We start from the raw sequence: 143,783 nt of genomic DNA on the forward strand, positions 1-143,783 counted from the left end.
GTTATAAATGGGAATCACTAAGCTCATATGCCGAATAGCTTCGGTGTCTGCGCTTGTGTCGCGCGGGGTAGTAGTCCCAAGCTAGCACATCAGGATGGCTAGGTTACGCTGTCTCACCCTTCGAAAGACGCCCCTCTCCGTTTTCTTTCCCCGACTCATGGCCGGGCTACAGCGGGGGCGTCCGCTACTCTAGCCCGGCCGTGACCGACGCTGCTGCAGCGTTCGGGACGCCGCCTCCGCGATTTCGAGGTAACGGCTGGCAGAATTTCTGGTTTCACTCTTTGTAAAGCCACGTGTGGGAATTCAAGTGACGTCGCATGGGCAATTGTTGTGGGTGTCGTTTAAAGCTTTGCTTTCCAACCCCCTCCACAGCGTGGATTGGAGCCAATTTTTTTGTATTTGAGTCATTCTACGAAACTAACACTCGTTTTATATTCCCTTTGAACATACACGCCCTGGCTCAAAGCTCAAATTCAGATTTTATGCACCGAAGCTACAACCCAGCTGGCAATGAACCAACGTGGAAATAAGGCAGGAACGAGAAAGAACTACGCCAAACCAGTACTAGACTGTCAGCTGAGGTTGCCTTGCCAGCGGTATCAATATACTGAGAAAGGCTAGGCTCACCGTGCCTTACAGTTTGCACCTGGGCTACGAGACACGCTATAGTTGAGGGCTGTAGTATAGATAAATCTAGTCCATCTGGAAAGTTTTACCACGCGCCTAAATCTTTACGCACGGTGTTGTTGTTCAGCTCCATCAGAAAAATAATTAGCGGACCCTTTCACTCCTGAAATTTAAGTGTACACGACGGTTAAACGCAGTAAAAATGAAAATGACCAAAATCAAAATGCAATGACCACTTCTGCCAAAATCAAAACGCAATGACTGAAATCAAAATGCAAAACCATTGATAGACCAAAACGAAACCCTCTCATTTTGCTGAGCGTTGCCCGAATGCAAATGTTTGGTTTACGTTATTGCAGATAATTCTGTGATTATTGGAACATTTGCGTTCCTCAATGGCTGCCCGCTCCTCCACAGAGCGACCACGCCAGGCCTACCCATGTCGCGCTAGAAGGTAAACTGCCCGACAAGAGTGAGTGACCTTACCTGGGTAGTGGCAGGATGTGAGCTACGGTGCTGATTGGCTCTCATTTGTGCATGATATAGTGCCCCGCATCTGCACACAAGCCTGTGCTAGCAACAAGAAATGGTTTCCCACGTCAAAAAAGTGGTGAAAGGCGAAAGTTCATTGCAGGAGCATTTATAGACATTTTTTTTTTTAACAAACGGTTCCAACCTGGTTCAACACGTGAAATAAACGTACATCAAAGCTTTACTTGAGCTCGTCGTATCTAAAAAAACACCCACTTCAGCTTTTATACACTGCGAGGCAGGCTGCGTGCCTCACTATTCGGTCAGCCATCATGCATTCAGTTTCGTTTTCGTACAGCAGTTGTACGCGATTACGACGGTGAGCGCCCGAGCTTCTGCAAGCGATATACCTGGCAGGAAGCAGCTAAAGTGCCTTCATTAGAATCGGCAAAATGAACAATATGCACTGCAGGTGGTTAAGCGAGCCGCCCGAGCTTTCAATCTCCCGTTCTCCGCGCGCGAAGGTGGAGTAGGCGGACGAGTAACAGTTTATTTAAAATGATGCTATCGGTAAGGCGCGCCCGATTCGAACATGATCACCCTTGAAATGAACTTACTGCGAGTGGTTAGCTGATCGATCCAACTGTTCGCGTCGAGCCACCGTTGATAATCCGTAAAGCGTGCGTCGCTCTGCCCGTTTTATGTTTGAGGCAAGGGGAGCGCGGGAAAGAACGACTGTCGACATTGCTGCCGTGAAGAGTGTTTGTTCCACGCTGGGTTCGCGATGCGCGATAGAAGATTATATGAGAAGGCTGTTATCGCTAGTGGAGCGGTGAAATGAAGGCGCGCTCCTGAACGGCGAAGTCAACCCCACTGGTCCAGCCCCTTTCTCCCAACTTTACCACATATATCCCACCGTGAAAACCTCGATATCCTCCCCGTTCCCCCAACATCAATGTACCCACCAAGCATCCCGGCGAAGGGCCCGCACCAATTGGCCCACTTACGCCTATCCCCCCCCCCCCATCTCCTGACTCCATTTACGTGGACGCCGTAGAATACAGACACCGACCAGCTTTTGCTGCCGCTATTATAACAGGAGATAGACCGATTCCAGCAGCGGCAGCCACCATCCGCACAGCCCACCACCACGAGGTCGCTGAATCGGCAATAGCACTGCCCATAACACACCAACCGCTCCCATCCCACATATTCTCCGACTCTAAGACGGCCGTACGAAATTTCGTGCAGGGACACATCTCCTTCCCTGCTCACCAAATTCTCCTACCCCGCCCTCCTCCCGACCAAACCATAATCCTCCACTGGACCCCTGGCCACGTGGGCTTTGGCGGTGCGGAAACGGCTCACCTGGCTGCTCGAGGGCTGATTTACCGAGCCCCAGAAGTAGACGTGTAGCAGCACGGCGCACGAAACTCCCGCAAACCCTTGCTTACCTTTAATGACCTTACCACACACTACCGCCTACAGCGACTAGAACTACCTCCCTCTCACACGTTTCTCCCTTAGCCCTTACACAGGTTGTGGCGACAATTACAGACCCATTCCCTCCCCACCAGACACGTCCTCCACCGCATCCATCCCACATTATATCCCCACACAAACTGCCCGACATTTGGCTTTCGAGGTTCCACACCACACGCGATTTAGCAATTCCCCTTTTTGCCCCCGCTCCGTTTACCCGACTCTCACGCTACCTGGCTGGAGGTGACCGGGAGCTCCCCATCCGAGCTACAGCTCCTGACCACCAGTCCTAGCGAATGTCCCTCACGTGAGGGACATTCGCTAGGACTGCGCCTCGCCAGAAATAAACGTTTCTCTCTCTCTCTCTCTCTCTCTCTCTCTCTCTCTCTCTCTCTCTCTCTCTCTCTCTCTCTCTCTCTCTCTCTCTCTCTCTCTCTCTCTCTCTCTCTCTCTCTCTCTCTCTCTCCTGAACGGCACCAGCCTGGAGCCCGGGACGCTACGCTCATTCGAAACGGCGCTTGTTGCTTCAAAAGTGGATTCGCTGGCAGCTGGCTGGATGGGTCTGGGAACCCGCAGTAGACGGGCACACCGGCCGCTCGAGAATTTAAAAGCGTTTCTCACTTCGTCGGCGAGAATCACAAATAACAAATCCCAAACGCCCAAGCCAGCTTCCTGGGCAAGAGTAACGTGGCGCAGTCCGCCATGGGGCGGAGACGTAAAAGCTACCGTTGCCAGCGTTTACGCTCTAGACCGCAGCGATGCTGCAGGTGCATCGCTCCTAGTTTGTGACGTAATGGCTACGTCACGAAAAAATGAAAGGGAAGCGATGGGAGAAATTCCAGCTCTCTTTGATTATTTCTCAGCAAACAGCACATCGTTGCTCGTTGAACAAAAGTCGAGAGAGCTAAGAAACATATGATCTTTCAGTTAAAACAAAATTCTTTTTAGCCTTTAGTGTCTCTTTAATGTAAAGCTTTGAAATCTAACCGGGTATGCGACGTAAGGTGTGCACCGTCAGTCCGTCGCATATTCGCATTCTCCACCGCTCTCTTTCCCTACGTCGTTAATACGAAACAAAAATATGGGGGACAGTTAAGTGAGTACGGGTCAGCCAAGGACTCGGTGGAGAGATATGAATTACGAAAATTCGGGCCAAAGGTTAAACTCAGCTCATCTGGCACCGATAGACGTGGCTGGAGATCTTTAGGAGAGGCCTTCATCCTGCAGTGTACGCAACCAGGCTGATGATCATTATGATAATATATTACTATGAAACTCAATGCTTGCTTCATTCATGCGTCGTACCCTAAGATCAAACGCAGTCTTGTGGTGCGGTAGCAGATTGTAACTGCGTTCACTGATCTTTTTCACAGAAGAAGCAGCGCCGGGAGCGCTTCCGGTGCTTTTCCGCACCCGTCCACTGCATCACGGCAGCCACCGGGGACGAGCATAAGAAGTTTCTCTGTGCGGTCTCCACAGAGGGTGCAGTCGTCGTCTGCTGCGGGTCGAGCAACAAGGTACTTTGGCGGCTTCCGGAGTCCGCGCACCAATCGCCACCTTGTGTCGGCATCAACGGGCACGTTCTCTACTTGACTGCACCAGGCTACATGGTGCAGATGCATGACCTAGAGGTGAGATCATCGAGTTGGCGATGTCAGGTTCTTTGGTGGCCGTACATTTAAAGGGGACATGACGAAAATTTCCAAGCTCGCACAAGAATACAAATGTTCACGCAAACTTCAAAAAAAAACTAAAGCCGTTCCACTCAACGTGAAAGCTGTCGTAAATGCAGAGCAGTGATTCGCCATAACGGCCTGTGGCACCGTTATCCGCTTACTTCTACTACCCATCACGCTCTTCGCCTCCCTGTCTCACTTCTCTCTTGATGAATTGAACGGAGGTTTGTCCAAAGCAGTTCAAATTTCCCGCCTTCGCAGTGCTCGCGCGCCCCCTGCCTGGAACGAACAGCGCGAGCTGTTCTCGCACGTGCCGGCACCTTACTGTTCAGTCCACAACGCGTTGTTTTTGGCGGTCCCACCTCCCCGCGAGGGGGACTCGAGTAAATGCGTCACATAGGGGGTGGGTATATTGCGTTAACGTTTAGTGTTTGGGGAGTTGGTGGTAGTGAATGCGTTGTATCAGCAGCTTCTTGGCGTAGTTTGAATGAGTCAAGGATATAAGGCGCGTTCGTAGCCTCCCATTCTGTGTCGGCTTTGTGGCGCAGTGGGTAGAGCACCATGTACATTGCGTTCCGCCCGAAGAGTGGAGAGATCGAAACCAGGCGCCGGATAGTATTTTTTTTATATATATTGTAGGGGGAGGGGTGCGGACAACGACGGTTCGGACTACGACGGATGTCAACGCGGGTGACATCGTGAGTTACTGAAATGCTCTGCATTTAAAAGTAATCAAGACACGAAAGAAAACATGTTCAACATTTGTGACTTCCCAGCCGCTATCTGATGATTTCTCTATGGCATTGGCGTCACGGTACCTTGTTTGTGCAATTGAAGGCAGCCGACCTAAGCCATTGCCAGAAAACAGGACTACGAACTTGTAGTGGGGCCTCCGTTATGTTCGATCACATCACTTGAATGCTTGCATGCAGTCCACACACTGATAAAAGTGTTGTAGTGCTACATGTAAGACGTCACCTCCTGCCCATATTACGTCACTATGGCATAAAATGTGAAAGATTTTACTGTTTTACGGTTTTTTTTTTCAAAAAACGTCTTTCATTGCTGGAATGGAGCTGAGTAAGCTACAAAAGTCTTGTTCTTAAAAGTGGACTACGCTAAATATTTTGTCCGCAGGTCCTCTTTAAGGTCAGGGGTTGCCGTGACTGCCTGGCAGGAATATTCGGGGACAATTCCTCTCTGAAAAAAATTACTAAGCTCGTATATCATCGCAGGTGTTAAATATTGTTCGTCACAAGGGTTCCATGTGCACGAAATCATAATCGTTTGGCTTATATTAGCGAGGATATTGTTGCGTCTGCGATAAAGGTACACACATGGCAAAAAATTCTTGTTTGGTGCCAGGTGTTTTGTATGATTAAAAACGTCCGCAAATGTGTGCGTAGTAGCATAGCATGGTCTTACCTCCACAATTCATTTATTCAGATTTGACTGCCTGCAACGCTGGCTTAATCGTGTGAACAGCGTCTTAATTGAATGGGCTGGTGATTACTGTGGCCTCTCTTAAGTATAATCTTGACGGTGTCCCCTGTTAAACTCCTCCGAATTAGTATGCAGCGCGTGGTTACTAGGGAACGTTGGAACGTTGGGGTGATTCTTATGATGAAGTATCGTGGCGAGTACACATGTGCGGGTAACGTTTTGCTTGTACAGCTCATTCTAAGATGAAGTGAAGTCCTCCTCCATTTTAAGATAATAATAGCAGTGGCACGAGTGAGATTGACAAAAAAATTGTGTAGCTGCCTGACAGCTAAGCACTCTTGACACTTTTCCGCCTGCACCAAGATGTCTTGGCCAGAGTATGTTTGGAAGATAAAGTTGGGGTGGTGGATACTTTGAGGTGGACTGGTTTTTCACTGGAGGCTGGCCCGCACCGCGTCCTGTGATAAACGATGCGTTAGGATTTAATTTAAACATTTGTATTAACAACAAAAAAAGATTATATCAAGCCTGAAAGCTACACCAGGAGTTGTAGTGAAGAAATCAATGGGGTTGGTGGGGTAAAAGCAAAAAACCATTTTGAACACTGATTTGACACTATCCTAATTGTATACCCACGATTTATGAACAAAAATAGCCCCTAAAAGAGGGAATTTGCACACTGCTGAAAATTGAATATGCGAATTCCTTGTCAAACGCATTATTGAGGGTTGTGGGCTTGGTTCCCACCTGGGCTGGGCACAATGTTATCCAATTGCGAGAGCCAATATTCGGTCCGATTGGAATGTTTGATGCTGGGGACTATTTGTTACACCCTTCAGCACACAAAGCTGAATCACCAGTTCGTAAGCGATCACACATGTCCAGTCAGTTGTACCTCTGGTTCTTTCGAAGTAGCTACCACCGAAATGTCGGGGTAAGAGCGACAGCTAAGCTTGCTGAAAGGAACGAAGAAAATATTGCAGCTGGTATTGAGAAGACTGCGCTATCTGCTGGTGTTTGAAAGTGACAAAGGCGTCGTACTGCTGAGCACGAAACTGCAGGTTTGGTTCTAGGCTGTGTACAGCTGTTTCTTTTGCCAGGGCAAAAGACAATCAGCTTCGTGTATGAGATTTGGGCGTATGTTAAGAACTTAAGGCAGTCCAAAATAGCTATAGCCTCACCAGCTGGGCTACGGTGTGTGCCGATATCTAGGGGAGGTGAAACTTCGAAGTGTAAATTTCCAGTTGTAAAACATAGAAAACCCCGACACCGAGTGCAGCTTTTCGTTGTTTTGTTAACATGTTGTCCAAGGAAAACAAGAATTTTGGTGTCATTTATTCTGCTGCTGGCAGCCTAATGGGTGAAGATTGTTTTAGCCAGCAGGAGTTAACCGGCGGCATTTTTTCTCGGCACTTCTTGAGGAAGTGTGGGCTTGTGGCCGACGGCATGCGATGTGTTTGTTGCTGGTGTCTCTCGATGAGCATGCGCTGACGAAAGGGATGATATTGTGAAGGTGCAGCCTTCATTTCAAGTGGCCACCAAACTTTTTCGTTTTGTGTTTGGCTTTGTAGCCTGAGGGAATTTCTTCCTCAAGCACTGCACCTGCACTTCTCAATAAAATTTCCCATTGATAGCGAAATCGCCGAGCGTGGTTCAGCTATGCGAAGCAGTATGGAACTCGGCGCAACGGGGCACCAATAGGACTTGCGTAGTGTTGCCTGAGAGTAAAGCAACCAGCCGCTTTAGAGTTATTTATGGGCCTTCAAAAAAGGGGTTTCCATAAGCCATCACAATGAGTCTAAAAGAAGCTATCAAGAAGGTTACATGAAGGGTTCCATCAAGGTGTTCAGAAGGATCAGATGGGTTACAATGGAGAGGTGGCGAGCTATCATTCGATATACTAGAGCAGCTTGCAGTAATTCTACAGGAGTTTTGGTGTGAAAGCATTGAACGGCCTATTGAAAGAATAAGGCAGCGTCTGGCATTGGCAGCCTGGGGCTTCATAGCACATGTTTTGCATTAATAAAAGACTGAAACGCACACTGCTCGGTAATAACTGGACATGTGCACTGGCGGCGATGTGTTCCTTAGCACGGGCTTCACATCAGTTTACCAATCGGAGAACTCAAAAACACATTAGTTTAGTGCAGAGCTTGAAGGAGCACTCATTGGCGTTAAATTGGACATCACGGCTTCCACACGGACTACTGATAAAAAAGTATTTCGGTGTCCCTGGGGTTTTATTATTGTTATCATTGTTACTTTCTTTCCTTGCTACGGTGGCAGGGTGCATCAATGTGTCTGTATGATGAAAATGTGGGCGGCTCTCTTCTCTTTGTCGTCTAGGACGGCCACAAAAAGAAGTCATTTGAGGTCAAGTGCAAAGCCATGGGAATACTCTTTCACGAAAACTACGCCATCATCTGCTCTGCCGACAGGATGTTGTGTTTCTACCGTACCACGGTAAGCCTTCGCCTGCAGTGAAGGAGTAGTACGGGGGAAATGGAATGTCGATGAACAGCATGTTCCATGCAGGAGTATAGCAACACTGAAAAGGGTATCTTTTAGCTAAAGTGATGTATTCCAAGTTTTGAGTAATGGGAGGGAAAGGGGGGAAGTGGGCCGCGTATGTGTTCACTTCGCTGCAGATGTCATAGAGAGACGGTCGTCTACTGTTGCCCCTGCCTCATAAATGGCCTCTTCTCTCCCTTGCCCAGCTGTCATGCTCTTCTCCTTTGTATCGCATCTCCCACAATAAACATGGGGAAGGTGTGCTTAAAGGGGCCCTGAAAGGCGTTTTGAGCACACTAAATGAAGTAGCGCAATCGTTAGATTGGGTCGTCAACATCATCTGTGCCAAGTATTACTCTTTTACGCGCAGCGGAAAGCTCACACTTTTGTTGCAAAATTTGTCGCTTTTTCCTCACCCTTCCCTTCGTGTTTTTGGACGCCGCCATCTTCACATGTCTACATCATCGATTCCCATATGTTTGTCATGAGCTAGGCATCCTGCTATTGGGCGGCTTTTTCACGCACTTCCGGCAAAGAGATGAGTCGTCTGCTCAGCGTCGGCTCGCCGGCTGATCTGCCAGCGGAGTTCCGGAGTGCTTGGACATTTTACGACAAACGAAACAAGTATAAACAAACCCTTAACCGTTCGTATTGAATGCAACACGGCCATAACACGGCATGGATATTCTCTTACCTGAGTACGTTCCACAAAAAAAGCGTTGAAGCCCCGTGGCACTTCTTTCGTGCAATCGCAGAGAACGCCCTGAGCCGAATGCCCGGGTTTGACGGATACATTTTATTCAACTTCAAAACAAACCAGAGACGCGTTTCGAACGAACACAACGTCACAACATGCGTTGCAAGTCTGAACCGCGATTGACAGACGATGGGTTGCCTGCTCCTGCCCGTCGTAAATTCGGCACTCACCTCGCGCGCGGTTTGCGGGGACGAACAGCAAGACAATTAACTCTGGCGCGCATGCCGAGATGGCTTTTAGCCACGCACACTGCACATACCCCATGCGAGGTTGAGTCGTACGTCGCTCGAAAAAGATAATCCAGAACATGGGAAGCACTATCCACCCGCAGAAGCACAACGTCGCATTTCATCGCGAAACAAAGGCGTCCACAACACACACACCATCGCCTCCTGTAATGCCAAACGCATCTCACACTTCCCAATGGGAGTGAGTGGTACACCTGCAGTGCCCACATGTCGCGAGATGGGGCCCAGAGCTGAACCGGGATCACGCAACCGTAACTGATTTCTGGGGTGGTTTGTGCCTTGTTGGCAAGGCAACCGATGTTTGAGATTGTCAAAGAAATGGCCCTCGCTCCAGCGCTAGAAAGCTCAGAGCCGCGCCGGAGCATGTTTTGCCAACGTTGCCGCTCTCCACCACACGTCGCTCCAAGCTGAACCGGTCACATGATTGAAGCGTTTTGTGCACGGGTTCTGTATCGGTTTAAAATGTCTCTTTCACATGCCGCCGGCAGTAATTACTACCACTGCAAAATAAGCAGCAACGTACACCGTGAAAGGGCAAGGCCAGGCCGCCGCACACATGCGGCCAGGTTTTTCGTTCGCTTTTCCAGCCTTGAGCGGAGAGCGGGATTCATGGTGTCAACAAAGCGTGCCCGTAGCAGACGGCTGTGTGAGCAGCGCAATAGCGGAAGTACGTCACCGCCGAGGAGCGCAGCATCATGGGAGGGAAGGCTCGCTCGCCGTCAACAGCGGAGAGTAAGTTGAAAGGAGGAGGAAACGCGGTTCGACGATAATGCGCGGTTTTTGATTTACGATTTCTCAGCTAATACTCATCGCTTTAACAAAATTCTTGTGGGAGGAGATAGCTAATACATTGATTTATTTGGTTACATGTACATCCATGCATCGGCGGAAGGTATTTCAGGACCCCTTTAAGGCAATTCAATTTTCCTGCGTTCCACTACTTGCGCGCCATCTACTGCATCTTTTATTACTTTTTCACTTGAAATATCGAGGTCTAGGCTCGGTTTTGAACTCTTTTGGTATTTGAAATTAGAACATCGTTTTTGATGAATTTTTTTTTTCGCTAAAATGGAGCGCACGTCTTTTTAATTAAGAGACCACTGCTAATCCGTGTTATATATTGACGTTCTGCCTCACATACGCCTAATGTTTTCTTTTTGGTCAACAGTGTTAACAAGCATGAGGAATTGTAGCAGATTTACTGGTTTGGAAAGGCTTTGCCTATATAAGCTTATTTATTTCAGGATCTTTATAGCTTCTGGTAAGGTTGCGGAATCGAGTAACAGAGAGACAGACATAAATTTTTGGATTTAAGGGGAACTCACCCGATCACGTTCCAGGGGAATTACTAATTCATAACCGACGGGCTTAAAAATAGTCGTCTTTCGGTATAAAAAGTTAAAAAGATTCATAGAAATGTTTCTAACGGCCTAGTTTGATTCTTTTAGAAATAAATCCCTTATTTAGTGAGATACAAAATAAACAAGAAAAGCATTTTGGTTTGTTCAGTTTTAACCGGACGGCGCTAGCTGTTTAGCATGCAGTAGATTTTTTTTTTCAGTCCAGAAGTGACATATCTCTGAAGTGAGCAAACTAGACCGTTCTGAACATTGGTGTGTATTGGTAAAGCTCTTCGTATTCGTGCGCGATGGTTTTGAAGTCCGTGGGTCATGAAGTAGTAAGTCCCATGGGCACGTTGTAGCCCAGACAAGACTAGTCTTTCTTGGGCTACTTAAACCTGAAAATGTTGGTCTGCAGTTTTTGTCGGGATAGGGAGGTTTCCGCTTGAACCCATTCCCATTTCAACTTTATCGCTTGTTCCAGTCTTTGTTGGCATAGGGAGGTTGCCGTTTGCACCCATTCCCATTTGAACTTTCTAGCTTGTTCCCTCCCGTTTCAATCCGGCGCAAAACGTACCGACCTTCCAGTTTCGCTTTTTCCCATTTCGTCTGCTCCCATTTGAACCCATTCCCATTTCAACCCTCCTCGTTTGTTCCTCCCCCTCCCCTACCCCCGTTTGAACTTGGTACAGAACGACCTTCCCGTTTCGTACTTTTCCCGTTGAGCCCTTCCTAGAATGATGTACCCAGCTCGACTCAGGTGGCTGGGACCGAGGCGTGTGATTTTTTAAATTGAAGTTACTTCTGACGTAGCCCACTCTAAAAGTTACTTACGTTTGTCGTAACCTGAAAATTTATTAGGAGTTACCTTCGTCATATTCCACCGTTCCAAAATAAAGACGTTGCCGCGCCTGGTGGAAACAACGCCCAGACGCGCCTTATTTATCTACACAACCTCACTGTAGTGGTCACTTTTACGATACCAGGTCTCAATTAAAAAAGGACACGTTTCTGCTTTACATCCGTCGGCTGGTACAGCATGGGTGAATTACAGCTGAAACCATACCCTTACGTCTGCTCCCGCGTTGGTCGTATGGTCTGGAGCGTGTTGCTCGCACGCATTCTCCGGCAGAGTCCGTTTGGTTGCATGGGAGTTTCTAATTATCAAATTGTTTTATGTACGAATGCACATGCACTTCTTTCCATATGTAACACCCCCCCCCCAAAAAAAAGGAAAAGCCGACAGTTAACAAAGCAGAACCGCTTGGTGCAGGCGCAGGGCCCATTTGTAGCGTTCGTACATCTTGCCTAGAACGAAGTTGGGTTTTTTACCAAATACAATTATTAATTTACTCGAGTTAGTAAAAGGCTACTCTTTTATTTCTACACAGAAAAAATGTGCAAAGTTTATTTACAAAATCTAGCTGACTAGGAAAAACGCATTCAATGAAAGACTTAGTAAACATATTTTATGAAATAAGTCATGTTAATTATGGGCCAAGCCGGTGGCTCCTCCACAGTCTTTTAGTGTTGGGCTAATCGTCAGTTTATATACAAACGTCTTTGAAATGATGGCCATTGAAAGTTAAAGCTGAAATTTTCTCTTGGACGAAATGGTTCGCGCACATTTTTCGTCCTGGTGTTGAGAACAATCCAAGCTTTATTCTTTTGCGTGTACTTTTTACAGATAATGCATAGGTAGGCACTTAGTAGGTGTAAAAGCAAACGTAGGGCGTAACATTTTAGGAGTCATTCAGCTAATGATTCAAACATTTTTTAAAGAACCAGCTCCAGGCTTGAGAAATGGTTTTTATTTAAGCCCCCAGAGACATGCGTCGCGTGCAATGTACGCAGTTTCCTCGAGTAGGTCCTTTCAGTAGTTACATTTCCATTTGGATACAGGCGCTTCTTCATAAAAAAAACACGCAACGGACGGGACTTGAAGCCACATCGCTGCAGGACGTTTCGTTCACAAGTTTTTTGACAGCGAAATCTTCCCGACCCTGTTCTGATTAGTTCGCCGTGGTAGCCGCTAAGACAACCGGTACTTGGAAAAAGGTCTTACGAGAGCATATATTTGTTTCACCGCGATTGTTCCTTTTCTGAGAAGCGCCATGAATGAAGGAACTTGTTGATTCCGTACAGAAGCCACACGAACGAGAAACGTGAAAGCATTTTCTTCTTCTAAAGCTTTACCTGCATCAGAGGAAACAAACTCACCCGCAGGTTGGCAGGATTTCTCATAACATTGTCAGAAGAAAATAAAAGGCAAACGTTCCAGGGTTTTCTTGGGGAGGCGGTGGGAACTTTTCAGAGATGATGGTGATGATGATGATGATGATTTGCAGTGGACTAAAACAACAATAACAATATGAATAATAAATCAACCGAGTTTATTTACTGTGCCCAGGAACCATAATCAGCCCTTTTGCTGGTACACGTATGGTTACAAGTACAAAGGGAGTTAACAAACATGCATTACAAATAAAACTAATCAGAATAATTGATACTATGTAACAATAAATCGTGTTTATTTACAAGCCTAGAAACAGTAGCCAGAGCTTTGTGGACTCATGCAAAGTAGTAAATTATAATATATTATTATTATTTGTATTAGTATTTTGATGTGCGAAAATATGAAGCAGCCAACATTCGTGAGTATGTATACAAAAATGAAGTGGGGCTGTATGACCCACTGCATCAATTCACTTTCGCCGTGTACAAACAAACCTGTAACGGGGATAATGAGCAGGACATTTTGGGAGCGAATTGAAACGGCAAGGCCGTTTTTGGGAACGGGTTAAAGCAGGAAGGATCCAAATGGGGAGGTCGTTTCGGGAACTGGAGCACACGCGACTGGTCAAACCGGAACTGTGTTTCGGGAATGGTTTCACACGGAACGTGTTCAAAAGTAAATGGGTTGTTTCGGGCTACATACCTTTAGATACATATATGTATCCCAAGATAGACTGCCGTCTTTAATAGAGAATTAAAGTGTTCTCCCTCATCTTCGAACCGTTATCTACAGTAGTGTTGGGCGTGCATAAATTTGTAGCTTTTTTACTTTATGTGTGGACCCACGAAGGGACAGATTTATGGGAGGGCACGGCGTAGGTATTTTATTGAAATCTCGGAGGACAAAGAAGAAAAACGATTCGTTTTATAATAGTAACATTAAGTACTTCAGTGCTGCTTCTGCCTGATGCACGCTGTACACTACTTGGAATCTCGTGCCTAAATTAGCTTCGAGGCTTATGCCTTTATGGTGCCTTATTGTAAGACGTCTTTTAGGTATTCCCAAGTAACTTTTTCATTGTCTCTTGGCAGTGTGTTGCGTCTTCTGCCCTTGTCTACGAGAACAGAACGGTTTAAGGATCAGTGTGTTGATGTCTTGCTGTGGATTGTTTCGACTGACTCTTCACGGGTCTTTTTTTCTGTGTTTTCTTTTGCAGGACATTACATACGAGGTAGAGCACTATACAAGAGGAAACACGGTCAAGTGCATAGATGTCAGTGGCCCTGTTGTAAGTGAACATCAGTTCACGCTGACTTTCGGCGATCTCTGTTAGAAGTGTACAGGTCATTGCACCTTAACTGATTGAGGTGTGCGGGGAGTGGTTCTACTATAGTCTCGAGCTTCGATGGGGTGCTTCTGATTTTCAAAACCATAGACCGGAGCGCCTGTGGGTTGCTGACCTGTGCCTTAAGAAACGAGACCTCTGTCGGTTGAGTCAATTCAGGGGTTGTTTTTAACATCTGAGCCCCCATCCTCACTTTCTCAGCAGAGGTAACACAATATATACATTAACTCCCTGCCTTTTCTAGACTGCACCTTTGTAGTGGCCTATTTGCTGTCCACGTCTTTGCTCTTTCTCTCCCAGACGAGAAAACCACGAAAGAGTACAATCCGAAACAGTCCGAAACACCAATGGATCGACTGGAAGCACAAACGGACCAATGCTGCTTTCCATTGGCCCCATGGTGTTTTGGGCTTGTCCTATCGGATGTGCAATGGTCCTGTTTTCTTAACGCCATAGCATTATTAGGCGCATTTTTTGATTCCGCCGTGGCTCCAAGCCGTCCGCTATCAGCCGTGCTCATCAGGCGTCCACGGAAATACGTCACCGCTGCCAAACGGAAGCTACGACTGAGGCTTAAAGATTTCAGGGCTCCGCTGAACCTGTAATGTGGAGCTACAACAACAGAAGTTTGGAAAGGAAGATAGTGATACAACGTCGGATACAAAACAAAGGACACGGCGTTTTCTCCTGTGGTCGCGCCTGCACGGTGAAGTTTGTTCTATGCCCAGTCGGTGGTAGCATGCTCGGAAGACACAATCTCCAGTCGTACCCGCAACTTAAGCCCTCACACCAAAGCGTCTTTTCACTTGGAGACCAAAAATATAAATTTCCGGTAATTCATGTGTAGAAGCGACTCGTGGGCTACGAGGCATGTCGTAGTGGAAGTATCCGGAAGAATTTCGACCTCCTTAAAGGGGCCCTGAAAGGCATTTTGAGCACACTAAATGAACTAGCGCAACCGTTAGATTGGGTCGTAAACGTCCTCTGTGCCAAGTATTACTCTTTTACGCGCAGCGGAAAGCTCACACTTTTATTGCGAAGTTTGTCGTTTTTTTCTCACCCTTCCCTTCGTGTTTTTGGACGCCGCCATCTTCACGTGTCTACATCATCGATTCACAGATGTCCGTCATGAGCTAGACATCCTGCTATTGGGCGGCGTTTTCACGCACTTCCGGCAAAGAGATGAGTCGTCTGCTCAGCGTCGGCTCGCCGGCTGATCTGCTAGCGGAGTGCCGGAGTGCTTGGGCATTTTACGACAAACGAAACAAGTGTAAAACAAACGCTTAACCGTTTGTATTGAATGCAACACGGCCATAACACTACATGAATATTCTGTTACCTGAGTACGTTCCATAAAGAAAGCGTTGAAGCCCGGTGGCACTTCTTTCGTGCAATCGCAGAGAACGCCCTGAGCCGAATGCCCGGGTTTGACGCATACATTTTATTCAACTTCAAAACAACCAAGAGATGCGTTTCTAACGAACATAACGTCATAACATGCGTTGAAAGTCTGAACCACGATTGACAGAGGATGGGTTGCCTCCTGCCCGTCGTAAATTGGGTACTCACCTCGCGCGCGCTTTGCGGGGACGAACAGCGTCACTTAACTCTGGCGCACAAGCCGATGGCTTTTAGCCACGCACACAGCACATACCCCATGCGAGGTTGAGTCGTACGTCGCTCGAGAAAGATAATCCAGACCATGGGAAGCACTATCTACCCGCAGAAGCACAACGTCGCATTTCATCGCGAAACAAAGGCGTCCACAACACACACACCATCGCCTCCTGTAATGCCAAACGCATCTTTAACTTACGAATGGGAGTGAGTGGTACGCCTACAGTGCCCACATGTCGCGAAGTGGGGCCCCAAGCTGAACCGGGATCACGCAACCGTAACTGACTTCTGGAGCGGTTTGTGCCTTGTTGCCAAGGCAACCGATGTTTGAGATTGTCAAAGAAATGGCGCTCGCTCTAGCGCTAGAAAGCTCAGAGCCGCGGCGGATCATGTTTTGCCAACGTTGCCGCTCTCCACCACGCGCCGACCCAAGCTGAACTGGTCACATGATTGAAGCGTTTTGTGCACGGTTTCTGTATCGATTTAATATGACTTTTTCACATGCCGCCGCCAGGAATTACCACCGCCGCAAAATAAGACCCGGCACCAGCGGGGCCACATCTCATATACGGCGCTTTTTTGGATAAACAGTGCGCGGTGCATCAAGGGAATAAGCGCACGACCCTCCCCGTGAGACTGGGAGTTCGGCGCCGATAAAAAGTCATGTGCCGCCAGCAACGTACACCTCGAAAGGGCAAGGCCAGGCCGCCGCATACATGCGGCCAGATTTTTCGTTCGCTTTTCCAGCCTTGATCGGAGTGCGGGATTCATGGTGTCAACAAAGCTTGCCCGTAGCATACGACAGTCTGAGCAGCGCAATAGCGGAAGTACAGTCGGGGACTTAATTTTGCAGACCACGCGAGCGCGTGGCAAAAGCCACCGATGCGCGCTCTGGAGGCCCGGCGCCTGTTGTCGAGACCAGCGCGGCGCGCATGCGCGACCTGTTTTACTCGCGGGCACGCCGATTTTCTCGCTTCCTGCAGCGGTGCACGGCCGGACTGGAGCAGCGGCGAGCGCGCACTGCGCGCCCGCCGCTCCTCCAGCCCGGCCGTGAGCGGTGCTGCAATGGTCACTCAAGCACCGCATAGCGACGCCTTTGTAGCATTCCTTCCTTCCCGATGGCACATTTGGGGCTGACGATTGCGAGGGCTTTGGCGCAAGTGCTCCTCGCGTCCTGATAAACACTTGCGCGGAATGCTTTATTTGTTTGTTTGGTGCTTTATCGTTGATAGACGATGAGACGAGCGGCTTGCGAACGGGTCACCGAATGAAGCGCGTATGAAGCAGTCTCACGGTACCGCGCTACCGACGACGAAATGCCAGCTGTATGAATAGCGCACCTTTATACACCTTGTTTATTTTGTAATTTGGCCACTGAACATATATTTCAGCTCACTCTCCGCTGCCCATAAAGTAGGCGACTTGCAAGTTTTATAAAAGAAATCATTTCGGTGTTGTTGCTGGCTAGTTAATTACATCAAAATGATAAAAATACGTACTCACATAAATTGTCTGTTCGCTCTGCCCATCGCATTCGTAAAAATGGCACCTCGGGTTCCCATTGAATGCCGCAAAATTATTCGCTACCTTTGAGAAGCCGTTTTTCAAAGGGAAGTTTGCCGGCTTACTAATAGACCAAGACATTCTGTTATCCCAGGAATTCTTGCTTACTGGGATGAATTGCTCCAAGGACAGAACAGTTCTTCAAGGTCGGCTTCCATTGATTCATTATGAGGTTTTAACGCACCGATACTACACAGGCGATTAGGCACGCCGTAGTTGAAAGCTCCGGATTAATTTTGATTACCTGGGGATATTTAACATGCGCCGAAATCCCGAACACACTGAGCATTTTCGCTTTTCGCCACCATTAGAAAAAGGCACCTTGCAGATGCCAAGCAGACGGAAGGACAAGGTCAACAACGAAACCGGAGGACAAGCTTATTGTTTTTCAGTGGTTGAACACCCGTTCATTAGTGACAAAAACATTCGGAATACCCTAAGTAGCGATCAGTATTACGGCGAAAAGTAGCGAATAACGTTATGGCATTCTTCTATGGGAACCCGAGGTGCCGGTTTAAATAATGCCTACGCGCAGAACGAACAGACAATTAAAATGAGTATGTCTTTCAATCATTTTTAAGTAAGGAAGTCGACATTAAAAATAAAACAGGATTTCGTTTATAAAACTTGCAAATCGCCTACTTTATGGGCAGCGGAAAGTGAGCTGAAATATATGTTCAGCGGCCAAATTACAAAATAAACAAGGTGAATAAAGGTTCGCTATCCGGCATTTTGTCGTCGGTAGCGCGGTACCGTGAGACTGTGCTTCATACGCGCTTCATTCGGGGCCGCCGTTCGCAAGCCGATATTCCCATCGTCTATCAATAATAAAGCACCAAACAAGCAAATAAAGCATTCGGTGCAAGTGTTTATCAGGACGCGAGGAGCACTTGCGCCTAAGCCCTCGCAATCGTCGCGTTAGGCCCCAAATGTGCCATTGGGAAGGGGAAGAAAGGAATGCTACAAAGGCGTCGCTATGCGGTGCTTGAGTGACCATCGCAACACCGCTGCAGGAAGCGAAAAAATCCTCGTGCCTGCGAGTAAAACAGGACGCGCATGCGCACCGCGCAGGTCTCGACAACAGGCGCCGGGCCTCCAGAGCGCGCATCGGTGGCTTTTGCCACGCGCTCGCGTGGTCTGCAAAATTAAGTCCCCGACTGTACGTCACCGCTGCGGAGCGCAGCATCATGAGAGGCAAGGCTCGCGCGCCGTCAACAGCGGAGAGTAAGTCAAAAGGAGGAGGAAACGCGGAGCGACGATAATGCGCTGTTTTTGATTTACGATTTCTCAGCTAATACTCATCGCTTTAACAAAATTCTTGCGGGAGGAGATTGCAAATACATTGCTTTATTTGGGTACATGTACGTCCATGCATCGGCGGAAGGTATTTCAGGACCCCTTTAAGATCTTTAACGTGCGCCGAAATGTCGACACACTGGCGTTGTTGTTTTCTGCTTCCACTACAAAAACCGCCGTTGCGGCCGGGCATTGAACAAGCGTCCTTGGGCGCAGCAGCGCAAAGCTTTAGCCACTGGACTACCGCTGTTTGTTTTCAACCGGGACTTATGCCGGCACCAACAGTGGGTGACCTAACTAAACCAGGGACAAAGGATTAACGCCGATCTCTCAGAAATCAAGGAAGGCATAGATTATAAGCCGAAAATAGCTAAAACAAAGCCGACTATTTAGAGCCTAATCATATAAGTCTTTAAAATACTTGTCAATGTTCTCACGGTTATGTCTCCTCGTTAAGCCCGGTTTGGTAAAGGACAGATGGCGCCACGCCGCCAAGTTAAATATCACCCTAGAAATAGGTACCAAAATCTTCCCAGAAAACAGCCACGTAGACTGATCGGTGGGGTTCTAGATAAGCGGGTAGTTCCCAACTCACAATACACAAAAAAAGAAATCATTTAACCAATTATTGCCCACAAGCAAAACGTCCAACAAACAGAAGAGCAAGAAAAAGAGAAAAGAAACGACAAGACTTACGCAACCACTTATCATGACCAGAGTACTGCAGAGCCTGCCATACTACAAATTTACTCGCACCAAAGAAAGTGAAAAAAACGTCATCATTAGGACAGCATGTAAAGCAGTTCACAACCTCACAATTTTGACCGTGAGACGAACTAACAAAGGGTGGACGGACCACCAGCGTAACAGAATGAACTTGCAAAGACGGGTCTAGAAGAAGGGGAAGGCCATTAACTCGATGGCGGGAAGAAATAACGATACTCCGAGCAAAGAATGGACTCGGGAAGCGCAGGAAAGGAGCGGGTCAAGGTCAATGGGAGAGGCCTTCACGCTGCAGTCATCCTAAATAGGATGTTGGTGATAATGACCATGAATAGGTCGTGAACTTGTGTCTTCCTAATGCATTTCAAGAAATCGGAGAAACGACTCTCCTAGCACCAAGAAAGTGGATGCAAAAACAAAATCTTGGAGGGGGCATCATACCCCCTTTGAAAAGAAACAGACACCCCAAACAGGCCCTTCCAATAGAAAAGAAAAGACAGGCACACCCCCCAACCCCTTTGAAAAAAAAAAACACTGCACGCCATGATAGACACGGCACCGATCCGGCGACCCCCATAAAAACTCCCCTATACAAAACCAAAATATGGATACAATCCTACACAAGAAGGGGCGGTATGACACGCTCAAGTTCATTCGGGGAAAGTTGCAATATCATGAGACCACAGTACACACCGACTCCGGAATGTATGAAAGCACTAGGCCCCAATTGTAGTTGACTACCCTGGCAATCTTTGTGGCTGCATGACTCTCCAACATACCGGAACAAAGATGTGAAATTTGGGGCCATCCTCTTGGCAATCCTAATAGCGGAAGTATCAAATAGAAGCGTAACATCATTACAGACTCACAAAGGATGTTACACAGTTATCTGGAGGCAGAATACCAAGCGCTTCGGTACGATATCCCCATTCATAATGCAGAAAGTTAACAACGTCACCTGGACAGCCGGATCCAATGGTCTGGAAGCGAGCGACGCACTATGCTAGAGGCACACGAACTCACATACTCTGTTCCTTGTGACCACCACTACCACACTGCCCTCTTTGAAAAATGGTGAGAACGAATCCTCATCCTATTCCTAGGAACACAATCCTTCCCTTTGCTACGCCGAGGTCTCGATGCCGAAGAATCACAAACTCGGTGGACGAAAAACCAACACAGTTATCTGAAAATCCATGTGCGTTGGTGTTCGGTGGGAACATCAGACATTAACTTAGAACTCTGCTAAAACAGGGGAAACATCCACCCACTTGCACGCAACCTAGCCATGTCCAAGGGTATGGCCAGGGGAGCACAACTCAAACAACGTATTCCACTTATTTGATGCATGGGAGGTAGATTTGACCAGCTCGTTACCTCAAGCTCAGCGGGAGCTGATTGAGAGGGTGTCACAGAATTGCGAGGTAATTTAGTGGCGGATGTGCCGGACGGGAGGAGAGACAAATAACTCCTCCCTACGTCCGAATTCAAGGATGTGGTTCAGACCTGCTAACGGGCGATAGGTCCACGCCTGATTGGCCGCTGGGGGGGGAGGTACAAGATGGGGCACGGGATAGCCGTTTCAAAACAAAGCACATTTAGTTTCTCCACATACACAGGAAATCAAAAACAGGCTGACACAGAGGGTATGACGACTAAACAACGTACTGCAGTTAACACCCCGTCGGGTTCAGAGCTGCCAAGAAACCGACACAGAGTACACTGATCACAATGAAGGAAATGGTCCCCGCCGTTACGAGCCCAAGAAGGAGACATTAGATGAAGGGTGATAGTAAACTGTACAATAGGTGGGGCTGGAGGCTTCCCCCAACTGCTAACAAAGGCTGAAGTAGGCGGATATAGAAGCCCGTGCAGTCCACTTAGAGAAGTACATCAGAGAAGACGAGTTGAAAGAGTCCGAAGAAGGGTGGAGATGGAGAGAACAGCTTAGCTGCGGTCCGGCTGATGGTCTCGCTGGGGTGACGGAGCCTGTCGGCCGTCTGTGGTTGGGCGAGGCTCATCAGTGACGAAATTTGGGCGAACTTCGGCCGCGCACTTTCCCCTCCTTGAGGCCATCTTCGGGGGCCCGGAGTTCACCGTCGTCGTCGCTCGGACTCGCCAGCACAGCCCTTAAGGCCGACGCCGCGTCCCGGCCGTCCGTCCGGCCACCGCCAGTTCTCACTCCATTCTCCCCGCAAACCCCATGCTGCACCGTGCACACAGTCCCTCGGGCCGCGCGTCTACCGAGAATCCGCGGGGCGTAGGCTTTCGTTGGCCGCGATACTCTCGCCTATTTCTCTCCCCCCCCCCGAAACATATGGCCAGCCGACCCGGGTGCGACAATGGAGGCGAAAAAACTCGCTCGCTACGCCGTACGCCTCATCTTGGCCCAAAAATGGCGAGCGGCAAAAACAAAAAACAGTCAAGGAGGGACATGAATTTTGCGGCAGAGGGAAAGGGAACTCGGAGCAGCTGCATCTGGTGCCGTAGACTCAGGTTCCGCCTTTGAGCTCCCTGCCATCTCTTTACCCCACCTTCCTGAACCACAACTATTTCTTTCTGAACAAAGATCTGCTCTGTCTCTCTCCCTCTCCCTCTCTCTCTCTCTCTCTCTCTCTCTCTCTCTCTCTGAAAAAATCAAAGTTGTTCAGCCCGGCCTAGCCATCACAGCATAAACATTGTGATACACTGACACTGACTCCTCCTCGCTCAAACTGACCAACACCTAGCATTTTCAACTTTTCACGCTCCCAATTAAAGCCACAGAAGCGCAGAGCCTTTGTTTCTCCTCAGACACAGAGATTAAAAACCATGGTTGCTAGTCTTGCTCTTTCCGATACCCTTTCATGCTCGTGAAGCACAGACCGGAAATGTAGCAGCTGCGTACGAGCACGCTCCGTAGGAGCCGAAGTATCGCTATCGCGCCTTACATCTTAGGATACAAACGTAGATGTCTGCAACTTTTTTTATTTCCTGGCAGGGAGGCTTAACCTAGTGCGAATGATCAAATTTGTTGACCTTACATAAGGTTATAGTGGCCGTTTATGGTCGGACACGCCCCTACCTCACTACCTTTTTGGGCTACACGAGAGCCTAACGCTGCTCCTGATCAAAAACGCTGTCTCTGCGTATCGTGTCCTTTTCTGCAAAAAATGATCGCAAACATCAGTCCCCAACAAAAGGCCAGACCAAAGCAGTTCGAGTGGGGAGGACACCTGTGGAAACCTTCAGCAAGTTTCTACTTGCGCACTCTGAATACAACGCCACGCCTCACCTCATTGCCGAGTGCCTTGAGAACAGTGTGGGCAAAGATTGCAACGCCAAGGAATTCTGTTGTAGTGACCTCCTTGCAGAGGTTGATCAGGAATACCAGATGTGAGAATCTTCTGGAACAAGACTCTCTGCCAGAACTAAAAGTGACCGTTACTCTTAAATGAAACCTAATGAGTGCTACCCAGGGCTTCAGCCCAAAACGGGAACTGCTTCCAGGTACAAAAGTTGATCTACTATTTCACAGGGCTGGCGAAGGTGTTACAGATGCACGACGGATAACAATCCACCATGCTAATTAACAAACTCATCCCAGACATGAATTTCTTATATTCAACCGTTTCGTACATATAGCTTTAACATCCTGCCCCATCAGTTTTTACGTGCTAAACCTGCAGAGGTAGATCATTGCTGTATCAGTAATGAAAGTCGAGCTAGTTGTTATGGTTTCATTCGTCTAACAGCGCTGAGACGGCGGGGACAAAGGAAGGACAAACACGGCGTTGTCTAATAACTACAAGTTATTGAATAAATTTTATTTGATAAACAGCGCCGTGTTCATCCTTCTTTCTATCTCCCTGTCGCCTCAGCGCTGTTAAAAGAATGAAGATCATTGCTGCACTTGATCCACCTTTGCATGGCCACGTTATTTAATCTTTTCGAGAAAAACGGGTGTGGTGCCCAACGTGCGAGGGGATGATCATTCCACAGAAAGCTGCAGTATACAAAAAAACAACAGACCGCGTAATTCACACCCCGCATATTATCGTTCTCGCGACACATTCGAAAATAAAAAAAGCACTACCGATTACTATACTTCATAATGCGAAATTTGTGCGCAGCGCGAACTGCAGTCTTCTCAGTCATAACAAAACTTGTTGCTGAGCTAGTTGGTACATATTTTAAGGAAGAAGAAAACGTGGCGCAACTAGACGTAGACGAAAGAAAGATGTCTTACCTCGTTTCTTTCGTCTACGTCTAGTTTGCGCCACGTTTTCTTCTTTCTCAGTCACGGTGCATATCTACTGCCTCTCAGTTAGTGCCGCGTGATCAGCGAACGCACGGCGGCACGCACTACTCTGCTCTTATCTTGCAGCACGTCGCCGCCGCCGAGCATGGTGTTTCAAATCGGGTTTGAACCTCTTGTGCAAGTGTAACGTGGCGTTGATGAACCACGAACGGAGTAGGAGCGCTCGGCGAAAATGTTAGGGAAAGGCAGTGACAGATATGACGCCATAGCAACACGTGCCGCCCTCCGCCTCACACTTTCGCCAGACTCTCCTCTTCTGTTTACCTTGTGCTTTCCGTGTCTCGCTCGCTCGCTCGCTCGCTCGGTGACGCGAACATCACCGCAGCCACTGCCAAACCACGATACCAGGCGCCAAAGTGCTCCGCATTAAAATGGTCTAGCTCATAGTATTTTTGAATCCCTCTTTCTCTACAAACAGGCAACCTTGTGTGGTTCTTCATACATTGGCACAACTTGCTAGTGGGGAATTTGATCTCCACAGCAATGGTTTTCAACCATCAGTGAGTCAAGGATTTCTTTTGGCATTGCATCAGTAATGCAAGACGTCATGATGAAGTATACTGGTATGCGTCATATTGCCCAGCGATTTTCTGCTGCAGTTATTCCCCTATGCACCCATCCTATGCCCAGCTCTTGGCCATCTGGCTTTCTTGACTAGCTGCCGTGCTGTGCAAAAGCTATTTTTGCGGGGGCGTGGCAATAAACTAACATTTTTTAATTAAGCACCGATTGTAACGAATCTTAGTGCACACGTCCAGTTTAATAAGTGAATGTCAAAACATAAATCAGTTTGTACCTATCTTGTGTATTTTTGAAGTTATCAATACATCCTTCCACTTATAGTTCATCCTTTATTTAAAGAACCAGTAAAGCTTAAATTTCTCCTAATTGTTGTGCCACTGTGTTCAGAAAGGTGTCGGGTGTGCAAAAAAGGTGCTCGTTTATTTTTGTCGCCTCAGGAGATACCACCAAAAATGGAACAACATTCAGGCCCCATCCAAATGGTGACAAAATGGGCGTGTGCTGAAAATTTGTATATGCTTTTTAAATGTACTTATAGCTACGAAGCCTTGAAAAAACTGGCAAAGCTTGCATAAGTCCTCATAAGTTCCTCAGGCCAAGCATTACATGTGCGGTGGCGCTTGATGGCAGCTGGGGTATGCGGAGGCGCGTACGTGCAGAACGCATGCGCGGCGTTCTCCTGGAGTCGCGTGGAAGTTCCGCGGAGCAGGCTTTGCGCCAGCGGCGGCGTTGTTGGTTGCTAGCCAACGCGAGACACCTCTTGGGGTTTTTTCAAGTTTTTCTTGCCAGTTGTGTTTTCGCCAAAGCCACTGCGGGAGCCAGGTACACTGGGCGGTCACTGCAAGGCAGGCGATCAAGAGCACTCGGAATTTTTATGGTATTTCTAACGCGTTACGCATCATGCCCCACACATTACGGCCTGCTGTAATAGCCCCGCTGTTAACTAATGGACAGCGTTATCATGCGCAATCCACCTTTGTGAAATTGTGGCGAGAAAATTGGAAGTAAGTTAGGCTCTATTATTTTTTTCATTAAGGAATGAAATAATTAGAAGGATGCACTCATACTTGGAAAACTATACAAAATAGCTGCAAACTGATTTTTGTTTCAACAATGCCAAAGTCAATTCTACTTGTGCACCGAGTTTGGTTACAATCGGTGCACAAAAAGAAAATGTTGTTTTATTGGCCCCCTTGAACTCGGCGAATAAGTCAAACGTACTAGTCATGCAGGAAGGCCATTTTCTTGTGTTTCCAAAGAGGTAAGAAAAAAGGGGAGACTCGCAGAATGTTTTCAGAACCTTCTCTAAAGCCTTCGTTGACTCCTTGAGCTCTGCAGACTGCCATTTGGGGACATCTGCTCTACACAATACCAATACAATAATTTGGATATTAATATACTTTTCTAAACTATTTTAGCCCAGACGATCAACTAGAAATATATTTATCATTCCTGAATTATGCGCAAAGATTACGTATTACGAGGCAAAAATATGGCTACATGTCAAGTTCTCAACGAATACATGCAGCAGCCTTGTTATAGATAGATTTTTCAACAAGAACGATAAAATCATTAATTTCATTTTGGCAACCCCACCTTCTAAATAGGCTGTTCTCTTCTGGCAGCGTTAGTTTAGTTCTGGCGAATTTACAAGGATTGAGAACCAGAGAAGTCTCTACCACTGTGACCTGGCATATATCGAGGCTGTAATGGACAAATCCCTCCCTTATGGTACAAAACTCCTGGATACCTCTTGTGATAAAAAAAACATGAAACAATGCTTTTTTAGGATTTTGAACGTACCGAACGACAATTGAATCACAATTAAGGTTAGCCGCTCTCAAAGTAAAAGTGGTCAGATAAGCAAACGAAAAATACTTCCAACCGTGAAACCCTGCTCAACATCATATATGACCGTTACGATAAAACACATTAGATCATTTAGGGCAACATATATAACATGATACTTTCGTCTGGAAGAGTATCGTGGCATAATCGATACACCACAAAAGTATTTCAGCACAGAAATAAGGATATATTCTCATGTGATCTTGTAAAGCCAAAGGTCGAAGGCAATATTCATGTGAATGAACTTTTAATGTGAGACACCGCCGCCAAGATGACGACAACGAAGGACTGCTCCCCGGAACACACCCTCAACACAAACTCTCGCGCGCGTGGCTTGCTTTCACAGCTCGAGCATCTCTTTTTAAAGCGTTCTTCACAGCCAGTTCTGTTATTACCAAAGCGTACGTAAGGCTTGAGGTCACCCCCAATCGCGCATTGGCTGTACCCGTCATTATATGGCAAAGATATCTCTACAGAAATACTGATATTCAAAAGGATCTGTAAGACACGTTTCGCAATATTTTTGTATCTTATACTGCTCAGCAAGTGACCATTCTGCCGAATCCCCAACCTCATTGATTGTTTCTTTTTATCATAGATCGCTACCGGCGACAGTTCCGGCAGCCTACAAATCCTCCATTTTGACGAGTCAAAATTGTGCACTTGTAAGGTAAGCTATACACACCCTTGGGTCACCATCATGTTTTGTTATTAGATGCGACGCTGAGAGCATCTCTTGTCGGCGGCCCTGTCCTTCCTGGGTGCGTCCGTCGTCGGCGTCCGCACTCTCCTCCGCTCACCCCCTCTCCTCTCCGATAGCGAACACTCTCTCGCGAGGGGCATTGGATTGGATTCGATTGGCTTGGCTTGGCTTGGCTTGGATTGGATTTGGATTGGATTGGATTAAAGCTGACTGTGTTGGATTGTGTTGCGTCATAGCCGCGGCAGACGCACTGGCGCCGGCGCGTGCTCAGGTGAGAGCGAACACTCTCTCTCAACATCTGCGGGTGTGCGGCCCAGCGCGCTCTCACTCCGCCGGTGGGCGGCGCTGCGCGCGGTGCTGAGCATGTGCAGGACTCTCTCTCTCCGCGTTCTCCTCTCCTTCGGGCGCGCTGCGCATATAAGCGGTGTGCCGCTCTCCGGCGGCCTTTCGGTCGACGGTTGCTCTCCTCTTGCGCTTGAACTCCCCTCAGCGTCGCATCACACCAGGGTTCCCGTGAGGGGAGGTGGGCGTAATTTTTGTTTTTCTTCCTTTTACATTCAATTTATCTATGGGGGTCAATGATGCAAGCCTATATTCTACTTGTAAAGCGAAAAGAAAATAAAACCAGTTCCACTCAGCGTGAAAGCTGTCGGGAAGTGCGGCGTCCGCCAAGAGGGGCTGTGGCGCCCTCTATTGACTAGTTTTAGTATCGCCCTTGCGTTGATACCAAAAGTAGTCAATAGAAGGCGGTGCAGCCCCCAAACAGAATTATAAGTAGACTCCGGAATGAGTTGAGGGTTTATTATTTTGGGGTAGTTAATGCGGTGTTCTATGATTTTTTGTTCTTATTTAAATTATTGTGTACTTATTTTTGGTCAAGCAACGGCAGCGTCCATGGAAACGGCGCAAATGGCGCCCAAAACTTTGCATATGAGGAACATGTAAACTTGATCATTTTGTTGTTTTGGTGGATAATCTCTTTTCAGCACATCTGTCGTAACACCTGCCGCGTAAGAAGATTATGGGATGCAATAATGGTCCACAGAAAACTGTTGAACATCTGTTGACCAAAGAACTGGCATGTTGAGACCTAGTTCAGGGAACATCTTGTCAGTGATTGGCTGGGGTGTACGTAGTTGCGAGCAGTCAAACCTCGTTAATACGTACCCGCTTAACATGTAGTTGTGGTTTAAACGTAGTTTCGAAGATTCCCCCACCCAACCCCCACTGAACCCCATATTGGCTTCCCGCTTAAGCCGTAACCGACCGATCGTTGCCCTTCAAACAGTTAGTGAGCACTATTTTCATTCTTGTTCCACACTCACAGGCACAAAGTCGGCAAAATATCATATGCGCAGAGGCTCGATGCTCGAGCTTCGACGCCCAGAAGACAGTTGCCAGCGATGGTGACATTAAAACATGGCCACCATGATGTATTTTTTGGTCATACAGCTGTCGCCGATTGCAGCGCACAAAAGCATGGCTTTTGAGATTAGCTTCCGGTAACACAACGAAGGTGCTCGTAGGGGTGTGAATTCGCTGTCGCCGTCGAATCCAATTCAATCAAGTTCAAGATGTTACCGCGCAAAAGCGTATTTTTTTCCTTCATTCCGCCAGAGTGTTTCTGGTCGTGGTGGTGATGTAGCATTCAACGGTATCTGCTGTTGCATGTCGTGTTCTGTTTCTTTTCCTTCTTATGTGTGTGCGGGGGGCGGCGTTGAATTCACACATCAAGACTGCATTATGCCGAAGTATCGCGTTGTTAGTGTGAAAGAATAACCAGAAATTTTTCCAGCATTGAGAACGGAACGTAGTTCTTTTACGGCAGGTAAGTAGCCGCTACACTGGCATTGGTGGTGAATCGGTACATTAGAGCGTACCTAACCGTCGTTCCCGGCCGACTGCGTATTTAGCCGGGTTTGACTGTATGTGGCCTTCTCAGGGTGCTTCCCATAGCACTATATGGCGAGCGATTTGTAAGCTGTGTCATGGTGCTCTTATTCTGCATCCTTATGCTCATAGTTCTCACAGTCCGTGCATGAATACGCTGTTTTGATTTAAGCTGACAGTATTTTAGCTGGAAAACAAATGATTAGTCTTGGCAAGAAATACGTTAATCTAAGGCAAAGCCGGGGGAATTGGGATGAGGTGCGCGGTTCGGTTACGTTAAGGTCGCAATTAATTTCCACAGTAATTATTTTTGTAGCCTCTGCTTGAGAATTCTTATATACAATGGTAGAAGCAACACGTTTTTATTACGTCTCTTAACAGAACACGTATACAGTCGGTTGCTGAGTTCAAACCGCTAAATAACAAAACACAAGAAATAGTAGCCTTCGAATGTTTAGAGCGAAACTCAGCAAAGGTTTTACTGTCCTCAGTGCATACGACCAGCAAACGTATTCCTGCTCAGACTTGACGCTCAGGTCGAAAAACTGAATGACCTTTGAAGTCCCTTTTATTCTTGTGCGGTTTATTTCTCCGTGGTGAAAGTACGGTTCTGTTTCGCAGATTGAGTCCTGCGGCCTCAAGTTTGTGAGACAGGACGATTTGCTGCTCCACCGTGGAGTGGCGCACAAGAATGATGCATGCTGACATTCCGTGCCACCCCTATGAACCTGGAGAGGTGAGTCACACAGCTTTCAGAGCAACAAGGTTTTTTTACCTTGATCAATTGAATCCCATTGCCAATTGAATCCCAGCAATTGCCTACAAATCCGTGCTCCAAAATAAAAGATGTGACGAAACAGCAAGGAAGCAAAATGCATCAGAAAAAGAGAGGGGGGATTCCGATAGAGTTATCTAACAAGCACGTCTTTTTCTTTTACACCCGGTACTTAAAGTAAAAACAAAAAACATCAGTTTTATATATTCATGGTTTGACAAAAGGGCACGCACGTATTGGTATTTTTAAAAATGCAGTTCCTTCAAAAGCAAAAAAAAACATCACTCATTCATATCTTCCTCCCTCGGAGATGGTTTATGCCTCCGTCTCCAATTAGGTAATCTTGGGCATCATTGGGATTGCATAGTTTCCCTCCGCACCGAAGATTCTACCCATAGTCTTAAAGAAGCCAATGCCAGGCTTTGAAAATATTGTCACGAAGACAAGGACGATGCAGTTGTCTTGAATGAGAAACACGTTCATTGGAGCGAACTTGTGCTCCCCTAACAACTCAAAAGAATACAGAGGCGGCGAAGCAGCGCTCAACAAAGTGAATTGCACAGGCGAGTGTCGTCGAATCGAATGCCCCGGCGTCCGCACTGCAGGCTTTTTATCTTTTGGCGCGCGTGGTTCTCGAAACGTCGATTCGCATCGAGAACACAGTAGATCCAAGAGGATTATTCTGGGCTGTTCACGTTAGATCGGAATGCTCTCCCTATCACAACAGATAACACATGCGGCACAGAAAGAAAGAATGGAACACCGCTTCCCTTGGCGCAGAGATAACACAGACCGGCGCAGCCGGGCGGTAAAAGCAAAACACAAATAAACAAACCCAATGTATGGTTCGCGGCATTACCCCCCTTCTAAGAGTGCATCGACCCGATGCTAACATAAGCGACAGTCCGAACAAATGAAAATAAAAGTTCATCATCGTCCGTAGAAAGGTTTTAAGCGAACCACGTGGACGACTTCAGGCCGCGTGCGTTGTCGTGATGTGCCGGAGTCACCATCGGGGATCACTTCGTAGGTAAGTTGGCCAACACGTCGTAGAATCTGGTAGGGTCCGAAATACCATCGCAGGAGCTTCTCACTGAGTCCGCGTCGTCGGATGGGAGTCCAAACCCACACACGATCCCCTGGTTGGTACTCGGCGTCTCGGCGTCGGAGGTTGTAGCGGCCCGCATCCACCAGCTGCTGGTCCGTTATACGAAGTCGAGCGAGCTGGCGGGCCTCCTCCGCACGTTGAAGATATCCGTGGACGTCGGCGTTGAGGTCGTCGTCTTCTACTTGCGGAAGCATGGCGTCGAGCATCGTAGTCGGCCTTCTACCGTAGACAAGCTCGAACGGTGTCAGCTGCGTCGTCTCCTGGATAGCCGTGTTGTACGCAAACGTGACATACGGGAGCACTTCGTCCCAAGTCTTATGTTCAACGTCAACGTACATTGACAGCATACCTGCGATTGTCTTGTTCAGACGTTCTGTTAGTCCGTTCGTTTGGGGGTGGTACGCCGTCGTTCTTCGTTGATCCGTGTTGCTGTAGCGTAATACTCCTTGCATCAGCTCCGCAGTAAATGCCGTTCCGCGGTCTGTGATTAGGACTTCCGGGGCTCCATGTCGCAGCACAACTTGGCTTATAAAAAACTTCGCCACTTCTTGTGCAGTCCCCCTCGGAAGAGCGGCGGTCTCTGCGTAGCGCGTCATGTAGTCTGTCGCTACGACAATCCACTTGTTCTGTGATCGTGACGTAGGGAGCGGGCCTAAAAGGTCCATTCCAATCTGTTGAAATGGTCTCGATGGGACGGCGATCGGTTGCAGAAGTCCGGCGGGTCTTGTCGGCGGCGTTTTTCGTCGCTGGCAGTCACGGCAGCTCCGGACGTAGTGGGTGACGTCAGAGGTAAGGCCGGGCCAGCAGTACCTCGCCTTGATTTTTCCAATAGCGCGGGCTGTGCCCAGATGTCCGGAAGATGGGTCGTCGTGGCACGCTTCCAAAATTTCGTCATGAAGGTCCGCGGGGATGACGAGAAGGTAATTCGCTCTTGTTCCGGGGCTGAAATTCTTCTTCACAAGGACAGAGTTTCTTAGGCTGAATGCTGGTAAGCTGCGTTTGAAGGTCCTAGAAGCGGCAACGTTGCATCCCTCGAGGTACTCGATTATAACGCGTAAGTCGGGGTCGGCACGCTGCTGGGCGGCTAGGTCGCTCTCCGTCACGATGCCGAAGAACACGCTGTCTTCATCAGAGTCTTGTGGTGGTGGGTCGACGGGGGCGCGGGACAGGCAGTCGGCGTCGGAGTGTTTCCTGCCTGATTTATAAACGACTGTAACGTCGAACTCCTGCAGGCGCAAGCTCCACCGCCCAAGACGGCCAGAGGGGTCCTTCAAATTGGCGAGCCAACACAGCGCATGGTGGTCTGTTACAACCTTGAATGGCCTTCCATACACGTATGGGCGAAATTTTGAAATCGCCCATATAATAGCCAGGCACTCTTTCTCAGAGGCAGAATAGTTTTTCTCCTCCTTCGAAAGACCACGGCTGGCATAGGCGGTTACCCTTTCGCAGCCGCTTTGCTTTTGGACAATGACGGCACCCTAGCCTATATCACTGGCGTCCGTGTGCATTTCCGTTTCGGCATTGTCGTCGCAATGAGCGAGCACGGGCGGGCTTTGCAGGCTTTTTTGCAGCTCGCAGAATGCTTTTTCTTGGTCGTTTTCCCAGCTGAAAGGGGTGCTATCTTTCGGCAAGCGTGTGAGTGGCTCTGCATTGCATGCGAAGTTTGCGAAGAAGCGCCGGTAGTATGCGCACAGCCCGAGAAATCTTCGCACGCCCTTCTTGTCTTTCGGCCTTGGGAAGTGCGCAATGGCTTAAGTTTTTGCCGGGTCAGGTAGGACTCTCGCGGCGTTGACGACGTGGCCCAAGAACTTGAGTTCCCCGTATGCGAAACGGCACTTTTCAGGCTTCAGCGTCAACCCCGACGTACGAATGGCCTCGAGTACAGACTCCAACCTTTCAAGGTGTTCGTCGAAAGTCCGGACGAATACCACTACGTCGTCGAGGTATACGAGGCAGGTGTGCCACTTAAGACCAGCTAGCACAGTGTCCATGACTCTTTGAAACTTCGCTGGTGCTGTGCACAGCCCAAACGGCATCACCTTGAACTCGTATAGGCCGTCTGGGGTTATAAATGCAGTCTTCTCTCGGTCTCTCTCGTCCACTTCAATTTGCCAGTAGCCGGTCTTCAGGTCCATCGATGAGAAGTACTTCGCGTGGCAGAGGTGGTCGAGGGTTTCGTCGATTCGGGGGAGGGGGTACACGTCCTTTTTCGTGATTTTGTTCAGTCGCCGGTAGTCAACGCAAAACCTTAATGTGCCGTCTTTTTTCTTTACGAGTACGACGGGCGCAGCCCAAGGGCTTTTCGATGGCTGTATAATGTCGTCGCTGAGCATGTCGTCGAGTTCCCGTTCGTGTGAAGAGACGCGGTACGGTGACTGTCGGGTAGGTCGGGCTCCATCTTCGGTTATTATTCGGTGCTTCGCTAGAGGGGTCTGACGTAGTTTTGCGCTCGACGAAAAACATTCGCTATAGCGACGCAGCAAAGCCAATAATTTTTTCCGTTGTTCTTGTGGTAGTGCCGGATTCACGTCGAATGGCTGCGGGAGCTTGAAGGTTTCTACGGGTGTGCGTTCAAAGTCGGCGACCGCGATCACGTCACTTGCTTTTTGCGTTTCTTCGAGGAATGCAGTTACCGCGCCCTTGTTTAAATGCTGGTACTCCTCGGTGAAATTAGTAACCAAAATGTGGGATTGGTGTTCCTTGAAGCGCGCAATGCCTCTTGCGACAGACACACCACGGTCGAGAAGCACCCTTTGATCAGTGTCTACGATGGCGTCGACGTCAGGAGCAGCATCTTCACAGTAGACTGCGACCATCAAGCTTGCACGGGGTGGCAGGGTGACATGATCATCGGCAATCCTTACAGCAGCACGTCGTTCGGGGTTCGGTTCCGGCGTCATGGAGTGATGGGGGGAAAAAGTTATTGACTTAGTCTGCAGATCGATTATCGAACGGGCTGGTCCACGGCTGGTGTTCGACAGGTATTCTTCAATCTCAGATGGGTGCTGGCCGGGTCGGGGGCGTGGTGCGTCGACGGAGAAACCACGTAGTCCGAGTCTCTTGTATGGGCAGCGACGGTAGATGTGGTCGGCCTCTCCGCAGTGGTAGCACAGATGACGATTATCCGGTGTTCGCCATACGTCAGTCTTCCTCGGCGTCTGGGTTTGTGCTACCGGGGGTCGGGCGGGCGACAGTGGGCGGCGGTAGGGCGAGGCCTCTTGACGACGTGCCTCTTGACGACGTGTTGGAGCAGGGTGGGGTCGGTTAACAGCCGCGGAGTACGTCATATCTTGGGGCTCGCAGTGTACTTCGGATGCCACAGAAGTTCCCAAAGCGTTTTGAACTTCTTCCCGGATCACGTCAGTTAGGCAAGCGACTTAAGGTTGCGGCGTCGTCGGGAAAAGTTTCCGCAGCTCCGCTCTCACTACTGCGCGGATGGTTTCGCGTAGGCTATCAGCCGGAATCCGCATGTTGTCGACGTAGTTCGCACTGGCCGCGCCAACAAAGTTCCGGTCATACTGCTTAGCACGCATTTCGAGAGCCTTCTCAATCGTGCTGGCTTCGGTGACGAATTCAGTGATGGTTTTGGGCGGGTTGCGGACAAGTCCTGCAAACAGCTCCTCCTTCACACCGCGCATCAAGAAGCGCAACTTCTTTTCTTCCGTCATTTCGGGGTCCGCGCGGCGAAATAGTTGCTTCATCTCCTCAACGAAGATCACTACCCCTTCGTTGGGGTGTTGTGTCCGAGTTTCAAGCAAAAGCGCAGCTCGCTCTTTTCTCACAATGGTAGTAAATGTCTTTAGGAACTCCCTTTCGAAGTGAGTCCAGTCGGTCAAAGAACTCTCATGGTTCTCGAACCAAGTTCGAGCAGCATCTTTTAAGTAAAAGAAGACATGCCGGAAAGTTTCTTCGTCGTCCCACCTGTTGAAGATGCGGACGCGCTCCAGCTTCTCCAACCATTCTTCGGGGTCTTCAGCGGGGGCTCCCCGAAACGATGGCGGTTCCCGGGGCTGCTGCAGGACGATTGGCGACGTTGTTTCTTGCACCATGGTGTTTGTTGCAGCGTTCCTTTTCTTGGGCCCTTCTGGCATCAAACCGAACTCGGGTGGTAAATCTTGCTGGCGGAGGCTGGCTCTTGTTGGACTGGCTTGGCGGCTTCCCGAGGTTGTAGTGGGCATGAAGGGTGCGTACCCCGCACCTCCACCAGATGTCACGAAGACAAGGACGATGCAGTTGTCTTGAATGAGAAACACGTTTATTGGAGCGAACTTGGGCTCCCCTAACAACTCAAAAGAATACAGAGGCGGCGAAGCAGCGGTCAACAAAGTTACTTGCACAGGCGAGTGTCGTCGAATGGAATGCCCCGGCGTCCGCACTGCAGGCTTTTTATCTTTTGGCGCGCGTGGTTCTCGAAACGTCGATTCGCATCGAGAACACAGTAGATCCAAGAAGATTATTCTGGGCTGTTCACGTTAGATCGGAATGCTCTCCCTATCACAACAGATAACACATGCGGCACAGAAAGAAAGAATGGAACACCGCTTCCCTTGGTGCAGAGATAACACAGACCGGCGCAGCCGGGCGGTAAAAGCAAAACACAAATAAACAAACCCAATGCATGGTTCGCGGCAATATAGTCACACATCGGCAAAGGGCACTATTTTTAACTCACCTATCGGTGCCTTCTTGCAAAAGGTAGTTACATGTTGCCATCCACCCAAGGACTTTTTTGCATTTGGAAGGCTATTTCTCTAAAAACACCACACGAATTCGAGCATCTTGCTTACATTTGACTCATTATGATAAAAAGAGAGAGAGAGAAAGAAAGACAAAGCATGACTTGTGCATACCAGAGTTCAAAAGAAAAACAATAGAAATGACAACACAAGGTACAACACACAAAACAAACACAAACACAGAAACAAAAAATTGCGAACCCGAAAATATGAACCAGAATACACAAGTAGTGTGGTTTGTTTCCATGCAACTAAAATTGTCATGTTAAGTTATATCAGTAACGAAGATTGAAAATGTGTCTTTCTAAATTTACCACTAGCGAGTCATTATTTTATCTCCCCTATCGATATTCTTGGATATTGCGTATTCTGGTGCATATTTGGTGTTCCTATTGCATTTTTTCATGACTGTTCTACAATTATCAGCAGCAGCACTGTATATTGTATAATGGTCATCATGTCCCATTTGTTTTTTTGTTTTGTTTTTATTGCGATAGTATGCCCGTTGGCATAAAATACTACGTCACAGGTATAGATTAACCCCCGTTTCGCGAAGAAACTCAAGCAGGGAGCGATGATGGGGTCCCCAAATCCACCGATGAAGGTCAGGTGGTCTGCCAGGGTGGAGGCCTGACCCTCGCAGGTGTCTTGTTCTCGCCGCTTCCAATGAAGGGCAAGTCCACAGCAAATGTTCAGTGTCCGCCTCTTCGGCAGGAGCCGCGCAAAAGGGGCAGTTCTGTGCGAACGGGGCATGGTAGCGTGGTGGCCACTCCCGGGTAACGGCGGGAGAGAGGGCTACACCAACACGAAGTCTTCGCAGCAAGACCTCCTCCCAGCGAGCGAGTCTGCTAGGGAGGTCCGTTCCACACGGTGGAATAAGAGCTCGTGTGGCGCGACGAAGATCTTCTTTCCTTTGGAGAAACTGTTCTGGGGTGTCTAGTGGCAGTAAAGGCAATGATCGTGGAATAAACGACCCCTCAAATGTCCCAAATGTGTACCCTCCTGGCAATTAAAAGATTTTAAAACCTCAGGTACACCGACACCATCTCTGCGCACTACGCAGACAGTTTTTCCCAGTCCTACACCCGATCCTCTCCTGTGAAGCAGCATCTGAGGTTCGGAAAGCCCAAACCTCCTCTCTCTTCTCACTCCACCCCGTACCCACTACATACATGGCATCCTCTCGCGCCCCACTTGCAACACACCCGTCCCACCCATCAGTACACCTTTACTGTGAGTGCCATCCAGCAGACCTACCGCCACACCTGCATACCCGCATCGCTTCCTGGAAGGAATGGCTCAACCCGGGTCCTGGCGTGGACCTGAAGTCGACACAAGAACTCCTAGTTCCCCACGTGCTTTCATGTTAATGCGTACCTCTGCGAATATTACAGACCCACCGTCTCCTCATGAAGAGACTGTGGCACGACGGCCCGGACTAGGGCTGTTTAGATAATACAGTTTTCTCTCTCTCTCTCTCTCTCTCTCTCTCTCTCTCTCTCTCGCTCTCTCTCTCTCTATCTCTCTCTCTCTCTCTGTCTCTCTCTAAGGTGTCTGAATAAAGTCCTACTATGTTACCGACTTCATTTGCTTAACACTTTCCGACCAACTTCCTTTATCCTCCCAACAATACAGTCCGCACTTCCCACCGCTGGTTTCTCCATCTCCTTCCCACCATTCACAAAACCTTCTTGGCGGTTTCAGCCAGTTACTTCCTTGTGGTCACCTTGACTGAAGGGCAACGTTCTTCTCTCTTTTTTCTCTTTTTTTGACCAGGACAGCAGCCTTTACCAGAAGCACTGCCTGGAGAGGAATGAGTCACTATTTCCGGTGCCACATGGCTTGCGTGATTTTCACGGTTCCAATGTGTGCAATGTGTTTGGACGTGCACTTCACCACATTCCAAGTGTTTCTTAAACCCGACTGTAAGACCACATCATCACCAACTTTCTCTGGAACGCCAGGCTCAAAGGGACCATGAACACAATGTATAACACAGCTCGTAGCTTTAAAGGGGCCTTGAATACAGCATGCATTAAAAGCACTAGCCTCTGGAAACTTACCCAGCTTCATTCCAGCCGCGAGAAATGCTTTTTAGCCAAAAAACACAAGAAATGTTGAGAAACTGAAATGTCGTGCTACAGGGACGTATTACGGGCACGACTGACGTAATATGGGCCAGCACTAAAAACATGGTTGTCAGTGTGAAATTGCACGTCGGCGTTCAAGTGACATGACCAAAGAGAAATAGAGGCCCCACTAGAGTCGCCCGATCATGTTTCTCGGTAGTGGCGCAGGTCGGCGTCCACCAATCGCACAAACAAGATTCTTTGACATCGTTTAGAAGTCACCAGAAACTGGCTGAAGAGTTGCCACTGCTTCATCAGTTTTCCTATAAATCTGCATCATTTCTTTGAAGTCTGAGATAAAGTTGCAATCATTGTTATCGGAACAAAACAGAGCTTTCAATGAATCAAACTTGTATTTTGTCTTCATAGTCCCTTTAGGCCTTCAACACGCTTGAGACTCACTAACACCAGTCGCAAGCACACGAAATCATCAGGGGCGAATCGTCTGCTAGCAACACCACGGGGACTGTTATTTCATTGTGACAGCGCAAAGCTTGCTATGTTGATGAAGCCAGTTAGCTATGTTGGTTAGAAATCCAGTGACCATGTCACACAAAAAATTGACTGCTCCAAGGATAAAAGTTACATCAATGAGTGCTTGCAGTGATGCCGCATTTATAAGGGGATATTTCTAGAAACCAAGTGGTCGCAAAATGACAATGTTGTGTAGCTTTTCAACTTTCTAAGCAGTGACGGAATGTAGCTTTGGAGCAGAAACTCTCTATGTTTGGCTGTGGCATACGCTAACAGTGCTGTGTTTGATTGGTTGCAAGGTTGTGCAATTTGTCCTTTTATTCAAGAGCTCATGAGGCATTTGTAGGTGCATGAACCACTGTATGTTCACCAGACGAACTGGGAATTTCCACTTCTTATTTCTTGGGAGGAGCAACGGAATCGGGGTGACTTGCGTTAGAAATTGTATACGTATGAATCAACGTTTCATTTCTCATTTGTACAACTGCTAATGTTTGTGCTTAATAATGCTATCAAATATTATCATTACTATCATTGTCATTAGTAGGACCCATTCCTTTTAAATGGAAGAAACAAATGAAGTTGGTCCAGGGCATGTCTTGTTGCATTGTAAAGATTTCAGAACATTACACCGGAGCGGTAAGTTCTCTGTACGAAACACTATTGGACGGCTTTATGTTTGTTTTTCGAGCAAGACGCTCATAGTTACACTCATGTGTATGTGACAACAAAGAATTTTCACTGTCTTTATTACACTCACTAAGCCTAATTCTTCTTGTTCAGTCGTGAGTTTATGTATCATTATAGTATGGAAAGCAGGATATTTAAATTGTTTGGGGCAGGGGAACTTCTTGTGAAGGTATACTAAGAGTAAATGTAGTGGAGTTCTGCATTACTGATGCGTATATTGGATATAAGTCAAGTTGCTAAAGATGTCACTAAATGCTTTTGCATTAGCGCTTTCTTGTTTTTATTATTATTTTGTATCGCGGAGGAATAAAATATTATTTCTTTTGTTCTCGCTTCAACGTGTATCTTCATGCTGTTTTAAGGCAGACGCTCTGTGTATTTCGTTAGTGAAAAACAAGTTATGTTGGCGTTGCTATGACCGAAATATGGCTATCGGAATACGTCATCAAGAATGTCTCTTCACCAGAAACAAAAAAAAAGTGCGTTCCTTCGTGGCGAGTGCTTGTGCACATCTGGTTAAACTGGATTGATCCGGTTAGGCTGGTTTGATTCGGAGATGTAAGGGCTGTCTTTTAGGTCTAGATGTGCCATCGTGCTCGCAGCTCAGTATAGCTTTGTGTCTGGGTATTTAATACGTGTAGAAACAGCACTCAAAAACACTTCACCTGCGAGACTACGTAATTTTCGCATTCGCATAGAGGAGCAATACTTCACTGCGTCTCTGTCTCTTTTTTTGAATTGTTCCGACGTTGGAACAAGTGTTGGCACATTATTTTTGGGGGGAAGTTTTAAGCCTTGCGCTTTCAAAAAATGGCATGCTTTCAAAAAGCGACAAGACTTCCCGCTACAGTGTTTACTTCGGGACCTTGTTCTGTGTATTATCACCATGTATTATAGTGACCAGGAACAAATAAAACCTTAATGTTATTATTTTTTAAAAATCCATGGCGAAATCTGCATGCTCGCGTAGTAAATGAAAATTGGCTTGTGCTCTCGTGTGTTTGTGGAGCTATTCACACACTGTGCCAGGTAGGAATGAACATAAAGAAAGGGATCCTGAAACAGTCTTGGCTAGTTGGTAATTTTAAGAGTTTTTTTTTTTCTTTGCAAACGCAAGCAGCAAAAGAAGACTATTCCCTGCAAGGCCGCTCACATTGGCATGCCTGACAAGCGTTTCTCTGGCTACGCAAACATAATTTTATTTGCCTGTTGGTTTTCCTGCCGCCTGAATAAGCAAGAAGAAAATTATTAGCGTAGTTATTGTTGAATCTGTTCATCGATGGGTTACTGGCAGTTTGTGGGTGATTCGTCGCCACCACAAGCGTTCGGTCACAGTGGTGACGAAAAAAAGATGTCAGGGGCGATCACCCACGAGAGGCCTAGCTGTAGCCTACAAATTACAAGTGACCTGTCACGTGTGTTCCAGTGACCTGTGACCCAAAGAGTAGTATATTGACCCACCCATGGGTAGTCGGGCAGCTGAAACGCTGCCTTGATGGAACTGTTGCGCCAAATTTGCAGCAAACATTGCCAAAGGCCCCTACATGCTGCACAAATGGCCCTGTTTGAGCATAACTGCGCCGCAGCTGTTCAAAAATCACACTTGAGGAAGTGAGGGAAAGAAATATGCCCTTGCAGAGGCAGCGTACAGTGTGGCACCGCCTCCCCCCCATCCCACTTCCCCTTCGAGGAACACTGAAGTGGATGCTTCAGGCTCCTGTTTTAAATGCGAATGCATTTCTTAGTCGGGGGTTGTCGTGCTCCGTCGGCGTGCGCCTGCATTCCTCCAGCGCGAGCGCACGTGAGCGCGCGCCTCGTAGTTCTGCCTTCGTCGTCGTCGTCGTCGTAAATGCGAATGCATTTCTTAGTCGGGGGTTGTCGTGCTCCGTCGGCGTGCGCCTGCATTCCTCCAGCGCAAGCGCACGTGAGCGCGCGCCTCGTAGTTCTGCCTTCGTCGTCGTCGTCGTCGTAAATGCGAATGCATTTCTTAGTCGGGGTTGTCGTGCTCCGTCGGCGTGCGCCCGCAGGTGTTATCTCTCCGCGCTCCTCCTCGCCCCTAGCAACAGCTGTGGCACGCCTAGCAACCGGAGCAGGTGGTAGCTCGGGCGGGAGTAGCGGAGGGCAAGGGGAGAGGAGGAGCGCGCTCGGGCGTGTGAGGGCGCTCGCATCGCGGAGCTCGGCGGGAGAGAGAGCTCGCGCGCGGGGCGGGCGTGTTGCGCGGGTCTCTCTCTCCTCTCCGCGTACCCTCTCTCCGCTCGCTGCGCTCGGAAAATGTATATAAATGCAGTGGAGCGCACGCCTCTCTCCGTTACTGCTTGCCGCAGCGCACTCATCGGTGCACCCAATGCATTCGCATTTCTGCACGATCCCCTTCGGGGAGGTGGGGGGAGTTTTTTTGCTTCAACTGCGTAGACTGGCTCAAATGAACACACTTTTCATCGTTTGTCCGGTCGATAAGGAGGTATTTATTTTATAAAGCCCGAAAGAAGAAAAACTACCATGCGCGATCTGCGGCGGCTGCACCAACGAAAGCAGCGACGTCCATACGATGTGCTACGGGATTGGACGATGTCCAAGATTAGAATTCAAAATGCAGTTTCGGTTTCGGTGCTGTGACACAATATGTTTTGCGTCCGACGTTACCGTTGACTGGGCATTCTCAAATCTCAATATCTCAGAAATCGGCATACCGCGCTTATGCCATGTTTTCTGGTGTAAAATGCGTCAGATAAGCCTACCAGCACGGCTTGGAATTGTAATAATCACTAGCTGAGGCGTACGCAGTAGATGAACGCCCTCCTCGTCACCTGGAGACGCTCAAATGCGATGCGCTTTCCCCAACCTTTGGAGCTTGCCTGGCTTGTGCCTATATTGTAAGAGGCGTGTTTGCACCAGGCCAAGGGTTGGCAGATTCGGGACTGTGTCCGCAAGCAGTCTGTGCTTATGGCAACACCATGCCAAAGATAACTCAACAGCGCGTCCGTGTCAGTTCTGACGCGTTCTGCGAACTCGCTCATGGAGCAATAAACGTTACAGCGCAATTATTGGGAATTCAGTGTAGAATTCTTCGTTCCCCCAAAGCATTCCCGCAAATGAAATACATCAATTTCAAAAAAAAGCGAACGCGCTATCGGGGATTCGAACCAGCGAATTCCAAAACAATCTACCTAGCAGTTCAGACCACTGGGTTATAAACCAGCGCTGCTGGGGCGGAAATATAAAATGTGTAATTGATAGCCATTTTACATTTTTCTTTACTTTTAGCCTTTTCGGCAGATTAGATGATATTTTTTCAATAGTGCTCGTGCAGTAAGCATCCTCCAAATTTCCTCAAATATCTCAGCTTTATAGCAACTGCATTCCTTAGGCGACAAAGCGTTCGCAGATGTGTGGTCGTGCTGCTGACCACTGTGCTAGTTCACCGAGCGCAAAACGTGCCTCCTGCACCTTGGGTTTACGCTTGGCAATAAAAATTTCGGTTGATATTAATTAATAGTACCTATAATAATTTCGCTGACTGTTCTCCAACCTTCAATTGCCCTTGGATATTTTTCCTAGCCTACTAGTGTACCGTTCATCCCTCGCTGTGGGGCTAACAATAAACATGAATAAAAACTAAAGTAATATAATGCTAAACAAACGTGCGGAATGCGTCTTTTTCAGGATAGGTGACGTAATACTGGACAAGTGGAAGAATATCGCGGCCTTGACTACATGGTCAGTGCGGCCGCGATGACCCAAACCACGAGAAAGACATCCGGCGCAGAATAGGATTGGGTTATGGTGTATTCAGCAAGCACTTGCTAATAATGAAAAGAGACCTCTGTCCCTATGAAGAAAGGTATTCAACCAACGCGTCTTGCCGGTGATGACATACGGAGCGAAAACTTGGCGCCTTACTAACCAATTAATGCAAACTTAGGTCCGCCCAACGTGCCATGGAGATGTCGCGAACGCGACAGAGAGACGAGCCGAGACACGTCTGAGCGCTATGCCGTGCACCCAGAAACTGGGGCCCAGTTTTATTCCACGCTCGTGGCGTTTGTGGCTGCTTGCGCACCGGCGCCCCGCACTCATTGGTTGTCACTCAGCCCCAGCGCCATAGCCGCTGGGGCGCCGCCACATAGCCCCCTCCCCTTGAGACGGAGTCTGGAGAAGGAGTTCCTGTAGAAAGCGGCACAGCAAAACGCACAGTTTTTGCGTTGCGAGGTCCACGGGTGGTGGTGCGAACGGAAGGGAGAGTGGTGGTGTTCAGTGTGGAATGGTGGATGGTGGAGTGGGACGCAGGCAGGGCAGCGTCGGTGAAAGCGGGCTTGAGGCGATAGATGGAAACGACGGTGTCGCGGCCGTTGACGCGAACTGTAAAGGTCTTGTCAGAGCGTGAAATGACGAGATGAGGGCCGGTGTATGGCGGTTGAAGTGGCCGGCGGGCACTGTCGACACGGATGAAAACGTATTGGCTGTCATAAAGGTTTGGATGAATAAACGTGTGCTTAGTGGAACACGACAGTGGTGGTTGGGGACGGATATAGCTGAAAAACCGGGTTAAATTGTTTACGTAGGACAGGCCAGAGGAGGAAAGGTTTTCTTGCGGCTGCGGAGGGACCAGGAAGTCTGCCGGTATACATATAAGCGCAAGGACGTGCCATAGACCATTTGAGAGGCGGCACAACCAAGATCGTCTTTGATGACAGTGCGTAATCCTAGCAGTACAAGAGCAAGGTGAGCTGTCCACTGTTCCGGTTATTCGTGAGCCATCAGTGAGGCCTTTAGCTGCCGATGAAACCTCTCGACCATGCCGTTGGCTTGAGGATGGTAGGCCGTTGTTTTCAGGTGAGTTACACCCAGTAGGCATGTCAACCGGTGAAAGAGCGTGGACTCAAATTGGCGGCCACGGTCTGTTATAATCTCGGACGGCACACCAAAATGGGCGATCCACGTGGACATAAGAGTGGAAGCAACAGCCTCAGCCGTAATATCGTCGATTGCAACCGCCTCCGGCCAGCGAGTAAAACGGTCGATCACTGTCAAGATGTAACGGTAGCCCTTAGATGGTTGTAGCGGGCCAACGAGGTTGACGTGAATTGTGGAGAACCTAGAGTCCGGCAAGGGAAAAGGGGCCAGAGGGGATGTGGTATGCCGAGAGACCTTGCATTGCTGGCAGGCGAGGCAGGAACGAGCCCATGCACGTATGTCAGTATTCATGCCAGGCCAGGCGTATTTCTCGGCAACCAAACGCCGTGAGGCACGACCTCCAGGATGAGAGAGACTGAATAGAGTTGAAAGCAATGCGCCTTAGAGAAGCAGAAAGGTACGGTCGTCTGCGGCATGAAACCGGGTCAATGTCGCAAACGATGCTGATTACCGAATCAGGGCAGACAATGTCCTGGAGTTGCAGAGAGGAACTGTTTGAAGAACGCTGAGTGCGGAGCTCCTCGTCATCTCGTTGGGCTTGAGCCAACTCTTGACTACTGAAACCGGAGCGTTGTATGGCCGAAATACGGCTACGGGCGTCGGCTGGGACGTTGTTAACTCCCTTGACATGCTGAATGTCCGTCGTAAACTCTGCAAGATACGCCAAGTGTCGTGTCTCTCGGGGAGAATATGTAGTCTTCGATGACTTGAAGGCGTTCGTAAGAGGTTGTGATCGGTGAAGATCACGAAGCTGCGGCCCTCAAGGAAAAAACGGAAATGCTTGACAGCGAGACATGCCGCCAGGACCTCCCGCCCGAAAGTGCTGTAGCATTGCTCAGTTGGAGAAAGCTTCTTCGAAAATAAACCGAGCGGGTTCCAGGTGCCACGGTTGTGTTGCTGAAGTACACCTCCAACCGCCCAGTGGGAAGCGTCTACAATCAGGCTCGTGGGAGCGTTGTGGAGCGGGTGCACAACGAGAGTAGCAGAAGTCCTTGATGGCAGTGAATGCGCGGTCGGCAGTTTCAGTTCATTCAAGACTGCACTCGGGAGACTTGGAAGATTGAATGGAAATTTGGAGAGGGTGCACAATGGCCACACAGTTTGGGATGAACCGTCGATAATAATTTACGTCCTAGGAAACGGCGCAGTTGGCGTGAGGACTCAGGCTGAGGGAAGTCGATTATGGCCTTCACTTTGCAACCCGAATACGCACTTATCACTGTTAAAGGGACACTGAAGTGAATTTGTCAAGCTCCCGTTTTTGCTTGCACTGTGTAGACTGGCTCAAATTAGCACACCTTTCATCGTTTATCCGGTTGACAAATCGGTAATTATTTTACAAAGCGCGAAAGAAGAAAAACTACCATGCGCGGTTTGCGGCGGCCGCACAAACTAAGCTGTGACGTTGGGAGGAGGGGGCGCCGTGATTGGACGATGCCCAAGGTTAGCAATCAAACAAGTTTCGGTTTTCGTTTCGGTCTGTAAAACAACATGTTTGACATTCGATGGCGTCGTTGGATGGGCATTCTCATATCCCAGTTATCGTAGTACCGCGCTTCTGCCATGTTGTCGGCTGTAAAATGCATAAGATAAGCCTCCCAGGACGGCTTGGAATCGTAGCATTCACTATCTGAGGCCTACGCAGTGCATGAACACCCTCCGCGTCCCCGCAGACGCTCAAATGCATGCGCTTTTCCCCCATATTTGGAGCTTGCCTCGCTAATGCCTGTATCGTAAAAAGCGTGTTCGCACCAGGCCAAGGATCTGTTGATTCTGGCCTGTGCCCACTGCCCGCAAGCAGTCGGTGCTTATGGCAACAGCACGCCAACGAGAACTCGCTAGCGCGGCAGTGCCAGCCTGCGCGAGTTCTGTGGACTAGTTCGTGGAGCAATGAACGTTGCGGCCCAAAAAAAGGTGAACTCAGTATAGAAAACATCGGCGAAAAACAAAAAAGTTAACTCATAAAAAAAAGAAGCATGTACCCGCGGCGATTCGAACTTGTGACTGGCAAAACACTTGCGATGACATACCTAGTACCCCAGACGACTAGGCCACAGGGGGGCGCTGGCGACGATGCAAAAGATAAGGTATATAATGTATAACCAGTTTACACTTTTATTTAGTTTCAGTATTTCAAGCAGCTTAGGTGACTATTTGTTGTATTGAGCTCGTGCAGTTAGCCTCCCCCGAGTTTCCACAATAGCTCATGTCTAGCAATTGCATTTCGTAGACGGGAAAGCGTTCGCAGATGCGTAGTCGTGCTGCTGACCGCTCTGCTTGTTCGCCCAGCGCAAAAAAGTGCTTCCCGCACCCTAGTTTTACGCTGTACGGCAAAAATATCAGTTGATTTTATTTCCTTAGTACCTATATTGACTTCGCTCACTCTTCTCCCCCTTCAAGAGGCCTTATATTTTCCTACTGACGTACCAGTCAGCGAATCGTCGCGTGTGCGCTTGTGCAGCGCTTGTGTGAAGCGACCTTGACTTGGAGCTAGATACAGTGTACAAACTAACGAAGTAAATAAAGGCGCATTCTTCCAATTCCCAAACGTGTTGTGGCTTAGTTTCAACTGATCGAGCGAATTGCGACGGCCCGTTGGCGGCCGGCGGACTAAACGGTGGGCCGACTGACTCGGTCGCGGAAGGTCGGCGAGCCGTGCAGTAGCGCAGCCAATTGTCAGCTCCTCTCCTGCTGACGTCACACGAAAACGCCACAGAAAATGGGCGAGCGTAAAGAAAGGAGGAGAGCATTTTCGAATTGATTTTTCTACTAAATAAATTCGCGTAAACGCGCACAGAGTGGTCGAAACAGGGCCCGGGGACTCCGGACTACAGTTTGCGCTCGTAATCCCGCATTGTTTACAAATCACTTCAGTGTCCCTTTAAGGATGAGGCCATGCTCTGCTAGGCGTTCGAAAACTATCCGCAGATGGCGCAGATGCTCAGATGACGACGAACTGGCGACAATAACGTCATCTATGTATGCGAAAACAAAAGGCAAGCCAGGGAGGTCGACATCTATGAAGCGTTGAAAAGTCTGAGCTGCGTTGCGCAACCCGAAAGCCATCCGGGTGAATTCGAAGAGGCCGAACGGTGTAATGATGGCAGTTTTCTTGACGTCATCCGGGGCTACAGGGATTTGGTGGTAGGCTTTCTGGAGGTCAAGCTTTGAAAATATGGTACATCCGCTGAGGTTATTGGTGAAGTCTTGTATATTAGATAGGGGGTACCTGTCGGGTACAGTGGCCACGTTCAAGGAGCGGTAATCACCGCAGGGTCTCCAGTCACCTGATTTCTTTGGGACTATGTGTAACGACGAGGACCAGTTGCTCGAGGACGGGCGAGCAATGCCAATTTCAACCATGTGATGAAATCCCTGCTCCGGGATTTTCTGTTTCTCCGGAGCAAGGCGACGCGCCACGGCATGCGTAGGGGGACCGGTTGTAATGATTTGATGAACGACGTCATGCTTCAATGGCTTTGTCCAGTCAGGAGGTGCAGTAAAGGAAGGAAACCTATTCAGCAACTCCCGGTACGGAGAAGGTAGATCGCAAAGAAGTGTAAAGGCGAACGGGTAGACGGTAGACGATCGGCCTGTGACAGAAAGGCCGGTTGCGGCGTCCAGGGTTCTTTTTCGGCTCATGTCAACCAGAAGGCCGAAGTTCGAAAGGAAATAGGCTCCTAGAATGGCGTGACTCACGTTGGCCACGAGGGAAATCCAGCGGAACGCACGGCGTAGGCCAATGTTTACCACGAGGGATTTTTTTCTGTACACGGGGTTGTTGGACTTGTTATAGCTTGGAGAGGGCACAGTGGTGGTTGAGTGCGGTCATAGGAATTAGCGGGGAGCACACTCAATTCAGCACCAGTGTCAACTAGAAAACGCTGACCACTCGTTGCATCTGTGATGTAGAAAAGGCGGCCATCACCGGCTGGGGAATCAGTCGCTGCCGCTAACGATCCCTCGTCGCGTTTCCCGACCAGCCACAAGGACGGGTGCAACGTTGCGCCGCTGCACCGAAGCGGCGATGGTACCAGCACAAGGAATCAGTGTGACGAGGCTGCTGGCGCGTTGTGTACTCCTGACGGTAAACGTGCGTCAACGAGGGACGGGGAGAACGGTGAAACCGACGAGTGTTGCACCCTTGCGACGAGCGGTAGCCAGCAGACGCGACAAGCTCCTCTAGGGTTTGCATGGGCTCTTGTAGAGCGGAGATGTCGTTGGATACCGGTGACGGCAAGGTGGTAGCAGCCCCCACGGTGGTATGTTCGGGAGATCGAGCGGATGCCACCGTGGTGGGAGACGAATGTAATGTGGCGACTTTCATTATCTTGTCGGCGTGCGCGGCTAATTGTGGCAAGGGAAGGTCAGAAGCCGTCGCGAGGATCACCTGCACACGAGCGAAGCCGTTGTAGGAAAAGTTCCTTCAGCAAGCGGGAGTCCGTTGCAGGAGGTGTGTCGCCGAGCAGGATTTGCAGTTCGCGAAGGAGCTGAGAAGGACGACGATCACCCAACTCATCTGTAGAAAGCAGCAGGCCTTGTGCGGTTCAAGATGGCAGCCTTTAATGTGTCGTAAGGGTTCGTGGTAGGTGGGTTTGCGAGGATGTCGCGAACTTCGACCGCGATCTCAATAGGTAGTGACTGTTGGAGATGGTTGAAGCGGGTCTCTTGCGACGTAATGTGGCTCACTCGGAAACTTGCCTTGACTTGAAGCAGTGTTGTACGGAACGGCGTTACAAGGAACGGCGTTCCTGGAACTAGTTCCTTTTTTGAGGAACGGAGGAACACCACCGTTCCAATAATGGTCGGTGGAACTGTAACGGTAACTCGTTAGGTTTTTGAAGGAACGGCAGGAACGGCGTTCCTGCCATTACATCGCTAGGATTTGGCTGTTTTTTATGCCAAGGCTCGAGTACAAAAATCCACAAGTCGCTACTGCGTTTCACTTCCTATAGACTGGTCAATTTTCTCGCCCTTCAGCCGTAAGTGCTTCTTCGAAGGTCAAAGGCAGAAGAATAACCACGCAGACGGGCCGCAGCTTTTGCTTGCTTTAATTCTGGTTGGACTTACGCGGCGTTCGACGGGTGAATAGCGTAGCCGCGAGAATGCTTTTCACCTTTTTTGCCTGGGGAGGCCAGGCAGGACGCGCGTCTGGCCGATAGAATTGGTCCCTGGCGGGGAAAGATTGTCTAATACGGGATCCGGAGATTTCGGTGTCGGACCTTTAGGTGATGACGTTTCGGTGCGGACATTTCTGTGCACGGACATTTTGGTGCACGACGTCTTGGCCCAGACATTTTGAGTCACGGATGTCCCAGGCATTCTTTGAACATTTTAGCTTTAATATTGTAATTTCGTGACTTTATATGATTTTACTTTCGACACTAGTGCTTGCGCCGCCGTGCGTGGAAACTAACCCTAAACCCTCGCGGAGCATTGCCACGTAAAACCGAATTTCTGTAGTAGATGGTAAAAATTAACGTATGCGTTCAACCTTGTTTTTTTTATTTTAACACTCATGTGAACAACCCTACTACTTTAAGTGTTACCGAAGCGCTTTGCTTTCACTTCACCCAACGGTTCAAGACGCCGCTGCTTTAAGTCACCCCCCCCCCCGTCCCACACACACACAGCAAAACATCCGCGAAAAAAAGCATCAGAAAAACGAAGTAGATTAAGCGCGTGTGCATTCCGTTTTAATTATCTTCTCCATCAATGTCGTATTCGTTGCATGCGGTGTCGGTTCTACTTAAAACTAACCCACCAACGATCGCACTTACGGTGGCGTTACTTAGGGGAGGGGAAGGCTGAGCCCCGCCGGCTACAAGCCCCCTTGATAGAGAGAGAGGGGTGTCACTTGTGGTTCACCATTGCGTCAACTGGACTTCGAAAACTTGAACACGACTGTTGCCGCTCTCGTCACAGTACCATATTCATTTTTTTTGCTCCTTATAATGAGAGAAAGCAATGTATGCCTGGGGTGTCCATGATATGCGCCACTTCAAGAGTTGATTCCCAATGGGGAGACTGAAGGCGAAGACAGAGCGATTCCTGGAGTGGGTGCGCCATCGGTATGACAACGACGCGCGGAAGGGCGTACCAGCAACCTATAGTGGCCATTGTGTTCTCAGCGGTTTTTTGGGTGGCTTTTTGTTGCACATTATAGAGGTTTCGTGAGCTCCTGGTGAATGTAAAGCTTTTTCCTGTATCACTGCGGTGATGCTTTGGAGACCGTGAACTCCGCCACGCCTGTAGGATTTTCAGGGGAAACCAAAAATAACATAACTGAAAAAGAAATCTGGTCGAGATTCGAGCGTGCAGGCGGGAAGGGGGGGGGGGGGGGCTAGGACATAGAAATAAAATGTGGTGAATGTAGGCATGTACACACAAAATGAAGGTTGGTTTTCCCGAACAGGATGGGTGGAATTTGTATGCACAACCCGTACGCCGTTAATCAATATTTAGGACATTAGAAGCTGCGGCTGTTTTCAAAAAGGCCCGTTCTTCCTCCACGACAATATCCTAGAGTCCTAGACCAGTGTTCCCAAATTCATTTTAGCAAGGCAGCCCAGGCTACGCAATACCCTTCATAAGGTTTTCTGCATTCTGGGGGCTCGCTAATGTTTACGTTTTGGATATTGAGAGTGTGCATGCAATTTATGTAATTTTCGGGGTGAGTAATTTTTAAAAAATACAAAAAAAAGCATTGGACCATCGTAAAGACAGGTCTTAGCTAAAAAAGAGGGAATATATTGCAGCATCTCCCGTGGTACAGTGTGAACTTCCCGCCAGGTACATAGTGGTGTACCTTCCCGTTTGTCCGTTAGGCGGTGCTTGATAGCAAGGAAGAGGACGAGGAGTGCGCGCCGAACGAAGGGAAAGAGGAAGAAGACCGTGGAACGGTTGAGGCTAGCCAGAGCTCGTTGCTTGTGGGCGCAAGTTCGCCTTGTCTAATAAACCCAGTTTGCCTTTTTTAAGTGCGAATGCACTTCTTAAGCGAGCCTGAAGCGTCCGCCGCCGTCCGCATTCCGCCGCCGTCCGCATAGCAACAGCTGCGGGTGCGCGCGCTCCTCGTCTTCCTTGGCAACGGGGGGAGATGGGCGCGCGCTGCCTGGCCGCTGACATGGCACATACCCACGTGGGGGATTGGCCAGGCATCTCCTCGTCTTCCTTGGCAACGGGGGGAGATGGGCGCGCGCTGCGCCGCTGACATGGCACATACCCACGTGGGGGATTGGCCAGAAATCGGGCGTGAGAAGGGCTAATGCACCCGCTTAAAGGAGTACTGACACGAAATTTCAAAGCGGAGATCCGCTCTAGCAATCAAGTACAACGACAACACAAATAGGTGTCTGTGAATAAATGCATCTTTCTTTCTTTGTAGTTGTGTGTGTGTGTGTGATCTCTCTTTCGCGAACATTACCGAACCGCGCAAATTCAACTCCTGCATTCGCACTTTCACATTCTTCCTCTCGGGGAAATGCGGGTCAATTTTTTTTTATTGTAACCATCGTTACAATATTAACAACCAATCGTAAATGAAAAAAAACGTGTGCTAAAGAATTCAATCGGCTGCATAACAGGTGTCCCCAGGAATAGGTATTAAACAAAAATATATAAATATAGAATTTCTAAAAATACCTGGCAAAGATCAAACATGGCATCAATCAATAAATGAATTCACTGCTCCAGATTGTTGTCCATAACCCACGTTAAGCGGAAATAAAAATATAACGGATCTCGCAAACAGGCAAGCACTGGATAATTTGGTCGCTGAAAAGTTTGCGCACCGAAATGTCCGTACACCGAAATGTCCGAGCACTGAAACGCCCGTACACCGATATGTCCGTACACCGGAATTTCCGCCCACCGATATTTCCACACCGAAACATCCTGCACCAAAATGTCCTAGCGCCGCCTGTAGTTTGTCCGGTGCTCCCTGAAAAAATTCGCCAAGGAGATTTTCTTTTGATTATTTTTATCTCCAGATAATCTGCTACCGGCGGTGTTAATATTCGTATAATATACGTAGTTCGATGTGAGTTTTAAATTTCTCACTTAATTTCGCCCCAGGAATATCCGAAACTATATCTTATTTAAAAACCTAATTCTAACGTTAATGTAACGACATGTTCCAATTTTTGAAGTGGAACTGGAACGCGTTCCTTACGCAATAAAGGAACTTGTAACGGGAACTCGTTCCAAAATTGGGAAGGAACGAGGAACGAGCTTTCGTTCCTATTTTAGGGGAACGTGTACAACACTGGCTTGAAGGAACCACACGTCGGTGTGCTGAACGCTGAAGGTGGGCAAACGGCAGGCGATTGCGGAGATGCCATGTGAAGAGGCAGCGGAGGACGCAGAATTATCGCCGGTGTCGCGAGTAGGGTCCATTCTGGCTCCGTGACTCCGCTGCAGCGTCCGGGTCGCCAATGTCGCGAACGCGACAGAGAGACGAGCCGAGACACGTCTGAACGCTATGCCGTGCACCCAGAAACTGGGGCCCCATTTTATTCCACGCTCGTGGCGTTTGTGGCTGCTTGCGCACCGGCGCCGCGTGGCCCGTACTCATTGGTTGTCACTCAGCCGCAGCGCCATCGCCGCTGGGGCGCCGCCACAGAGAGAATAATGACAGGAGTAATGCTTAGGAACAGAAAACCAGCAACCTGGATTGGGGAGCAAACTCGGATGGAGGATATCATGGTTCAGGTTAAGAAAAAGAAATGGTCCTGGGCTGGCCATATGGTACGATGAACTGACAACAGGTGAACCACAAGGGCAACAAAATGGACACCGAGAGACGGGTCTGGAAGAAAGGAAAGGCCATTAAATTGATGAAGAGATGAAACAAGAAAATTTGGAGGCAAAGAATGGACTCGAGCAGCACAGGACCGAAGTGGGTGGAGGTCAATGGGGGAGGCCTTTGTCCTGCGGTCGACTTAAATAGGCTGTTGTTGATGATGATGATGATGACCAGTCAGCGAAGCGTCGCATGTGTGCCTGAGTGGAGCGATTCGAACTTGGAGCCCGATATAGTCTACAAACTAATCATCTAAACGCACATTCTTCCAGGCACAAATATGTCGTGGCTTAGTTTCTACTAAGCCTGCAGACGAATTGCGACGACTCACCGGCTGCCGGTCGACTAAATGCTCGGAGGGTCGGTGCAGTAGCGCATTCAAGCCGAGCCATCTCGTTTTGACGTCATAGTAAATCGGGAAGTGGGATGCAGAGAAGAGGGCAGCATTTTCGAATTAATTCGGAAAAAGTCGCGTAAACGCAGTGAGGGTGGTCGAAACATGGCCTAGAGACTCCAGACTATAATTTGCGCTTGTAATCCTGCGATGTTTACAAATAACTTCATGTCCCTTTAAATAACATTTCCTTGCTCGCAGTTAAGTATAAAACTTCCATGTCACCTGACTGGCCGAGTGCGATTTTTCTTCTATGTAGGGGCAAGATGCACAGAAAGTATCCGACAGCCCCACACCATGCCAACATTGTTTATTACTAAAGATGTGCGAATATTGATTTTTGGCTTATAAATGAATAGAAATCGGAAAATAATTCTGTTCAGTCGTTGTGAATCGAAGCGAATATTTCCTCACTTATCATTTAAGGACTTTTAATCAGAAACTGAAATTCTTCATTTTTCTAGCATGCTTCAGTAACTACAGCCTGTCGAAAAATAAAGCTCCTTTGAAGAGGTTTTGAAAAAATTTTATAGCAATAAAAGCATAAAGAAGCCGCCCCCTGCTTACCTTTATTGCTATTTACATCGGGGCAGTTTGCATTTTATGTGGTGACCTCAGGCTCGAGTGTTTCAGTATAATTTTGTAATGAGGTTATGTATTTTGACAAGCTGCGATTTACAGAATTCTTTTTGAGAAACATAAATGCCGGTTTCATGAACATTTAGATCGGTTGTAGAAACAAAACTTCGCTGACTGCACAATGCAAGGGATAAAAAAATAGCCTAATATTCAAATCATCGCTGACAAGCCCGTGTGGCGTGGTTTCACTGTTCCCACTTTGCACTTGCTCGCGGATCCGGCCCTTCATTTCTCTCTACTAAAAATGTATTAACTTCATTCTTAAAAATCAAAGCCCCTTCCTTAAGAGAAAAACGGTAAAGCGCGAAGCTTTGTCCTGTGCAACCTGAGCGAAAGTCCAAAAGTTCAGCAGCGACCTCAGTAGTGGTCTCCGTGCACCCACCGGTTGAAGTAGCCGGTTTATCCCACCGAAGACCAACCACTCTTGGCGCACTGTCCCGAGCTGTTCCGATTCCTATACACGTCCACAAGAGATGATTGCAATCCGCTTCAGCCGCCGGAGCCAGACACTTGGGACATGTTCCTTGGCCTCCTGGTGCGGGTCCCCAAGTCCAGGTGACTGAAGGTGTGAGAGCCACCCCAGTCCGAATCCTCCTGAGGGAAACTTCCTCCACCCGGGAAAGATTAGGGGGGTGATGGAGCAGACACACGGGGAATTAGGGCACGTGTGCCGCTTCTCAGGAGAGATTTCATGGCTAAAAGGCGGGAGCGTGGATCACAAGGAAGAGGGCTAGGGGCAGATTCAGATTCAGGTGGGGCAGGAGAGTGCGAAAGATTGTCCGCTAAGTGGTTGAAAAAATTGTGACCGTGCCCCTGTACCCAATGTACGCGTACCATTAACTGTGCTGTCATGTGGAGGCTGTGAATGTGCTGGCAGATCGAGCAGCCTTTTTCACTTGCTTCAGGTGTTTCACAGCACTGAGCGAATCTGTGTATATATGAGCCTCTTTGATGTTAGGGAGTGCACCTGCAGCTTTGATTGCGTCATATACAGCCTGAAGCTCCAGTAGCAGCGGGTCTGGCGTGTCGGTGGAATAACAGCGCGAGCATTTAAGTTCCGAGTGTTTTGAACTGACGAAAGTGGTCCGTCCTGCGTGCGGTAGAAGGGCTGCGTCAGTGTACAATACGCATTAACCTTCAGGAACTGTGGTATCTTAGGTTTGCGCTGGCTGCTCACGGCGACAAAGCTTCGTTGTCTTGTTGGTTGTTATTGCTGTATAGCGCCATGGTGGAAGGTCGTCTATGGTTGAAGTCACGGGAGACTCATTACAGAAATGGGAATGGAGTGCTCCGACTATAGGTATATAAAGACGCTTGAGCTTTCTTGCTTCTTGACGCTGATTTACAAGCTCCGTGATAGTGTGAGCTGGACGTGCTCCTGTAAGGTAAGAATCTGGGTGAGACGAGGAAGTGCCATGATGGTGCGCATGACCTCTCTGTTCATAGCCTCCAGCCTTGCCCATTGTTGTGCTGTCAGTCTGTTAAACTGTGGCTGGTAGAGTAAGCGCGGCTGTAGAACAGCGCGTGCAAGTCGCCGAGCCACCTCCGTGCGGGCTCCTCCACTCCGAGTTGCAATCCGGCGGATCAAGTGCAAGGTCCTCGAGGATTCTTTCCGTGCTTTTCGGAGACAATGGATACCCGAACCAGACTGGTGGATCTGAAGTCCGAGCACCGGCAGCTCTTCCTTGGCTGGTATTGCGGCTGAACCAATCTTAAGTTGATAGTTAGCCTTGGAGGCTAACTTCCTCCCCGCCTTATTAGCCACTTGTACATAGCCAGACTTAGCTGCAATTTCCAAGCCGGCTGATTGCGCAAAGGCATGTAAAACATCCAGGGCTTGCTGCAGGTGACGACATTGCAAGCCTAGATCTTGGTTTGTAGACCACATGTAGCGTGACATCGTCCACCTAGATGAGAAATTTCACACGAGGGATGTCTTGTAGCTTCCATGCCAATGGTGCAAATGCGATGTTGAACAGTAGAGGGGCTAGCACGGAACCATGCGGTACCCCACGGTTCGATTCGAACAGGCCAACAGGCTTTCCGTCCAATCGTGTTGAAAACGTTCCTGAACACATGAAAGAGTGTACCACTTTGGTGACATGAAGTGGAACCCTCAAAAACTTCATATATCTAAGTATTGTTTTGTGTTCCACGTTGTCATGAGCCTTGGCAATGTCGGTAGCCACCACAGTTCGCAAAAGGTGGCTGTGGGGTGAAGCATGCAAAATATCGTCAGCCAGAACAGGCAGGCCGTCCTCGGTACCCAGGTGCTATCTGAATCCGTTCTGATCGGGATGGTATTTTCTATTGCGCTCCAGCCACCAGGATAATTCAGTGGCCACTTTTCGTTCAAATATCTTGCTATTGTACGTGTAAAGGAAATCGGTCGAAGTGCACTAATACCCATGGGAGGTTTTCCCGGCTTGGGGATTGGCGCTACCACTCAGTGTTTCCACTGGGGTGGAATGACACCTTTCGCCCATACATCATTGAACGAGTAGAGTAGTGCTTCCAAGGCCTCCCCCTCCAAGTTCTTGAATAGCTCACACGGGATTTCATCATAACCTGGAGAAGAGTGCGCCTTGGATTCATCAATGGCCGCGATAGAGCTCGGCCATCGTAAATGGGTCGGTTTTTCCTGTGACGTCCGATACGTCAACGCAGGGAGGGGCGGCCGGAGGTTGTCGGTAGTTTGGAAAGAAACTCACATTCGCTCTGTCCGCAATGTCCGGTCTGCCTGAACTCTTCAGTGGGCTCGGCGGCAGCGCGGCTGCAACAATGTTCAAACGGAACATCTTGGCGCAGACCTTAAAGGGACACTGAAGTGATATGTAAACATTGCGGGATTACTAGCGCAAATTGTAGTCCGGAGTCCCCAGGCCATGTTTCGACCACTCTAGGCGCGTTTACGCGATTTTATTTAGTAGAAAAACTAATTCGAAAATGCTGTCCTCCTCTCTTTACGCTCGCCCATTTTCTGTGGCGTTTTCGTGTGACGTCAGGAGGGGATGAGCTGGCAATTGGCTGAGCCACGGCTGCGCTACTGCACGGCTCCCCGGCCGACAGAGTCAGTCGGCCCAGCGTTTCGTCCGCCGGCCGCCAGCGGGTCGTCGCAATCAAGGAGGTTAAAAAAAATTGCTTGGTCGCAATTCGTTCGCTTAGTTGAAACGAAGCCAGGACACGTTTGTGAATGGAAGAATGTGCCTTTCTTTACTTGGTTTGTTTGTACACTGTATCTAGCTCCAAGTCAAGGTCGCTTCACACCAGCGCTGCACAAGCGCACATGCGACGCTTCGCTGACTGGTACGCCAGTAGGAAAATATAAGGCCTCTTGAAGGCGGGAGAAAAGTCAGCGAAGTCAATATAGGTACTAAGGAAATAAAATCAACTGATATTTTTACCGTACAGCGTAAAACTAGGGCGCGGGAAGCACTTTTTTGCGCTGGGCGAACAAGCACAGCGGTCAGCAGCACGACTACGCATCTGCGAACGCTTTTCCGTCTACGAAATACAATTGCTAGACGTGAGCTACTGTGGAAACTCGGGCGACGCTTACTGCACGATCGCAGTACAACAAATAGTCTCCTAAGCTGCTTGAAATGCCAAAACTAAATAAAAGTATAAACCGATTGTACAATATATATCCTATATTAGCAAGGCTTTCGCGTACCTAGCACGTATCCTGGCCCGACGACTCGAGATGGCCCTCAGTGGTGTGGTGGGCCCACATCAGACATGCGGATTTAGGGTCCGCTCCATTAACACCAATTTGCATCGCATGCGGACGGTCTGCGAGGTGGCAGAGTCAGGCACTTACCCCTTAGCTGTCCTTCAACTCGACCTTGAAAAGGCCTTCGACCAGGTAGACCACACCTTTCTGTTCATGCTCCTTAGTCAATGTGGGATCGGAGATGCAATGGTAGATTGGATAAAGACCTGCTACACAGAAATAACTACAAGCATCATCACGAATGGGGAAGTGGGGCCGCCAATCAACATCGGACGGTCGGTCAGGCAGGGCTGCCCCATGTCCCCTATTCTTTTCGCACTGTACATAGAACCTCTCTGCAGGATGGCAATAGCGTCCAAGTCGATCCGAGGCTTCGTCCTTGGAGACGAAGAACTAAAGGTCCTGGCCTATGCGGACGATGTTGCCTTTGTGTGCACATCGAGAGAGCAGGCGGGGGAGGTTGTTGCACTGGCCGATGAATTCTGTCGATTCTCCGGGGCTCAGCTCAACCTTTTGAAGTCGGAGGGAGCATGGCTCGGCGAATGGCTCACCAAACCCAAACAACTCTACGGAGTTCGATGGAGGGGGGCCATCACCCGCTACCTTGGGGTAAACCTAGATACCGGCGCAGCCATCGCCCCCCAGTTGCAGACAAAACTGGCAGCGGCTGGAAGGAATTTGGAGCCCTGGAGAGCGCGACATATTGCCCTCTTTTCTAGGGCACATGTTTGCAACGCCGTGGCATATCCGGCCATCTTGTACGCGGCCCGCGTCTCGACTATTGATGCAGGCTCAGTGTCCAAGCTACACCGGTTGTTTGCGGTTTTCGTCTGGAGATCCACGTATGAACCCATGCGCCGCACTAACATTTTCTGGAGCGCCGAAGCCGGGGGTCTTGGACTCGTTAACATGGAACTCAAACTGATTGTACAGAGATTTGTGTACTTCCGAGATCGCAGTGATGGCTTCCTCCAGGCGGTTCTCCAAAGTGTAGGCGCCCTACACCTGGCCCCTTGGCTCGTAACAACAGCAGACCTTGCACACGGCACCCGTGCAACAGGCTTTTACAGGGAAGTGGCGGGGGCACTGGCCCTCTTGCAGGAACTCTTCTCCTGGGAGTATTTGTGCGCAGTGAAGCCGAGGAAGCTCTACTGGGATTTGGTAGAACAGACTCTCCCACCCCCCTTGTACCGATCCCCACCTTTAGGCCGCCTTAAAAGTGATGTCTTACGGCGAGTGCGGAAACTCCCCGTTCCAACAAGCTCGAAGGACTTCTTTTTCCGTCTGCATGCAGGGATACTCACAACTAAGGCAAGGCAGGAAGAGCGGGGTTTCTTCCTCCCTGGAGGGGCCAACTGTCCGCTGTGCGGAAGGCGGGAGACGGGCGAGCATGTATTCTTAGAGTGCAATGCGGCATCGTATTTCTGGGACGAGCTGCAGTGTTCCTTTGGCACACAATGGCAGCTCACGTGGACCAACCTAAGGTTCTTGGATGCAGACACGGAACTCCCACACCTTCGAGATTGCATCCACGTCATGCTTTGGAGGGCAAGGGTGGATGCTGTTGAATGCGCTGAACACCCTCGGCCGGCGTGGAGGCATTTTGTTCAGCAGGCGCAGTGGGCAGTGGCCGCCCTTGACGGGCCTGACTCGGACACCGAGCTGCGTGATGCACTGGCGCAGGGTTCGCGTGCCCTTTCAGAATTTAAAGTAAAGGAGCGGAGGAGATGGGACTCAATTTGATGGCTAGAATCGGGTAACACTCCTGCTCACCTCTGCTTGCCCAGAGCCTTCTGCCCCTCCCTCCGCTCCGATCCCATTCCCTTCAAGCGGTGCACAAAAGGCACTGTCATCCATTGGACAACGTTCGTGCTAGTGTAATTACCGCCCAACTCTGCGGCTGTGCCAGCATTGCGACGCCACTAGCTTACACTTGCCGGCAGAACATGCTTACGCCATGCTAGCGTAAAGGCAGTAAGCGCCTATTTTTCTGCATGCGTAGAGCTGCTATTGTGTACGACGAATACCCTGCATTCATCTGATGTGATCCTGTATTTATCTCTGTAAATAAAGTTTTTGTTTATCAAAAAAAAAACCGCTCTGTGGCTCAGTGGTCTGGGGCGCTAGCTATGTTACCCTAAATGTTTTGCAAGTCACGAGTTCGAATCCCCGCGGGTACGTGCTTTTTTTTTTTGTAAGTTAACTTTTTTGTTTTCCGCCGATGTTTTCTATATGAGTTCACCTTTTTTTGGGCCGCAACGTTCATGGCTACACGAACTAGTTCCCAAAACGCGCGCAGGCTGGCACTGGCGCGCTAGCGAGTTCTCGTTGGCGTGCTGTTGCCATAAGCACCGACTGCTTGCAGGCAGTGGGCACAGCCCAGAATGAACAGACCCTTGGCCTGGTGCGAACACGCTTTTTACGATACAGGCATGAGGGAGGCAAGCTCCAAATATGGGGGAAAAGCGCATGACATTTGGGCGTCTGCGGGTACGCGGAGGGCGTTCATGCACTGCGTAGGTCTCGGCTAGTGAATGCTACGACTACAAGCCGTCCTGGGAGGCTTATCTTGTGCATTTTACAGCCGACAACATGGCAGAAGCGCGGTACGATGATTACTGAGATATTGAGAATGCCCATCCAACAACGCCATTGGTTATGTTTTACAGAACCGAAACCGAAACCGAAACTTGTGTGATTGCTAACCTTGGGCATCGTCCAATCACGGCGCCCCTCCTCCCAACTTCACAGCCTTAGTTGATGCGGCCGCCGCAAACCGCGCATGGTAGTTTTTCTTCTTTCGCGCTTTGTAAAATAATTACCGATTTGTCAACCGGATGAACGATGAAAAGTGTGCTAATTTGAGCCAGTCTACGCTGTGCAAGCAAAAACGGGAGCTTGACAAATTCACTTCAGTGTCCCTTTAAGCATTGCATTCACCGGGCACGCTCCCCCATGAAACCACGTGGACCACCCTGATAACCAGTACCCGACTTCGCTTCAAAAAGAAAACGAGCAATACACGCAATGCAAAAAAGGGTACCAATCAGGTCGAGTAAAAAAAGGCAAAAGGCAAGCCTTTCGTTTTTTGCGATTCATCCGTTTCGTCACAAAGAGGGGCAGGGGCGGGTGATGATGGGGTTGGTGGGCCTTGTTTGAGGGCTCAAATGGTTGCAGTAAGGGTGGGAATATTCTTGGCCATGTTGGGCATCTCATGTTGGAGAGCGTGGATCTGATTATTGAGCACGCTATTTTTCTTGAGAAGTTGCTCCTCTTTGCCTGAGGGGGTTGGAGATGGGGCTTGTACTTGGTTTAGCCAGAGGCGATACTGCCCCAGGTGACCTGCGGTTCGTGTTGGGATCGGTTTTGGATCACGCTACGACTACGATCCCTGGGTGCAGATTTTTACGTATCTCTGCCTTTACTCCTTTTCAGGCTTGTGCTCCTTCCACGAGAGGGTGTGGCTAAAGGGTTTGGCGGGCCGGCGTCGATGTCTGTGCAGACATTCCTTACTTTCAGAAAGATGTGCTTCCCGGCATACTGCGCATCTCGCTTCACAAGATTGATTTGTGGAGTGAAGCTGGCCACAGCGAGCAGGTCTGCCTAGTACGTGGCATACATGCATCCTATGATTGGTGCTTCGGAATCGGCTGCAGTAAAGTGCAGATTTCATATAAGGGTAGCAGCGGAGCTACCCGTCTGCGACAAAAATATACCTAGGTAGTCTTCTTCCCGAAAATATCAGAAAGGCTGACCTGGATTTGCCCAGTTTTCGAGCTTGGATGAGTGTTGTCGTGGGCGCAAACCATTTATATTAGATAGTCGGAGCTGGCCTCGGCAGGGATGCCATGAATAAGTCCGCATACCGAGTCGTGGGGCGAAGTTTGATAAGCCCTGACCTCGCATACTTTGCTTTCGGTAGGAAGCACGGTAAGTGTGGCTAAATTATTGGCTGCTGCTTGGCTGGGTTTGCCGATAACAATGATTTTGTCCGGGTCAATTCAAACTTTCCATGCTTTGGTTGTCTCTATCGGGGCCTTAGGGAGAAATAGAACGGAAAGAGAGTTGAACGGGGCTGATTTACGCAAAGTTGAGCTCTTTGGGGCAAATAACAACTTTGTAATCGCTCACCGGTATGTGTAGAAGTCGCGACTTCCTTGGGGCAGGAGATGGCGAGCCGGGGGACGTGTCGCTCCACTCCTGGGATAACCACGTAGTTTCCGCCTGCAACCGTATATCAGCCTCGAGGAGGCCCGGCGGGGGTTCTTCAACGTCTTGGTGGTCCATACTTACTTGCTGAGTGGTTGTCAAGTTCGAGGAGAGAGAGATAAATTTTATTTGCCCTTCTGGCTAAGGCGTCCTCATTCCTGGGGGCCACGGGATTTCCTCATTGGTGGGTATTCCAGGGTTTTTGCCGGGAAGGCCTATGCCTTCTGGACAAAGCCTGCCAGCGATAGCTGCTTCTGTAGCGTGGCCGGTTCAGGCAGCCACTCTCTGCGGGTATTGCTTCCGTCTTTTGGGGGCATACCCATAACACCTGCTCTTGATTTATTCGTACGTGGAATACATCACACCCTGGCGGAGAAGCGTTTATACAACCTTTGAACTTGTACACTTTGTCAGGTGTGAGTAGCGTTTTCGTTCGCGTCAGCCTTATGGTGGTTTGCTGTTGCCTGGACAATTTATTGTGCGAAGGAGCTAATTTGCTTCTACTGTCTGCATATTCTTTAAGTTGTAGTTTTGGCGGGTCCACGGACTTTTGTGTTTGACCACAGTTGGCAATGGCAGGTGTCCTGAGAAGTGCTTCAAGGGCGAGCAGGTTTGGTCTTTCGTTTCCTGTCAAACCTGCGTGTCCCGGTACCCGGTTCTCCATTAGAGTGCCTTAAGGTGTTAAACACATCCAAAGCTGGTTTCGGAGTGAAGCCTTGTGTCAGAAGGGTGCAGTCTTTCTTACTGTTAGTTTTCTGTCTTGCAGTGCCGGCCACTGCCCAAGCTATTGCCGTGGCTTCGGCTTCTTTGACGAAATAGCCAATGCCCTGGTGTAAAATTCTATGGCCTCAACTGCTCGTGAATGCTATGCCATAGCTATAGCCTTGCCTTGCCGCATCGGTGTAAACATGGATCTGATGTGCGTCTCTCGTGGCTTTCTTGGCATAAAATTTGGCCCGGATGAGTCTTCTTGCTGGGTTGCCTTCCTTGTCCAAAGTTTTAAGAGGTTATTGCGTCACCACCGCTGGCTGGCTAACCCTTGATTTAGTGTTATCGTGGCGGCCGCCGCTTCAAAACTTTCGTGTTCGTAAAATGAGAAATAATGGCTTGCCTAGGAAAATTTCCGTCTCCCGATGATCGCGTTGACAATCCCTGTCTAGGCAGTGGTTTTGTGGCCTATACATCTCATTGCTTGGGTATTTTCCAATGGTGTCCGAAGCGTTTTTGCTGTCAACTAAGTTTTAGTTTTTGTTTTTGTTTTCTTTGGCGAGGGGCGGGAAAGCAACGACTCCAAGCTTTCCGCAATTGCTCGTCTCTCCATCCGGCCATTTTGTCCCTAACGCCACCGTCATCATCGGCTTGATCCTGGTCACAGGAAGCAATCGCCTCCATTTGCAATGTTTCAAACCTAGGCATAACATTTAGGATTGTTCCAGAAAACAAGAGAAGAGGATCTGCGGTCATTTATGCCTATCGGCCTTGTGGATGCACCCAATCTAGGTTGAGTGCAATATCACTATCATCACTCAATCCATGGAGCCAGTTGATCTTCAAATCAACATCAGCAGATTTATCACCTGACCCCCGCGTTCTAAACCAGCAGCAAGGGCTCGCCCGGCAGCAGTGAATGGAGCACCAACCTTTGCCTTCTGGAGCAGCGGAGCTCGTAGAGGACGGGATAACCGATGGCGACAACCACGGCACGCAAACCGAGCGCCCAGCCAACGCTCTTCCACCGAAGCAGCGACGTCGTAAACGGACCACTGTATGTTCAGCCTTTGCATCTAGTGTTCCCTTGCATGCGCGCGGGCTAGAAATAGTCAGGTGCCCAGTCAAGTCTTGCACTAATCTTGATATATGGTCGCTGGTACTTTGCTCCTGCTGCAAAAGGGGGTCATTGTTAACGTTATGAGCAGCGTTTTACTGTAGCTATGGCAACCCTTTTGTTTTACACTGGAAGGGCTATGTTTGACCAAAACTGTGAAAGTCGGCAGGAAGCCGCGTCGATGAATTGGAGGAGGAGGAAAACTTTTTGTTGAACGTGGTGTTCGGCGGGAGTGGCACCTTAGTTCAGGAGTCCACGTCCGTCTTCGCCAGCACCGCTCTCTCCACCAGAGCAGCCTTGTCGGGAATGTGCGAGCTAGACACATTTTTCGAGTCGTGATATTTTTTGCTCAAACAATCAAGTGTTATTTATCGTATATGATAGTGTATAATTGTTATTTCTATGTGTGGAAAGTGTATGCGCACGATGTATTCTGTCCTGTTTGCCGATTTTTCTTTGTATCTGTTCGTATTTTTCCTCAATGGGGAGTAGGAAACTAGTCAAGCTGGTTTTTTTCTTTTTTTTTTCCCTTTCTTCCCAGCTTTTTTTCGATCTCCCCTATCAATTTCGGGTGGAAAATAAAGAACTATTATTATAGACAGCGTGACCTCCCACTGGTGGGGGTAAGGGGGTAGGTAAGTCGGGTTGTCCTTGCACCCCCAGATGATGTGAGAGTGCCTGCCTGGTTGCCCGAAAAAAATGCATAGTGGGTCGTACTGGTTGGTAAATAGTAGATTCATTTGAATGGGGTGGGGGAACGTATTCGTTTGAAGCAACGTAAGAGTGGTTTCCTGCACTTTTCTCAGCTGTGGGTGCGGGGTTGGTAGAGTCTTCCTGCTTCGCTTGTAATGTTCCGCGATTTCGGGGTAGGTCGTTCGAAGGTAGGCCCGCGGTCTTCTATACGCGGCCTCTTCAGCAGGGGCTCGGGCCTCGAAATGGGCAGGCTCGTTGCCTTTCATGGAGGAGTGGGCCGGGGTCCAGACAACCTTGACCTTCCGGTTTGGGGTTTCTTTCGCAAGATGCCAAATGATGCGTTTGACCGATTTGACGCAAAGCCAATGGAAAAGTCCTGGTGTGTACAACACAGAGCATAGGGCAGGGAAGTTTTCTTGTGTTTGCGTTACTGGAGGACTGGTGTCAAGGGTGCCAAAGCGCTGTCCACTTCCCCACGCCTGACTCGCGCAATGCACGCGTCGCCCACACCGTCAGCGAGAATGACCTTTATTTGTCCATTGCCCGGCAGCGGAAACTTACCCGGGCTCACTGTGAGATGTGCGGAGGCGAGAGCTATCAGGTTCTGTTGTGAAAATCCCGGAGGCGCCGTGAGGCACGGCCACAGCAGTAGCAGCACCCGGAAAGTCGGGTGAAGAAGCAAAGAAAGCTTCGCCTTAAACACTTCGGGAAGCGTTTACAGCACATAGCTTTACAAGTAGGGCTACTCACGAAATTTACCTTCCGTTGCAACCATGCCCCACTCACGCCCCAATTTGCCGTTGAAACACCGGACAGATGGCTTGCAGTTGCCTGTGGTTTGTCGGTGGGGGTTGAAGCAATGTCGTAGGCTGTGAACAGCTTCTGGTTAAAACCAAAACGTATGTTTGTTGGCGCTTAAAGGGGCCATGAAGAGAAAGCACAAGTTTGGTTCATTCAAAAGATTGCCTCGTTGGAATCATACTGACATCACTTTTAACGTAAACTTCGCTCAAATAAGCGACATACTTAGGAAAAAGGGAATGGCTATGCGACCCACTAGCTCATTTCCCGCAACAGAACCTATGATGACATACCAGCCAGCTTTGCCATTGGCGGAGGGCGGCAAAAGCAAACGCAAATTAGGCAGAGCTTTTAAGCTTGCCAAAAGAGCTATTTGCGCTTAAATTTAGGGTACATTCTCTTTAAAGCCGCAAGAATAGTGGGACAAACAGTGGAAGTTACGAAAGCACACGTAAACATAAAAGGGCCGATGCGTACTGCTGTGGGTACTGCGCGCACTATGCTTGGTTTAGATGCACAGCAGTTCGGGGGTTTAGGGTTGTCTCAGACGACACTGGCCGATTGACGCAAGCGATGGTGTCTTACACCACCATATTTGTCGAACGAGCACTATGTTTCAGGAAACGATTATTTTCTCCCTGAACAAAAAACGTCCAGGTTTAAATACGGTCAAAAACAAACCCGAGGCAGAAAACGGCTTGCCACGGTATGGTGGCGCCATTTAGGTTCACTAACGGTAAACAAGTCTTCCCGATCGGCTGCAGAGCGGTCGGTTACTGTGATGTCATTGCAGACCACGAAAGCACCCACTTAAGCCTGAAAATCGAAATTTTAACTTCAATGAATTAATTCCTCAGTGAATAAAGCGCCGTTTGCAATAGGAAAAGCCCCGGGGCGCACTATAAAACGAAATTTTTCGACTAACACAATCTTGTATTTTGTCTTCATGGCTCCTTTAAGCACATCGGCCAGAGCCGGCGCGACCTGCTAAGCTCCCAACCCTCTAGCCCATTGCAGCGCCAGAGTTCTTACATGCGTCTTCAAATACACCATTAATTGGACTATTTTGAAACAATCGAGCTTTAGCACGTAGCCTTTGCCTAATGCAGCATTTATTTCATTCAAACAGTGCGGTTTCTTTTTAGCTTACCATAACGACTTTTCAATGCAACGAACGTTTTAGACGGTCTTCTTTGAGCTCGTTATAACGAAATCATGCACTGGTTGCAGGTATCGGGTCATGGGCGGAAGGTTCGCCCATTATCGTCCGCAATGATTCCAGACGAGGGTGCGTGCTTCGATAGCGGCACACGACTGCTCCGACGAAAGCCAACTCGCAAGCGACTCCCCGACGGAACATCCGAGCGCTTATCGTCCCGCACTGGCCTTCACACCAACACCTCGGTAATTATTTTAAATGCAGAGCATTTCTTTAACTCACATGTAGCGTCCGCCGTCCGCCCGCAACAGCTCAGCGCGCAGGTGCGCCCTCTCCCCCACTCCTCCTCTCCCGCATCACGCTACCCTCCTCGCTCTCAACAACTGGTCCGCACCCCTCCCCCTACACTATATATAAAACAATAATAGTTATCGGCGCCTGGTTTCGATCCCACGACCCTGCGGGCGGAACGCAAGGTACATGGTGCTCTACCCACTGCGCCACAAAGCCGACACCGATTCAAAGGCTACGAACGCGCCTTATATCCTTGACTCATTCAAACTACGTCAAGAAGCTGCTGATGCAACGCATTCACTACCTTTGGGCGGAACGCGAGGTACATGGTGCTGCGCCACTGCGCCACAAAACCGACACAGAATGGGAGGCTACGAACGCGCCTTATATCCTTGACTCATTCGAACTACGCCAAGAAGCTGCTGATACAACGCATTCACTACCACCAACTCCCCAAACACTAAACGTTAACGCAATACACCCACCCCCTATGCGACGCATTTACTCGAGACCCCTCGCGGGGAGATGGGCCCAATTTTTTCACAGCGGAGCTGTTGAAGACCGTCTGTCCTGGAAGTCCTATATCCTTGATATCTAATATAAGAAGACTTAACCAGACCCTAGAAAAAATGTCTTTCCAGCAATGTAACAATGTTTAGAGGTGAAGCCGACTTCAAGATGATGATTCCCGCTTTTTGAGGCTAGAGCAGGTTGCCTGCGAACTGAAGAGTTTTGTGGGGAAGTATTCACAAAATGATGGGGTATGTGTGGTCTGCGGAAAAGAAACAGAAACTATGCGGCACATAGTGTTAGAATGTGAGGGTATCCATCCAAATCTACATGAAGGGAATATTGGGCTTTCAGAAGCCCTAGGATTTAGGGGTATCAGAGGGGAAGTTAACTTCAAGGCTGTCGAGGGGACGAAAAGAAGATTAGAATGCTGGTGGACGAAAAGCAGAGAGGGAAATATTGCCTAGGACAGTTACCACTTGTAACAGGGAAAAGAAAGTATTTCGGGCCTAATAAGCTTTAGTGCCTGCCCTAAGCAGCGCTAGTATTAAACCAAGAGTGTAAAACATGGTTATATTAGTCCTTTTTGGTAAGATGACATGTCATCACCCCGCTTCAAAGGGGAAACCAATAGCAATCATCATCATCATCATGTACGTGCGTTCTTTGTAAGCTGCTTTTTCCACTGTGCTTGTGGGGAAGCCAGCTTACGGTTCTAACTCTTGTGTTATCGCAAGCCTTACCGGGACCACCCGGAAACAAATTATATGGCAATGATCCGCTAAGAGGACTCTATAATTACTCACAAGAAAGAAGCCGAAGCCAAACAATCTTCGTATGGGCAGCCCACAGCTCTGATTTTTCAGCAGGTTTCATACTGGGTGGAACAGATGTGAATTTTATTTATTCTAGCACCATCATCAGGGCTGGAATTTTATGCGAAAGCATTATATGCCTCATGAGTAAAAGAATTGGCCGCATTTCTTCGTGCTTTGTTCCAAATGTCGGTGAGGAATGATAACCTTCGGGTGCCCATACCACGTAACGCGCTCTCCTCTCGTCCTCCTTTTTCCTCTGTCCCCTGCCATGATGAACGTAAAGTCGTTTGGTCAATTCAATTTTCCCGCATTTGGACTGTTCGCGCGCCATCTGTTGGCCCCTTTCGTCTCCATTGCGCCTAGAAAATTATAATAGGACGTCTATGCCGTTTACGTTTTTTGGCCTCTATTTCGCATTTTTGAATTTGCTAACTTATAATCTACCCCCAGGTTTATTTTTTAAATAAAGGAATGCTGCTATACTACCAGTTATATACTCACGTTTTGTCCCAAATACGCCGATTTTTTTTTTACTGCACAAATGTATAGGACGCATGCCACTATAGTAGATTGAAGAGGTCTTCCCTCCATATTGTTCTTGGTTGGGAGTTGGGATGAATCGAGGGACAAGGGAAGGGGACGAAATAATTTTATTGAACGTGGTGTTCGGCGGGAAGAGCTTCTTTCACTTCGGAAGTTCTTGCGCCTTCTTCTCCATCGCAGCATGCACTCTCCAAGCCTGGTCGGGAATATGCGAACTATAAACAACACGATCATCCACCCACTACTAGGGCGTAGAATAATAGGAGGCTAGGGTAAAACAGGGCTGTCCTGGCTCTCCCGGATGATGTGACGGAGTGTGCCTGGTTGTCCAAAATGTTTGCAGAGTGGACCGTATTGGATTGGAAATAGTAGGTTCATTCTAACGGGATGGCAGGGGAAATTATTCGTCTGGAGCAACATGAGAGTGGTTTCATGCGTTTTAGTCAGATGTGCATGCGGGGCTGGGATAGTGTTCCTGGTTAGCTTGTACTGTTCCGTAAATTCACGGTAGGAAGTTAGTGGAGTGGACTCCGGTTCTCCTTCAGTTGCCTGTTTAACTTGGCCTTGGGCCTTGAAATGACCAAACTTGTCTTTCTGGAAGGAGTGTGCCTGGGTCCAGACGATATAGACCTCGTGGCTTGAAGGTTTGTCTATCAGGATGCGGACTGCCGCCAGTGCCACTAGGCCCCACGTGAAACTTGGGAAATTTTTTTAGAGTACGAGACATGAGTCCAGGCATCCCGTTCAGTTAGCGCTATAGACCTCTAGCCCGCTCTTCAGCCTGTGGCGTTGTGGTAGGTGGGGATGTAACGCTATATGCTCGCCTATAAGAGTCACAACCGCCACCAGCGCTCCCTTGTTGTGGTTGGCTGCATCAGTGTACACGGTTGTGGTGTTGCCACCATGCACTTTAGCGTTTTGGCTCTAGCCCACCTCGGACAGACCAAAAAATTTCGCCTTTGGGTATCTCATGAAAGCCTATTGTCTCTAAAATCTCACGAGCTCTGCTGTTCTACAGAAGTGGACGGCTGTGAGGTGACAACTGCTCGTCCTACACTCTCCGTTGTTTCCCGTTCTTAGATCGCGCCAATCCTGCTGCGTCTTGCCGTCCGACCACTGGATGGCAAGGCGCAGCACTGTTGGCGCGATCAAGGGAACACTGCGGGACTCCGGCGGCGCCCTTGATCGGCGGATGGCATTGCGAAGGCACGTGTCGTTTCTCAGGCATTACGGGGGCTTCTCTCGGCTGGCAAATGTGCAGGAAAGTAATTTTGACGCTAAGCGGAACGTGAGCGGCTGTGTCCCGTTCATTATCTTCTTTGCTTGCTTCACAAAGACAACAGTCTTTCTTGGAATACCTAAACGCAAAACATTTGGCGTCTGTCCACCTGTCGTTCGGTTGTTTGATCGGTCCATCGTTCGATGTGTCACTCGATTCAACCACTTGCCGCGCCGCCAAAATGTTGACCGGCTATCCACTTGCGTCGCATCCAAATGCGCTGCTGCAATAGCTCACCTGTGTCCAAATTATTAAGTCCAGACAAAACCTCGGGCATATTTCAGGTAGAATATAGGTACGTAACTGAGACTACTACATCTCTTTTAATTAGGAATACGCCTTGAATTATCACGATGGTAACTTGAAAAAAAAATAATGCGGTCGATACGGTTTCTATCCCAACAAAACCAAACGTTGCAGTGAGAGAATAAACTTTATTAAATGAAAGTAGCCAAGTGGTTGGTTTCCTCAGTTCAAGACACCGTTGGAGTGTCCAGCCGTCTCAGCCCGGTGGATCAGCCGAAGCTGATCTTCGACGCTCGAGCTGGCCAGTTCTCCCTCCCACCGCTTAACCGAGGTTTTAGAAAGCGCGGAAAGTGAGCGGATGAGCTGAGACTCCCACACCATGTGATACAGGGTGCAGGGCGATTTGCAGAATGGACACTGCGAGTCGTATTGCATAGGCCAGAAGAAGAGCAGCTGGGTCGGATGGGGAAACGTGTTCATTTGTAGGAGACGCCATTGCGCTCTTCTTTCTGGCTGAGCGAGGGGTTTCTCGAGGGAGGGAATCCGGGCTAGCCTGTAGTAGTGCGTCACCTCCTGGAATAATGTTAATGGTATCGTCGTCTCTAGCCAACTCTCTCGTGGTGCTCGACTGGTCAGACCTCGAGCAGTCTTTTGGCCAAAGACATTGTGAGCCGGTGTCTAGACAACCGATACCCTTTCCAACGGAGGGTTCTGTCTGGAGACCTTCATTGGGGTGTGTGAGAAGTGGCCTTGGAGGTAGCTCCTACACACTGACTGAGAATCTGTGATTATTAATTCCGCAGGTGTCTCCGTTAAGCCAGTGCAATAGCTGCCTTTTCGGCCTGTAGTGTCGTGACTCTCGTGAGGGTGAGGCTCGGGATGTGGCTGTCTTTCTTCGTTAAGGTTGCCACCATGGCTCTGCGTCCCACACAATCTGCGGTGTCCGTGCATACTGCATCTTATCGTTGGAGCCATAGTTTTTTCTCCAGGGCTCTAACTCGCGACTCTATCCATCCCTCGTGGAACAGCCGGTGCATGTTTCTTGGCTAGGGGGCCACTTTGATATTTCGGCGTAGTTCGCCAGGTTCGCCAGGGATATATTCTATAGGTTCAAGAGGGCGATCAGGGATGTTCTAGCCCAGTATCAATCGAAGGTCCCTACCTGCATCCGTCCCAAGCTTGAGGAGACACTCGTTGAAGGTGTAGGTTGGCAAACCCGGGCTTGTTTGTGCCCCTTTCGCAAGAGCGTATCCAACTTGTTCTCCTCAGTCTTAGTAAAGCATAGGGCGTCACACAGGTGAACCTTGAGACGACGAACGCCGGGGCAAGTCTAAGTGTGTCCTGTCCGCCTCCTTCATGCCTCTTCCTTTGCAAGTGATATGAAGAAGCATGTGGTCAATCGGTCCGCTCGTGATTTCCACATTCCTTATCATCGTGGTGTTTACTAAATCTTCTTAGAAAATCATGCCGCGGATTTGTTTTGAGCAGACGGGGTGACGGTGGCACCGTCCGCACGATCTGCATTGACGGTACATCGGCTCGCCTACCCCCTTTACTGCGCACTAGGAGCAGTTCCGACTTTTCTGGGGCGCACGAGAGTTCACAGTTCTTTCCATACCCGTTCACGACATCAGCCGCCATTTGGAGGCAGTCGTACATCTCCCCGACCGAGCCCATACTGGTAAGACAGACGCCCGCTGCCTCAGCAGACTGAGGCGCGCGAGCAGTGAGAACGCGGGAAACTCAAACTCAGGGAACCAATGTTGCATTCATCATGGGAGGGGGCGAGCGAGGAGGGGAAGAGCATTAAGGGGGCAGGCGGGAAAGAGGAGACGTAGTTACGTAGCAGGGGTGCCTGCAGAAGACTGTCGCCTTTGTAAGAATTCAGCAGCGAAGCAAGCAGATGCGCGGATTTTTTTTTTTTGTTTTTTCTTGCCCTCAGTGAACATGTCAACGGCAGGGTAACGTTTATTCTCTTCTTGACTTTTTTCTTTAAATTTTTCTTGTTCTTCGATACCATGTGAGCGTCTGCGGTACGGTCATTTCCTTCGCTTTTACCAACTTTTTTCACACGGAATACATAAAAAGACCGACCAACGGGAGGCCAACAGCTTCCCTGTAAAATTTTGACTCATTGGTCGCTTAGCACCAATGTGGTCTACAGCAAAGAGTAAAAACACGTCAAGAAAGATCGAATTCGTTTTATCTAAGGCAGGTTCCTGTAAACAAATAATTTATTGGTACTTTCAATTTGGGTGGAAATCGAATCGGGCCTTCCGGTGCACTGGCGACATCGAGGGGCGTGGAATAACTCTTCCTCTCAAAAAATAATGCCTACCGAAAATTTTTGTTGTGTGGGCAAGCTACAAACCAACCAAATGCTGTTTCTGTATTCTCATCCCGAAGATAATTCAGGGGGAAGAAAATAACCAAACAATCGGACAGTTATGCGGAGTACGGCGTCATAACGAAATCTTTGTATTATTACTTTATGTAACTTTCTTGCTTAGGTTTTTATGTTTTTATCTTGCTGTTTTCTGTACTTTTGTCTCCTTTTATGCTTCCCCTTTCACTTCAAGCGCACATACCATTGCTCTCTCATTCGTGTTACTCACCATCCTTGAGTGTTAGAAGATATCGATTTGTTTTCGTTCTGTTTAGGAATCGCAGGTGTGCACCATTCTTACCCAGCTATGCGCCCACAGACACTCCAAAGTAGCTGCCACGACAAAGTGTCTGAAGTGATGTGCGCCTCTTTTTCTACCCCATAAGCAGTGGCCCCACCCCAAACAGCCCCTTCTCAGGCAGTTCGTTCCCGCACCTGGTTTCCAGTCGGCCTGGCTTCCAAGGATGAACAGCCCTCACGAGGTTCAGGTCATGACCCTGCTCACCACGGAACAGCAAAACAAACGTCGCGCATCGTCACTGCGACCACAAAGTACAGCCATCTCGGCATCGCTGAGGCCTGCGGTGTCCAGAATTAAGACCTCTAGCTCTGTCCACAACCCGGAACTGCTCCAGTCCGGCCCAGCTGCCCTGCCTCCGCGAGGAAGTCCAGCCCGCGCGCCTTCTGTCGCGCGCACAGCTGGACGTCCGCATCAAGCACCGGCTGTGACAGACCAGACTACTTTGGTGAAGTCGCAACCTCCGAAAAAAGTGTCCATGGCCCTGCCAAACGTCGTCAGGAACCTCTCGTGTAAGTCGATCCGTTGCCTGCTGCCACTGATGTTCCATCCCTCTTCCGGCTGGAACGTCAAGTGGAATGCATGAGTGTAAGTGCATTGACTGAATATGCATTATTGAGTGTAATATATGTTCATTTTGTAGCAGTAAGGATAACGGGGTAAACAAGGGAAGTTACGAAAGTACACGTAAACATTTATAAGTACCAGTGCGTACAGCTGTTGGTAGTACGCGCACTATGCTTGTTATAGCTGCACAGCAGGGCGTCGCTTTGGGGCTGTCTCGCACGACACTCGCCGAGTGGCGTAAGCTACATTGTCTTCTTCATCATCATCATCACCAGCCTAACTGCGCCCACTGCAGGGAAAAGGCCTCTTCCATTAATCTCCAATTACACCGGTCCTGTGCTAACTGCGACCAATTTATCCGCGCAAACTTCTTGATCTCATCTGCCCATCTAACTTTCTGCCGCACCCTGCCACGCTTGCCTTCTCTAAGGATCCACTCTGTTACCGTTAATGACTAACGGTTATCTTGCCTTCGCATTACATGCCCTGCCCACGTCCATTTCTTCTTAATTTCTACTAATATTTCCTTAACACGCGTTTGTTCCCTGACCCACTCCGCTCTCTTCTTGTTCCTTAATGTTACACCTATCATCTTCCGTTCCATTGCCCGCTGAGTCGTTCTCAATTCAAGTTGAACCCTCTTGGTGAGCCCCCAAGCTTCTGCCCCGTAGGTGAGTACCGGTAAGATGCAGCTGTCATACACTTTCTTCAGGGACAATGGTTGGCTGGCATTCATTATTTGAGAATGCCTGCCGTATGCACTCCATCCCATTCTTATTCTTCTAATTATCTCTGCCTCATGGTTGGGATCCGGGGTCACAACTTGGCCTAAGTAGATATATTCGCTTACCACTTCCACTGCCTCGCCACCTATCTCAAACCGCTGTGCTGTCCCGAGGTTATTGATCATTACTTTGATTTTCTGCATAATATATTTCAGACCCATGGTTCTACTCTGTTTGTCCAGTGCGGAAAGCGTGCTTTGCAATTCGTCCCCCGAATTACTTAGCAAGGCAACGTCATCAGCAAATCTGAGGTTACTGAGGTATTCTCCATTAACCCTTCTCCCACCTGTTCCCAATCCAACGTTCTGAATACTTCTTCTAAACCTGCTGTGAATAACACATTGTCTTACGTGACCAATTTTTTGAAATATCCCATGTTTCATGAACCGATTAGTATACCTGCCATAGCCGAAAAAAGCCAGGTGCAAATACGGTCAAAAACACAGCAAAGGCGGACAGTGGTGCGGAGTTGTGCAACCTAGGAGGACGGATGGTAAAAAAGGCTCCGCAGTAAGCTGTAAACTGCACAGCGCACTTGAATGTCCCTTAAACACCCTTCCTTGTGGCGTCATGGCAGACGTCACGAATCACACGATTCCGCGGGAGAATCAAAATGTTATTTTAATTAATTTCTCAGTGAATAAAGCTTCACTTGCTGCCGGACAAGCGCTGGGGCCCATGTAGACAAACTACAAATTTGTTTTATTCGAAACATTTGGTGTTTTATAATGACCCCGTGACCTTGAAAGATGAATGACCTTGAGTGATGTACCCTAGTAGAGCTTTCGCTCTAAAACATATTTATCAGCGTGTTAACTGTGCGTTAACGTTCAAGTGATACGACCAACGAAACAGAGGCTCCACTACAACCACCCAGTCATGTTTCTTGGTGGTGGCTTAGGTAGGCGGACGAATGGCACAAATAATATACGTCACAGAGACATCGCCGGAAAGTGGCGGCGGGGTCGCCGCTCCTTCGTATTTTTTATTTGTTATCTAGATTATTCGTCCGTATTTTTGGTATCGTATTTCCGTAAATTTGTATCATTGTTATCGGTACCAAGTTTTTTTTAATGAACCGAACTTGCATTTTGTCTTCAAGTCGTGCTTGGCCATTACCGCTTAACAACACGGCATGTATAAGAGAGCGAAACGTGGAACGTCGGCAGTTCCCTATGACATGAACCAAAAGCTGTAGAGCATGCGCGCCATCGTCGTGCGGTATTAGATGGCCTCCAATTGCCTACAAATCTTCCGTACGATCGAAAGTTTGGCGAGTTGATATTGACACATTACAAGAAAAGGACACGGAAAGGAACGGCGATGCATAATGGAAAGTTCACAGGATGACGCTCCGTGCTACGGCAGACTGCCCCGGCACCCAAATAAATTTGCGTCCCGACACCCGATATCAGTTCAAACAACGGTCGAGGCTGCAAGAACCCTAGTGGACTCAGTAGTATTCGGTAACCGAAAAGTGTACTTCGTGAGCTTAGTTGCCTCTAGAGCCTCACCGCTCAGTCCTGATCGAGACGGTATCCCGTTGCAACCCGTGTGCATCTGCAGTTGGGCGAGGCTCAGCGCCGCTTGAGCCGGCACCACGAAGTCGGGTGGCCTTCTCTTCAGATGACCCCTCGGGCATGAAGAGCCCGATATCTCCCATGTCGCCTGTGCTGGATTCGGGGATGTTCGAGGACTCGGATTCGGTGCAGGAGCCCCAGTACGAGCTGTCGGATACAACCATCCTGGACGTCAACCCGTGTCTGCTGATCCCGCTGTCGACATGCAACTTTATGATCATACTGGGTGAGTGGTAGGTGGCGCCGCGCAATGGCGCTCACGTTCCATCCTCGTGTTTCGTCGCTATCGGTTTCAAGAACGTGCTGACTATAAACGAGAACTTCGTTTTCTAGCGATTTATAGAAAGACGCGTATAAATATGCTAAGATTGAGATGGTGCCACGTTGCCCACGGTAAGTTGTGGCTGCGCTCCTCGGTTATGCTCCACCGTTCATGCGTGCTCTCATGTGATAGGGAACTTAAATGCAAAAGCGATAAAATGCCCACTTAGTGAAATACTCAGAGGCACAGCGTTGTCTATCTGTTGCTGTAACACGTCATGTCGCCCCAATTAAAAGGCTTTGTCCAACTGCTGGCAATGCCGGAAGCTGGGAGGGACGGGTATTCATTACCCTCACTCAGCGGCACTACAGTCACCAGCGAAACCGGGTGCTGTGTGCAGTGCACTGACGCATTGAAAGTCTGTGCTGCGGCCGCTCCTGCAGCTTAATGGCGCCGCCCACAGTGTCGGCATATCCGTTGAGCGAAATGGCATCGCTCAGTGCGCTTTTAGGACAGTCATGCTTTCGCATCCACAACTCAGGCGAAGTGCTTAGGTCACCTCGGAGTTTATTTGTAGTACAAACAGGGTTGCCGTTGCAATATTTCCTGCTTTCGCACCGCCTGAGCGCTTTAAAGGGTCCCTTGGTGCTGCTGCAGAAGATTCAAGTGATCTGTGTTTTTCAGACATCCACTGTACTGCACCCGATTTCATCTTTGTGCAGATTGCGGCAACATTGCATTGCTTTCGTATAATTACCGGAAATAGCTCGTGTGCTTTGCGAGCACGAGGTCGCGGGTTCGATTCCCGGCCGCGGCGGCCGCTTTTCTGATGGAGGCGAAAAGCAAAAACGCCCGTGTGTACGAGATTTCGGCGCACGTTAACGATCCCCAGGTGGTCAAAATTAATCCGGAGCCCTCCACTACGGCGCGCCTCATCGCCTGCGTTGCGTCGGCGCGTTAAACCCTACAATCAATCAATCAATCAATCGTGTGCTTTGCTAAGTTGCTTCTCATGGACAATCGCGTAATTAGAAGTGCTACAAGCGCGTACCAAAACTTCTAAAATTCTTTGCAGAAATGTTATTCTGTAGCTCTTGTCGGGACCTATCGCGTGGCTAAGCGTCGGTAGCTGTGCGTATTGTGGCAAGAGTCACGGCAAATATGAGGAAAAAAACAGGTGAAGGCGCTGCAAAAAAAATGACATCTTCACTGAGTGCCTCTGCACACTTGTCTCCTATGCACATTTGGTGTCTACGAGGGGGATTGACGCGTTCAGGTAGGCGTTATCATGACATGAGGATGCACTCGCAGCCGGTGTAGGCTGCACTTCCATAGTACTCTTAAAGGGACACTGAAGTAATTTTTAAACATTGCGGGATTACCAGCGCGAATTGTAGTCCGGAGTCCATAGGCCATGTTTCGACCATTCTGAGCGCGTTCACGCGAATTTATTTAGTAGAAAAATTAATTCGAAAATGCTGTCCTCCTCTCTGCATCCTCGCCCATTTTCTGTGGCGTTTTCGTGTAACGTCAGTAGGAGATGACTTGGCTTGACTCCAGCTACTGCACGGCTCGCCGACCTTCCGGCGGAGTCAGTAGGCCCAGCGTTTAGTCCGGTGGCCGCCGACGGGTCGTCGCAATTCGTTCGCTCAGATGAAACGAAGTCACGAGACGTTTGTGAATGGAAGAATGTGCCTTTCTTTACTTTGTTAGTTTGTACACTGTATCTAGCTCCAAGTCAAGGTCGCTCCACACAAGCGCTCCACAAGTGCACATGCGACGCTTCGCTGACCGGTACGCTAGTAGGAAACTCTAAGGCCACTTGAAGGCGGAAGAAGAGTCAGCGAAGTCAGTATAGGTACTAACGAAATAAAAACTGATATTTTTACCGTACAGCGTAAAACTAGGGAGCACGAAGCACTTTTTTTGCGCTGGGAGAACAAGCACAGCGGTCAGCAGCACGACCACACATCTGCGCACGCTTTTCCGTCTAAGAAATGCAATTGCTAAACTGAGATATTGTGGAAATTTGGCGGACGCTTACTGCACGAGCGCTATACAAGAAATGGTCGCCTAAGCTGCTTGAAATGCTAAAACTAAATAAAAGTGTAAACTGGTTATACATTATATACCTTATATTTACATTGGTGGCAACGCTGGCCTGTGGCCGAGTGGTCTGGAGCGCTAGGTATGTTATTTTGCAAGTCACAAGTTCGAATCCCCAAGGGTACATTGTCTTTTTCTTGTAACCTGGCATTTTCGTTTTCGGCCGATGTTTTCTATACTGAGTTCACCATTTTTGGGCCGTAACGTTCACTGCTCCACGAACTAGTTCACAGAACGCGCGTAGGCTGATACTGACGCGCTAGCGAGTTCTCGTTGGCATGCTGTTGCATTAAGCACTGACTGCTTACGCGCAGTGTGGGTATAGGCCACATTCAACAGACCCTTGGCCTGGTGCGAACACGCTTTTAACGATACAGGCATGAGTGAAGGAATCTCCAAGTACGGGGGAAAAGCGCATGGCATTTGAGCGTCTGCGGTGACGCGGAGGGCGTTCATTCACTGTGGAGGCCTCGTGTACACTCTAAGCTGAGTAACCCTTAATAGAGGTATACATTTTCGAATTTTTGTAACCTATAATTTATAAGGTACAAATGTAACCTATATCTTCGTAACCCTTATATACGTATACACGTAAGGGTTACTCAGTTATCGGTTACTTTGCCGCTTTCAGCATGTATACCTTTATATAAGTTACATCTACCGCCGTCCAAGGACACACACCTGGAAGGTGTCATGTTGAGCGCCAGGCGCGCGTTCGCCGGCGCCGCTGTGGCGACGCCCCGAAGGCGCTTTTCCCGCGTGGTGAACAAATATCGCGTTAGTGGAAGACGATATGTGCGACCATGCTGTCCATTGCGCCGTCTAAACTTTTGCGTCGGGTGTATTTTGTTCGTCCCTTGAACAAACTGCCGGCCACTGGGCTAAAAGAGAAGTTACTTTTATAATTCCTAAAATTGCGGTACTAAAAAGCTTGGTAATGTTGTCTTAATATATATGCATTGCATTACCTGTTCGATAACCGTTACGAAGGTTGTCACCCAAAAATCTTTGTGAGTATTGGCAACGCTTAAGTCTTATAAACAGGCATAACTAAATTTGATGTTTGCATCAGCTTTGTGCCCTTTAAGAAACCAGTATCAAACATGCATGATAGGTCTTTTAATAAATTGCGGGCATGAATTTTAGCTTTAGTTAAACAACATTAGGCTTTAGTGAAACCAAGCTTTAGTGGAAACATGCACTTGATAGCATACTTCAAAAGGACGCCAAAGTTATGATAACATAGCCTTAAGCCAAAAATTCTTGTCTGACAACTTAGGCCATGATTATCAAAAGAGAATTGCAGTACATTCACACATATTTGCGCATTTAACAGGAACACATTTTAAGAAGTTCGGCGTCAGTAGTTTTGAACATTCACATTTATTATTATGAAACACCTGTAGGCTATTTATTAAAAAGCAAAGCTGCGAACCACCCCAATGTAATTATCGTTCCTTAATGAATATTAGACGAGTGCGGATTCCTGGGCGAACTGGTGTTTCCTATATTGTTTTAGACTTCCAGGTAAAACTCGGTTTATTCTTATATCCTTATTAAACCTATTTAATAAATGTTGCGTGAAAAGCTTCACAAACATGGCCAAATATACAGATACTTTACCGCAATATTTGCACGGATGTATGCAAAGTATTTCAAATTGTTTGGTACTGCAATTGAACAATTTCAGACGAATTCGAGTTTGAGCTACATTTATAAGATGGCTCTCAGAGGTGCACTTTCCCAGTACAGCGTTATTGTCATGGTTCCCCAGAGAAAAAACGCAGAATGTGGGAAAGTAGAAAGAACATTTATTACAAATTCACTGTGTCATAGAAAGCAGTGTTTATGGCTATGTTCCCTGCATTCTCTGTTTCACTCAGAGTGTAATATTACACTTGGAATTCACTTGTCTTTACGAATCCATCTTTACACTTCCCTCTTAGGTTCCTCTTTAAAGTTCCACCTGAGTTGTGATTCCAGCGCCAAGTTATCGTTTTTTATGCAGCACTAACAAGTTTCTAGGCCGATTGCAATCTGTCTTTCGGACAAACTTTAAATTGGATCCATAATTTCCTGCATGAAAAAAGGCGCTTGGAAAAATTCAGAGATAAGCTTCGCAATTTATACGTAGTACACAAGCAGGCACAAAATCAGGGCACGCTGAAGATTTCCCCGAGGTCATCTGAATGACTTGTTCCCTGCTGCCGCAGATGGAGGCATATATGTAAGGGGCCGTCACTTGGATTTTTCCACCTTGAAGAGCCATCTACAGAAAATTTCAGAAAAAGAACAAAATCCAGTGCAACCATAAGCCCCTCACACCAAATCACAGGCATGTGAAGTACGAAAAATATATTGCACGAAAATGAAGACGGAGACCAGAGAATGAAATGAAAGGCCACACCAGAGAAGGAGTGATTTACGGCCTTTCAAATAATTTCCCATCATTTCAGTAATCGTTACACAGAAAAATTTGGCCGCATTGTTCAGAACAACGCGAAGCCACTATAGTCATACCGGCCAACCTTCCCGAATTTTAATCGTGCCGTGTTCCTGTTTATCTCGCGAAATATTTCTGCATGCTCACCCAGAACAGGCAGAAACTTTGGGCTACAAGATAAGCTGACATGCATTTGCAAAAGAGAAAGCAAAAACATTTCCGCGCCTTCATGTGGAATCACTAGTACACGCAACAGAGCGAACGTCGCACTAAACCCAGGAAACGTGCTTTCACGATGCTGACGCCGTCTGCGGCACATTTTTGGCTGTACTTAAACATCTGCCTCCCCCCCTTGTACTGGCAGTTTCATTTTGAACGAGGATCCCACGTGGAAGCCGAAACGTTTTTTATTTCAGTAAGGTGTTCTTCTACCGGTGGTTTCTTCCTCGGCTATTCGTAAAAAGGAATCGCCAACTTACATTTTTTCTTCGTTCAAATGTGTTGTGGGATAGGATACATCTAGAACTTGTACCGATCTTCAAGTGGCATTCCCGGGAGGTCTGTACCGGTAATTCCTCAAAGGGTTACCTGGGTTAATATGTAATAGGCTTTAGAGCTGGGCAGTTGGTATACATTCATAGTGAAAGAACACCTCAAACTTGACAAGACGAAGAAAAGAACACAGCGCAAGCCCTCACTAACAACTGGAGCTTACGTAAAGAGCTCTTTTCGAAAAAGAGTTCTTCTTGTTGGCTCTTCAAAACCACGCATCTTATAGAATAGGTAGAGTTGCTGAATAACTACAAAGCTCCATGCTGGGGACATCGTTAGGTGAATTCACAAAGTTCATGTGGTAAAGAACTGAGAGAAAGAGTCACTAAACATGAGGCAAAATAAGATACGAAATATAACATCATAACACTTGAAGTAAGGCATCGCATTTTTACAAGTGAATCATACTTTTGTCTGTGCAGGTCTGGGTGCCAACTATACAAAGAATATTTGAATGAATTTGTTTTAGTTATTGCATTTTCATACCGTTGTTTCCACGGAAATCAGACTTCATTTCAACTTGTGTCATACGCAGGGGAGTCCTCGTTGTCAGCTCAAGGAACACTGCCTGCAAGAAAAACAGTAATGCTCATAAGTCATAGCATAGGTACCCAGATGCAACCACACTTTTCGAACAGCCAGGAACCGATGAGGGTGCAGCACTCATTTTTACACCTGCACTTACTTATCTCTGTGTAATTCGTCACAATTTCTGTATCATCAAAAAACAACAACAATCAAGCAGCCTGCATGCTGGCTCATACATACCACCATTCTGTAAAGTCACTCTACTGCACTACACTAGTATCACGCGAGACAACCATTTGCCCTGCACGCGAATAAATAAACGACTGATTTGTGCGAATTGGAATAATAAACCCACTTAACATGGTGACAATGCTCCGCTACCTCAAAATAACTAACACCAAATTTACCCACTCAAGGAAAAGAATGACCAAAATGAATAGTGTTGTAGATATAAAAACTTTTTTTTGTGCGGTAGGGCAAACTTTTACAAAAAAAGAGGCTTGTGCTGGACAAAAGTCAGTTTAAAAATTTCGGGCAGCATTTAGTGGACTACTTTTCTGCAGCACACACCTTGTGTTTATCCGGATATATTACTACAAGACCAATAAACTAGACACCATTATGAATATATGCAGCGAGAAAAATGAATATTTCCCGATGGCTGAAACAAAATGATAATACCCAGAGAATAGCGCGATAATATAAGACTTTATTGGGAAAAAATTAAAATATTCAAGCAGAGCTACCTGACAATTACATGGGCCAATAACTCGTCAAGTGCGCCCGATGCAGCCAATAGCGTAAACAAAACGCTCAACGCATGAAGGCGCGCGGAGCAGAAAGCAGGTCACGAGCGCCGTTATCTGTTTAATGTACGGGCTTTCACGATCGTCCGCTCTAGTCTGACGCAACGAACACAAGCCCGTGATTTCATTCAATTGCCGTCGCGGGCAACAGAAAACGTCCAGCGAAGCAACCAGTCGGTTAACGAAAACCCCTCTCGAATGCTGCAATTTCAAATTGAAAAGCCTCCAGCGAAAAGATACCTCCAATGAAAACACGGAAACCGTTACGGGAATATACTCACCGAGTTCGCTTTCACTGGCGCAGGGGCATTGGTCCAACATGCGAACTTGACGCTGGTCGTAGAAGAACGGGCCGTGTAGCGCTGCCAGTCACAAATGGGCTCGCCGCATCCTCCGCGACTCACGCCGACAAATAAGTCTTGTAACAGCAATCCTCGCTTCTTCGTAGGGGTATCACAGCGGTAAAAAGGCTCGAGCGGCGCGAAAACGCGGCCACCGGGCCTGCGGGCGCCGCCATTTCTCTATATCCCGTCATGCAACAGAGAAATCAACGGCCGCCTGGAGAGAAGGCGCGACGAGCATCTCTTATAGGTTACAGGGCGTTTTATAGGTTACAAAGTAAAGGTTACATGACAGATTTTGTTGATGTAACCTATAAATCATTAATGTAACCTATAAACCGCTTTTAACTTCACGCTTGTAACCCTTAGAGTGGACTGGGATAAAGAAAACATCAAAATGGATCCATTGTAACCTTTATTTTATAGGTTACATCCCTTTAGAAGTTACATTATGGGTTACAAAGATTAGAGTGTAGTGATTGCTACGATTCCAAGCCGTCCTGGGAGGCTTATCTTATGCATTTTACAGCCTACAACATGGCGGAAGCGCGGCACGACGATTACTAAGACATCGAGAATTCCCATCCAACGATACCGTCGGATGTCAAGCATGTTCTTTTACAGAACCGAAAACAAAACTTGGTTGAATGGTAACCTTGGACACCGTCCAATCACGGTGCCGCTCCTCCCGCCGTCACAGCCTTTAGTTGGTGCGGCCGACGCAGACCGCGCATGGTTGTTTTTCTTCTTCCCCGCTTTATAAAATAAGTACCGATTTATCAACCGGATAAACGATTAAAAGTGTGTTAATTTGAGCTAGTCTACGTAGGGCAAGCAAAACCAGGAGCTTGACAAATTCACTTCAGTGTCCCTTTAATTGTAACATCCACAAAATAATGGTGAAACATCGGCTTTTTTACTCAATCAAGCGCTTGCCGACTTGTTCTTGGAAAAGCTAGCCGACTTCCTTTATTCAAGCGGGAGCTTCCCTTTGACTATAGGATCGCAGGCGTTGTGTCGGCGTCTGGATACGACACACTCAGTCACACAGAGTGAGACCAGCGCATGATGCAAGTCATTAACGTGCGAGAGGCATCGACGAAGGTGCGCGCCGTTTACTCTTTAGTCCGGAGACGTGCTTAGGGGGCGAGGAGTGAGAGAGCATGTGCTCGCCCCATGAGCACCCGAAGTGCTCCGAAGAGCCGAGAAAAGGGCGCGAGAAATGCGACGCGGTCGTTAAAGAATCTTGACCCTCGTTGCATGTTTTCACGATAAAATCGTCAGGAATGTGGAGGGATAGGATAACCACAAAAAAGAGGTGCTTGAAGAGCGGGCTGATCATAAACATCAGGTATACGTGCAGATCATCGCGCAACAGCGACATGTGCATCGTGCTTCAGTAAGGACAGATTTGTAGTCTGCGTAACACTGCGGAACGGCTAGGCAACTGCCGTTGGCATCTTAGTAAACGCGTTCGATGACGTTGCAACGTGGTCAAAGACGATGCAGGGTTCTTGAAGGAGTAAAGCTTACTGGAGCGAACTTCTGCAGCGCAAAGAACATAGTTCGAAGGTGTTTTAATTCAAGATATTAAAAAAGAAGAGTGGCGCCCCCCCCTCCCCACAACGTTCGATGATTTCAATGTGACGTCACAGAATCGTGTGTGTGCGATTGGCGCAGCCGACTAAAGCCACCACCAAGAAACATTACTGGGTGATTGCAGTGGAGACTCTGTAGTTGTTTGGTAGTATCATTCGAATGCTAATGTGCAGTTAACACACTGATTACCATGTTGTTCGTGCCGGCCCATATTACGTAACTCCTGGCCATAATTCGTCACTGTAGCAGGAAATGCGAAAGTTTTCCACTACTTTCGCTTTTTTGTTCCAAAAAACGTCTTCCAAAGATGGCATGGAGCTCAGCGAGTTATCAAAGGCTTGTAGTTTCACATTGAACAAACTTATATTGTGTCTTCATGACGTCTTAAAGGGCTGCCAAATTAAACTTACCTCTTTTTCCTCTCCTCAGCGTCATTGGGCATCTTCCTAGCGGCCGTGTATGCACACTTCGACAGGGAATCGAGCGGCGCCGAAGCCTCGGTCAACACGTGGCTCGTCTATGTGGTGCTGAACTTTCACATCGTGCTGATGGTGGCGTCGCTGCTACTCTTTTTCGTCGGCTCGGTGGGCTTCCTGGGCGCGCTTCGAGAGAACATCTGCCTGCTGGAACTGTACGCCTCATTGCAGGGCTTTTTCACGATCATGTACACGTTCCTCATGGTGTTCGTCTTGGTTCTGCCTGTCATCGGCCGAAGCTTCATACTTTCACACATCACGCCCGACCTGATCGTCCATTATCGGGACAACGACGACTACCGGCGGGTGAGGCATTGCGGGGTTCGGGGGTTATATATATATATAGATATATTTACGGGGAAACTAGTCTGAGCGCTGTCTTCACATTGATTGCTTGTGTGGTCACTCTCTCTATTGTGTCCAAACACACTATCATCAGCATCGTCTCGCCCACGCATCGTTTGGCGTCGTCATCGTATCGCTGGGCCCGCGCGATCCTAATCATCATCAGAGTTCGTTGGTTCGGCTGTAAATGAACACCGCCCTGCACTAGGCCTGCTTTCCTGCTTTCCTCTCTCAAGATATATATATATATATATATATATATATATATATATATATACACGCTGTATACCAACTTGGGCACAATGATTGTCCCTACGCGCTATAGCTAGCTACAGTAGGCAACAGCATTCCCACAAATCCTCCCAGGCTTCACGGCATCCCGTGTATATGGACGCCACGACGGGTTTGAGTATTCGCCCCGAGCGCGAACACAGTCGGCCCCTGGCGGCGGCCGGACGAACCGCTCCTAGTGTGGATGGCGCTCTGGCGTCGTCTGCTTTTTCACGTTGCGTGCGGCGCAAGACGCGTGCTGCACACGATAAAACAACCAATATGTGTGCTCGTTTGGCAGTAAGCAATGACATAGTTACCTCTACTTGCGCATTTCCTCTAGAAACGCAATAATCAGCGGCTGTTCGGTTTAATGCGCTGGTTTAATTCCACGAAACATCTTCGCCGTGGTCACCGCTTGAGTGGGAAACGTGTTAAACATTGCTTCCACACATTGCACTTTTTGTATTGTTGAGTGCAGTCGTCTGCCGTTTCGGGAACGTCGAAGGGTGCTTTTTGGAGGTGGGGTGGTGATTATTTAAACTTTAAAGGATAAAAGTTTAGTACGTGAAACGGGTAAGAAGCGACAAAAACTGTGCATACGCGCGAAAATTCCACGCCCTTGTAAAATTGCACTGTGTCCTTATAGAAAGAAGAAACAAACAAAAACATTTACACTACATACGACCCGTGCGCTATCGCCCATACATTACCGGACACGAACTTTACACCCGCAAGCGCCTGTGTGATCGTGTTCTTCCCGTACCTTTTCTAAAATAAATACCATTTTTGACAGTCGGTGTTTATACTGAGGAGGAGGAAGAAACATTTATTCAACTGTATCGAGTTGCTAATTTTACTTATTATTTAAAATACGTATCTATGGAAGCGCAAGAGTATTTAGGGAGGATTTTTCTGTAAAATTAAGCAGTTGTGAGTTTGCGTCTGTCTTGTGGCATTTCGTGTGTCATTTTCATATATATCATTTTCAAATCCGACATGAATCACCTTGTCCAAAAACGTGTCTCACTCAGCATAACCAAATGCCTAATATGGTCACGTCTTAACCTCTTAAGGTGGACCTAAGTGTAAAGAAAGAGGAGAAAACGCGTAATATAATGCACGTTGTTGCCCACATGTCTTAGGGGTGTGTGCCATGACTCGCTGTTTTTTTTTTTTTTTTGCCACAATGCTGGCTTTCAATACAATTTTGAAAAAGGCGAGTCATGATTCCTGGACCATCTCGGGCCAAAGGGGGGTCAATCAGTTTTGAAAATGCGTGTTGAAGTACTGCTTTTTCACCGCTACAGAACACGACGCCTAGTATAGTTTCGATTGTAAGTAAGAGTGATAACCATAGTTTGGCTTTTCGCGTTACATGCGTTCTCTTCTCGCTGCTCTTGCAACGTTGGCAGGACTTCCCCCCCCCCCCCCCCTTCCCGAAAAAAAAAATGAAATGCACAGATTTTTGTTTTTTAACCAATCCCCAAGAAGTAAATGCCAATACAAAGGCGATATTCAGTTTACAAAACAAAGAAGTTACCGGGAACCCGTTGCGCTTATTCGCAAAGAGAAATAAAAAGGAAACGTTTTACTACATCTGCAACAGCGCAACTTCATTTATTGCCATCTTCAGGATTCGTAAGCGACCTTATACGAAAGAATGCAAACACATCTCGCTGTTGCAGGCACCTGTTAGATTTTAAAAGGCACGCATATGGTCAACAGAGCAGCCGTAACAGAAAATTTGTGCTCACTGTGAGGTCCCAGAAGCTTGGTCTGCACACTGTAAACCTACTTGTCACTTTGTGAAAACCTAGCTAAACAAGAGATGTTGATTGTACTGCGTGCGTTGACAATTCAATTCGCAAGTTCACTTGCGCGACGAAAGCCGTAAATAAGTGATCCGAAGCCGTTATTCATCAAACCTTCCTTCAGAGTCGCTAAAATTTTATTTAAAAGACCCGTTAGAGCGGTTACACTTATATCTCCGCACTGATCAAAATTCAGTAATCTTATGTTGCCTTTTGAACACACAAAAAATATAGTAAGCTCTTAGAAAGAATTTCGGGGCAGTTAAGTAGTGTTACCATTTCAGGGCATCCCACAAATGCAAGAATGCGTCATGCTACCAGTGAAAGAATTTGCCGTTGTAAACAGAATTTCAGAGATCGAGGCTTCCAGATTTGTTTCTATTTATGCTTTTATTGAAGGCTCAAATCCATAGTCTGGAAAGATCGAGCTTGCTACGAGCCACAGCGTACAAGTTCATTGTCACAATTACGGCCATTCTGAGACTCCCGATGAGTCGTCGCTTTTTTTGGCGTAGTAATGAAAACTGACTGCCGCTTCCATGCTATACATTGAACGTTGAGGAACCAAACTACAGCATACCACTCTTGTTTGCACCTTTCGTGCGCACATACGGCGAGAAAAAGGCACGAAGCGCGCCCACTGTGTGCATTCTTACGGGCCGCTCAGCGGAGCATCCACGCTAGCAGCGCGACGCTGTCGCCACCTACATGTCGAGCTCGCGGCGAATACCCGGCAAAGCGGCGACAGGCTCCGAAGGGCCAGGACAAACCAGGCGCTTATGAGGCGAGTGGTACAGCGCATAGCGATTCCAACGACGGGGTAAAGAATTGCAACATTCCAACGTGCGCCTTAGTGACCCGCTTCGGAAAAGGTGGACTGACCTGGGTAGGCCTCCATCGGTCACGGGGCAGCAGAAGTCCCCGTTCCGAACGAGGTGGCGGCAGCACAGTTGCAGTATTCTAGAGCACTATGGCATGGATGACGAGCATCTTGACCCCCATTTTGGGCCCCTCAAAGTCAGCTCGCACAACGGTGCAAGCCTGATGTCACAGCAGAGCTGTGTTCGTAAGGTAAACTGGACGGGTGCCATATAAGTCACTGGGAACCATTTACCCTGAATATATATCATCATCATAATCATCGTCGTCATCACCACCAGCCTATCTACGCCCACTGCAGTGCAAATGCCTCTCCCATTAATCTCCAATTATCCCGGTCCTGTGCTAACTGCGACAAATTTATCCCCGCAAACTTCTTGATCTCCTCTGCCCATCTAACTTTCTGCCGCCCCCTGCAACGCTTGCCTTCTCTAGGGATCCACTGTGTTACCCTTAATAGCGGTTAATTTGCCTTCGCATTACATGCCCTGCCCACTTCCATTTCTTCTTAATTTCTACTAATATGTCCTTAACACGCGTTTGTTCCCTGACCCACTCCGCTATCTTCTTTTCCTTTAATGTTACACCCATCATCTTCCGTTCCATTTCCCGCTGAGTCGTTCTCAATTTAAGTTGAACCCTCTTGCTGAGCCCCCAAGTTTCTGCCCCGTAGGTGAGTACCGGTAAGATGCAGCTCTCATACACTTTCTTCAGGGACAATGGCAGGCTTTGATTCATTAACTGAGAATGTCTGCCGTATGCACTCCACCCCATTCTTATTCTTCTAATTATCTCTGCCTCATGGTTGGGATCCGGGGTCACAACTTGGCCTAAGTAGATATATTCGCTTACCACTTCCACTGCCTCGCCACCTATCTCTAACCGCTGTGCTGTCCCGAGGTTATTGATCATTACTTTGATTTTCTGCATATTAATTTTCAGACCCTTGGTTTTACTGTTTTTCCAGTGCGGAAAGCATGCTTTGCAATTCGTCCCCCGAGTTACTTAGCAAGGCAACGTCATCAGCAAATATGAGGTTACTGAGGTATTCTCCATTAACCCTTACTTTCAGCTGTTACCAATCCAATGTTCTGAATACTTCTTGTAAACAGGCTGTGAATAACAGTGGAGAGATGGTGTCGCCTGGTCTGACGCCCTTCCTTATAGGTATTTTACTGCTCTCCTTATGAAGGATGATGGTAGCTGTGGACCCGTTGTAGATATCCTCTAGTATTCTTACATAATGCTCATCTACACCCTGGTTCCGTAATGCCTGAATGACTGCCGAGGTTTCGACTAAGTCAAATGCTTTCTCATAATCTATGAATATGTATGTATTTATATAATATATATATATATATATATATATATATATATATATATATATATATATATATATATATATATATACACAGACAGAAAATAAGGGTTGGCAGTCAAGAAAACCTCGGAAAGCAAAGGGGAGGTTGTGGTGGGTCATAGAAAGAGATGAAGAATTTTTTGAGTCGAAAAGAAAGTGGTGAAAAAATGCCCGCCGGGTGGGATCCGAACCCACGACCTCCAGAATACCGGTCTGGTGCGATAACCACTACGCTACCGGCGGGGCTCTTTCCCCAGCACTTTCTCGGGTATTTATGTTAAGTAATTTTTGTTTCCTGCACTTCGGGGTGGTAGCCAGCGCCACTCGGACTTCTCGGGGTGAAGGGGACCTTCTTTTTAACCCCCGGGCCGTGACTCGAGTGTCTACGACATGTCGAGAGTGGTTGACCAGCGTTGAACCCTCTTAAGCTCCCTTTGGCACCAAGACTGCCAGAACAGAGGCCCTCGCTAAGCATGTAGCGAATCAGAAAATGGGAAATGAGGGGCTCCGTGAAATAAGACAGAAAATAAGGGTTGGCAGTCAAGAAAACCTCGGAAAGCAAAGGGGAGGTTGTGGTGGGTCATAGAAAGAGATGAAGAATTTTTTGAGTCGAAAAGAAAGTGGTGAAAAAATGCCCGCCGGGTGGGATCCGAACCCACGACCTCCAGAATACCGGTCTGGTGCGATAACCACTACGCTACCGGCGGGGCTCTTTCCCCAGCACTTTCTCGGGTATTTATGTTAAGTAATTTTTGTTTCCTGCACTTCGGGGTGGTAGCCAGCGCCACTCGGACTTCTCGGGGTGAAGGGGACCTTCTTTTTAACCCCCGGGCCGTGACTAGAGTGTCTACGACAGTGTCGAGAGTGGTTGACCAGCGTTGAACCCTCTTAAGCTCCCTTTGGCACCAAGACTGCCAGAACAGAGGCCCTCGGTAAGCATGTAGCGAATCAGAAAATGGGAAATGAGGGGCTCCGTGAAATAAGACAGAAATTAAGGGTTGGCAGTCAAGAAAACCTCGGAAAGCAAAGGGGAGGTTGTGGTGGGTCATAGAAAGAGATGAAGAATTTTTTGAGTCGAAAAGAAAGTGGTGAAAAAATGCCCGCTGGGTGGGATCCAAACCCACGACCTCCAGAATACCGGTCTGGTGCGATAACCACTACACATTTTTTCACCACTTTCTTTTCGACTCAAAAAATTCATCTCTTTCTATGACCCACCACAACCTCCCCTTTGCTTTCCGAGGTTTTCTTGACTGCCAACCCTTATTTTCTGTCTTATTTCACGGAGCCCCTCATTTCCCATTTTCTGATTCGCTACATGCTTAGCGAGGGCCTCTGTTCTGGCAGTCTTGGTGCCAAAGGGAGCTTAAGAGGGTTCAACGCTGGTCAACCACTCTCGACATGTCGTAGACACTCGAGTCACGGCCCGGGGATTAAAAAGAAGGTCCCCTTCACCCCGAGAAGTCCGAGTGGCGCTGGCTACCACCCCGAAGTGCAGGAAACAAAAATTACTTAACATAAATACCCGATAAAGTGCTGGGGAAAGAGCCCCGCCGGTAGCGTAGTGGTTATCGCACCAGACCGGTATTCTGGAGGTCGTGGGTTCGGATCCCACCCGGCGGACATTTTTTCACCACTTTCTTTTCGACTCAAAAAATTCTTCATCTCTTTCTATGACCCACCACAACCTCCCCTTTGCTTTCCGAAGTTTTCTTGACTGCCAACCCTTATTTTCTGTCTCATTTCACGGAGCCCCTCATTTCCCATTTTCTGATTCGCTACATATATATATATATATAAATCTAGAGAAAGATAAACTCACAAAGCGCGCAGAAATAGTATAAGTAAAGAGTCGGATACACAGCAAGAACAATAACAATGTTTACTTACGTAGCGGCAATGGGACTTGCCTTCATCAGAGTAAAGTTACATGATTATGTAACTTTACTCTGATGAAGGCAAGTCCCATTGCCGCTACGTAAGTAAACATTGTTATTGTTCTTGCTGTGTATCCGACTCTTTACTTATACTATATATATATATATATATATATATATATATATATTTATATATATATATATATATATATATATATATATATATATATATATACACGCATATTACCCGTACTCACCTACGGGCGGAAACATGGCGTGTCACTAAACTTAAATTTAGGACGACTCAGCGAGCAACGGAACGGAAGATGATAGGTGTAACGTTAAGGGACAAGAAGTGAGCGGAGTGGGTCAGGGAACAAATGCGAGTTAGGAAATCTTAGTAGAAATCGAGAAGAGAAAATGCGTGTTTGCAGGGCATGTAATGCGAAGGCAAGATAACCGTTGGTCATTAGGTGTAACAGAGTGAATCCTTGAGAAGGCAAGCATAGCAGGGGGCGGCAGAAGCTTAGATGAGCAGATCAGATCAACAAGTTGGCGGGGATAAATTGTTCGCAATTAGCACAGGACCGGGGTAATTGGAGATCTATGGGAGAGGCCTTTGCCCTGCAGTGGGCTTAGATAGACTGATGACGATGGTGATGATGATGATATATGGTGCTCGTCATCAGAACACTAAATCAAACGAAAAGTAAAGTATCATCATCGTCGTCATCATCATAGCGACGACATAGCGATGTGACGTAGTTCGCTAGGTGGATGCGTGCGCCGCGCTTGGGCATAAAGCCACGCTCGCAGGAAGGGTTGGAAGGTGTCTATAGGATCCCCATATTATTAAAAGGGCTTTGGTTAGATGTAGTGATACCCTTTAACTACAATATCTAGCCTACGAAGAAATATAACTTAACGCATGGGTTCGAGATAGTTGGTAATCTGTTATAAGACTTTGAAGCGCCAAAAAATTTAACAGGGGACGTTAAGGACGGAGACATGCACTTAATGGACGAACATAAAGGCCGTAAAGGACATAAAGGATGGAGGAAGTGCATGTCGCTATCCTTTACGTCCCCTGTCTAAATATTTGGCGCTTCAAAGTTTTATCGTTGGAAGAAATGCCATCGGACAGATGAAGACAGGTGCAAGCGCTGTATAGTGATGTTGACACCAGTATAGCTTTGCTTCTATACACGTTTGCTTTATTCTTGTATCACTTTCCGGCCAAGGGAATATTGGTGAAAAGTCAGAGTCTCCCCTTAAAAAGCCCACCCTGTATTTAATCAGGAAGGCAACAGGGAATCAGGAAGGTTATGTTACAGCAGTTTCAAGCACGACGCAGAAATGAACGCTAGCATTCCTGCTGACTTCATAGAAAGTTCCACTTTTCTGAATCTGGAGTGAGTGATATTCTAAAGTACCACCTACTTGCGTGTTTTCTGAACATAAATATCATGTACTATAATGATATATTGGCGTGACGTCAGAGGCGAATTCACGGTGGGGACAAGACTTGAAGTCCTGTGCTGCTTCCAGCCTTATGTAGACGTGTATGAGGGTTCTGAGGCGCGGCGTTTGGGGGAAGCGGTCACGGCTTCAAATCAGACAGAGTAGCGCATACCTGACGTGAGTAATTACACATTATCATCTCTTCATCCTTAAAAGTCAAGCACTAAAACCGCAATAGGCATACCCCGCCGTGCTCTGAAGCCTGCAGTTCAGCGAGGAAGCACACGCAGCCAGTGAGAAACGTCCAAATAAAAAAATCCTATGGAATACAGAGCACCGAGCATCAGTTAGTGTTCGACGTTTGCTGTGACTAGCGTAATATTAAGCGTGTTAATAAGAATCAAGCAAAATAACAAACTGAAGGATAAACTCATGAACATACTGAAGGTGTGTGTATTCAAGGCCGGACGCAAGGCCGACTAACAGTAGCCATGCCATGCACACCACGGGACGCCATCCGTTTAAACACGGCGCACCGACGTTCGGCCGCTAACGTCACGCTACGTCTATGCACCTTCGGGGGTAGGATCAGTTCGGGCAAATTCTTGCACCCACTGCTTGCTCGTATAAATGTTTCACCTCTCCCTCGCAGGAGATCGACTACGTGCAGTCGAGCCTTCGGTGTTGCGGGATGACCGAGCACTCGTACCAGGACTGGAACGTCAACCAGTACTTCAACTGCAGCGTGGGGAACCCGAGCGCCGAGCGCTGCTCAGTTCCGCCCTCGTGCTGCAGGAAGTTGGCCGAAGAAGGCTACGACGACGCTGGCCACCTCGAACCGGGTTTCGCCCGAGAAGCGCAAGCCGTGACGGACATCGATTTGGCGAATGATGACGATGATGAAGAGGTGGAAATCATGGGGACCACTCTGTGCGGCCGCGGAGTGATGAATATGACTGAGCAGAAGGCTTGGAAGGCAAGCATTGTCCCGTTTATTAGCCCCCCCCCCCCCCGGGGGGGACACTATTTGCAGTCAAGAGGGGATCAACCGGGCAAGTCAAAGTTTATCCTGTACAGGTTCTCAACAAAAACCTCTAGGTCACATAATAAACAACGCTTACGAGTTGTGAATGCAAAACCATTGGTGTCAGATTACGTAGCCCATATGCCAAAATTGTGGGCCCCACCGTGTGTCTCGCAAGACGCCTGGCTCACTGGAGCCTGTTGCGCCGCCTTGGGGTGATGCGGAGGTAGTGGGAAGCTTGGCGTGGTTAGCGCCATAATAGTGTGTCGCTGGTTGTCCACTTTTACAGCGGAGCTGTTGTAGATCCAGCCTGTTCATCCGTCTGCTGTGAGTCGTGCGTCACACTTGGGGTAGGAGTAAGTTCCCGAACCCAGCAATAGAGGGCGCAGTGGTCGCGCAGCAGGCAGTCTCAAGAAACCGTTTTCCACGCCCACCGATAGATGGCGCAGTGGTCTCGCAGGCCTGGGTTCCTCAACCTCCCGTTAGGGGAGGGCGCATCTGGCTGCTTCCGTTTAGCTAGCGATTCTTTTACGTGAACCGTAGAACTTGCACGGCGACGGCGCTGCCGTTCTGGGGCAAGCACCCATTTACGTTCGAGTGGACACAAGATAATCACAGCTCTGCTGTCTCAGCAGATGTTGCACTGGGTGTCGCACGGGTCGTTGCAATGAGGGAGCTTGGCCACCGGCTGAGGCCCACCGCTGACGTTTGAAAACCTCCGCTGCTGGGCCTCGAGCAAAGCGCCAAACAGAATAAAAGTTTCTCTCTCTCTAAACTTTACGTTCTTTTTGCTGATCTGTTTTTACGATGCACAGCGCATCTACATCCGGGGCTGTGGTCCGGCCATGTTCCAGTACGTGTCCGTTCATGTGATTGAGATCTGCTTATTCTCGGTGCTGCTCATCGTGATCCACCTCATCCTCCTGGCGCTGGCAGTCGCCGTGCGCGGACAGATCAAGGCGCTCGCAAAGGTCTACGACAAGTACTACAAGGTAAGTTCACCACACATGCGCCGATTTCAACGCTGGACACGAAAAGTTTGCTCAAGCAATGGCGCTTTGAGGGACTTGTCGGACTGACTGAACAAATTTTTTTTAGAAAAAAAGAAGAGGGAGGGAAAAAATATAGGGGATAGCTAGGAGTGGAATTCATGGGTAGAACCCTAAAGGTCCACGGCTGCAGTAGCGAGTGATTCTGTATTCGCTCTCTCCAGCTGGTTGAGTTAATCCTGAAGGGTTTGTCAGAACTGCCTCCACGCATCCAGCGAGGTAGGCTGCGTTGGGGTGTTGTAACTGGTGCCCGCTCCCCATATGACAAGACCGTGTGGCGTGGAACAGCGTGGCTGTCTTGTCGCATTGCCTGCCGAGTTCGTCAAGGTCTTGATGTTGCTACCGCACCATCTTGCACCACCTATATTTTGTGTACGTAAGAATTAGTTAGGATTTTGGGTTTCACCATAATGGGTTGGCATAAGGTTTCACCATAAATGTTTCACCACTGTGCTTGCATCCGTTATGGTCTCGCGTCACCTGCGGGGTATGCGAGTGCAGATTCAGCCGTGGGTAGGCTGCCTCATTCCCTTCCAGTCTGTCGTGACCCCGGGGACCATGTGATGTACGTTTCTTTCTATTTCTTGAGGCACTATGGACCCTAGCTCTTAGGGCATTCTCCAAGCTAGCGGATCTTGCGAGGCCATTAGGACGTTTAGACCTCTTTGGCATTTTTACGGAAACGGACACGCAAAAAAGTATTCGCTCCAATCTACGCTGTCTGTGAAGATGGTTGGAAAGCAAACTTTTAAACGACACCCACAACAATTGCCCACGCGACGTCACTTGAATTCACACACGCGGCTCTACAAAGAGTGAAACCAGAGATTCTGCAAGCCCTTACCTGGAATTCGCGGGGGTGGCGTCCCGAACGCAGCAGCAGCGTCGGCCACGGCCTGGGTAGAGCGCCGGAAGCCGCTGCCGTTGTGGCCCGGCCATGAGTCGGGAGAACGAAAACAGAGAGGAGCGTCTTTCGAAGGGTGAGGCGGCGTAACCAAAGTCCTTCAAGCATTGAAGGACTCTGGCGCAACTTAGCCATCCTGATGGTCTAGCTTGAAGCTACACCACCGCGCGACACAATCGTAGACACTGAAATAATTCGGCATGTCAGCTTACTGATCCCATTTATACCGAGTGAAACTAGTTAGTTTAGTAAGTTTGAGAATTGCGAGAAAGCTGAGGGAACTTTTATAATCAGTATTTATCAGAACCGGTTTCTTCTTTCGCCTTTTGTAATACCTCTTAAAACGCAACGGAATTGGTATTCACCAATTTAGAAAACAGAGTCGCATTCGTGGCAAGCAGTGCCCAAAAGGTAGCGTTTCTCTAGCGGCCAGATGTCTGTATGTGGTTTGTACATTTTGTTTTCCCGCCCTGCAAACCAATCCTTAACGAATGTTTGCCGTACGACCCCAATTCCTTTGGGTGCGGGTTACTCTGGAGGTTCTCTCGAACAAGTTAATCAAGCCGTGCGAAGGCAGCGCATATGGACACGAAACTGCGCCAAAACAGGCCCAAAACAACCGTCGCTAAAGGAGACGACAAAGGCGTACCGCCGATGCCGCCGCGGTGAGCAGCCGCTTCCGCGCGGGGAACGCTGGGTGAATTCGCCGCGCCATCTACTGTGTGCTCCTTGAGTGAAATCCTCCGCAACCTCTCCCTCCCCCCCGCCGCCGCCTCCGCCGCGTTGGGAGTTTGTTGTCCCGCACGCCACAAGAGAACCGTTCGTTGTTAAAGGTAGAAACCTTTGATTTAAAACGTGGAATTTGTTGTGAAGACGGTGCTGCACGCCGTTTTTACGACAAAGTGCTCGTTTTTTTATAAGACGGTAGTCTTTCTTGGGCCACTTCAGCAGGAGGAGGAAAGAAACGTTCATTGGAGAGCAAAATGGTGTTGTGGGTGGCCTTCCTAGTACAGGATAGCCGCGATTCATGACAGCCGCTCTTGCCCGAGACACAAGGTTAACCTGAGTCTCCGGCAGGCAACTGGTGAGCTGGCACTCCGGCTGCTCCAAGGAGGGGGAACGATGAGGCTTCAGTGGTAAAGGCAAGTGCAGACTAGATTTTATGTCGTGTTGGGGGTTTTATAAGACAGGCAATAGTAGGGGTACATGCTCGGTGATATGCTGTGTATCATTGCTTGGTTGAAGTGTGTATGGGTTTGTTGCCGTCCTCAAAGGCGTGCGTCGTTGGTGTTGAGAGATCGACGAAAAGATGGGTACGTGACTATTTTGACTGTAGGGGTACAAGATGTCAGTGTAATGACTCGGGACTGAGAGGTGGTTCACAGGTTCTCGTGGGTCTTCTCTGGCTTCAGAGAATGCCCGGGTAGTTATTTCGCGGGCAGCCAGCGGAGTGATCCGCCTTATTCTCACAAAGGTAGGCGTGGCGTGGAGTCCATACAATATAGATGGAAGGCAGCTTCTGTATGCGTCGTAGTATGTTGAGGGCTTGAGGCGATATGTATCATTTTTGATAGTTGCGGCATGCTTACTGGGAGCCCGTGATGATAACAACGTGATCTGTCGTGGCTGTGGTTGCAGCTAGAGCTACAGCAGTTTCTAATGGTGTCGTTAAGGTTTGTTGCGACGTTGTCATCCCACCGCTGACAACCAGTTGCTGCGTACGGGAAATCCGAACCGAGCCGATCTCCGTCGCCTCCGACATACGTGTGGTAGCGTGGTTTGAAGCGAGCGGCCAGCCGCTGTTGCAGCCGGGAAGAAGTCCAGAAGCCTTAGGCTAACGTAACTGTGTACTTCATGGCGAGAGGTGAGCCGAAGCCAAAGAACAACGCCCCGACAAGCGAGGTAACAGTACAGGACTCTAGCAGAGTGACAGCATTGATTCACTGCTCAAACAAGAATGAAACTACAGCGCTTGGGTGGGGTCTATTTATACCCAAAAGCGCCAACGGTCAAAACAGCGTTACCTCTAGATTGTTCACACGCCACGCACGTCCCAGACACCCCCAACACTCTTTCCAGAGTTCGTGAGCAGTCGATAGCAGCGGCGCACGCTGAGTTCGAGAGAGGGGAGAGAAGAGGACTCCGCTGGGATCGCGGGGCCTCTGTGTCCTTGAAGCGCGTTAAGACGTGCTTCGCCAGCAACCACCGAAGTTTGAAATGTAAACCCAGGCTTGTCCAGACGTGAAAACATGAGTCACCGACACGGGGATATTGCTTGAAAGGCGCACGTAGTGGAGGCTTCGCCGCACAGCCGAGGAGTATTGCAAGAAAGCCCGGCGACGGGCTCAGTCGTGACAGCTTCTCCGCCGGGGGTCCGAGATCCCGATGAATAAAGGTCTTCAACCGTTGTATGGAGGGATGCGTTCGGAGAGAACTGCTCGCCAGATGCTCGACTCCAGGCCTGGACTGTACGACACCGTGCTGGAGCTTCACCGGGCCGGTCACTGGACGAGTAGTGGCCCGCCAAGAACGTCTTTGGCTTGGTCAGGCAAGCAACCGAACAACGCAGGAAGACACAACCGCATCGCCGGCAAGTGCGAAGACAAATCTACAGTGAAGCTCTACCAGGCATTTAGTTTCGAAAAAATACGCGAATAACTAACTACACTAGTTATATTTTAGCCCAGCAGTACTTTAAACAAGCATACAAACTTGAAAGATGACATTTCGCTTGATAGGAAATGTCCACACAAAAAGAAATGTAATCGTAAAGGGCGAAACTTGCTCCAGGAAAAACAATGAAATTAAGAAAGTCGGGCGTCTACACGCCACTTGTCGCGCAGAGAGCTGCGATTTGAGCTGTCGTCATTGCCCTGAGCTTTCCCCTCTTTAAATCGCACCTTAGGTGCGCCTGTCTCTGAAAGCGACTGCGACAGGTCGAGAGGACATCGGCCTTCTTCCGAGACGTGTCTCGAGCGCGCGGAGAAAACTGCTCTACTTTCCACCGCTCGAGCAAGGCGTGCGCTTCCGTTCTCGGCCGCTCCGAGGTCCGCTGAGACCCGGCGCAAAGCGAGCGTGCAGTGCTCCCACTCGGGAGGCGCACATGAGAGCTCTTGCCGGATTTGTTTGCGACACTGTCGACAAGCGAACACCGCAGGGCGCTTTCGCTCTCCTTTCCGGCTGTCAAGGTCAATCTAGGTACGGGTGGCCCGGTCTCAGACGACGGCTCAACCCCAGGCGACACCGGAATGGCTACGTGCTCGGCTGGCCGTTGCCTGACATCGAGTATCTGAGTTGCAGGTGGAACGCTAGCGACTCGCTCCGTTGCGGCGCCGACACTACGCTTAGCTGCAACGTGAACATCGTTCAGTTCTCGACTGCCGGCTCTGCCACAGCGTTGCCCGGTTCGGAAATCGCGGCCTGAGAAACACCCTTCGTTTCAACGGACTCGTGTTGCCTCCTTTCGCTAACGTCACGGTTTTGACTTTCCCGCGGAACGCCGTTAGCCTGTGAACTGCGCGCGTTCGGGTCGACAGCCGTTCAAGGCCTCCCGTGAGCCTGCGCACTTCGAACATGACGACGAAACATCTCCGTCACTGTGGTGTCCTTACACACCGTGTACTTACGCTGCCCTCTGTAGTGAGCCTCCAGAAATGCCCCACCCTCGCTGTCTGTCTGAGTTTCGCGATTCCTTTCAGAAGTGGCGACACTATCTCTACTTGAGCCCTTCGCAGCGAGCTCCGCTGATTCTTTGCTCTGCAGTTTCTCGACATTGTACCCCTTTTCGCGTAACAGCTGATCCGACCTGTTCGAGAATAGGTACCTGTATTCCGGAAGAAGTTGTGGGGGTACTGCCGCCTGCGTGACAAGTTCACCTAACGGACGTCCGATGCTGACCTTAGCAATCGTCAGGCGCACGTTTCGTGCTGCTACGGCCCGCTTTACCCAAACACACTGTCCCGTCAGCTGATCCGGTTCGACGTGCGAAGGGTGGATCATGTCTACCGTCGCCGCGGAGTCGCGAAGAACTCGGCACGATTTACCGTTGACCACTAGCTCACGTACGTACCGCTCTAGAAGCTGCCTACTGTCCTCACTCTGATCTAGTACGTGAAAGACGAGTTTTACCTTCTTGCAACTCGCAGCGAAATGTCCCGTCTCGCCGCAGTTGTAACACGCAGCCTGTCTGCGCGCTTCAAAAGCTTTCTTTCTGCGCTGCTCCTCAGCGTCTTCTGCTCTCTTTTCGTTTTCGCGGCCAGTTTCCCTATCCACGAACACGACTTCCCTTGCTCCACCGTCTTCCTGGGGAGCTCTCCCTTTAGGCCCTGACTTATCAGGCCTCTTCCTGAACTCTTTTTGGCCGTCTTTCGGCCCCTGCGCACCTCGACGTGTGACAAACTCGTCGACTGGCTGAGCTGCCTGATCCACAGTATTTACCCCTGGCCTATCTTGCACCCAGAGTCTCAGGTTCTCCGGTAGTCGGCAGTAAAACTGATCAAGACCGAAGCACTCAACTACCTTGTCGTACTCTCCGAAAGCCTTTGCCTCTTTGAGCCACTCTTCCATGTTAGCCCTCAGCTTATAGGCGAACTCCGAGTAAGACTCGCCCTTAGCTTTCTCGGCTTCGCGGAACTTCTGGCGAAACGCCTCTGCTGACAGCCTGTACTTACTCAGTAGCATCGACTTGACTTTCTCGTAGTCCTCCGCCTCGTCCTTTGGCAAACGGGCCACCACGTCGGATGCCTCACCTGGCAAAAGCGTAAGCAGCTTTTGCCAGGTCTCGGCTAAACTGGGCCCTCTCACACGTATAGGCTCGAAGTTGACCAAAAAAAGACCGATGTCTTCTCCTACCTTGTAGGGTCGCATTAGATAACTCATACGTAACGGAGGTCCCTCAGTCGCCACAGACTGCATGCTTGGCGCTCTGCTGTCACTCTCACGCCTAGATCGAGATGCCTCGATGTCAAGACGCTTCATTTCCAGCTCATGCTGTCGCTCCCGTTCTCGGTTTCTATCCTCGCGTTCCTGTTCTTGTTTTTTCGCCTCGCGTTTTGCCTCTGTAGCCTGACGCTTAGCGGTCTCCCTGCCATTGATCAGCTCAATGCATTCCGACAGCTCATCGCCAGCCCCAACAGCGAGTATAGCCTGTATCAGCTCTGGCTTTCTCAGCGCGTCCGTAACATCCAAGCGTCTCTCTTTTGCAAGCTCCAACAACTGCGGTTTTTTCAACCCCTTCCAATTCATGGCCGGTCTAGAGTACTGCTTTCCCACTGCTCCAAAAATGTTTTGCGCAAATAACCAATGCGATAAAAACACAGGCCCTACCAGCTATCCTCAGAAGCCTGGTAAAACTCTGTGAAGAAAAGACCCGCACTCACCATTGACTGCCGGGAATTCTGCGAAGTCCGAAGCCGCCTTGACGTCCGTGGTGTTGGATCTTGCACCCCTGGCTCCAGGTGTTACGAAGCTGCCATCCGACCGCTACCAACCAGTTGTTGCGACGTTGTCATCCCACCGCTGACAACCAGTTGCTGCGTACGAGAAGGCCGACCCAAGCCGAGCTCCGTCGCCTCCGACATACGTGTGGTAGCGTGGTTTGAAGCGAGGAGCCAGCCGCTGTTGCAGCCGTGAAGAAGTCCAGAAGCCGTAGGCTAACGTAACTGTTTACTTCATAGCGAGAGGTGAGCTGAAGCCAAAGAACAACGCCCCGACGGGCGAGGTAACAGTACAGGACTCGAGCAGAGTGACAGCATTGATTCACTGCTCAAACAGGAATGAAACTACAGCGCTTGGGCGGTGTCTATTTATACCCAAAAGCGCCAACGGTCAAAACAGCGTTACCTCTAGATTGTTCACACGCCACGAACGTCCCAGACACCCCCAACACTCTTTCCAGAGTTCGTGAGCATTCGATAGCAGCGGTGCACGCTGAGTTCGAGAGAGGAGAGAGAGGAGGACTCCGCTGTGATCGCGGGGCTTCTGTGTCCTTGAAGCGCGTTGAGACTTGCTTCGCCGGCAACCACCGAAGTTTAAAACGGAGACCCAGGCTTGTCCAGACGTGAAAACATGAGTCACCGACACAGGGGTATTGCTTGAAAGGCGTACGTAGTGGAGGCTTCGCCGCACAGGCGAGGAATATTGGAAGAAAGCCCAGATGGGCTCAGTCGTAACAGGTTGTAGGGGATAGCGTGGCGGACGTCAGGAGGGTTTCTTGGTCGTTGAGGGCTGCAAGGGCCTGAGTTTGGCGGTTATCGTATGCAGCTGCATCTGTGTATGTAGTGCCGGTGTTCTTCGAATATTGTCTCTGGAGATTGCGAACTCGCCTGCTCGCCCTTGTTGTAAAAATGGTGCATATGGTGTGGAAGGGGGCTAATTTCATGTTGGCACGAATTTCGGGAGGAGTACGAGTAGGTGCTTCTGTCGGAGTTATGACATGGCGGTCAAGTCTCGTGAGAACAGTGCGGCCTTTAGGTGTTAAAGACAATCGCGTGAGTTATTTGGCTTGTTGGGCTTCGAGTATTTGTGACAGTGTATTATGCAGGCCACGTTTAAGGAGGTGCTCAGTTGGCAAGAAGGCCGGAGGTCGGAGGGCTATATTATAGGCATTAGGGATCAGGGCGTCGAGTTTGAAATGATCTTTTGGTTTCAACTGAACTTGAGGTGTTCGTATGCTATGCGGTTGATCAGCAGTGCCTTGGAACAGCATGTACCTTGTTCTTTTAGGCCATGACGCTTGGTGCAGATGCGTCGTATCAGATAAGTCAGTTCCGTAGTCGTTAGGTGTAATTGTCGTACGAGTTCCGCGCCCGATCCATTGGTGTAAAAAGGGACTCCTTGAATTCGGAGGGTATGCTTGTGGTACGGGAGCAGTGGCGATTGTTACGGATGGGTCCGGCGCATATTTTGGGGGCCGACCTCGTGTTCTAACCCAGAATACGAGAAGGGAGGATTTGTTAGGGGCGCAAGTGAGTCCTCGTTGCTCTAGGTATTCGAGCGTTCCGTTGATAGCTTGTTGAACGGTTGTCTTGCTGTAGTCCATATCGTTAAGTCATCAGCGTAAAAGGCATGGTGGAAGTCAGGAATGGTGGAGAGCTTCGCTGGCAGTTCAAGGAGGGCGATATTAAAAAGCGAAGGTGAGATTACCGATGCTTGAGGTGTTCCTGTGGTGGGAGTGTAAAAAGTGTCAGAATGGATTGATCCAAGGTGCATGGTGGCTTTCCGGTTTGCTGGCAAATTGCGAACATAATTGTACATTGTCTGTCCACTGTTGGTTGCTTGAAGTCCTTGAAGAGTGGCTCTATGTGTAACGTTGCCGAAGGTGCCTTGGACATCAAGAGCAAGTATGCAGCTGGGCTGTATTTTGCTGAGGGGGTCAATTACTTGCCGTCTTATTTGGAGGAGGACGTCTTGGGTATATAGGTCGCTGGGAATCCAAGCATGGTGTGGGGATGCAGGTCGTTGTCCTCCAGTGTACCATGTGCTCTAAAAGCTCACCAACGTACGACGTCAGCGAAACAGGGCTGAGGTTGACAGGAGTTGTCGGTTTGTGCAGCTTAGGTATAAGAGTTATTTGTGAACGCTTCCACTGGGCCGGCAGGGTTCCTGCTTCCCTGTGCTTGTTGTAAAGTGCGAAGAGAGGGGTGAGGGCCTGATTGTCGAGGTTGCGAAGGATCATCTTCGTAATCTTTCTTTGTCAGACATTGTGTTTCTCGTCAGACGAGTGAGCGCTTGTTCCAGTTCCTGAATTGCAAAGGAGGCATCGAGGTTCGGATTTGGGAGCCCCAGGTATGTGGGCTACTTGAACGCAAAAATTTAGGTTTGTCTATATATCTGTCTGTCTTACGAAAATATATTACGCGCAAATGGACGGGACGGAAGAAAGGAAGGTGCACAACACAAGCGCTGAGTCTCAAGTGAGGGTTAATTTGAAGACGACTACATTTATACATGAAATGGGCACATGCGTATGCGCACTGAAACCAAGGATGGCACGCAAGGAAAGCACTGCGCAAAAAAAAACACGAAAAAAAGCACATGTGCGCATACAGGCCGGCAAATCACTCGAACATGGAGCTGATTACGAACACGTTAGACGACTCCACACAGCCGGATTTCCAGATACCGCGATAATTTCCGTGTGCGAAAGCCTAGTTGGACAGTTGAAGTGAATTAAGCATGAACCGAGAAAAGAATGGGCAAAGAAACGGGCTATCATGCCGTGCACGCAAAAGGTGGCTCATGGTCTGAAGAAAGTTGGATCCCGACGTGGCGTAGAAGCGATATTCTCAGCCAGAAATAGAATAGGCATATTGAGTTCGTTCACAAAACAAAAAACACCGCGAACGAGGGAACAACCCATACAAATACACTGTTAAGCCCTGTCGGTACCCTGCAGAAGCTGTGTTGTGTATAGAATACAACCTCTGTCGTAGCTGTGGGAAGGTGTACATGGGGCAGACGGACCGCTACCTGAATACTCGGCAGAGAGTGCACTGGGGGAACATAAAAAATAGAAAATCTGCAAACCTGCCTTCCCATTGTAAAACGTGTAAGCCGGATGGAAGCAAGCCACTTTTCGGTAGCACCGAGGTACTAATTAAACAAAGAATCACGCGAAAAGAGAGTCTGTAGAAGCGTTCTACATTAACCGCGAATAAGACAAATCCGTTAGTTACACGTCGATCGCACTCCACTAAAAGGAATCTCGTATAATCAGCTACGTGTTCGAGTGATTTGCCGGCTTGTATGCACACGTGTGCTTCTTTTCGTGTTTTTTTCGTGCAGTGCTTGCTTTCCTTGCGTAGCACCTTTGGTTTCAGTGGGCATCCGCATGTGCGCATACGCATGAGCACATGTGGACATACTCTCCCACCTCTAAAAAGGCGCATGCGTGCTGTTTTCGCTTGGTGCCGTTATAATTCCTTGGAAGCAGCTGCAGCCAGGCTTTCTCGTCTCCCATCTACGTGTGATCGCCATAGTACACTGAAACAATCCCAACGTCATCAAGGAAGACGAGCTGGTCTTGAATCATCTTGAATTGAATGCATTCAGTTCTCTGCAGCCAAGCCGTTAATTTCTAGCCCCTGTGGGAATACCCGCATGCGTTCGCATGTGGTTTGTTCCTAGGGTGGCGGAGTGTCCTGAGCCGAGAAATATCCGCAGCAGTAATCTGCGTAGGTTGCGAGGGGGCGACTCAGCAGCAGCCGAGTCGAGGTGAATGGGGGAAAGAGTGTGGCATGGGCGCTGGGTTTGGAGAGAAGGCACGACGTAGCGGCGCAAACGCGTGGCAGGAAGATGAAGTGTGGCGTCGAAAGCAAGAGAGAAAAGCATTTATCAGATATTTTCACGGCTGCCTGCTTAGTCCTCGCATTCCAGGGGACCTCTGGTGACGTGGCCAAGCGGTTGCCTGATGTGCGCCGCCAATTGCCTTTTCTCTTCGCTGGTGCTTGTTGCGGTCGGGGCACGTTTGCAGTGTTGTGTATGGTTGTGCGATTCCGCAGTATGCGATCTTGGCCTAGCATATCGTTGCATGTGCAGCGAAAAGGGAAGAGGGGGGTCAGGATCTCCTCCCCGTATTTTGCGTAGTATAGCTAAAGTTACTGGGTGCCTGTCTGAAATTGTCTCATTAATTAAGGTGCGTTGGTGTCCTGCGAGTGTGTCATAGAGCTCTGGGAGTTCCGTCCTTCCCGTGGACTAGTCCTTCAGCTTAGGTGCTTTCGGGGCCTTGAGCGTTTGGTTTTGCTCGACGTTAGAAGGAGCCCGATCTGCAGCCACTCGGGTAAGATGATTAGCTTTTTCGTTACTTGCAATTTCTTCATGCCCGGGTATTCAGTGCACTGTTAACAGTCCTTCTTATGCTGCTGTCGATGGGCGTTTCTATGGGTCATGGTAGTTTCATGCTTAACAGTGGGGGACAGACGCTTTTTGAGTTCGTGTATATGTACGCGTGCTGCGTGGGGTTTTATGTGTGGGAAATGGCAGTGCGATGCCTGTACGTTCAGCCTATATGGATTCCACAGGGGGGGTGGATTGCTGGTATTCTAATTTTTCTTTGAGGTGAGCTTACGCTTTACTTTCTGCCGTGTCTATTACTGCTGCATCTGTATATACGTGGTAGTTTAATTGGTCCACAGCTGCTCCCTTTTCCACATATTTGGCTTGAATTATCTTTCTGACCTTGTTGCATTGGCAATGCATGGGTCTTGGTATGGGCGTAACTTTGAGTGGATTGGCCGTGTGCGGCTTGAATGTGTTCCATGCGTATAATAATCTGCGGTGTTTTGTACCCCAGAAACCAAAGTTTTTGGCCCTTGGATCGCTGCTTGAAGTCTGAGGTGCTGGTTCTGCCGGTGGACAGGTAATATTCCCTCCAGAGTGTTGTGCCTTCCTGTCTGAACAAGTCGCTTGGGGCGGGCGTTGATCGGAAAGCCTACGGCAATCTTCGTCGCCTTCCTAATCAGACCGTTTATTCTCTCTTCCTGCGTTTCGGCGAAGTCTCGTTATGCGGTGTATGGTACCTTGTTCTTAAAATTAGGAGTGCATCCCATAGTCGCATGAAATCTTGTTCCTTGAGACCTTTTTGTGTTTTCGTGATTCTATGCATCATGCTCAGGATTTCTTCTCCTTGACGGCGTATGTGCTTAGTTGTAGCAAGGCCTCCCCCTTCGCTTTGAATGTGGTGCCCAAGTACCCTGATAAACTTTTTCAAGGAATTGAGACATTTCCGTTTTTGATGACAACGGGTGGAGGCTTCCATATGAAGTTTTGTATATGATGACCCTCCAACTTTCCTAATGAGCACCGTAGTCCAATATATTTTGCTGCTTTACTGATGTTATCGACAGCCTGCTGTAACATTGCTTGTATATAACTTGGTGAATCTGTGATTCCGACAACATCACCCAATATGTGATGATGTCGGCTTGTATCAACGTGTCCGATATTTCAAATTATCTGCACGGCTCCATGTATCCTGAGCATAAAAAAGTGGAAGAGTGTTTGGGAAAGTACAGAGCCTTGCGAGATTCCCGGCTGTAGGTGTTGTAATTGCTGAGATTATATTGCTCCCAAATGAAATGTGTACATTCGACAGTCTCGGAAACTCCTGAAATAAATGTACACGCACTGCCCACAACTAACGTCACTAATAAGCTACGCTTAAGAGTACGGCCACTTCGCGCACCCGGAGGCGTCTGGGGGCCATTTTGTTTCTGGCTTGCAGTGTTGCCATCTCTCCGAACGAAACCGCCGCCGGTTGTGACGGGCAGAGTGCGACCGGCCGCTCTAGCGCCCGCGCAGCCAAGAGAGAGAGAGAGGAGAGGCGCCCAAAAACAAAATGGCTGCGCCCATATGTAAACAAAGATCACGTGGTGCCGACCGACCAATGGAAATCCCGGCGGCACATAACAATGAGAGAAAAGAGTGCCGATACTCTAAAAGCCTTTATTAGTGACGCTACCCACAACCAGTCTTGACTAATCCATCTAAAATTGCATCATGCACTACATTACCAAGAACCCTGCTTATGTATATGGGCAAAATTGCTTTGAGCTGAGCTATACTAACCTCCTTATATGCTTCATCGAATAGTGCAAGTAAGGCATCCTGAGTGGTTATGTGAGCTCTGTATCTAATGATATTGTGTGGTGGTATGTGTTGTTGCTCTAAGTTGTTCTATAGCCTGTCCATTACCATTTTTTCATGATCTTTCCGGCGTTCAATGTGAGGCAGATAGACCTGGGTTGTTGTATGACAATGTATTTTCCCGGTTTGGGGATGAAACTGACGTTCGCGCTCTTCCATTCCGTTGGCACTGTGCCTAGGCACAGTGCCAACAGAATGGAAGAGCGCGTTGATGGTTTCGAGCTGGTTGATGGTTTCGAGAAAGAATTCCTGATCTGCTTCAGCGAGGTTACTGATTCGGGCTGTTGTTAGTCGATCAGGCCTCGGTGCTTTATTTTCTCTCATTCTGTTAATGGCACTGCGAAGTCCGAGCAACGTAAACAAGTCATCAACCTCATTCTTGGTGCGTACTACATACTCTTTGAAGGCGGGTTCTCGTCGTGCTCGGATGTATGTGCTCTGTGAATCATGAAGGAATTATTCGTGGTTGTCCTTGCACGTGCAGGTGAAGGAGCTCCAAGATGGTTGTTCATGGTGCTCCTTTTGTTGGGCTGTATGAGTGTTCTGACAAGTTTCCAGGTGCGGAATCGAAAGCAAGACGAAAGAGCTTGCACCTCCAATAACGAGACCCTGCCGGCTGGCAAGACGCACGAGTTTCGCGCACTCCTTAGGACTGCTTAAAATAAAAATAGACCGTGATAACATGGGAACTGAGAAAGGCAAGTGGGCGGGATGAGCCCTCGCCATGTCTACATGTCCTTGTCCATGTCTATGAAACCGAGCTATACAAATGGTGCAGCCAATAATTTCTTGTTTGCGTTTATTCTGGGAGTCCCGCGTTTCCAGGACAAATGAAAATTCCGTCCCGGGTATTGTTTGGGCCATCTCTGGGCAACTACATTGCAAGAGTTCGGTTTTCCCAGGTCGTGTACAAGGGCCAGAAGAGCATGGCGAAACGGCGGAATAACTTGTTGGAGGACTGGGAGGAGAGCGCACGCAACGCGGCGAGCCAGAAATCGGAGGCCCCCCTGGTATCGACTCCCGAGGAAAGGCGCCTAAAGCACCGAAGGCGTTACCTGCACCATGTGCCCGCCTGGAAACGCTTACGGAGCAACCCTGCGCCACTGCGAAATTCAGGTGAGTGATAAACGAGGAACCACCCCTCGTGAATTAGATTTCATTCCCAACTTAGCTTTTTGTAAAAAAAAGCAAAGTGCCTTTCTCAATGGCAAGTTGGTTAAAGTCCAAAATCCAAACTGCTTTGACCGTGTCGGAATAGCGCAGTCGGACAGAAGGTTTCATAACGCGGGGTACCCCGGTTCTATTCCGACCACGGGAAGCGTGTTTTTAGGCGCTTGATATGCCTTCTCTTATCATCATCATCACCATTTTGCGAGACCCGTTGTGTAAAGGCCACACGCCAAAGCGAGCTGCTTTCTGTATTGTACAGGATTGGCAGCGCCCGCAATTAATAAACTGCGTCCTCTTTCTTAATTTTCAGCACCAGTGAAAACAGGCTGACGGCGAAGTGACGGGCTGAACCCTTGGTCCGAATCCCGATGACATCCCCGAAATCTGATTCCCATTTTCTGTGCATTCGTTTATATTGAATACAAGGCTCTTCGAACATTCAAGTTATTGATCATATTTTTTTTCTCGGTGTGTTTTAATGTATTAGTGCACAAAAAAAATTACACCATCTTCCCGTAGGGGAACCCTGAGTAGTATGCGAAGCAGCCATGGGGTCGATTCAACAGCCCATTAGTTTTCAGTTCGTCGTTTCCGTTAGGTTGAGGTACGTAGCTACCGTTTGGTTTCCATGATAACTACCACACTTTTCACTTACCGGAACTACGAAATGGGAAATTGCGTTTACCCCATGGCTGTTTCGCATACTACTCAGGGTTCCCCTGCGGGAAGATGGTGTAATTTTATTGGAGGGGGGGGGTGTTATAGTGGAGAGGCATTAAAGAGAGAGAGACGTTGTACGTGGTATGAGTTTGTCTTTATTTAAGCATTATCATCATCATGTTCAACGTAGGTGACGTCGAGCTGTGGTTGGCGTTCAGCTTTGATTATGACCACCTTATGGTCTGTAAAATGTGAAGTCAAGGGCTGTTGTAGTGGATGAACCCTACAGTTGCTGAAGATGATGTCGATGCACGTTCCCCGGATGGGGTTGGGCTGCTTGTAATCACGGCCCGCCGAGTCTCGCCGACGCATGCCGCTGCCGACGATGATAAAACGTCGAAGGCGCGTGAAGCGTGCTAGTCTCGTGCGGGCCCAGGAAGACACCGTTAACACTGTCGCTCCAGGAGCCCCCAAAAGGGTAAGACACCACCGGGCGTTCAGCAAGCCGAGCATGCGCAGTGGGGGTGTGGACGGCGCAACAGCACGAGAGAGAGAGAGAGAGAGAGAGAGAGAGAGAGAGAGAGAGAGAGAGAGAGAGAGAGAGAAGCAATTTCTTAAAGAAGACCTCTAAGCGGGGGAGGTGGCCGGCAGCCGGAGCTGTGCGGCGACCTTCGTAGCCCGGGCTATGCTGATCTTCTGTCTCTCCGGGTCAGAGCAGCTCAGAGCTGCCTCCCAGAGCTCCGAGGAATTGATTTAAGGGAGGGGATCACATGGACAGGCCCAGATGTGATGTTGCACCGTGGCCTTGTCTCCGCATAGTGGGCAAAAGGGAGAGGGATAAACTGAGGGATGGATGTGATGGAAGAGGGCCCTATTTGGAAGGGAATCGGTCTGTGCGAGCCTCCATAGTCGTTATTCCGGGTAAGTCAGTTAGGGGTGGGCCGGTGGGTATTTGAGGCGGGAGAGCTGGTAATGAGTAATTATTTCGTTGTAGCTCAATAGGCTATCTCGGGCTGATCTGGCTCCGTGAGAGGCTACAGAGATGGGGCACGCCCGGGAGGTGAGCGCTCGGGCTGTCGTGTGTGCCACCTCGTTACCCACAAACCCGGTGTGGGCAGGAGTCCAAATCAGCTCAACTTGGGTAGTAGGTGGATTTTGAAGGAGAAATTTTAGTGCCTGGGTTGAGATGGTACCCGCAGCATAATTTCTAATGGCCGTTTTTGAATCAGAAAATATGATTGGGGGTGTCGGCCGACTTGCAAGGGCTACTGCGATTGCCGCCTCTTCCGCCGTGGCCGGTTCTGCCGTGCGGAAAGTGAGAGAAGTGAGTGGCGGATTGTTTGGGGCATTGATGACTGCTATAGCGAATGCATTGCGGTGCCGATATTCGTCTGCATCGACATACACTGTGTCTGGACGTATCGGATACTTTTTCTGCAAACACTTTGGCCCTGTACATCCTGCGGCCCCGGTGTGCATCAGGGTGTATATTTCGAGGGAGGGGGCGGATTTTTATGTCAGCGTGAATTTCCAGTGGGATGGAAGACCTGGAAGCTGTGATGATGGGCGCTTTGAGTTGGGGGCGTTGAAGTAGATGCTGTCCGGGAAGTGTTTTGGTTAGTCGATTCAGTTGTCCAATACGGTGCGCTTCTATGAGCTCCTGTGCCATGTTGTAGGTACCAATGACCTCAAGCCTGGCAGTGGAAGTGCCGGGTGGGAGTTGTAAGGCAACCTTATAGATTTTCCGTATCAGACAATTTATTTTCGCTAGGTCCAGGTCAGCTGGGAGGAGGTACCGGAGGGAGTAAGTAACGTGGCTGATGACAAATGCTTGGATTAAACGTAGTCTATCAGCTTCTTTAACGCCGTTATTTCGGGTAGCAATGCGTTTAATTAACCCGATGGTTTAGGTGACGTGAGAAGAAAGTTGTTATATAAAGCCGTAGTAGTTCTAGAGCGATTTATAGTGAGTTCGAGAATATTGATTTTTCAGACAATCGGTATAGGGCTTGACTCAATGTAAACATGGATATTTGGATTCCAATGTTGCCTTTTCCTTGGGGGTAGAAGCAATAGCTCAGATTTCGTGGGGGAGAATTGGAGGCCAGCGAGGGCAGCACCCTTTACTACAGATGTCGCACCAGCTTGGAGAATTTCTTCTATTTAGGCGTTACTGCCTCCCTTGGTCCAGAGTGTAATATCGTCCGCATAGAGACTATGTTGAAGATTTGGTATTTTGTTCAGTGCTTCCGGGATTTGAAGTAGGGCTAAGTTAAAGAGTAGCGGTGAAAGCACTGCTTCTTGTGGTGTTCCTATTGATGGTAAGCTAAATTCTTCCGTTTCAAGAGGGCCAAGGCGTAGCGTCGCTGTTCGTGAGGTGAGGAAGGCTTAATAAATGTAGTTGTACGTTTTTACGCCGGGTAGATAGTAGAAAGGGCCTGTAATATTGCCTGATGCGTGACTCTCTCAAAGGCCTTTCAAGTCTAAGGCTAGAATTGCAGCTGTGTCGGCCCGCGGTGGTGTGGCTAGGATGTCATGATGAAGTCGTTAGTTGAGAGCCTAGCACGAAAGCCAAACATTGTGGATGGGAGAGAGTTTCTTTGATTTATGAGTTTGAGGAGGTGAGAATGTACGATATGCTCTAGAAGTTTCCCTATGCAAGATGTGAGTGATATTGGTCTAAGGTGATCAATGCTCAAGGGTTTGCTATGCTTTGGAATTAAAGAGATGTTTGCGGGAGTCCACGTTTGAGCCAGGGTACCTGCATTCCAATGTTGGTTAAAGAAGTAAGTTAATGTGGTAACAGAGTTGTCGTCTAGATTACGTAACATTTTGTTGATTACCCCATCTTTACCCAGGGCTGAGTTAGTTTTGAGATTAACAAGGGCTGCTCTGACTTCCGCCTCCGTAATATCTGCATCTAGGTGCTCATTAGGAACTCCCTGATAGTCTGGACGGGGGCGCTCTTCACCACTGGAAATGTATTTTTCTTGGAGAGTTGTAAGGCGCTGTTGTTGTGTAGCAGGGTAGCTGTGTATTAACCGTGTCATGCGATTAGTTTGTGCTGTTTTGGACTGAGACGGGTCCAGTAGGTGGCTAAGCAGGGACCATGTACGTTTCATACTGAGTGTTCCCCTTAATTGATCGCAAATTTCTCCCCATCTACTGGTTGCTAGCTCAGTCGCATGTTTTCTGTCTTGTGTGCAAGTTCAGCTTTCTTTCTTAATCGTTTGATGTGTTTACTGGATTTTCACCTTTCTCGTAGGTTACGTAGGGCTGTCCAGATGTTATGGAGGCGCGAGTCTACCATGTCTGCCTGAATTTCTGGATCAAGTAGCTGATCATGCGCTTTCTTATCGCTAATCAGTTCCGCAACCCATATGTTTAGGGTTGGTTGTTGGGAGGACTGTTCATAGCATTGGTTGCGGGTTATCCTGAAAGAATGCCAATCCGTTATACATTTTTGTTTGCGTTCGGGTTGAGGGGTGACGCAGGATGGGATGGTAACCTGTATGAATGGTCGCTGCCTAAATTGTTATCCGTGTTGCTCCAACAGGCATTTTTTATGTTATGCAAGGTCCGGTGTGGTATCTCTCTGTGCGCTATTTCCTATTCTTGTTGGTATGTCTGGTAGTATTTCGAGTGTGAGCCTGTGCGAGTGTGTGTGCTCCCACAGTAAGCGTCCTTTCTTGGTGATTGTCGAATATCCCCATGCAGTGTGTGGGGCATTAAAATCTCCGACTATCAGGGAGAGAATGATTCTTCGCTTCTTGTTTGGCTAGGGAAAACAGGGTTCTTAAAGTGTGTTTGTGCTCTTTTGGGCCGCTGTATACGTTCAGTACATACAGACGAGGAGAAAACGGACTTTTTGGATACATGGTAATCATTGATTGATTGATTGGGGGGGTTACATGGTAATCATGTCGTGTGGTATGGACACGCTGTCGAAGCGTTTATGGGTTGCCGAAATGTTGCGATGTACAAGAGTTGCGGTGTATGGATTGTTGGGGTCTTTGAATGACTGGTATCCACTTAATCTGACTCGAACACCCTGTTCTTGTATTGCTATGACGGAGGGGGTTTAGCAACCGTGTTGATTAACATTTGCAGAAGAGCACGTTTTCGGGAAAAAACCTCGGCAATTCCACTGCCAGGTACAGATTTCTTTAGGGGTTTGCTTCATCCGTGATGTCAAGTCCTGGGGCACAGGCGCATTATACGGAGTAACGGATTAACTGAGACAGCCGTGCAGTTCCGCCCTCATCGCCTGTATTGTGCTTTCATGGCCGCTTGGGCACTAAGAAGTGATTGATAAAACTGTGTGTATTCGGCTTTCTGTGCTATAAGGGTACATTCAAGCCTTTCGAAGCGTGTTTCTGTTTGCGAGGACGACCATTCGGGGGGTTCATTCTGCGGTTCCTCTGAGGGAGAATTCGAGAGGGCTTTGCGCTTAGGAGGAGGCGACGTGGGGTTTTCTCTAGGGGGAGGGTGATGTTTGAGCATGTAGTTTTCTCGTTTGAGAGCTGCATTTTCTTCCTTAGGGGCGGCGATTTCCGTTCGGATGGTTCGTAATTCTCCTAATACATCAGCTAGGGGATTGTTAATTTGGGGGGGGGGGGATGACAGGAGGGGGTTGGAGCTGGGAGCTGGGAGGCACACGTAAGCCGCTCACCTGTTGCCGTTGTACTCCAGGTGGTGTCTTCTGGATCAGGTGTTGAAGGTTTTTGGAGTGTCACTCGTTGCTGACCGTTTTGGATGGCGACTTCTTGAGGCCTGTAGCTTGTAGCGGTGGGAAGGAGTCAAGTGTTGGAGGGCTTTGTTGTCCCACGACTTGCGCGTAGGAAATCGGTCTGGGCATCGGTCTGTAACGTCGCGGGCAGTCCGCTGAGCCCGTGAGGTGGGTTCCTCCGCATACTATGCACCGCGGAGTGCAGGGATGGTTTTCGGGGGCGTCGGTGATGCCACATCGGGGACAGCAGGGTGCAGTTTGTCTGTTCGGGCACACTCCTGGCGGTGGCCCGACTGCCAGCACCGGGCGCAGGCTTCGGTCTTCCGGCGTAGCGGCTTGCATCTGTATGTAGCCGCTCTATACCGAATCCAGTATGGCACGTGTGGCCCGTCGAAAAGTATCTGCGCCATGTTCGAGGTGTTGAGGTCGCGAACGTCGAGGATCTTTAGGTGAGGATTGTAGTTGTAAATACTCTGTTCTGTTTGATCGGGAGTGTCCGTTTCGGGGATATTAAAGATTATACCCAGAGCCGTGTTTTCTGGCGTTGGTACATGAGTAGCGTTGCTCACCGACTAGGATATATGATAGTGCTGCGTATTTCAGCGCTCGGTCTTCGGAAGGAGTGCTGACCACGATAAAATTGTATCTTGCCTGCGGATCTGGTCTTCACAATTGGGAGTTACTTGAGCATGCGCTTGGATTGTGTCCGCGAGAGTCGCTACAGGAAGCGGGACATAGCCCCGACCATGAGATGCTTTGCATCTAAAAACTTTCCTTAAGCGTGCGTAACGTGAAGTTCTATGGACGACAAAAGTCACCAATGCTTATAGGTGATGACGTCAGTCAAATGAAGTCAATGCATGTGCAATTTTAAATCGGCCCCGGCCTACAAGTGCAAGCTGCTCCTGGAGTGGCCCGAGTGTTGCCTTGTATTCAGAACATGTTCACAGCATCGGATGGTGATCTCCTGACGCGCCCAACTAATGTCACATCAACCTGGTGAAAATTTGTCCACTCTATTTTCTGTGCGGAAGATCCTTCTTGCAATCGTTAGAATGGAGGGAACCATACAATTGCGGGAGACGGGAGAGTTCTTTGTTTTTCTGTACAGTTATCACAAGATGGCTAACTGGACAACCTTCGCTCTAACGCAGATGTTCAATAGCTGCTTAGACTTGACTCAGTCAGCATACGAGACCGGATGAAGTGTCTACGCGTTGTTTACTGCAATCGGCTAGCATAATTATACAATGACTTAAACAAATGGTGACTCCCCGCTACGACGAGGCTTGTAAGCTTGACCTCATTGAAGTTGCACGAACAGCTTGTGAGCAAGAAAGCTCTTGCGCCATTTTCTCGTTCTGCCTTGGACCCACGTTGGAGTCTTAATTGGGTTGAAGACCCGGACCACAAATATGCTTACTTCAACTCTGATTACAATTTCTCTCTTTCTCTCTCTCTCCCATTCTAATCGGGAAAAAAGGACAAGCGGTTTTGCTGCGCCGACGACGAAATATTGGGCGAAAGCGCCTGATATTTACGCTTGCAAAGAGTCGTCATATACTTCACAGCGGATGCGTGCGATTGTTGTTCGGTAGGCTCTTTAGTACAGTTAAGAATCGACTCTGTGTGTTTGCGTGTGTTGACGTGGTGCGCGGGCTTCGGCAGTGCGCCTAGGTACTTTTCCACACAGGCTTGGTGTTTAGAGGTGAAGACCACTTGTTTCGATCGTGCGACTGTTAAAATAAGGCGCGACCAGAGCCATCTCGAGCGGCCGTTGACGGCGGCGGCACGAGACGACGGCACGAGACGAGCCCGTTTCCCCTTAAAGGGCTCCTGGAGCGGCAGTGTTGCCGGTGTCTTCCTGGGCCGGAGGATGGATCGACGACGGATGACGGAGCCGAGAGCAAGAGATGCTTTGCATCTAAAATGCCAAGAAATTTCCGAGCACGCGCACGTGAACGCGGGCCTCGCGGCGACCGCTCGGCAGTTAACAAAACCAAGAAAATTCCGAGCGCTCGTGTGTGAGTACCTCGAATCGACCACCTACCGTCCCCGGCGCATGTTTGTCGAGCCAAACATACCCACTCCGGGAGATTGGCCAAGATTGCTGCGACCACCAAGCAGTTAAAAACCAAGAAAATGCCGAGCGCTCGAGCGTAAGAGCCTGGCGGCGACGTCCCAGCGTCCCCGCCGTCCGTTTGCAAGCCAAGCATACCCACTTAAGGAGATTGGTCAAGATTGGCCAAAAAAAAGCTCCAACGTTTGCCGTAATCGTGGCAACATTTTCTCGGAACGAGAAAGAGACGTCATAGCATACGGCCCTTTAAGGGGAAGCATATCACTTCCAAAGAATGCTAAGGCGTTGCGCTGCTGAGCACGAGGTCGCGGGTTTGATTCCCGGCCGCGGCGGCCGCCTTTCTTATGGAGGCGAAAAGCAAAAACGCCCGTGTGTACGAGATTTCGGCACACGTTAAAGAACCCCAGGTGGTCACGATTAATCCGGAACCCTCCACTACAGCGCTCCTCATCGCCTGCGTTACGTCGGCGCGTTAAACCCTACAATCAATCAAACTTCCAAATAATGTAGGAAGCTCACACTTATAGCAACAATGATGGAGTAAAGGTCGTTGCTCCAGTGAAGAAGAAGCAACTCGGCTGCAGGAGTAGACTTAAACCTTCGTGATGGTCGTGAAGATTGCGTACAGCTTCGCTACCGTCACGTGTTACACGTTAGTAAGGAGCTGCCTTCATTTTTTTGGCCGTCTGCACTTTTCGTGCTTGCGCGTAATTAAGGCGATTGTTTTGTTTATAAAGCGTTGTCCAATACACTACTTCTGGTACGTGCTGCGCTCTGGGTATGTATATAGCACTTCGCTGAACTAACTGCCCCGACTGACTCGTACGTGCCGGCTTAGGCCAAACGTTCCGCTTTGGGGTCTCACAACGCCAACCGGTACTTTCAGCTTGATGTACAACGAGCACTCGTTTCAATGGGTACCGGTTCGCGACGTATCCCATTCCACCATTCCACAGAAAAGCGCCGTCGTCGTCGTCGTCGCAGTTTTTGTTGTCTGGTCAACAAAATGGCTGCGCAGTAGAGGAAATAAATAAAATTCAGCCATTCTACATTGTGAAGGTGGGACAACAGCGGAAGCTGTATACTACACCCCAAAACACTCCTGAGAAGAACTTAAAAAATAATTGTCTTAATCCACGATAGGTAAGGCCCGGCTGCCGTAAAAAATGTTACGGCGGTTCACGTTAAAATCGCCTCCTTCAAGCGCGCATATAGTGGATACGAAGGTTATTATCAAGAGTCTAGAAAACGATGCCAGCTGGGGGTCTCTGTACATTGAGAACAGGGCATGGTCAGAATGTACTGGACCAATTAGTGGACGGTCCTTCCAACCCTACTTCCCCATCTGAATCCTCCCCTGGCCACCTTCCTTGTGATCCGCGCTCCCGTATTTTAGCCCGGAAATCTCTTCTGAGAATGGATACATGTGCCCTAGTTCCCCCTTTTGTCTGTTCCCTGCCCCCTAATCTTTCCCGGGTGGAGGAAGTTTCCCTCAGGAAGCTTCACACAAGGGTGGCCCTCATACCTTCAGTTACTTGGACTTGGGGCACTCACAAGGTCCACGAGCTTTCCCCAAGTATCCGGCTCCGGCGACTGAAGCTGATGCCAAACATCTTTTGTGGGCGTGCGCGAGAACAAGGACAAGGACTTGTACACTCGAAAACTTATCGGTTTCATTACTATCTGTGCTTTTTGCAGCCCCTTTCTCTTGCTTTCCTACTTTCATCTTTCTCTTGCTTTCGTACTTTATTTGCTCTTCCCATCTTTAAACCTCCTCTCATATGCCGTGTGGCAAAAACACAAAGTAAAAAAGGAGAAAACGATAAATTGTTCGCCCAGCGCTACGTCAGGATCAGGGTGTCAGCGCATGCCTTAGAGACAGCCAATCGCGTTTTGGGGAGTCCAGCTCCTCTAACATATGAAAGTCAGCGCTGCTGGGATTCTGGTGAAGTTCCCGAACCTCTCACGTTAACTCTCATCTTCCCTATTTCTAAACCCAAGAAGCCTGGTACCGGCCAAACTGACCTCACAAACCACCACTCCAGACTCGCTCACTTCCTGTCTTCTGCAAACTTATAGAACGGTTCATCATAACCGTATCACTCATTACCTGAAATATGTACAACTATGCATGATACTTTCACCCTGCGCAGACTGGCTTCCGCACAAGCCTGATCCCTCACGATGGCCTCTGGCTATTTCTCTGGCCTCTGGATAGTCATCTATTGCTCCAATCATAACCCCTCTCCCCCCGACCTGATCCTGGCAGTGGATTTACACAAGGCTTTTGATCGCTTTAGCCAATCCGCCATACTAGAGTAACTGGCGAATGCTTACCCAAACGCCCGGGCTCAAATCTGGATCCACAGTTCCCTGAACGCTCGGCCAATACGAATTCTAAGATTTCACCCAGGCTGGACTCCTCGCACATACTACCTTAACCGCGGTGTACCTCATGGATCCATACTTTCTCCGATCCTATTAAAACCTCGCCATGGTGAGGGTAGATCGAAATCTCGAACGTGACTCTGCTGCACGCTTCACAATAAACGCTGAAGACGTATGGACTTAATCAGCCTACTTTTCATGCCCCGAAGACATGCGAACCGAACTCCAAGCAGCAGTAAATAGCCTTGGATACTCCTTGGCCACTCTTGGTCTCGAATCGGCCCTTAAAAAAACAGTATTCCTACCCGTATTTCGCCACAAGCCCCTTCCGCACTATAATCTTCCAGTACATCTTCTCGCCGGTACCCATATGACCGCTAGTTTCCAATCCATACAATTACTCGGAATCCCAATCGGACACAAAAATTACGCCCATCTTCCCGCGAGGGAACCCTGATGTGATGTAACGCATCGGTGGGTTTAATTGGTCGTAACGTTGCCTTGAGCGTTTGCGCTGACGCTGGTATTGGATTGTGCCAGCCCACTCGCTGAAGGGACCGTCGCTTCCATCACGTCTTCATCGGAAGAATCATGTCAAGAAGCACGGAGTCGTCAAGCAAAGTCACGCGGAGTCGAACGAGAGCGAGCGCTGACTGAACCGCCGCAGCGCGCTACCCGCTTTATATTCACAAAGCCTGAAGGAGAGAAGACAGCGCAGGAGAGTCGCGCATGCGCGCACTTGCGTGCCGGAGCTGACGCGAGCGGACCGAAGCGCGCGCGCGCAGCTGTTGTTGTTTATGATAACGCGACGGAGTGAGAGTGTTGCGCAAGCTGTCGGAGAGAAGAACGGGGGAGAGTTGCACATGCGCAGGTGGTGTGTGGACGCCGACGACGCAGGAGGGACATACCCCCGAGCCAGAGATGCGTCGCATCTAAAATAGCCCCTCAGTATGGCTACAACAACTCAAACCTAAATGGAAAACAATACAACATGCCATACATCGCCTGTCGAACAAATTTGTTGGAGCAAGCCAGAAGGCGACCCAAACTTTAGCACACACGCTGTCACCATTGGTATCATAACTTACGCAGCCCACTCCTAAGAACTTTACGAAACGCACATGAGAACACTTCTAAATCTACACAGAGCCACCCTTCGCACCATCACTGGACTACCAAAACATACTCGTCTGGAGAACCTGCAAGCTGCAGTTGCTCTTCCCCCTTGGAAAATATCATTCAAGACCAACTACATCAACCTCTTCATAAATGCTCGTTAACTCATCAAGGTGTCTCCTTCATCGCATGGTGCAATCTCAAGCCACTGCAACCCCACGACATCCCACCGCATTTGGCTCCCTGCAACCGCCATTCTGTCACGGACTCTACGACCACCCATCCCGTCCCGCGTAGCGCCCACCCCGTCCGCGTTGCCCGCATCAACGCCCTCTGGAACAGTAAACACCGCTACGAAATCGATATTTACACTGACGCAAGCATAGCTCATCCACTTGTTAACACCGCATGGGCATCACCTGACCTCCCCTCCATCCAAGGCAAACGAACCCTTAATATCCATCCACGGAGTTCTGCTACCATCCTGGAAGCAGAACTCCGTGCCATCATTTAAGCCATAGACTTCGTCATGTTCGACTTTCACTCCTACGGCCATTCCCAGATACGCATCCTGACGGCCTCATTCGAAGCGCTAAAGATTCTACAAAGTCCAACGATGACCAATACCATCGCCAACAAAACCCTTCATTAGATCTCCATCATAATATCTAGCAATATTTATCTCCGTATTAACTCGTCGCCGGGACACGAGGAGTCATCACTAGAGAACCAAGCAGCCCACTTGGCTGCACAGGAGTGGGCGGAGAGGAAGACGAAGATGAAGAACGAGGACGTGCTCCGCGATCGCTCCGTCTTATCTTGCTAATTGTGCCGGTTATTAAGCCTGGATCTTCATAGTACTGCATCGCCTGGATGTATAAGCCTGCGAGGTCCACGCGCATACCCGAAACCGATATAGGGAGCTCATATTTTGGAAATAAGGACCGATTTTGTGTACCACGCGGCGCGCCCGCAACTAAGCCTAGCGCAGAGCCGGCCTTGGCCGGGGAAGCGGCAGGCGTAGCCAAGACTCCACCTAGCTCAGAAGTTAATTACTCCGGGCATTGACCCCGAGATGTCGACCGCCGTGCGGATCGAAGTGTATGGGGAAGAAATTTTACCAGAGGAAGTGTCCAGAGCTTAAGGCTGGAAAACGGCCGGTGAGAAATTGAATGTCAACGGCGGCAGGCAGCTACGCCTAACGCAAGGAAGCCATGGCGGCCAAGATTGCGCCAGCGCCGGAGCTGCACACAACACCTGTGGCCAGGACGGCGACAGCGGCGGCGCTTCTAAGACGATGCTGTGCCACAAGAAGGCGAAGCGAGTAAACAAGGGGAGACTTCTTAAGGGCGCGCGGATGCTAGACCTCCCGCGCGCCGACATGAAGATCATTCTGCGACCACGGGGCGGGCTTCACGTCAGCGAAGTCTCGCGAGTGAAAATTAGCCGAGCGGTCGCAGCGGCGGCCCAAGTTGCCGTAAGTGACTCAAGAGAGGATGTAATTTGCCTCAATAACCAACAAAACATAATTGTCGCAAGCACGCCAAGCAGGGAGAACGCGGACAAGTACGCAGCTGCGACCAGCATCGACATCAGAGGGACGGCCCATGAAGTCAGTGCCTACGAGTCCGCCCCCCATGGAACAGTCAAAGGTGTCATTCGGGGCATCCCGTTAGAGGACACTGCCCAAGATATCCAGGACTACGTAGTACACAAACACAACCCCACGGCGCTCCAGGCCAACTGGATCGGCAAGACGCGGTCCGTGGTCATCGCTTTTGCGGGGACCAAGGTGCCAAACTACGTACGCTATGGGAACCTGCTCGTGGAGTGTACCCTGCACCGCAAGCAGATAGATGTGTGCTACACGTGCGGGCGGCTCGGCCACAGGATGGACGTCTGCCCTAACCCCCAGATATATGAGCATCACAGGGTTCACTACATTTCCACCAAATTTGGCTAACCAACATAACGGAAACGCAAACGGAACCCCCCTGACGCTCCGCATCCTATACTGATGGTTCCCTTCGGGGGGATGGGTGTAATTTTTTATCCGCTCTGCCCCTACTCCCAAGATCAGCTGAAATTTTTATAAACAAATATTTTACCAACGCTAGCTTAACCCCAGAGACATTCCGCAAGGGTACACCCCATCCCTGCCGCCTCGATGTCCCTTCTGCACCTCCCTCACACCCGCCGATCTCCAGCCCCTAATTTCGCAGCGTCCGAAATTTATGTTACAGAACCTTCAATCTTCCTTCACATCACTCCTCCTCATACATCAACCCTCGTACACTGGAACGCTCCACGCTGACTTTAATTGCGCACTACTCTCTAGAAAGCGTTCTAGCGCGAGCATTTAGAGCCGTGAGCCTGCTCTCCTCACCCCACCCGGCCTCTTCCTTAATTTGAACTGTCCATTTTCAAGATGTCCCAATGTACAAACACCCCACCTTCTACTCCCGCATCCCACACTTCACCTAGCGTCTTCCTGTTGCAATAAAGGCTATCAATATATCTCTCTCTAATATTTTGGGGTAATGCGCTAATTTTTGTTTTCCTTATTTTATGTTGTTGTGTACGTATTTGCGGCCTAGCAACGGCAGACTTCGTGGCAACGGCACAGCGCGACGATCACCCCCAACACTTTGCATGTGACAAACGTGTGCCTCTGTGGCGCGTTGGGATAGACATCAGAAGGATCCAGATTCGATTCCGATCAGAGGAAGCGGTTATGTTTTAAAATCCTCTGATTGCGGGACGCCGTGACCCCAGACGAGCTACGACGACAATGCGGGTCCCTCAAGGGCTCCGGGCTCAAAATTCCTCGGGAATATGTTTGCTCATAGGATTTTTAATGCAAAAGCCAAGCGGTTCTCGTCGAAGACTTCTTTAGTGCTGCATCATGTCGGCGACTCTGTTCGCTTTCGTTCCTTCTTCTTTTGGAGCGAATTACTCCGAAAGGTGGCCTGGCCCCGCTTCAAGTGAAAGCTTCTCTAAAAGCCAAGGCCACTGTGGCTGATGTGCACTTGTTCTAATCATGTCTTGTCTAGTTCTATTGTGATGCGACACGCAATAGGCTAACTCACGTTCTTCCACTGGCAACGTGTCACCATAGCGCCGCGTTAAAGCGTTCGACTCCTAATTTCGAGACCCGATTTCACTTTGTACACAAGCCCAAACGCGTTTTAAAGCCAGGCCTTAGTAGTTTTGTCGAGCGGTATCGCCGTCGCGGTAAATTTGGCCTTCAAGACCGCAGGTGCGCCGTATCCTTGGCAACGCGTCACGTGACTTACCGGACCGCGAGCGCCGCCGAGCGAGCACTGCTGGCGGCCGCAACCGCCCAATAAAAAAAAAGAACCGGCCACGGTCGCCGCTGCCGCCGCCGCTGCCAGCTGGGTGCATGCGCTCTCCGTAGCTGGTTCGCGTCTATGTGACTCGCTGTGTGCATGCGAGCTTGGCCATGAGTGAGAGCGAGGCCGGGCCGTCTTCTCTGAGCGTTGCGCGCGAGCTGTAGGCTTTTAACCGGGGTCGGCAACCGGCGTCTGATCCCCCCGCGGATATCGCCCGGCGAGCCGTTCGGCTCGGACAGCGCCGGAAACGGGTCCACAACCATAGACAACAGCAGGCTCTGGGCGAATAGTATAATAATTAAATGAAAGGTTAACCAAGTGAAACCAAGACTTAACCAGGCTAGGGGTCGCATTCTTAGTCCATTAACTAAGTCCATTCCCTCCACCCGGCTGAGGAGAGGATTCCGCAATGCTTATGCACGGCGAAATCGATTTGAAGGATTTCCTCCACTGGGCGCTCTGGTGGAGGAGTGATTCAGAACACCAGGGTGAGTCAAGCTTTCGTTTTGCTTATCCATGGTTAGCTGAGCCGCAGCCTTTTTTTTTTTCTCTTGGGGCTCTGGGACTTTAGGGACATGGACATCAAAATCTGCAAGGTAGCCTATATACAGATCCAGTGCAAAATGAAACGATTGTGCTTTGGGGCATTAGACCACTGTGCGTTGTCGTTTAAGAGTTTCGGTTTCTTGGGAAGTGTAAAGCGTTAAACGGAAAGGAAAGAATATAAATACATGGTCGTCTTTTACCAGGAATCATTATTGTATAAGTCACTGTTGCCCATATCTGTGCAATGTGAGAAATTGATTCATTCGAGTATATTTTTGACATCCGTCAAACCTTTATTCAATATTGTTTCACTGCAAATGGCAAAATATTTGTGTGATTTGTTAGCTAATCTGTTAGTAATATCGCAAAAATAAAACGAGACGGCTAAAGTGACTGCTTCTCATCCAAAGATGTTACGCCATTTTAAATTGTAATCTGCAAATTACAGTAAATCTCCCCGCCTGTTTTTACGCTCTCATGCTTGAAAAGCTCGTACAACCCTGTACGCAAATACCCCGTTCAGAGTACCGCCTCTCTAAGCCGCGTCCTGTGCTTGGGTCGGGCTGCCCATGGGATTCGCAAACTGTCCCACAACAATGGGCATGTTGTCCCTCTTGTCGGCCACGACGTAAATGAACGGCCTGTTGGCGTAAAACGTGGTCAGGGGATCGGCATATCTCGCAGCGCGGGCTGCGTCGGACTGCTCTGGTTCTGGCCCCCGGGAAGAGGAGGACACAGGGCCGACGTCCAGCGACACGGCGTTCAGCAGGTTGAACGCGTAGGCGTGTCCGTGCCGGCTCAGCGCGCCCATGTTGGTGTGCAGGCGATCGAACAGGTAGCCGTGGCCCAGCGACGTCAGGGCCGACTTGAGCCCGCACACGGCCGTCACCTGCAATCGCAAGGGGGGAGGGGGGGGGATTACACCATCTACCAGTAGGGGAACCCTAAGTAGTATGCGAAGCAGCCATGGGGTCGACTGAAGTTCCCGTTAGTTTTCAGTTCGTCGTTTCCGTTGACGTTCAGCTTCGCGTGCCTTCGTTGTATCAGTAGCTTCTTGACGTAGTTTGAATGAGTCAAGGACATAAGGCGCGTTCGTAGCACATGCTCCCGTCCCGGTTTGTAGCGCAGTGGGAAGAGCGCCACGTACCTCCCGTTGCGGCCAGGGAGTCGTGGGATCGAAACCGGGCGCCGCCTGACTATTTCTTTTAATAGTGAACTGTGCTGACGTCAGCCCAAACGATGACGGAGCTGAAGTGACGCGCATGCGCAGTACAGTGCGGACAACGAGGGAGGGAGGGACACAGCACAGAGCATGAGATGCTTCGCATCTAAAAGTTGGTCGCGTCTTCTGCCGCCTCTGCCACGTGAATGCCTCCCTTCTCTCTCCCACCCACCTCCTGTGCTCCTACCACGATAAACTCGATGGAGGTTTGCTCAAGTCAATTCAATTTTCCCGCGTTCCACTACTCGCGCGATTTACCGGAACCTTTTGTACTTGGACTTGGACCTGGACTTGGAATGCCGACAGGAGGTCTAGGCTCGGGCGATAGCCCTTTTTGTATATTTTGGCCCAAAATATTGCTGTCAACGCGTATTTCTTTTATTTGCTACCACAGATAGCAAGCAACCACGCCTTTGTTTTTAAAACAACGCTCTTGATACCACCTAGGCGTGGATGTATTCCCTCAGATATGCCTATAGTTTTTTTTTTCTAGCTGGATTGATTGATTATGGGGTTTAACGCGCCGACGCAACGCAAGCGATGAGGCGCGCCGTAGTGGAGGGCTCCGGATTAATTTTGACCACCTGGGGATCTTTAACGTGCGCCGAAATCTCGTACACACGGGCGTTTTTTGCTTTTCGCCTCCATCAGAAAAGCGACCGCCGCCGCCGGGAATCGAACCCGCGACCTCGTGCTCAGCAGCGCAACGCCTTAGCCACTGAGCCACCGTGGCGGGTTTCTTGCTGGACAATGTCAAAAAATATGAAGTGTGCATACTGATTGAGTGGTACGGAAAGGTTCTGCGCATACAAACTTCTCGTTTAAGAAATCGTTTAACTTTTGGCCGTATAGCTGAAACGAAGGACAAACATGCAGAGAGACAAGCAAACCAAAATATTTGGGTTTCAGTAGCCCAAGAAATACTTATCACCAATAAAACTTGGCCGCGTATCTGCTCGCTTCGCACGAAATGTCGTTAAATGACGTCATTCCTCCGCAGCCCCAAGCCACACAACTGCCTTTCCTCTCTCCCATGCCTACCTGTTACAACGTTCCCCTCCTGCCTCCTCACACGCAGTAGAGGCTGCTCGCTGAATTTTATTCAATTTTCCCGCCGATTATGATGATGATGATGATGATGATGATGATTGATAGTCGTATTATCTTTGTAGCGGGGTGATGGCGCGTCATCTTTCAAAAAACTAAAAACAAGCATATATGCCTGTGTTTTACACTTTTTGTTGAATACTTGCGCTGCTCTTACGGCCGGCACAAAAAACTTAATACGCACAAAATACTTATTTTTCTGTTACAGGCGGTAGCTTTCTACACAATATTCCCCTCTCTGCTTTTCGCCCACCTGCATTCTAATCTTCTTATCGTCGCATCGACTGCCTTCAAGTTAACCCCCTCTGCGCTACCCTTAAATCCCAGGGCAGGGATTTAAGGGAAGCCGAATATTTCCCTGTAGATTTGGATAGATACCCTCGCATTCTAGTGCTATATGCCGCATGGTTTCGGATTATTTTCCGGAGGCCACGCATACCTCATCATTTTGTAAATATTTGCCCCCAAAGCTCTTAGTTTTCAAGCAATCTGTTCTAGCCTAAAAAGCAAAGCACTGCCTTTGGTATTATCGTAGCAATTTTCCCTTCTGATGTTGAATTTCTCAGCCCTGTACATGTCTAGCGAAGTATTAGCTCCCATTTTTTCTCTCGATTTATTCCTTTCTATTTGCCTTGCTTCTTTTTTGGTTACCTTGTCTGTATTGTATTCTCCACTCTTCTTTCCGTATTTCATCGTTAACCTTCTAGTCATCCTTAGCCACTTCGTGTCCACGCTTTTCATGTATAGGTACCTAAAAACTTCAGCTGTGCCCCTACGTTGATCCATTGCTCTCAACCTCCTCTCAAAACACATTTTACTCTGCGCTTCTCGAACTTCAAACGACGCCAGCCCCTATCTCCCTGCCCTGATTCGTTAGTTGTTTTTCCGTGCGCTTCTAAGGCCAAACGGCCTACCGTTCTCTGGTCCAAGTTCAAGGTCTGATAGAACGTCTGATTTTAAGCAGAGTACTGCATTCGCAAATGTGAAACCGGAAACCGTAACTCATTTCCACATTCCTCTCACTACTTCATATTTGTTACCTAACTGTTGTCCAGTTTGTGCATATTCACTGTACTGCCCTTCAATGTGTTTTTTTTTTTTTTAGCTCAAGAGCACTACACGAGAACTGACTAGTATCACCTTTCAATAATCTGTAAGCCCACTCTCCTTATTCCCTTCTTCCCGCCAGGGCTTCTTGCCTTTTTCTCATTAAAGCCTATCAATCAATCAATCAGTTATACCCCCACAGAGCTCTATGCTTCATTATAGCTGCGTCTCGCTTTCCCTTACCCTTGTTGCTCCACGTTAGTTCTTAAGTAGTTATCCCCTTCGTTTATCCACACTCCCAAATATTTATATTCCTTGACTCTGGGTAATTCGAACGAGATGCTGGATTGATACGGCGTCAGTGCTAGTGTCATTGAAAACCAATATTCCCGATTTTTCTGCGCTAAAACTTAACCCGAGGTCGGTGGCTTCCTGACCGCTAATATTTATGACGCGTCGCATAACGGTCTGCTTATCAGCTAAAAGAACAATGTAGTCTGCGTATAGCGTTCCCTGAATACGCTGTTGTACCACTTCGCCTGGCAACATATGCGTTAGGCTGACCCCTAATTTCCTGTCTTCTATTTTGTGTTCTAACCCTGCCATATAAAGCATAAACAGTATTAGGCTCAAAAGGCGCTATGAAATGAAAGGTGATAGGAAATGAAGAAAGACACAGCACATCGTATCGGGTGTCTGTACTGTGGGATGTGTATCTCCAAAGTCGCATCATATTTTACACGGCACTATACCGAATGCATTTCGTCCCTCTCGCATATGTTTGCCTGCAATGATGTAGCTGTGCCAAAACACTCTCCCAAGTATCGAAATGAATTCTTCAAGGTGCTCTTTTAGGGCGGTACCCAATTGTTCGGACACCTTTGGGCCGTATTCTGAGTCCCTCCCACACACCATTTGCTCCCTCACTCGGCTTAGGGGAGGATAACAGGGTGGAAAATTGGGCGATTTGGTGTTGATTCATCTTGAAAACCGGCGCAGGAAGACGTTGACGTTTCCTCGCCAACGTCTTTCCGCGCCTGTTTTCAAGATTAGGAGAGGATCCCGCAATACTTATGCATGGGAAAATCTATTTCAAAGATCTCCTGGAGCTTCAGAATACCAGGGTTCGTATCGATCACGCTCCCCTACCTTAAACCTAGGTAGCGTAATTTCCATCGGTGTGGGTGTCATCTGTTCCTGGAGCTCCATAAGCAGATCCGGATGCTTGATGAGCACTTGGCGAACAGTCGTCAGCGTCGAGCCTTCGTCAGGGAGCAAGAGAACCAGGCTCAGGTTTCCGCTGAGCAAAGGCAGGGCCGCCGCTCTGAAGCCGTGTTCCGCGAACCCCTTGTAGCCGAATGTCCCCACCGTGTGCATGGACTCGACGGACTGCGATGCGGTCGAAGACGCGTAGAAGGGCCGCTGCACCGTCGGGTCCCGGAAGGGCTGGTCGAAGGTTAAGTTGAGCGTGACGACAGCGACAGGCAAGAACCTCGCTCTCGAATCCACTTCTGTCGTCTTGTCCAAAAGCAGCCGCAGGATTGCCTTGACATGAAAGATTAGCCGCGTTACATAAGCAGTGAGACCATACCTGCTTGCCTTATTTTGTAAGCTTTAAGATAAGGATTCTGACATGATGTTCACTACTATGAAGATGCATGCATCGCTATATAGCATCCCCATCGGCGAAACTCTGAAGACCAAGTGAAGCTGAAGCTGCGGGCGGAACCCGGGTTCATTAGCTTTAATCCCGTACCTGAAAGCTGCCGGGCTCGCTGCATGATGCCTCTGGACCTTTCCAGACGTTCTTCTTGCCATCAGTTATAACCCAAACAGGTTATATACATGCCCTTGTGGCCGAGTCGTAGTTCTACCCTCAGTTCAGGCCTCAGGAGTTATGATAGTCTTTAAAAATTGTTTCTATTCGAACAAAGAGTAGCGGCGTGAATGAACTAAAGGTTTCCAAATGGCGAAGATGCCCTCAGGGCCCAGGGGCTCGTGGTTCCTTACGAATAAAAAACAGAAAAGAATATAGTGTAGTTTTCTTGCCAATTGGAAACACTGAAAACCGGCATGACAGTGCCCACCATGTCTGCGCAGACGCCCGCATCTCGCAGGAAAAAAAAAAACAGGCCCCGACGTCCGTCTTCGGTGGCATTACTAACCGATTCTCGGCCGTGGCGTCGAAGTCAACAGATATAAACAATCGCAGTGACATTGTAGGGTGATGCTCTACTTGTCCTAGACAACTCTGCATCCCCGCTGGAGAATGTAGCCGCGGTTGAGAAAAGCGGCACTTGTGAGGTTCACGCGCCTGCCGGTTAGATACGGCCGTAGTGTAGCGGTGTTGCACCGAGTGCATTGTTTTTGATTGATTGATTGATTGATTGATTGATTGATTGATTGATTGATTGATTGATTGATTGATTGATTGATTGATTGATTGATTGATTGATTGATTGATTGATTGATTGATTGATAGTGGTAACCCTCTTTGTGACGGGGTAATAACGTGCCATCCTACCAAAGAAACTAGTATATCTATGTTTCGTACTCTTCGTTTAACACTAGCACTGCACTTAGGGCAAGCTCAAAATACTTTTTTCTGTTACAGGTGGTAGCTGTCCCAGGCAATATTCCCTTCTCTACTTATCGTCCGACAGCATTCTAATCCCCTCTTCGTCGCCTCGGAAGCCTTGAAGTTAACTCCTTCTGTGCTACCCTTAAATCGTAGGGATACTGGATGATGGGAGACTAGCGACATCTATCGCCGAGTGGCCGAACGGCCGAAGAGGAAGCGTTCACTGAGTGTTAAGCAATCTGTGGCCGATTGGCGGTGATATGTTTGAGTGGCGCCCCCTGGTTCTGACATCAGCTTAGGGACTCGCGCCGCTGTCGTCTGCTACACTTGCGCCGCTGATACACTCGCACCGCTGTGGTCCGCTTGTGAGGAGCAGCAAAGCCTAAGCTAAAAATCACCCGCTTTGAGCTTTTAGGGCATCAAAAAGCGTATTTTCAGTAATTCGGTTATTTTTCCAGCTTCTGACACCTCTTAATAACGTCAAACTGTATACCGCACAAGTTTGCAACTCACGAGGAGAGATAGACCAACTTTCTCCAGAGCATCGCTCAAATAATCGTGCAGTAACTCGTGTGTAACCAGTCCTTTCTAGCTTATTTGCGAGGTTCAGGGCTCAAAGATCTTCGATAAGTATGCAAAATGCGTAGGCATTTTGCATAATTAAAGTATTTTCCCCTAAAGTATTTTCGGGATGCTCTTATGAAGACTCAACAGTGTAATGCTACGCACCAAACAGCGCGTCCCTACACGCGCATCGCAAAGCAGGAAACAAAGCAGTTGTCTTCTATTTCTTTCGTTGTTGTTGACTTGTATCAGGTGAATGTTTTTTCTATGCCCAACACGTTAATTTTTCTGCACCGCCAAAAACGTCTTATTAGGAGGTTTGGGGATGTTTGAGAGGCGCACATAGTTCATGTGGATATTTTCTTCTGGCTCTAAGGCATACACTAACTTCTTCGGAAATTGGCTTTCGGTATGGCTGCATGCAAGAAGGTGCATATTCGCAGCATGCGTTTATTCACATGCAATGCGATGCGAAGATTTGTGCTACGCCACCGCGAAACGGCGCAGACGACGTTGTCCAGAGTAATCGAAGACGACTTTTCCGCCCCGAATTTCTATCGTAACTAACGAACTGAATCTCAACCCGAACAGTTATGACATGATTACGGTGTTTCAGCCTTGTTATACTCTCTAAAAAACGAAAGAAATAGTGTACGTGCCGGTTTTCCGTATTATGAAGAATCATAACTGATGAATATCTCCAAACAGCTATTTATTGTTTTTCAACACCTTCAAGCGTAAAGAACAAATGCTGGCCTTCTCGGGATGATGTTCCACGAAATGAAGAAAATTACACTTACTCTCTGACCTGGACTGAGGAACCCGCCCACTAACCAGCTCGATTTTACTGCTGAAGTTTTCTACTCCTCCCGCTCCTCCTCGTACTCTTGAGTGCAGTGTTACTATTCTGGCCTCGCGGTAACGCTGTTCGACGGGGTCGACGCGTCCGCTATCCACAAAGATGACGGGTAAACATTGGAAGGCTTAAAAGGCAAACATTAATTAAGGATAAATGAAAAAAAGGAAAAGGTTACAAGTCGAAAAAAGAAAGGTTCCTTCCTCTGGTTAGCTCCGTAAAAAAAGTGGTGCAGTCTCGAGGGCTGGCAGCGGCAGACTGCTGGTCGTGGCGTCTCTGGACCCAGGCGCGGCACGGTTCTTCGAAACACAACTCAACACCTCGCCGGGGTTGCAGGACAGCGGGAGACGCAGGCCGAATTCCTTTCCCGGCCGTCCCCGGCTCGGAGAGGGAAGGAGAAGCGCGCACAGACAAGCACAAGAACAAACACAAAACACACGTTTCCCCCTCCGAGGGACACCGGCCGGCTCGGAGTTCAGAGTTCGTGGCGCCTCGCTGCGCGTCGACGAATGCGAGCAGAACAGTTACTATAACGCATATCCAAATATTGGGAAGGCATGGCTGTCGGAAATGTACCTAAATGTACCTAGAGGTCTGAAGAAACATATGGTTACTGTATTTTTACCGTACACGTTACCCGTTTTGCTCAATAAGCCTCCATACTGGTTAGAAGCTTGCACCAGCACGCGCCTATACACACCGTAGGTTATTTGGAACTCAACCTACATTTTTTGCGCCCCATAGTGCATGTCGGCACACTTTCGTGCTATGACAACGTAACATGATGTGATACAATACTTTCGAGCGTTCAGCAAGGTTGCAAAAACTGTTTTAGCCTTACATACGATTACCGGGAATCGTAGTGCCTTCTGCCAAAGCCGAGAGCCCCGAAGGCCTGGAATTTGTTTTGGTCTTGCATTTTCGCTGTTCTCGGTTTTTAGACTTGGGATATTCCCTTTGTTCGAAAGATTTCTGAATACAGAAGCGGAGGCCTAGCTCTGACTCTCCGCACAGGACCGGCTTCGCAGGAATAGGGCCACGCCGGCAATTTTTCTTCCGAAGCGGTGTCGAAAACTATCCTGTAAATCACGCCTTGAGCTAGTGTAGGCGATTTTAAGTCTTTTATTATAATAAAAAGTTGCGCATACGCAAAATCTGGTGCGGCCAAATATGAAAAGTCAACTGAGCACAAAGAAACAGCAGGGAGAGTGAGCCCTAGTGAAGCAGACGACAAATGCGAGAATCCCTAAGCCGACGTCATGAAGACGCGCTTCGCAGCGCCGCCCGTGGTCGCGCTCACCGCCAATACCGAAACACGGCAGCTTGCAATCACTTCACTCGTGTCTTGCATCAGGTAGGCTGAAGGACACTGTGCGAAACAGTACTGAACGTCGACGTGATGCTTTAGAGCTCAGTAGGACGGCCTCATGTGTGCGCCGCCATGCCGGAGACTGCGCGTCTCCGTTGCTAAGGCGGAAAACATGGTTGCCTCGATGCGCGCCACGCCAGTGAATACAACCTATTCGTCCAAATGAACACATTTTCGCTCGGAGCTACGCGTGCATAATGTATACAGAACGTTGATACGCATCGTTTTATCACCAAGTCCAATTACCCGCGATGTAACCCGGCAGACCCACGAGTTGATGGCCACGAGCGCCGCCCTCTGGTCGAGAAAGTTGACGAGGAGCACGTCGGCGCCGTAGTACGCGGATAGGGACTCGCGGTAGGCCTCGACAACGTCGAAGTCCCGCTGCACGAAGGCGGCCGCCTCGACGCGCACGCTCTCGTTGGGCAGGTGCGACAGGCGCAGCAGCGAGTGAGCCAGCACGTAGCGGATGTCCGAGTCCCTGAGCAGCTCCCAGCGGAGGGTCTCGAGCACGCGGTCGATGGTCTTGGCCACCGAGCCCTCCAGCATGGTGGCGAAGGACAGCGCCAGGGCCAGCGGGGAGAGCAGCGAGTTGCGCTCCCGGCCATCCACCTCAGCCCTGGATGGAGAGGTGTCTCGTGAGAACATCATCATCATCTTCAACAGCCTGGTTGTGTCGACTACAGGACGAAGGCCTCTCCGAAAGATCTCCAGACACGTCTGCCAAGTGCTAGCTAACTCCATCCTTTGCCCCAAAATTTTCGCAGCTCGTCTAAACATAGGAGAGAGCATAAATTAAGAAATGTAAAGAGAAAGATAAGGAGAGGCAAGAAATTAGGCCAAGGATTGTCAAAATATTTGTTTTACAAAACAGGACCACACCATCTAGTGAGCCGCCAACGCTCAGGGGCCTGACTTCAAGGACAACATCATCTTCACGGACGCCACCTGAGACACCTTCTGGGGAGCGGTTGCGGTCGTCAGGGGAAAACAGCAGGACACGAAGGCCTTTCAGTATGCCAAGATCAACCTTTGAATGCACTTGAACTGCAGGCTATATTCCATACGCACGGGAGAGGTTAACAGAATGTACAAAAAAGGAGCCCACTTTCTGTGCGAGGGAGAAACTTCACGGTGTTTCTTCTCCGACTCGTTGGGACCCCCGAAGGAAATCAAGAAGATCCCCGAGAGCCGAAACTCTGGCCGTCAAGTTCACCTTAACGCGGCATGCACTACGCTACCTTTTACGCTGGCAACGTGCGGGGCAGCCCGGGGTAACGCACTCGGCTACTACTACGCGGGTTGCGATTCCCACACCACCTCAAATGTTCTTCTGTGTTCACTCTTTTAAGCGGCGGCCATTTATTGTACCGTGCAACAACTTCTGCTACTGTAATGACGGCTTTTCGGACAATTTCGCACTTAGAGCTTTCACCTATAATAACTCGTGTAGCGATTGAACCAAATATGGAATGAACAGGGCAGGGAAACCGCAGTTTATGGCTGGTTAAAAAAACGTGAGAACATTACCACCAAATTTTCCTTCCAATTACTACACAACGTAAGCGATATCAGGCCATTGTAGTTTTCTATTTCATTTCAAGAAATTCGATATTACCGATAATATTACCTGCAGGTGTGTACTACCAGCCGACCACCTCGACCATTACCTCGCAACGTGCGAGGTCACGAGGAAATTATCTAAAACCAGCTTATCCTAATCCAAACGGCAAATTATCTATTGATGCATATTAGAAAATCTGGTCAGGACTAGTTACGATAACATTGCCTAACAATGGTACCAGCGTGACACACAGACTATAAAGCAGTGAAGAAGAATTTACTTTCACGGACTTCCTGGGCCGTGGCGTTTTGTCAATGGAGCTTTCGTTCACGCCCACCAATCTACCGCAAACACACACACACACACACACACACACACACACACACACACACGCACACGCACGCACGCACACACGCACATACACACACGCACGCGCACGCACACACACGCACACGCACACACACACACACACGCACGCACGCACACACGCCCATACACACACGCACACACATGCGAGTGTTCGTGGCTGCTCGTTCCTGCAGCCGTGTAATGGGAGAGCTGACGACGATGAATTTCGCTGGTTATCTGCTCGCTCTTTTGGCTGCGTCCTTCGGCTCCCTTCATCTGCTGTGTACGGGCACGGGCAGCGAGCGCTATGGAACGCCTCGTGCTAAGGAACACTTCCGAAGGAACCGTTTCCCGGCTTCCGACGCCGACTTTTGTAGTGTATGCTACACTGGCCGAGGTTGACCAGTTTCGCGTGGACCCTGAAGTGCCGTGAGGCCAAAAGCAAAAACGCCCGACTGTACGAGATTACGGCGCACGTTAAAGATCCCCAGGTGGTCAAAATTAATCCGGAGCCCTCCACTACGGTGCGCCTCATCGCCTGCGTTGCGTCGGCGCGTTAAACCCTACAATCAATCAATCAATCTGAAGTGCCGTGATTGGATTAGATTGGATTTAATTGTGTTGAATTTGGATTGGATTGGATTAGTTTAAATTGAATTGTGTTGGATTGGAAATCCAATCCAATTGGAGTACGAGTGTGCAGAGAATTGGGTGTGCACATTCGCCGGTCAGCGCAGTCCAGAGGAGGGACGTCATAGCCGCGGCAGAGGCACTGGCGCCCGCGCGTGACCAGCTGTGCGCCTCCATTGCGCAATAGCCAAGTTCGACGCTGCGCCGGAGCCGCTTGATAGCCGTTTCGCGTGGCTCCTGGAAAGCCATGCTGCGCATACGCGAGGAGCAGTGACTGGACTGGACTGGATTGGATTGGACAGGACTGGACTAGCCGAGCTAAGTCACTGCTAATTTTTTTTTCGCTCATTTAAAGCTTTCGCATTACAAATTTCGGAAATTGACTTGTGCGTACATATATACTTCGCAAAAGTCTGTCTAAGACCCTTTAGTTTTCCACGTTATCTTGCGCGCGCAGCTCTCGTCAGCTGCGAAATATGGCGTTAAAAGCCGATGTACTCCGGGCGAACTTTGCGGACGCAGTCCTCTAAATGCAAACCACATTTGGAATTTTAAAGACTACACGCTTTTTGGGGTACCTAAACTAAAAAAAATTTCGTCTGTATCTCTGTAGGTCACTTGATTCAACCAGTTTCTCCTGGCACAAGAACTGGCTGGTGTTACATGAGCAAAGGTATACATGTACGTCCCCCCGTGTGTCGATGTAGCGTGGTGGGCGAGCGACTTGTAGTATTCCCCACTTGTAAGAACCAAAGTCGAACTTGAATGGTTTAATGCGTGGCGAGTATAGAAAAGCGAATTTACAAATAGCAGCACACTGGCTTACTTAGAACGTGGCCACTCTAACGAGCAGAGAAGAGTTCTCAGCAGAGCCCGAATGCGCACTGGTGTCGGCTCGCGGAAAGTTGAGCATATACAGTAGAATCTCGATAAACGGAAATCGCTTAAACGGAAATCGCTTAAACGGAATTGCCGCTTAAACGGAACAGTTGCCTGGAATTTGGTTGGTTTTGTATTCAGATAACGTAAAAAAACTCTCGGTAATCGGAACTAAAATTTCCGCATCACCGTGTAAACGGAACCAGAAATGGAACTTCTTGTGAAATCCACATGCATGAGAATCAGCTTTTCACGGTTCCGGCTGTTTCGTACTTGTTTTTTTTTTTTTTTCTTCCTCCAATACATCAATGACCACTGGACCCGCGGCACGCTCCCACCACAGTGGCGCCATGCCGACATCACACTTATTCCAAAACCTCAGAAATCCGTCTCCCTTTCAAACCTACGTCCTATTTCTCTTACCTCTTGCGTCGGTAAGCTCATGGAACATTTTGTTCACACTCGCTTGACTGACTATATAGAAGACAACGCATTACTACCAAATACCATGTACTGCTTTAGACCCCATCTGTCCACTCAAGATATTCTACTTCAGCTAAAGGAAGATATCATCCTTCGTATTCCTAAAAATCACAAATACTGCATTCTTGCTTTGGATATCAAAAGAGCCTTCGATAACGTCACTCACGACGCCATCCTACACGGCCTCGCCACCCCCAACCCCGGTTCGAACACCTACAACTACGTTAAGGCGTTTCTAACAGAGCGCACGGCGACAGTGGGACTTGGACACCTACGCTCACCTAAGTTTACCGCTATTCCACGTGGTACCCCACAGGGGTCTGTCATTTCCCCACTCCTTTTCAACATCGCTATCAAAGATCTATCTGCGCAACTCTCTGCCATACCGGACCTGAAGCATGCTTTGTACGCAGATGACTTGACTTTATGGACTACCACAGGATCCATCGGAGACCAGCAAGAAGCCCTTCAAACAGCTGTTTATTACACATGCAGGTACTTACAGGAGCGCGGTCTTACATGCGCACCAGAGAAATCGGCCCTCCTTACCCTTCAACAACGCACAAAGGACAGAAGAATCTCCCAAGTACCAGACCCTAAACTCCATATTCAAAACTTTCCCATTCCAACTGTTACCCACTTGCGCATACTCGGACATACCATCCCACAGGACGGATCTGGCTCCCATACAATCCTACAACTTCAACGCACCATGACTCAGATAACCCAATTAATTCGCCGTATCACGCAGAAACGGACCGGACTGAAAGAACCAGACCTCATCCGACTCATTCAAGCCGTGCTTATCAGCCGTGTTACGTACGGTACGCCTTACCTGTCCCTCAAGCCAGCCGAACGGCGAAAGCTAAATATTCTTATCCGACAAACATACAAGACGGCCCTCGGACTTCCTACATGCACATTGAACGCCAAGCTGTTGCAACTGGGCTTACACAACACCTGGGAAGAGCTCTGTGAGGCGCAACGCACTTCACAACTCCAACGGCTCCAACTCACTAATGCTGGACGTGCGACCCTAGTGCGCCTTGGATATCCACCGCCTCCGGTCTCCAAATGCAGAATACGTGTTCCACTGTCTATACGGAAACACATCCGCGTTACCCCAATTCCTAGAAATATGCATCCTACTGATCACATTGGAAGATGAAGGGCCGCGCCAACTATCTTCAGGCACAGTTTCAAAATAAAAAGGAGGTGCTGTACACAGATGCCTCTCCCTACGTCGCCAAAAACGCCTATGCGATTTCAGTTGTAAATAATACACTTCGGACCGTAGCCACAGCCACTGTCCTCACCACGGACACCGCCATTGCAGAGGAAGCAGCAATAGCCGTGGCAGCCACCACAACACAGAGCGACTACGTTACGATACTGACCGATTCTCAAGAGGCTTGCCGCAACTTCCTGCGAGGCACTCTCTCCCCAGCAACCCTCAATATTCTCAAAACCAAAACTCACCTACCTGACCTCTGCATTATCTGGGCACCAAGTCATTCAGGCGTAGTCGGCAATGAAGCGGCGCATACCGCGGCTCGAGAAGCAGTACACCGGGCCATTGCGGACAGCCACAAACCTATGCCAACCACCCCCACTAACTATACGCCCCAACCCCTGTTAACATACAACGACATCCTCCCTCACTACCGACTATCCCGCCAACAGTTTCCTCTCCCACATAAGCAACTGACCAAAGAGGAAGGAGTTATACTTCGCCAGCTCCATACTAACACCTTTCCCCACAACACACTCTGGCACAAAATATTCCCCACCCTATTCTCCCCTCAGTGCATCTTCTGCCCCACATCAGGAACACTATACCACATCGTGTGGGAATGCCCGAACATCCCAGACCTCCCTCCCAATCCCAACCCTACCCCTTCACAGTGGGCGGCGGCGCTGACCAGCTCCGACCCCTGCTCCCAGCTTCGGCTGGTGAATAGGGCCCGGAAGGCCGGCTACAGCCAGGGAGTCCTGAACTGAGGACACCCCTCACTGGTCCGGAGTGATTGCACTCAACGGATGGGACAAATAAAGTTTTTTTCCTCCTCCTCCTCTTTCTCCATGCTTTTTTTAGCCTTGTTGGCCTCGTAAGCCTCGTCTCGTAAGTGGTTAGCCGTGTTAGCGCAACGAATGCGTTCCAGTCGTTCGGTCTCGATTCTAGACGCCGAGGCTACAGGGCTCACCATGTCGCCTTGTTCGTGCCATCTTTGTGCTATTCGTCCTTCATTACCACGTTGCCGTCTTCTAAATTCGGTGGCTCGTAAGCACTCGCGAAGTTGAGGCCTCTAGCCTCCGTGAAGATGCAGTTGCAAAGACTCAAACAAAAATAATTGACGCATTTTTTAGTGCACAGCGACTCATTGTTGCCAAATCAACTTTGTGAATGCTGTGCCTACGCTTCTTATAGTTTTCTTGCTTTCTGAAAACCATCAGCTACAGTCACTTTCTAGTGGTTAGAGTTCCATGAAATACCCTTAGAAGTGTGTACGCACATAAATTTGGATCTTAGAACATCTCTCTCAGTAAAAGAAACTCCTGTTAAATGGAACTAATTTTTCTGGTCCCTTGAACTTCCGTTTATCGAGAGTCTACTGTATAACCAGAATTACCAGCCGTCAACGGGCGTTCATCAGGATGCACACGACACCAAAAGGTACGAATACACAGAACACTTTCCACAGGTACCGGGACTTGTTCCCCAGAAGCCGGAGGGGAAAGGGGGTGTCCTACGCACTGCCGCCGTTTACAGAAGGCTTTTTTCGAACATGCCTCTGGAGCCAGTTCGTCCCGCTCCACCCAACGGCTGCTGTTGCCGCTGGAACTCACCTGCCCTGAGTGACGCGCGACCACCAGTCTTGTTATAACACGTTGCTCCTGATGAGGTGGCTTCGCCGCCACACACGGAACTTCCCCGCAATGCGCAAGACGTAGCCGACGCATCGCGCGCGTACAAAGCAACGCCGAAGCACCTCGCGCGGATTCGTAACACCGCGGGCATCTGTTTGCTTTGCTGCAAATCAACTCTCCCCTGGCTCATACATGTCCACATTATTCAGTGGAAACCTGACATATTTAAGGCGGAATTCATTCACATAACCACGAGTGCCAGCGTTCTTGAAATTAATGATACGCGTTGGATATGTTTTGTTACGATTGCAGCTGAAAAAAAACAGCACCTAAAGAATTTGAGGGCGGCCGAATCATTCATATGCTGGCGGATTACCCAGCGAAGCTGTTTGTTGCACACATTCACGAGACAAAACCTCCGACGACACTAAAGCAATGCATGCTTATGGGTTGTGAATTCGTAAATGTCAAGTTTAATGTTTGAGGTGCCTCGCTCCCTCCTCCCGCTGTCGAAGATCTTTGTGATCTTGCGACATTTTGTTTAGAGATCCACGTAAACGCGCTTTCGGGTGGCTTAGACCTGTCTTCTACGCGTTGCGACGCTGCTCTTTCCTGCTGCCGCGTCACTGGGAGAGTTGGCGACGGTGGTGAATCTAGGCTGCCTTCTTCCGCTTCCCTAACCTGCAATCTACTGGGTGTTCTGCTAACTCTTGCTACTGCAGAGTTATATCTCGCGTGCGTCCTATGTAACGCTCCGTACTTCCTTCTAAAACCTACTCGCCGGCCGTCTCTCCCTACCACTATTTCTGTTCGCAGACATTTAAACAACCCGGGTATAACCTCAGTGGGAAATATATTCTCACACCGTGCTGGGAACGCACGCGGTGCATGCATACTGGGGCCAGAGGTAACAGCTTCGCTGTAAGATCGATATCGAATAGAGGCGCGCAAGCGCCACAAACGCGGTAAAATTGAATTGAATTCAATAAAGCTCCAATGCATTTATCATGGGAGAACCGGAAGGGGTGAGGGAAAGCGAGAGGAAAACCCACCACAGTGACAAATCTACGACACACCCCGGAAGCTTCCCCTACACCATCACACACATATAACCAAAGAAGAACTGGTGTTAGTGCGGCAGGCTCAAACGGGTGCCCTTCTAACCCCAGCCAGAACAGCCCCTTATCAAAGACCACTCCCACGATGCTCAAAATGCCAGGAGTGCTGGACCGGCGTCGCCTCTTCGGCAATTGCAACAAAGGAGCAGAAGAAGAAGCCATCGTAGGACTTTCGTCACGGGAAGATCGAACCACCGTCATTGCATTCATCAAGCACCACCTGGAACCTCATCGAAACGGAAGCCAACAAGCCACGACAATGACCCAACTCAGATTCCACTGGTATACGACGCCGCTTAGGTAGCCACGACGGGCAACTTAGGTGTCCGGTGAACAGAGGGGACCCATTCCAGCAAGTCATCACGAAGTAAAGGTTTGATTGGTTCATTCATTTGACAAAACTTGCGGGGAATGGAGCAAGTACGCTGCCAATTTTATTTTTCGTTTCTTTTTGCAACTAAAAGAGCCGCAGCCTGCTGCTCTTTTTCCCGCGGTTCTTCTCGCTTTAAAATTCATTCTTGCGGTCTACAGCATATTTTGAACTATTTGCGTCTACGATGTTGAGCACGCCGTAATGACAAACACTAGGACATTGGTTTCTTTAGCGGGACGGGGTTCTTATAACGTCAAGCTCGTGACTTAGACCCGAGGGGTATGTGGCCCAACTGTTTTGTCCCGAGACCTATCTAACGCACCAATTATGGCAACCCTTTGCCCCCCCCACCACCACCGGTATTTCTTTCGGGTGCTATAGTTTTGTTTATCACTTTCTTCCATTTTACGGACACAAATGTATTATATCACCAGAAATTTAAATGTTATTGGTGAATTGTTTAACAAATATACACCCATCCAGAAGTAACGTTTCCAAGTCAAACGATGTCCGCCCAAACCGAAAGCCGACGTGCGAAAACGGTGTTTGAGCATCTACGAGAAATCCCTTTTTACACGCGTGCGCACGCACGCACACACAGGCACACGCACACGCGCACAAACACAAACTTGGCACGACTGTGGCAGTGTTTCCAGTGTGATACTGGCGCTAAGTGAACAGCATGAACAACCCTCGGTAGTACTCCGGTTGTCTGTATACAATAACTGACGCAGGAAATTTCGCGCACTCACTGCATCTCGCGTCGGGAAGCGTAGTGGTCCAGAACGTGAAGCGTTAGTGACGCGGCGCCCTTGTAGAGCTCGTCCCTGGCGGCAGAAGCGAACACTGGCTGCTGTTCCTGCTGCTGCCTGCCCTCGGCGACACTGGCGGCCAACACCAGAGCCCAGCTGCAGACTGTACGCAGGGGACAATACCCAGCATTTGGCTGCGGACAATGAATGCTCACCATGTTCCTGCCCCAACCACCTTTGTACCACTACCTCAACCCATATTTCTACCCCCTCCCATTCCCTTTCTCTCCCTGCGATACATATGTGGTGCAGGCTGGGAACCTCTTTCCCTCTCACAGTCACCTCACCTCACCATGTAGCAGGCTCACGCCAAACATTTCTGGCTTCTACTTGTCAGTCTCAATTTCTTTTCCTAGAACAGCCGGTTTACTGCTGCGATTTCACTGGCGCAGTCGACACGATAGTGTAACTGCGCATGTGCACCACGATCCAGAGCATGCCAAGACATCTGAATGTTTAAGTAGACAAAGTCCGGTGGCACCTAAGCACTTCTTAAGGGTTCTGAACACGAAAATATTTATGTCCAACTGCACGCCCGAGACGCTTAAATTTCTCCTCGCCTTCTCAAAGGGATTCGCTTGGCGATCCGCTTCCGCCTTCCGCTTTCGAATGGCTTCGGTCTGTCTCCTACACGTTGCTCTGCTGCTCACTCCTTCCGCCGTGCAGTGGGAGAGTTGACGATTATGGTGGATTTCGTTGCCTGTCAATTGACGGGACAAGGCAGTTCACTCGCTTAGCAGTGTCATTCAGTTTCATTAGTTTTCCGCGGGGTACAGGCGTGGACGGGCAACTTTCGCAACTGTACAGTTTAAGCACGTGTTATAACACGTCTCGTGCTTTTAATGCTTCAAAGACACGTAGTCTAGGAGCCGTTTCGCTGTTACGGTCGCCAACACCGCCTTTTTAGAGCGCAGCTCTTAAGGTAATGCTCCTGTGGTTTCACGTGGTCCGTCGCCGTCGGCGTCGTTGTAACCGAGCGAATGAAGAGGCCACCAAAGATTGACGAGATGGAGCGAGCAAGAGAGCGGAGGAGGAAAGTATGGCGAAAGTGTGAGGGGGAGAGCGGTACGCCGAGGACGCTCGCGACATGCTCGGCGGCGGTGACACGCTGTGAGATAAGGCCAGAATATGTAGCGCACGCCGTCGTGCGTTCGCTGGTGACGCGATCACTTCCTGAGACGCAGCCCCTCTGCGCCCTTGCCGATAATACTGGAGTTCGCGCTTTAGTGTTGGGGAGTATCGTAATCCTCAGCCATTTTTTTTTCCTCAATTCACATTAAAAATGGTTGCGCATCGCCTTTTCGGGACTTTGATCGCGAGGCTTCCGAGTCGCGGTAGTCACACCCGGGCTTGTTGTAAACTGAGACTGAACTAGTTGTATGTTTTCATGGCGCGAAATAGAAACACAAGCGCGCCGCTACCCTCGCAGATAAACTGCTCAGGAAATAAGCGTACTTGCCTGAAAACAACAGCCGACACTCCATATATCACGCAATGCAAACGGGCTTCAAGCGAATGACGCTTTTACAAGAGCTTACTAAAAACAATCGTTTGTGGTAAAGCGCTCCCTATTCTTTGCAACATACCGTACCACTTAAACTATCTCACTCGAGTTGATCACAAATTTTAATTTTCGATTGCGTGGTGTCTGATTAATCTCGTCCACTTTGTTACCTTGTACGCCTTTAACACGGTGTAAGGATTGCGCCGGCGTGCATTACAGAACAGAAACGCTTTAGGTAGGAGACACATGTACAGCCGCCCAATTTTTTACCAATATCACGGGAGCGTCGACCGTTCCGTCGATCAGCGCCGTATGATGGGGCGATACCACAAACTCGGCGAGAGAAGACGCATGCGAAGGCCGCTGCTGCCGTCGTCTGCTAGGCTGTTCCAAGAGCAGACAGCCACCCCGTACTGCTGTTACCAATCGCTTTCACTTGCCCTCTTCGTACCGTTAACGGCTGGTTGGAGGGCAGTGTGATAAGCGAATAAAAAAATCGGGGACGGCCATCTGGTCTTGGAGCAGCTTAGCGCACGACGACAGCAGCGGCCTTTGCTTAATGCGCACGCGGCTACTCTCGCCGGGTTTGTCGTATCGCTCCATCATACGGCGCTGATCGACGGAATAGTCGACGCTCCCGTGATATTGGTAAAAAATTGGGCGGGTGTACACTGTATATAGCGTTCGAGACTTTCTTTCGCGAACGACGACAGCCAAATTGGCTTCAAGGACTCAGGCATGCAAGGGTTACCTGCGTAGAGGTTTCTCATTGTCCGTCTGTGTCGTCCCAGACACGCCACTCCGCCAAGCTTGTGGTCGCAAGATTGGCGGAAATTTCTAGAAGCTGGCATCACGTCGTTAAGCGGGTCTGCCGTTCCTTGTTGCGGTGATGCCGCTAACCCTCGACGATACCCCAAAGGGGGCACCCACCAAAAATATATGCGTTGATGCACTTAGCCAAAATCATGAACGCGGTGATGATGATTACATCCTGCTCATCCCATACCCAATCGGGGCCTTTATAAATCTTAGCTGTTGTCGTGTCTACCAATTTTGCTTTCCGTCGTTGCGAAGTGGTCGGACAATAAAAAAAAAAACAAATGAAAGGTACATTAGAGGCATTAAAACATGTCTCATTTTATTATCGGTGGCGTTTCCGAAAACAAGCGCGAATTAGGATGCGTGCTGAGATTGAGTTAAAAAAAAAAAGAAAGAAGAGCCGCGAATCCCCAACCACCACAAAGACCCGCTCGAGCCTTCACGCAATTCTACATTATAATTTTATAGTACAATGAGGTGGGCATATTATCCCTAAAAAGCTACCCCACTTCTTGGCCGATCCCCCGGGGATAAGTGCCATAAGGGAAAGAACAACAACAACAACGATGACGACTGAGGAAAACAGAGGAAAAGGGTATCACATCATTTGACGACTATGCCTATATGGCTCGTATTCTTGGGACTCACGGTTTTGTGAGTCCAGCCAGTGCAAGGTTTCATTAACCAACATCAGATGTGGAATACTCCAGCTTAACTTCAATTTTTCTCGATCTGCTCTTACCCCCTCCGATCTTTGTGCTCCTTGCGGTGAAAGGGAAACCATGAATCCCTTTTTCTTACACTGCCGCGTTGTTGTTTTTTTTTTAATGAGAAAAAGTTACCTAGCCGCTCCCTATCAACGCCTTGGTCTT

General features: G+C 49.0%; 2 protein-coding genes, 1 long non-coding RNA gene and 3 other non-coding genes across 7 annotated transcripts; 2 read left to right on the top strand and 4 right to left on the bottom strand.

The window, feature by feature from the left end:
* The first annotated feature begins 14,009 nt into the window (after window positions 1–14,009).
* Window positions 14,010–108,353, top strand: LOC144149211 (uncharacterized). Of its 2 annotated transcripts, none has more exons than XM_077680746.1 (10): window positions 14,010–14,079; window positions 29,220–29,334; window positions 65,752–65,925; window positions 72,143–72,566; window positions 74,973–75,212; window positions 84,053–84,405; window positions 92,758–93,081; window positions 93,945–94,121; window positions 107,628–107,841; window positions 108,206–108,353. In XM_077680746.1, the coding sequence occupies exons 2-10, from the start codon at window positions 29,290–29,292 to the stop codon at window positions 108,223–108,225; spliced, it is 1,971 nt and encodes a 656-aa protein (XP_077536872.1). In that variant the 5' UTR covers window positions 14,010–14,079; window positions 29,220–29,289; the 3' UTR covers window positions 108,226–108,353. The 2 variants fall into 2 exon arrangements, with proteins under 2 accessions (XP_077536872.1, XP_077536871.1); XM_077680745.1 differs by lacking the exon at window positions 14,010–14,079 and adding an exon at window positions 26,604–26,675.
* On the bottom strand, window positions 79,153–82,173 carry LOC144149455 (uncharacterized). The gene is made up of 4 exons (XR_013318311.1): window positions 81,965–82,173; window positions 80,836–80,917; window positions 80,277–80,385; window positions 79,153–79,623 (listed from the first exon to the last, which is right to left on the bottom strand). It is a non-coding gene; the product is annotated as an uncharacterized LOC144149455 (long non-coding RNA).
* Window positions 88,938–89,010, bottom strand: Trnat-ggu (transfer RNA threonine (anticodon GGU)). Its single transcript has one exon. It is a non-coding gene; the product is annotated as a tRNA-Thr (tRNA).
* Trnat-ggu (transfer RNA threonine (anticodon GGU)) lies at window positions 89,402–89,474 on the bottom strand. The gene has a single exon. It is a non-coding gene; the product is annotated as a tRNA-Thr (tRNA).
* Trnat-ggu (transfer RNA threonine (anticodon GGU)) lies at window positions 90,318–90,390 on the top strand. Its single transcript has one exon. It is a non-coding gene; the product is annotated as a tRNA-Thr (tRNA).
* A 14,949-nt stretch (window positions 108,354–123,302) lies between the features above and the next one.
* LOC144148483 (leukocyte elastase inhibitor-like) lies at window positions 123,303–140,747 on the bottom strand. The gene is made up of 4 exons (XM_077680017.1): window positions 140,529–140,747; window positions 131,760–132,132; window positions 127,293–127,688; window positions 123,303–123,656 (listed from the first exon to the last, which is right to left on the bottom strand). The coding sequence occupies exons 1-4, from the start codon at window positions 140,744–140,746 to the stop codon at window positions 123,303–123,305; spliced, it is 1,341 nt and encodes a 446-aa protein (XP_077536143.1). The 5' UTR covers window position 140,747.
* Window positions 140,748–143,783: the final 3,036 nt, after the last annotated feature.

This window comes from Haemaphysalis longicornis, unplaced genomic scaffold (genome assembly GCF_048455015.1).
Source record: "Haemaphysalis longicornis isolate Haplotype H1 unplaced genomic scaffold, Haemaphysalis longicornis Haplotype H1 scaffold_8, whole genome shotgun sequence".
Lineage (NCBI taxonomy): Eukaryota > Metazoa > Arthropoda > Arachnida > Ixodida > Ixodidae > Haemaphysalis > Haemaphysalis longicornis.

What these genes read in the sequence shown, in the direction of transcription:
- LOC144149211 (XM_077680746.1), top strand. Translation starts at nt 29,290, where the DNA reads ATGATGCATGCTGACATTCCGTGCCACCCCTATGAACCTGGAGAG. An exon ending in ACCCCTATGAACCTGGAGAG is followed by an intron (nt 29,335 to 65,751) that starts GTGAGTCACACA and finishes CACTGGTTGCAG; the next exon opens with GTATCGGGTCATGGGCGGAA. An exon ending in GCCTTCACACCAACACCTCG is followed by an intron (nt 65,926 to 72,142) that starts GTAATTATTTTA and finishes CTACCCCATAAG; the next exon opens with CAGTGGCCCCACCCCAAACA.
- LOC144148483 (XM_077680017.1), bottom strand. Translation starts at nt 140,746, where the DNA reads ATGGTGAGCATTCATTGTCCGCAGCCAAATGCTGGGTATTGTCCCCTG. An exon ending in TCTGCCGGGTTACATCGCGG is followed by an intron (nt 127,689 to 131,759) that starts GTAATTGGACTT and finishes TTTCATGTCAAG; the next exon opens with GCAATCCTGCGGCTGCTTTT. An exon ending in TTACGCTACCTAGGTTTAAG is followed by an intron (nt 123,657 to 127,292) that starts GTAGGGGAGCGT and finishes TTGCGATTGCAG; the next exon opens with GTGACGGCCGTGTGCGGGCT.